The 123,374-nt window shown below is 43.6% G+C and overlaps 4 protein-coding genes and 1 pseudogene across 8 annotated transcripts; 4 read left to right on the top strand and 1 right to left on the bottom strand.

Annotated features, from left to right (window-relative positions):
* Positions 1-6,383: 6,383 nt before the first annotated feature.
* On the top strand, positions 6,384-6,764 carry LOC114048399 (annotated as a pseudogene).
* Positions 6,765-18,594: 11,830 nt separating this feature from the next.
* On the top strand, positions 18,595-43,625 carry MIGA2 (mitoguardin 2). 3 transcript variants are annotated; one of them, XM_027869617.1, is made up of 16 exons: positions 18,595-18,661; positions 22,621-22,873; positions 23,788-23,998; positions 24,545-24,657; positions 25,586-25,703; positions 26,563-26,699; positions 27,999-28,116; positions 29,076-29,176; positions 29,859-29,974; positions 34,596-34,668; positions 35,384-35,470; positions 35,838-35,936; positions 36,977-37,111; positions 37,666-37,719; positions 38,513-38,629; positions 39,874-43,625. In XM_027869617.1, exons 2-16 carry the CDS (start codon positions 22,778-22,780, stop codon positions 40,072-40,074), a joined length of 1,776 nt encoding a protein of 591 aa, XP_027725418.1. In that variant the 5' UTR covers positions 18,595-18,661; positions 22,621-22,777; the 3' UTR covers positions 40,075-43,625. The 3 variants fall into 3 exon arrangements, with proteins under 3 accessions (XP_027725418.1, XP_027725421.1, XP_027725420.1); XM_027869619.1 differs by lacking the exon at positions 18,595-18,661 and adding an exon at positions 18,725-18,801; XM_027869620.1 differs by lacking the exons at positions 37,666-37,719; positions 38,513-38,629; positions 39,874-43,625 and adding an exon at positions 37,254-37,613.
* A 9,615-nt stretch (positions 43,626-53,240) lies between these two features.
* On the top strand, positions 53,241-62,900 carry DOLPP1 (dolichyldiphosphatase 1). The gene is made up of 8 exons (XM_027869530.1): positions 53,241-53,397; positions 56,821-56,921; positions 57,564-57,648; positions 57,773-57,872; positions 58,347-58,445; positions 59,131-59,259; positions 60,152-60,241; positions 61,747-62,900. The coding sequence occupies exons 1-8, from the start codon at positions 53,322-53,324 to the stop codon at positions 61,781-61,783; spliced, it is 717 nt and encodes a 238-aa protein (XP_027725331.1). The 5' UTR covers positions 53,241-53,321; the 3' UTR covers positions 61,784-62,900.
* A 10,236-nt stretch (positions 62,901-73,136) lies between these two features.
* CRAT (carnitine O-acetyltransferase) lies at positions 73,137-89,874 on the bottom strand. 2 transcript variants are annotated; one of them, XM_027869421.1, is made up of 15 exons: positions 89,623-89,874; positions 84,874-85,049; positions 83,843-84,106; positions 82,158-82,276; positions 80,746-80,799; positions 79,838-80,003; positions 78,891-79,065; positions 77,963-78,141; positions 76,855-76,955; positions 76,288-76,407; positions 75,927-76,049; positions 75,614-75,749; positions 75,342-75,404; positions 74,660-74,797; positions 73,137-74,487 (listed from the first exon to the last, which is right to left on the bottom strand). In XM_027869421.1, the coding sequence occupies exons 2-15, from the start codon at positions 84,901-84,903 to the stop codon at positions 74,272-74,274; spliced, it is 1,884 nt and encodes a 627-aa protein (XP_027725222.1). In that variant the 5' UTR covers positions 84,904-85,049; positions 89,623-89,874; the 3' UTR covers positions 73,137-74,271. The 2 variants fall into 2 exon arrangements, with proteins under 2 accessions (XP_027725222.1, XP_027725223.1); XM_027869422.1 differs by lacking the exon at positions 84,874-85,049.
* A 443-nt stretch (positions 89,875-90,317) lies between these two features.
* Positions 90,318-121,760, top strand: PTPA (protein phosphatase 2 phosphatase activator). Of its 2 annotated transcripts, none has more exons than XM_027869313.1 (10): positions 90,318-90,562; positions 94,330-94,427; positions 96,710-96,796; positions 105,459-105,584; positions 106,637-106,754; positions 108,205-108,304; positions 109,166-109,290; positions 110,391-110,491; positions 115,758-115,865; positions 119,736-121,760. In XM_027869313.1, exons 1-10 carry the CDS (start codon positions 90,532-90,534, stop codon positions 119,811-119,813), a joined length of 972 nt encoding a protein of 323 aa, XP_027725114.1. In that variant the 5' UTR covers positions 90,318-90,531; the 3' UTR covers positions 119,814-121,760. The 2 variants fall into 2 exon arrangements, with proteins under 2 accessions (XP_027725114.1, XP_027725113.1); XM_027869312.1 differs by having other exon boundaries at positions 109,166-109,323.
* Positions 121,761-123,374: the final 1,614 nt, after the last annotated feature.

Below are 123,374 nucleotides of genomic sequence, written 5' to 3'. Positions count from 1 at the left end.
TCTATCTATCTATCTATCTATCTATCTATCTATCTATCTATCTATCTGGTATACAGGGTGTCCTAAAAGTTCTAGTACAGTTTAAAACTTTAATACTTAAAACTGTTCTAGATTTTGGAGGACACTCTGTATGCATGTGGTATATGAGGCTGCTAGATGCAGTTGGACTAGTGTTAGACTAGCTGTGTTGGACTAGAAATCAGGAAGACCTCAATTCAAACACTACCTCAAACATTTACTATCTGTGTGACTGTGGACAAGTTAACCTCTCTTAACCTCTCTTTGTCTCTGTTTCCTCATCTACAAAATGGGGATAATAATAGCATCCACCTCCCACGATTTTTGTGAGGGATTAAATGAGATAGCATATGTAAAATGCTTTCATACTGGTAAATTTTTTTTTTCTCATTCTTTTTAAAAAAGAAATTTATTTATTTTTTAACCAGTTCTTATTTTTATTTATTAATTCAATGTTTTCATTGCTTTCCATTTTTTCTCTTCTTCGATTTTAAGAATTTCTATTTTGGTATTAATTAGGATTTTTTTTCATACATTGTTTTTATAGTTGTGTTAATGGCATATCCAATTCACTGATTATTATTATTTTTTCTTTTTCTTTTTGTTATTTTTTTCTTTTGTTGATTATCTTTTTTCTTTCTCTTTATCTTTTTCTTTTGTTGATAAAAAATGTTGAAATATACATTTTCACCTAAAGACTGGTTTGACTGTAACCCTAAAATTTTATTAAATTGTCTTATTATTGTCATTTTTGAGGAAATTATCTATTGCCTTACATCTCTAACTGCCTGTTAGATATCTTAAATTCAGTTTAATAGAAACTGTTCTCATTATCTTATCCCCTTACACCCTCTCCATTTTCTAATTTCCCTGTTATTGTTGAGGGTACCACCATCTTTCCAATCACCTAGGCATGTAACCCAGGTGTTATCCTTGACTCCTCACTCTCTCACTCCACCCCTAAATCTAATCTGTTACCAAGGTCTGTCAATTTTATCTTTATAACACCTCCAATATATGCTCCTTCCTCTAATACTGCCATCACAGTGGTACAGGCCCTCATCACCTCATGACTGGACTATTGCAATAGTCTACTGGTTGGTAATCCTGCTACATATCTTCCCCTACTCTATTCCATTCCCTATTCAGCTGTTGAAATGATCTTCCAAAAATACAGGTCTGATTATGTCACCCCACCCCTTACTCAGTAAACTCCGATGGTTTCCTATTACCTCTAAGATCAATTATAAAATCTTCTGTTTACATTTAAAGCCCTCTATAACTTGACCCATTTCTACCTGGTCAGTCTTCTTTTACCTTACATTTCTCCACTTACTCTATGATTTAGTGACATTGGCCACCTTACTGTTCCTTGAACAAGACACTCTATTTCTTGACTCAAGAAATTTGTTTTTGAGGTTTTTGTGCCCTAATAAATGGTCAATTATTGGAAAGGTACCATAAACATTTGAGAGCTATATGTGATCCTTTCTCTTCCCATTCAATAATTGCCAGAGGTTAGTATATCTAGCTTTTAAAATTTATAATTTATTTTTATTTATTTTAAATATTTTTTCTTTTTAAATTTTGAGTTCTAAATTCTCTCTTTCCCTCCCACCCCTCCCCTACCCATTGAGGTGAGCAAAATTTTATCAATTACGCATGTGAAATCATGCAAAACATTTCCATATTAGTCACATTTAAAAAAGCAAAAAAAAAAACTTAAAAAGCAAGAAAATTATACTTCAATTTTCATTCAGAGCTCATCACTTCTCTCTCTGGATGTATATAACATTTCTTCATCATGAATGCTTTGAAATGGTTTTGGACCATTGTATTGATGAGAGTAGCCAAGATTTTCACAGTTGATCATCATTACAACATTGCTGTTACTGTGGACAATGATCTTCTAGTTCTTCTCACTTCACTTTGCATCAGTTTATAGAAATCCTCCTTGGTTTTTCTGATCATCATTTCTTATAGCACAATAGCATTCTATTGCTGTCATGTACCACAACTTGTTCAGCCATTCCCCTATTGGTGAGCATCTCATCCATTTCCAATTATTTGCCACTGCAAAAAGAGCTGCTGTACATAATTTTATGCACACAAGTCCTCTTCCTTTTTCTTTGATCTCTTTGGGATACAGACCTAGTAGTGGTATTGCTTGGTCAAAGGGTATGCATGGTTTTATAGCACTTTGAGCATAGGTCCAAATTGTTCTCCAGAATGGGTGAAACAGTTCACAACTCCACCAACAATTTATTATTGTAGCTATTTTTTCAAACATCTGTCATTTCTGATAGGTGTGAGGCGGTACTTCAGACTTGTTTTAATTTGCATTTCTCTAATCAATAGTGATTTAGAGCATTTTTTATATGACTATAGATAGCTTTAATTTCTTCATCTGAAAACTGACTGTTCATATCCTTTGGCCATTGATCAATTGAGGAATGGCTCTTTTTTTATAACTTTGACTCAGTTCCTTGTATATTTGAGAAATGATAAGAGAAACTTGGCTGTAGAAAGTGATATTTCATTGTCTATGGTATGTTTTATCAAAATGTAGTTTCCCTGATTTTTTCTTTTAATTCGGTCTACTTTTGCTTTTGCTTTGTCTGAAATCATAATTGCTACCTCTGCCTTTTTTTGCTTCAGCTGAATGAAGCATAATAGATTTTGTTCTAGCCCTTCATTTTGACCCTGTGTGTGTCTTTCTATTTCAATTGTGTCTCTTGTTTTTTATATTGTTTAATATTTTATTTTTCCCAATTACATATAAGACAATTTTAACTTTTTTTCAAATTTTGAATTCCAAATTATCTTTTTCCCTCTCCCCCCCCATTGAGAAGGCAAACAGTTTGACATAGGTTATACATGTATAGTGATGCAAAACACATTTCCACGTAAGTCAGTCTGTGAAAGAAAACACAGACAAAAAAAAATAAATAAAGTAAAGAAAAAGTGTCTTTGATCTGCATTCAGGTTCTGCCAGTTCTTTCTCTGGAAATGGATAGCACCTTTCATCATAAGTCCTACAGAATTATCTTGGATCATTGTATTGCTGAAAATAGAGAAGTTATTCATAGTAGATCATCATACACTATTGCTGTTACTGTGTACAACATTCTCCTGGTTCTGTTCACTTCACTTTGCATGAGTTCATGTAAGTCTATCCATTGTTTTTCTGACAGCATCCTGCTCATCATTTCTTAAAGCACAATAGTATTCCATCACAATCATCTACAACTTGTTCAACCATTCCCCAATTGATGGACATCCCCTCAATTTCCAATTCTTTGCCACCACTAAAAGAGCTGCTATAAATATTTTTGTACACATAGGTCCTTTTCCTTTTTTTTTTTTTAGTCTCTTTGGGATACAGACCTAGTAGTGGTACTGCTTGGTCAAAGGGTATGCATGGTTCTATAGCCTTTAGGGCATAGTTCAAAATTGCTCTCCAGAATGGTTGAATCAGTATACAACTTCACCAATTGTATATTAGTGTTTTAATTTTCCCACATCCTCTCTAATATTTGTCATTTTCCTTTTCTGTCATATTTGCGAATCTAACAGGTGTGAGGTAGCAGCACAGAGTTGTTTGTTTTAATTTGAATTTCTCTCATCAATAGTGACTTAGAGCATTTTTAATGTGACTATAGATAGCTTTGATTACTCTGTCTGAAAACTTCCTTTTCATATATCCTTTGACCATTTATCAATTGAGGAGTGGTTCTTATTTCTATAAATTTGACTCAGTTTTCTTTATGTTTCAGAGATGAAGTCTTCATCAGAGAAACTCACTGTAAAAATTTTTTTCACAGTAATGATTACCAACTATATATTTCCCTCCATCCTATTTTCCACCTGTTTATCCTACTTTCTCTTTCCTTTTACCCTGTCTATTCTCAAAAGTGTTTTACCTCTGACTTTTACCTCCCCCAAACTGCCCTGACTTCTATCAGCTTCCTCCCACCCCTTCTCTTATCCCCTCCCTTTCCTACTTTCCTGTATGGTAAGATAGATTTGTACACCCAATTGAGTGTATATATTATTCCTTCTTTGAGCCAATTCTGATGAGAGTAAGCTTCATGTGCTCCCTTCCCCAATCCTCCCATTTTCCCCTCCACTGTAAAATCTCTTTCAGGCCTCTCTTATGACAGATAATTTATCACATTCTGCCTCTGCCTTTCCACTTCTCCTAGTGCATTCTTCTTTGCCATCCCTTAATTTTATTTTTTTTTATATAATCATACCATCACATTCAACTTACACCTCTGCTTTCTGTCTATGTGTACCCCTAACTACCCTAATAATGAGAAAGTTTTTAGGAGTTATAAATATAATTTACCTATGTGGGAATGCAAACAGTTTAACTTTATCAAATCCCTTATGATTTCTCTTTCCTGTTTATCTTTTTATGTTTCTTTTGCATCTTGTATTTGAAAGTTAAGTTTTCTATTCAGATCTGGTCTTTTCATAAGGAATGCTTAAAAGTCCTCCATTTCATTGAATATCCATTTTTAAATTTTTTTTATTAATTTATTTGGATTTATCAACAATCACTTCCATAAGCTTTTGAGTTTTAAATTTTTCTCCCCCTCCCTCTCTCCCTCCCTCCTCAAGACGACTCACAATCTGATACAGGCTATACGTATACATTCCTATTAAACATATTTTCACATGAGTGATATTGCAGGGAAGAATTAGAACCAATAGGAAGAACCACCAGAAAGAGGAAACAAAACAAAACAGAAGAAAAAAATAGCAAATAGTCTGCTTTGATCTGCATTCAAACTCCATAGTTCTTTCTTTGGATGTGGATAGCATTTCCCATCATGAGACCTTTGGAGATGTCTTAGATCCTTGTATTGCTGAGAAGGGCTAAGTCTATCAATGTTAGTCATTGCACAACATGACTGTTACTGTGTACAATCTTCTCCTGGTTCTGCCCTTGAATGTCCATTTTTGACCTGAAGGACTATACTCAGGTTTGCTGGGTAAGTGATTTTGGTTGTAATCCTAACTCCTTTGCATACCAGAATATCATATTCCAAGCCTTCCACTTCTTTAACTTGGAAGCTACTAAATGTTGTGTGATCCTTAATAAGGATCCTTACAGAGATCCTTACTCTGTGACATTTGAATTGTTTCTTTCTGGATGCTTGCAATATTTTCTCCTTGACCTGGGGCTGTGATGTTCCTGGAAGTTTTAATTTTGGAATCTCTTTCAGGAGATGATTGGTAGATCCTTTCAATTTCTAATTTGCCCTCTGGACCTAAGTAGTTTTCCTTTATAGTTTCTTAAAATATGATGTCTAGGTTCTTTTTTTGATCATGACTTTCAGGTAGTCCAATCTTAAACTAACTCTCCTTGATTTATTTTCCAGGTCATTTGTTTTTCTAATGAGATATTTCACATTTTCTTCTTCTTTTTTTCATTTTTTGATTTTATTTTATTGTTTCTTGGTGTCTCAAGGAGTCATTACCTTTTACTTGCCCAATTCTAATTTTTAAGAAATTACTTTCTACGGTGAGCTTCTGTGCCTCATTTTACAATTGACCTATTCTGCTTATAAGGAGTTCTTTACCATTAGGCCAATTCTGTTTTTTAAGGTGTTATTTTCCTCAGTATTTTTTTGTGCCTCATTGACCAAGATGTTAATTCTCTTTTCATAATTTTCATATACCACTTTCATTTCTTTTCTCAATTTTTCTTCTACCACTCATCTCTTTCTTTAACTCTTCCAGGAATTCTTGTTGGACTTGGGTCCAATTAAAATTTTTCTTTGAGGCTTTGCTTGTAGCTTTTTTCACACAGTTGTCTTCTGAGTTTATCTCTTGGTCGTCCCTGCCACAGTAGTAGCTTTCTATGATCAACTTCTTTTTTTGTGGTTTGCTCATTTTCCAGCCTATTTCTTGACTTTTAACTTTATGTTAAAGTTGGGCTCCACTCACTTGGGTGTGAGGAGGGGCTCTCCCAAGCTTCAGGATTTTTTTGTTCTGTTGTTATCAGAGCTAGTTTTATGGGGGTTTCTTTTGTCACTTCCAATGTGATAAGATCAGGGCAGAGATGTGGTCGCTGCTCTGGTCTTTACCCAGGTAGGGCTCCAGGTCCCCTGCAACCACAAGCTCTATCATTACTCTCTGACTTTGAGTTGTGACCAGGGCCCCTGCTCTCTTGCACCATGAGTGCTTCTCTTCATCCTGTTTTTCTCAAGTCTTGTGTTTGTATTTCAGATATTCTACTTAGCTCTGGTCTTTTCATCAAGAATGCTTGGAAGTATTCTATTTCATTAAAAATCCATTTCCCTGGGAGGCTGCGGTGGGAGGTGGTGGGAGCTGCCAGCTGCGGAGCCGCCGCTATGGCAGAGGAGATCAGCAAAGCTCAGACTGCCCAGCCCGGGGGAGACACCATCTTTGGGAAAATAATTCACGAGGAAATCCCAGCCAAAATAATTTTTGAGGATGACTGCTGTCTTGCTTTCCATATGTTTACCCACAAGCCCCAACTCATTTCCTGGTGATAACCTAAGAAACCCATTACCCAGAAATCTGTTGCAGAAGAAGATGATAAAAATCTTCTTGGACATTTAATGATTGTTGACAAGAAATGTGCAGCTGACCTGGGTCTAAAGAGAGGATACCGAATGGTGATCAATGAAGGTGCAGATGGAGGGCAATCTGTCTATCGTATCCATCTGCATGTCCTTGGAGGACATCAGATGAAATGGCCTCCTGGATAAACTGTTGGAATGATTTGTTTTATTTAGGGATCAAGGCAGGTTTGAAACATATATGTTAAGCTGAGTATACTTAATGTTTTCTGTGAAATAAGAAATTGGGAAATCACTTCAAAATGTACACAATAAATGATAGTTATCTGTTTCCCAGGGGAGAAAAAAATCCATTTCCCTCCTGTAGCATTTTAGTTTGTTTTGCTGAATAAGTTGTTCTAAGTTGTAAGCCTATTGCTTTTGCCTTTTTAAATATTTTATTTCTAGTTTTCCACACCTTTATAGTGGTAGCTGCTAAATCTTGTATGGTATTGACTGTAATTCCTTGGTTCTTGAACTCTTTCTTTCTGGTTCTTGAATCAGGACTTTATGTTAAGGCCAAACTCTGAGCACTCTTGGAGGGAACAGCTGGGTTTTGTTTGGTCTTGATTCGTATTCTCTAATCCTATTGCTACTTCTTCTGGATATTGAGTTCTGTGTACTTCAATGACTTCAGGGGCCACTTAGGCCAAGGATCTGCAAGCTCTCAATGTACCCAGAGGGGTCTGGCCTAGGGCAAAGTCTGATCTATTTCGTTCTGATCTGAGCTTTGTAAGCTCCTGACCCTGGTTTGGGTCTGCGTAATATAACTATGGGCTTGCCCCTGGTTGGAGCTCCAATAGATTGCTACTGGTCCCAGACTCTTGTTAATTAATTGGAAGGCTCTGTAACTTTTGAAGTGAAACAATCACAGACCCCCTTGCTTGGTCTGAGCTCTTCCCTGGTTATTCAACTGCAGGCCTCAGACTGGACTAGGAGTTGAATTCAAGACCAGACTACAGGATAAAAACCTCATAGCTGTTACTTACTTCTATTCCTATTCCTTGATCAGAACCAGAAATATTCCTTCTTCTCTCTACAATGCTACATTTGGGATAGGATTCCTCTTATTTTCTACAGAAGGTAATTTTCTCTGCTCCATCAATGTCTCTAGCAGCTATTATCTCTTGATTCAAGAAAACTAGAAAGTTGGTGGTGGAGGGCGGGCAGTTCTGAAGGGCTTTGAATGCCAAACAAAGGATTTCATATTTGGTAGAGAACCACTGGAGTTTGTTGTCATTCGTAATTCCTTTCTGAAGAGGACCAATGGCATCACGGGATGATGTCACGACTAGCAAATGAATTGGATTTAAGTGAGACAAAGTTGCACAAAGTACAACTTCCAGAGAGATCAAAGTCTAGTGGCTAGACAAAAGTCAAGAAGACTCGTGATGGCTCAGGATGCAGTGGATGACTTTGGTGTCTTTAATACCTGACCAATCTGTGAGCTCTCCACAGCACCTGCTTCAGCCATCTTCATGACCACTGGAACAATTATTCTCATTTTTCTCTTCTACCAAGGGAAGTCTTCACAAGCTTGGGGTATACATCCCCCTAACTCAGTGATGGGTTTGAGGACTGTCAGTTGCTCTCAACCTACTTTAGCCCATTTGTCAAGATGGTTTTGCTGGGGGAATGGCTGCTGCACATGCTACAGCTTGGACACCAAAGATGGAAAAGCTGCCCTGAAAAGGGCTCATTAAGCAGTCACACCAGAGGTGCTAGTCCTCCCTGAATACCCTATACATTTCATTGAGGGATGACATGGTCAGATCCTGCTATACTTAAAAAAATAATGCAACTAGAAAGGGCTATAAGAGAGGAAAGAAACAGAAGAGCATTGATTTGAGCACACATTTACATAAAAGATGGGTCCCTGAGGAGTGAAATCTGTGTACCCACACAGCCCCCCAGGGAAACTTTTGGCCCCAGAGATGGCAGGCATGGAGAAGCAATGATAGAGCCTCTTGGCACCAGAGATAGAAACTAAGGACAGGCAGATATTCCACTTATTTTTCTCTAAGCTAAATTTTGAATTTATATACTAGACCCTGGGATTTGAGGTAGTGGGAAGGGTAGTAGCCCAAGTATAGCCCAAGTAGCCAAGTAGTTTGAGAGCTCTCTAATGAACTACAGGAACATGGAGTAGCATGAAAAAAAAAGCAAAAACATAAACAACCTGTGCTTACTCAATCATCTCTGAAGCAGCCACTGGCTGGTAGCTTGAGAGTTTCACCATCTAGTGGCCAAATTATATACTACATTTCCTTGCTGGGTAATGCATGTAATTAAGAAACTCAGGTTCTCCTGATTCCTAGTCTGGTGCTCTATCCACTGTACCACCCAGCTGCCCCCTTCCCCCCCACCTCCTTCAATTCAATCTACTTCCAATTCAAATTCAACTGCTGCTTCATGTGATTCACACCAGTTTAGTTCAAACAATATTTATTCTTCTCATCTTATGAGGCAAGAATGGAAGAGAGCACAACACATGAAAAATCTCTCAGGTTAGAGCTCATGGGGTTCATTAGGCCAACACTAAGACCAAAGGTACCACCTCCATGTGAGCCAATCAACAAGTAATTATGAAGTCAGTCAGTGATCAATAAACATTTAAGTCCCAGACACTGGAGATACAAACACACAGAAAAAAAGGACAACCCCTGCCCTCAAGGAGTGTACATTCTACACATACATAATAAATACAAGGTAATTAGTAGAACAGAAAAAGCATTTAAGTGCCTACTCTGTGCCAGGCACTATGCTAAATGCTTTACAAATATTATCTCATTTGATCTTCATAACAAACCTGGAAGGTAGGTGCTGTTGCCTCCATTTTGTAGTTGAGGAAACTGAGGCAAGCAGAGGCCACTTGGCTCTCACACAGCTAATAAATCAAATTTGACTTTGGGTCTACCAGGCTCCGGGTCCAGTGCTCTGCCTACTATGGTACCACCTAGCTGGGTGAGATACCATGAGTAGCTGGGGGGATCATGAAAGGTTTCAAGTAGAAGACAATAATTTAGCTCAATTCTGAATGAAGCAAATGAAGGATTTTAAGAGGCAGAGGTAAGGAGGTAATATATTGTAGGCAGCTAGGTGGCATTACTTTGCATGGAGCCCTGGACCTGGAGTCAGGAAAACTTGAGTTCAACTCACTAGTTGTGTGACCCTGGGCAAGTCACTCGGCCTCTGCTTGCCTCAGTTTCCTCAACTACAAAATGGGGGTAATACTAGTACCTACCTCCTAGGGTTGTTGTGAGGATCAGGTGTGATAGTATTTGTAAAGTATTTTACAAATCTTGAAGAGTTACATAAATGCTAACTACAATAACGATGATGATGATAATGATGGTGATGATGATGATTCTACAAGATGGGAGACAGAGGTAGTTGAATGTAAGGAACAGCTGGAAGGCCATTTTGGCTGTAGAGTGGTGAAGGGAAGAAACATATATATGTATATATATATATGTGTGTGTGTGTGTGTGTTTATATATGTATATATATGTGTTTGTGTATATATATATGTGTGTGTGTGTTTATATATGTATATATATGTGTGTGTGTGTGTATATATCACAAAGCTGAAAAGTTAGGTTGGGGCCAGACTATGAAAAATTTTAAATGCTAAAAAGAGAGTGGAGGTTCAATTTTAGAGCTGATAGAGAATCAATCACTAGAGTTTGCCGAATAGGAACGTGACATGGTCTGACTCATGCTTAAAGAAAGTCCCTTGGGCAGCTGAGTCCCTTGGGCTTGCCTCTTCAAGTTGAGAGGTCCATTAGGAAGCTCTAGCATTACCTCAGGTGAATGAAGATGATGAGGACCTGTCAGTATTATGTGAAAGAATCCTTGTTCACTGGAGAAAGACTGGACCGCAGGCCTGGTTTGCCATCTCATTCGTAGATTAAGAGCTGGAGAGGGCCATCTCCAGTCATCCTGATCTATATCTTACCACTGGACCCAGATGGCTCCAGAGAAAATGAGGCTAGTGACTCTGCACAGCCCTCCCTCACTTAAATCCAATTCGCTTGCCCATCATGGCATCACCACTCTGATGTCATGGTCTGAAGGACAAACAACAACAATTTAATTGTGTGTTACCTGCTTTTTTCCCTAGGTTTCAGAAAGCAGGCAAACAGCCAGGTATGTGTAGCTATTGCCATAACAGCACCCACCAAGTGTGTATGCCTAACCCATGCCACTGGCACATATTCTTATTCCACAATTCCCCATTTGGGATGTTTGTGCTACCATAAGTCATATTGCAAAGAATATTTGTTATATATAGAACCTTTATTTCTTGACATTGACCTCCTAGGGGTATATGCCCAGTAGTGAGATTACTGGGTCAAAGGATACATAGGAATAGTTTAATAATGTTCTTGCATAATTCCAAGTTGTTTTACGGAACAGTTTAACCAGTTCATAGCTCCAATTGTCTAATGTACCTAACTTTCCACAGCCCCTCTGTCGTTGTTTCTATCATCTTCAAAAACTTGATGGTATGACATAAAACCTCAGAGTTTTAAAATTTTACATCTCTCTTATTATATCATCTTTGGAACAATTTTTCATATATTTAACTTGTGCATTTCTTCATCTGGACATTTTACATTCTTGGACCACTTATCTATTCAGGATTGGCTTTTAGTTTTATGTATTTGTGTCAATTCCTTATGTATGTTAGCTCTCTATTTTATGACTCCATCAAATTAACCCTGAAGGCTAATTAATTAACAGTAAGTTAATTAAGTGTCAGTGGGGATTTCATAACCTTCATAGGGAGTGACTTTCAAAGGCAGGTTAAGTATATCTGTTTACCAAGTAATTTCACATTTGTTGTTGTTCTGTCACGTGTAACTCTTTGTGACCCCATTTAGAGGTTTCTTGGCAAAGATACTGGGGTGTTTTGCCATTTTCTTCTCCAATTCACTTTATAGATGAGGCACTGAGGCAAACAGGGTGAAGTGACTTGCTCAGGGTCACACATCTAGGAAATGTTTGCAGTCAGATTTTAACTCAGGAAGATGAGTCCTCCTGACTCCAGGTCTTGTGCTCTATCTACTGTGCTAGTGTTAGTCATGCTTTCTACATCAGTTATATTCTGTTCTGTGACGCCTTCATGTAAGAAGCCTAGTGCAACATAGGATACTTCTATGAGGAGATTTCCAGATACCTCCAGATAAAGGTCAAGGCCCTATAGTTACATCAGGTTTGTTAGGGGATTCATTCGATTGATCAGGGACCCCCCTGAATGCTATATACTTGCCTACTGAATTCTCTTATAAAGTAAAATGTAGTTCCACTTAACTTCTCCTATTTCCTTTTGCTATTTCTAACGGAAAATCAGTCTTTTAAATAAATATACATATAATCAATTGAAACTTGCATGATGATTTTAAAACCATGTTTTGTTTTTTGTTTTGTAGGCAATTGAGGTTAAGTGACTTGCCCAGGGTCACACTACTAGTAAGTGTCAAGTGTCTGGTCTGAGGCCGGATTTGAACTCAAGTCCTCCTGACTTCATGGCTGGTGCTCTATCTACTGTGCCACCTAGCTACCCCTCAACAGGAATATTTGAATGAAATAGTTGCATGCCCATTTCCTCCCCTGAAAAATATGTTCAGTTTTACTGGGTAGATGATTCTTGGTTGTAATCCAACCTCCTTTACCTAGCTGCCCCCTCATGTTTTCTTTTTTAAAATATTATTTATTATTTTTAACAACAATTTTTAAAATTTGAATTCCAAGTTCTCTTCCTTCCTCCAGTCCTTCCCCCACCCATTGAGAAAGCAAGCAATATATCAATTATACATGTGAAATCATGCAAAATATATTAGCCATTAAACCATATTTTCGATAGCTTCCATAACATACTTTGTTTCCCTGGTAAATTTATCTGGTTCCCTGGTGATACAGATATTTTTCTATCATTAAGATTTAATGGCTTATAACTTCACTGACTTTCCTTGTATCAGAGATTCCAATAATAAAAGAGAAGCAATATTGTGTAGTGCATAGAGGGCTAGTCTTTTAATCAAGAAGACCCAGGTCCAAGTCCTGCCAATGACCTGACCATAAACAAGTCACAACCTCTCAGTATTTCAGGAAACTCTAAAATTGAAAGTCTCAAGGATAATGAAACCTTTGTTCTGTGAAGTCTGGATTCAGTCAAAGGGCCTCACCTGAGGACCCAGAGGGCCACACGTGGCCTCAGGTTCCCAACCCCTGGTGTTGGGGGTTTCTACATGTCAGGTTCTCTATACTGATTAAATTCCAGGTCAAGATAACACTTCTCCCCCACCTACTGACATAAATAAATTATTCCAAAATTTTTTTCACTAATAATCTTAATAATCAAAATATGTGGTAGAGGGAGACTATGTAGCTTAGTGGAAAGAGCATAAGATTTGCCCGCAAAGGACCTGTGTTTGAATTCTAGCTTCGTGACTTACTACCTGTGTGACCTTGAGGCAGTCACTTACTATCTCTGGTCTTATTTCTTCATTTATAAAAAGAGTCAGTTAGACTAGATTATCTTTAAAGTCTCTTCTAGCTCTAAATCATTTGATTCCATTAATTAGGCAGATGTGAATATATGGTTCATAAATACAGGTGGCCTCCCATTTTTTTTTCTTTTAATAACATCCTTAGGAGATAGTAACAGCACAGGGAATTTTGGATCAAAACTTATGATCAGTTTAGTAACCCATTGTTTAATGGATATATTTTATAGACCTTCTAATATAAATTCAGAGTGGTCACAGAGAACCTGGTAAAAGATGCAGTTAAAGCTGAAGCTGCTAATGAAAGGGCCAACACAATTTTGGGTACCCCCAGGAAACACAGCAGAAATGCTTCTCCTCTTGTGTAAAATGATAGTGTGCCCACACCTGTAGTCTTATGGACAAGAGTGTCACTTGAGAAGGATGTGATGGAGGAGCTCCCAGGGAAAGTAAGGAGGAATGGAGGGATAGGAGTGGGCACAGGGAAAGGAATGACCTTATAAGAATAAACAAAAAGACTTTTCATCCTGGAAAAGCAAAGAGGGGATATAATCTAGTGCTGATTGGTGAATGGATGAAGGACTTTGTACAATCTGGAAATACTAGGACAAAAAAAGATTTTCTGATTCTGACCCCACCCCCTGTGAAGCTGGAGAGAAAGTGGGAAACTAGGAACAGATAAAGGAAAGTCCTCACAATGAGCAGTGAATTATGGAACTTCTTTTTAAAAAATCAGGCTGATTTCAGCGATGTCAAACATGAAGCCTTTGGTGGCAGCATTCCTGAGTGCAACCTGAACCAGATTAAAATATAATTGGGAAATATTTAATAAAACAAGTAAAAATATGATAAAAACAGATAATGTTACATTTTAAAATTGTCAATATGTGACCCATAGGAATTCTTATGTGTGGATTAGTGGCTCCCATTTCTATTTGAGTTCAACACCATTGATCTAGGGAACTCCCTGTGGAAGAACTCCTACTAATGGAGATCTCCACCTACTCTGTAACTTGAAGGCTTTCAGTAGGGGTCTTTAGCCCTTTTCTCATCATGGACTTCTCTGGTAGTCTGGAAAAGCCAATAGCCCTTCTCTCAGAATTATGTTTTTAAGTAATTGAAGGAAATGCTAAATTTCAGTTAGAGGTTAGTGAAAATAAATATATGTATATGTATATGTACATGGATATGGATATGGATATGTATGTGTATGTGTGTGTGTGTGTGTGTGTATCAGGGGCAGCTAAGTGGCATGGTGGATAGAGTGCCAGACCTAGAGTCTGAGGAAGACTCATTTTCCTGAGTTAAAATCTGGCCTCAGACACTTATTAGCTGTGTGACCCTGGGCAAGTCATTTAACCCTGTTTGTCTCAGTTTCCTCATCTGTTAAATGAGCTGGAGAAGTAAATGGCAAACCACCCCAGTATCTTTGCCAAGAAACCTCCAAATGGAATCCCAAAGAGTTAGACATGACTGTATGTATGTGTGCATACATATATACATACATATATACACACATACACACACATATATTTACCTACCCAAGTTCATGGACCCTCTGAAGTCCATCCACAGACCCTAAGTTAAGAACCCCTCTCCTAGAGGGTTAGTTGCTTATGGAACTCAGAGGTTAAATGACTTGCCCAAGGCCACGCAATCAGTATATAGGAGAAGTGGTATTTGAACTCTGGTCTTCCTGACTATGAGGCTGTTTCTCTCCACCATAACTTCTGCACACAAAAATGTGACAGAAACAAGAAATACATATGGGGCATGAAAAAGTTTGGATACATTTTTGAAGGACAGAGCCATGAAATTGGCATAATGGAAAAAATAAAACCTCAGGAATTAGGACCTTGGACAGAGAATCATAACACTTGGGTTCAAATCTTGGCTCTGTCCTAGATTATATAACTTTGGGAGAGTACCTCGCTGTTCTCAGCTGTAACATAGCACCCCTCCAGGACCTAAGAGTAGAGTCAGAACTCTTGGTTGCAGATTGGATCCCTTATCAGGTGACTGGCTACTGCTTCCAGGTTCAAAAGTATTCTGTGGTACTGTACTATTAAAACTATAGCTTACAGTCCCATATATTTACCTTTAATAGTTATCCAGTAGATACAATTAGCTCAAATAATAATGGTACACTCTGGGCAAGTCACTTAACCCCCAATTGCCTTGCCAAAAAAAAAAGAAGAAAAATGGTACACTCGAAGACAGTAGCTGTAAAACATCTGCATATACTTTGGGTGCAATCTCCCACAAATACAATAAGAAGAGAGCGCATATATGAAGTCCATGGCCCTGATGTCCTTTCTCTTCCCATGATATTGTTATGCTTCTCCTCCAGCTGCAGTAACTATTGGGTGCAATTGTGCATCTAGGCTTCCTGGGTCTACTCCTCTCTCAGGCTCAACTCCCAAATGCCAGGGCTAATTCAATCCATAGCTGGCTCTTTTCTGTTGCCAGGGGTTGCTCTCTTTAGATCTGCCTCCAAAGACCCGGCTGTCTCTACTGGGCATGCTGTCTCTCATTTGGACGGTCAATCTGATAGAAAATGCAATGGTGGAAAAGGAGAGATCCCACCCTCCCTGGAAGAGATGCTAGGAGAAAAACAATCTCCCCTCCAGAGCTGGGCTTTTCCTCCACTGCTGTTCTTATTTACACTGCCTAAGGTCACCTACTCCTTGAAACTGCTTCCGGCTTCAACTATCTCCAAGTTGGCAAGCTAGCTTTTAAAAAGATTCCCAGGGCATAGCTAATCTTTGGCCAGTAAGCTGTTCTGCAGTCATGGAGGAGAAAACTTCTTCACAGTTCACGGAGGGAAACAATATAGCTTAAGCCCTGCCGTTCCCTTAAGATATGAACATAACTGTGTTGCGTTGTGTCAGTGACAGGCTCCTGGGGTGATTCTATGGCAGGAGGGACAGGGGGAGGGGAATTATTCACCAAGCCTCCTGCTCAACTCAACTATCCACTTTAGTAAAATGGATTAGATTGTTTTAGAAGCCCTTTACAACTCTGACTCAGTATGAAAACAACTACTGAAAGAATTTGGGATAAACCAGACTTTTCAGACTGATTCTGGAAGAATGATTGGCCATTTTTCTTGGAGTTTTCCTTTGGGGTTGCTACTTGATGAAGGTTCTGCAGGTTTAGCCCACAGTTTTGCAAATGAGTAACTCTTTGTTCCCTGCCTTCTTTATCACTATGAATATTAATTTCCTGATATATATTTTTGGAGAATGAGAAGGCACTGCCCTTCCCTAGTTTTCCTCGTTCTCTCTACAGACCAGGAAGCCATTTGGCTCTTGGTCTGGGGCTACACTGGGTGCTATGCTAAGGACAGGTGATAAAGGTAAAGTGAGATGGGAGTCATTATGAGTGTATTTTATAAATCCATTCATTTTCTCCTGACTTCCCTTGGTGAAGGTGATGCGGTTTGGGGTTGCTTGGAACCCCAAAATATCAGGGTACAGGTGGTGTTGTCCTGGAATGAATTCATCTACTCAAACCTTCCAGTCTAGCGACATGCTTTATTGTATCGCCTATAGAATGGGCAGTGTTCTTAGTGAACCTGCGGCTTAATGGGGGTGAGACTGATGCTTATATACAAAAGGGACAATGAAAGGATCTGCATGGGATTAATGAGTGGTAAATAGACTGTGGTGGGTCAGGGGGCAACAGTGAAAGTAATATCTTGTAGGCTAATTAGGTGATATTAATGGGATTAAGGAGTGGTCTATATGCAAGTAGTCAGGGGTGGGCCAGTTGCTCAGGGTGGAGGCATCAGTGATCTGGGCTGCTGATACGCATGGGAAAACTCTGGGCCTGGGCTGCTTTCAAAGATGTGGTCTTTTCCTTTTAGGGGTCCAGGTCCCATCACCCCATCAAAGGGGATGATAAATCTTGCACTGCCTGCAACATAGGGTTGTTGAGGGGAATTAAATGAAATACTGGGAAGTGCTGCTATATGAATATCAGCTTTTACTCTTATTATTGGCCTTGCCTGAGCTGGGGGAGCTTACTTCCAGAACAATCGTCATTTGTGTAGTGGGAACAACCCTAGACTTGGAGTCAGGGGCCCTTGGTTCCAATTCCAGATTGATCTCTAGTCAGCTATGTTAATGGGGTTGGGATCTGGGCTAGAAAGGAAAAACCCTGGACTTTCCCACTTGACCAAATCTCTGGCATTCCCCTGAGGCTAGAATCCCATCAACTGGCCTTTCATTGTGGCTATGCCCAATCTCCCAATTCTGTTACACTTAACCTAACCTAGCCCTCCATTGTCTTATCTCCCTATGGCCCCTGGCCACTTCCCACCCTTAATCCTAGCTGGACTCCATTCTCCCTTGGCCTGGTGGTCCAGGTCCCTGGCATTCTATTATCTCACAGTCCCGGAAGACTACTTGGCCACTCCTAGATCTCTCCCACAGTCTTTCTGTATATAAGGTCCATCTTGTCTCCATTAAGGTGCTCAGATTTCTAAAATCTAGTCACTGCTCAGATTCCTTAAGAGTCTGCCCAATATGACGAATGTCCTAATAAACGTTGTCTTTGGTTAAAAGAAGGCTTGGGTTGAATTCTTTTGAGCAGGACCCGAATGTTGTGATTTTGGGGTCCCAGCACCCCTAAACCCTTAAGTCTCAACAATGTTATCATGGGCAAATAAATCACTCAACCTCCTGAGCTCTGTTTTTCCATCTCTGAAATAAGAACAATACATCTGTCATATCTCAAAGGAAAGTTAGCATCCAACCAGGTCATATATACTCATGGGCTAGAACACTGGACTGGCAAACATTATTAATTTTTACATGGCTTTATACTTTCTAAAATCTTTTCATACAATTATCTTATTTGATCCTCTCAGCAGCTCTTTGAAGGAGTTAAAGGAGAGAGTTATTATCCCCATTTAATAGATGAATAACCTGAGGCTAAGAGAGAGGAAGACTGCCCAAGGTCACAGAGGAAAGTTACTGCAGAGCTGAGATAGGAACCAAGGTTTTCTGCTTTTTCTCCCCCGTTTCTCTTTTGTGGTTTATGCTCTCGATGCAAGCCAACTCTGGACTTCTAGACAAGCATCCCGTCGCCAGCTCTAGGCCAACATGGCCTAGATGGGGGAATCCCTTATTTCTGCATAAGATTGCCTACATCTCAATCTCTCCGGCTCTATCACAGCCCCTTTAAGAGGAGCCCCACCTCTTCCCCAACTAGCTTGTCAATCAACACCCTGTAGCTAATAGAAAATGAGAGCAGCAACGCTTCCCGCCTCTTAACCTTGGGGGCGGAAACCTTACAACTCAACCACACTACGGAGTGCGGGTAGTGGGCGGGTGGAAGGAAGGCGGGGATCGAGATGCCGGTTAATCTCCTCCTCCTCTTCATTGGCTCACGACTGGAGAAATCGCTACTCTCATTGGTCTCAGTCGATGTCCATTAAGGCTGCAGGTCCCGCCCCGCCGGCAGGGTATCAGGGTTCGGCTGCGCGGCGGGGGAAGGAGACGCTGCCCTTCCGAAGCGATGGAGCTCCCGGTAAGGGCTGGGGGAGCTCGTCTCTGAGGCTCCCGAGCACCCCCCGCAGCCACTCTTATTCTGAGCCGTGGTAGCGGCCGCACTCTGCAGGGCTGGCCGGGCAGGATGCAACCACCGAGCTGCCGCGGGCATGGGTCCGGGTGAGAGGGGACGAAGGATCCCGAGCCTGTCAGGAGGTTGGGGGGACCCGGGGCCTGGGAGCAGAGATCAGGGCCGGGATGGGGCTGGGGGAGAGCGCCTTGCCTGCCCTGCTACCGGGGGGCAGGCGGGGGACGGTTCAAGGTGGGGGGCTAGGCCCCGGGGGTGGGGCTAGGCCCGGGGTGTGGGGCTCCAGGAGGTGGGGAAACTTGCAGGAGGGGAGGAGTGAGAAGGGCTGGGGGAGATCTCTGCTTGGGGGGTCCAGGGGGAACGACTCAAGGTGGGGAGGCTTGCATGGGGGGGATGCGGGGGAGAGCCCTGCTCTGCGGGGGTCGGGGAACGATAGCTTAAGGCGGGGGTCTAGGGGCTCAGGGAGAGGTACACTGGAGGTGGGGGGGCTTGCTGGGGTGTCATGGGGGGCTGGGGCAGAAGGCTAACTGGAGGTGGTTAAGCATTTGGGAGGGGGTTGGCTCCAGGTGGGGGAGGATTGAGTAGAGGCTCACAGGAGGAAATGAGGAAAGGGGTGCTGGGAAGTAGTAGCTTTTGGGGGTGACTGGGGGAAAGGCAGTTGGGAGGGGCGTGGCCCAAGGTCAAAGTATAAGGAGGAGGGTAGATTTGTAGTAGGGGCGAGGCAGGCGTTCTTCGAGGTAAATGAGGGGATGTGTTTCTTAAGTGGAAGAGGGGGGTGATGGGGAGGTTACAGGAAGAGTTCTTTGAAGAAGGATGAAGGTTGAAGTGGGGGGGATTAAGTGTAATGGGGCTGGAGGAGGTATGGGGTAAGGGATCTGGGGGAGAGCTATCTGAGATGGAATGGCCTTGAGCAATGGTACGTGGGCTAAGAGTATATTAGGTGCCCTGGAATGGGGGTGGGGCACAAGTAACCTGAGTAAAAAAGTAACCTGGGAAGGGATTGGCATTGTGAAGAATGACACCCAGATGGGGAGGCTGTCATGGCAAAGGAAGTACTCAAGTCATAGATGACTGAGAAAAAAGGTACCTGGCCTGGGATAGTTACTACAGACCTCTCTGCTAAGACATCCTGCATCAGGATTTGGGATCTGGTGGGCCCATCCCCCAACTATTGGTTGTGCTAGCTATGAATTTAGTCATTGGAGAGCAATGTACAGCCCTCTAGATGCTAGTCTTGGGGTACAGTACTTGTGCCTCTAGACACTGGCTTTGATATGGGATATTCTGAGAGAATCCTCTGAGAGTGAATGAATGGTGTAGTGGAAAGGGCTTTGGATTTGGATTCAGAGGACTTGGTTTCATATGCAGGATCCCCTAATTACTAGTTGTGTGACCCTGGACAAGTCATATTTTAGTTCGGAGCCTCAGTTTCCTCATCTGTGCTATGAAGTGCTTAGGCTTTGAAGTACTTTCTAGCTCCAAATCTTATCAGTAGTGTCCAGCTCCTAAATTTCCTTGTGGTAGGTGATAAGGTAGCCATCTCTTTCCCCAGTCTCCTAGTATTCACTATCTAATGCCTGAATCCTGATTATGGTCATTCAGGGCGAAAAAGCAGCTGTTCCCCTTTACTTGTCTAGGTTTCCCTTTTACACAGTCTACAGCTTAACACTCTTGTCACCTGACAGATGGTATACCTGTTTTGGCCTTAGATGACCTTCAGGATCCAGTGGTCCTCCAAGAGTTGAGAGCTGTGATGTTTTTTTGTTTGGGGGTGGGAATAGGGGGAGACTGGGCTCTTGAAAGAAGGATCTGGAGCCTCTGTGGGAATTTAATGACCTCTTCTTCTAGAAGGTCCTGACCTGGATCCGTGGATGCTTTTAGTGGCTCTTTTAGTTTAAATTGCCTCAGCAGTCATGGGAATAACAGTTCAGGTCTTAAGTACCTTGTTTTTATAATTATATAATCAGATAAGGAAGGGCCTTCTAGAGGTTATCCATCTCTGTCCATGACCTCTATTGGAAGAGCATTAGATTTGTAGTCTGGTTCAAATCCGTGATAGTACCTTCTAAACATTTGACCTTGACAAATCACTTAACCTTTCTGGGTCTCAGTTTTCTCATATGTAAAATGAGGGGATTGAATTCGATTTCTAGATTTAAAGTTATTTTCCAGATAATTCAGGTAAAATATTTGCTTTTCTCTGAGCTATTTCCATACATTGTTTATACAGGAGCCAGACACATTCAGTTGTCTGGCATCTTTAACTTTGAGAGCCAGTGTTGAATAGTGGAAAGAATAATAACTTGAAATTTTACAAGGTGTCATGGGGGTAGATCTAGAGTTGGAAGAGACCTAAGAAGACATCTAGTCTAATCTTTTCATTTTATAGATAAAGAAACTGAGGTTCAAGAATTTTTAACTTGCCCGAGGTAATATAAATAGTAGGCTTCAGAGGTAAAATTTGAACTCAAGTCTTTTGATTCCAGAGCCCATGCTCTTTCCATTGCACCACCCTGCATCCTACATTATATATGTTTTCTCCCTTGGAATTGCCTGCAAGGTGGGTATTTACAAGTATTTTTATCCCCATTTTACAGATGTGGAGACTGAAACTCAGGTTAAATGACTTGCCCATGGTCACTCAGCTAGTAAATATCAGAGATGGCATCTGAATCCCAGGGTTCTTGACACCAAGCTCAATACTGATCCATTACACTATGTGATTCTACTCCTTGTCTCAGCCCTTTGGTAGAGTGGTAGACTTCAAGTAAAGAGAGACCCTAGCTTGGACCTTGACCCTGACCGTGCCTAGCTGTGTGGCTCTGGCTGGGCAAGTCACTAAGCCTCTTGGGGCCTCCTCATCTGAATAATAACATCAACTTGTTCTTTGTGGAGAAAGTTCTTTTGTAGACCTCAAGTGTTGTATAAGTGGGAATTATCGAGGTTATAGTTGGGCTGGTTCCTAAAATAGTCATGTGATAAAATGCCGGCAATTTTTTAGTGCTTATAGCACAGTGCCTTGAATGGAATAAGCAATTAATAAATCTTGTTGACTAACTGACAAAATGACTGTGTCATTATTTCCGAGAGCCAAATCGCTAACATTTATCTCCCATTCACGTGTGATAAGTCATTTGTCCTTGATGAGTAACATTTGATCACCAGCCTGAACACATAGGACCCTAACCTGGTGTTTATTATGCCTGCTCTGCTTCAGAGTAAGGTTGTTCCCTGTGATCTAAGGTCTCTGTACACATTTAAGAAGTCCAGGGTGGGGGGGTGTGTGTGATAGAAGTAGCTTTCTAAGAGGTAGTATAAGATCTCTGTGGATCCAGACTTGGTATATTGAAAGTCTGAACTTAAACAAGCACCATGGTATAACTTGCAGGTCCGTGTCTCAGGAGGCCCTGCAATCTTATAGGAGTCCTTACCATGCAGTTGGCTTTTAGGTTTGCAGATCACAGTTCTCCCTGGTCTGGTCTCATCTGGCTTTAGGGCCTTCTTCCCAGGAGCCTTCTCTATCTAGGACAAACACTCTTTTCTCCCATGAAGCACAGTTCAGGGATTTAAGAATGTTCCCTTTGCCATAGCCCCATAGTCCTTCCAGCCTAGTGTTTTGTCTCAGATGGGTGTATCAAAGAATGCTTCCCTTGCTTGGGGCTAGGGAGATTCTGAGAACTTTTTGGAAATCAGGGAATATGTCTAGAGGAGTTGCTTCCTTAGCTTTCTCCCTGGCACAGAGTACTGTACATGCAGCCCTTGTGCTAGTGGTGATAGTGCCCAGGCTGTTTGGTGTTTGATCCCAAGAGAGAAAATTCTTTGTTTGTTAATAGAACTTCAGGTGACTTATCCTGACTCTAGAATAGTTAGGATTTCCCCAGTTTTCACTGACTCTTACATTGTCCTTGTAGCTCTGCAAAGGCACATTGGCACTGGAATCTCCCTTTAGTAATGAGAATGTGACTGTGGCCCTGTGGGCAGTGAGTTGAAGCATTCCTTCAAGCCATTCCCATTGTGGGACTTGGGGTTCCCACTCTGGGGCACTCTCAGCTGCAGCTCTAACCCGGGATGGCTTTCCGAAGAACTGAAGGCATGTCCGTGATCCAAGCTTTGGCCATGACAGTGGCAGAGATACCCGTGTTTCTCTACACGACCTTTGGACAGGTAAGAAACAAAGTTTCTGATGTTTCTTTTTTCCACTATGTTTAGCTCCCAATACTCCATGAGCAGCAGGCAGAGAGGACCAGAGCCATCTTCTTTCCTCCTAAGTATGTCTTAGCATGGAGGTAGCAAATAGGATTATAAAGAACTGGAAGGAAAGAAAAAAAAGAACTGGAAGGGAAGGGACCTTAGAAGCCATCAAGTCCAACCCTCTTATTTTACAGATGAGGAAAACTGAGGCATGGAGTGGTTAAGTTATTTGCCCAAGGCCACACAGGTAGTAAGTATCTGAGGCAGGATTCGTACTTAGGTTTTTCTGACCCTAGCTACTAACCTCTGATAACTCCTGCCTAGCAAAGCTTCTGTGGCAATGGAAAGAACAGTGGATTAAGATTTGAGAGTGTTGGATAGTTTTTAGCTCTGCTACTTAGTACGTGTGTGATTTAGAAAAGGTCACTTTAAGCCTCCGTTTTTTCATCAGTTAAACGGGGATAATATTTGCCCTGCTAACTCCATTACACTATAGTGAGGATCAAGTGAATTGTGAAAGCACTTTGAAAAGAGTGAAATGCTAATCAAAATTTGAAATGTTGGCATTTTTGATATTAGTTAATGAAGATGGAAGAATTCTAGCCCAACCCTATGATTGAGATCCTGTCTAGTACCATTTGACTTCCTGAATTCCTCTTCTTGCTAATTAATTAGCATTTATAAGAATCTTAAAACATAATTTTAAAATTGAACGATATTTACTTCTAGGGAGATCGTTGAGTTCCTTTCTAGAAGTAGATGCCACTCAATAGTGGGATTAGGGGTGGGGAGAGTAGTTCCTCTGATAGCTCAGATCCCTGTCTGGGAAGCTGTAGTCCCGGTGGGAGTTTTTCATTGAACTCTTTCTTCCCTACTTCTGGGGGCAGTCGGCATTTTCTCAGCTACGACTATCTCCGAGCCTGCGGAAGGTGCTCTTTGCTACAGCGCTAGGGACAGTGGCCTTGGCTTTGGCTGCCCACCAACTGAAGCGGCGTCGGCGACGGAAGAGACAGATTGCCCCTGAGAAAGGAGGCGGGAAGCCTGGAACTGTTCCTATCCCAGTCTTTATGGCCAGAAGGGTTCCATCAGTGAAGAAAGGTAGGTTTTGGGTACCGGAAGCCAAGGTACCCCGGCACCCCAAGAAAGGTTGTGGTCTGTGTGGGAAATGGGTTGAAGTAGAGACTGAAAAAAATAACCGTGGCTGGGTTTCCAGATATCTGGGCTGCCTGGAGATAGAAAAGGATTTGTTCTGTAAAACTTGGACTTTTATCCTTTTATTAAGGGGATTTGTTCTGGGAAGGGCCACACCCAAGGACCTGGAGGGCCACAGGTGGCCTCAGGGCCACAGGTTCCCCCACCCCGAGAGCATATAGTATCACATGGAAGGAAGTCCTAGAAGACTAGAAAGGTAAATTGTGGGGGCTCAGATGTCAAGCACGTGCATTTAGACTTAGGAGGCAGCAGAGGAGTCACTGAAGAGTTTTGAGTAGAGAAGTATTGTGGCCAGCCCGGTACATCAAGAAAGATTAACTGGACGGACATAAAAAGATTGAAAGGGTAGTGGGGCTGGGGGAGGAAGAAAGGAAGAATAGGGAGACTTTCGATTTCTGGCATCAACTTTCCCTGCCGTTTTCTATTACACAGGCTATTCCAGCCGAAGGGTCCAGAGTCCCAGCAGCAAAAGCAATGACACCCTGAGTGGCATTTCCTCTATTGAACCCAGCAAGCACTCAGGCTCCTCTCACAGCCTGGCCTCGGTGAGGACTCCTCTTGAATATTCTAGCTCTGTCTCAGGAGTACGTGGGCATTTTAGATCAGGAAACTGGGTGATTTAGTGGTGCAGTCCAAGGGTACCACCTTGGCTTTGGACTGAGTCAGGCTGACCAGAGATGGTGGCTGAACAGCATTGATCTCTTTGGCCTTTTAATTAAAACAAGCATATATGTTCAGAGCCACGTTAGTCACTGAAAAATAAAAGAACAGGAGAAGTTCCTTATAGTTTACAATCTAGATGGGGAAATAGAGACAAGTCAGATGTTAAACTAGGTTCTGTCAGTGTAGTTCAAACTTTGGAATTACAAAGAACAGGGTGGATTGTGATTGCCAGGGAAGGTAGTAGAGGTGAGACTTAAGCTGGACTTCCAAGGAGGAGAGAGGAGACAAAAGCTGTTTGAAGGAAAAAGCATAAGCGAAGACACAGACAAGAGTGAAAGACCAGTGTTACTGTGGCAGAGTCCATGGATAGGTAGTGACCACATTGTACCACATTGTGGAGGACCTTGAATGCCAGAATGAAGAATTTACCAGCACCTCATAGAGTATCCAGCTTAGCTCTTTTTACTTCTCTAACACCATTTGGGAAGCGGGTGATAAGAAGTTGGGTTCTGGTGATCTGGGTTGTGTTGAAGATGGGCCATGTGTTAACTGTGCATGTGTTGGATGGTACTTGTCTGGAAGCTTTTAAAAATGTGCAGACCTTTGTTTTCTAACAGTTGAGAGTATCATAAAACAAAACCCTGCTGTGCTCTGGGTCCAAGTATTTGCTGGGTGCAGTAAAAGTGAATCTATTCTGGTTGTGGAAGTCATGGATCTGGGTCAGATCCTTATCTTAAAAGGCCTAGAAGGTTTTAGGCCTTTAGACAGAGTGTTCTACTTTTGGATTTTCTTCCCTTTCTTGGAGACTAGATGGTGGCAGTGAACTCCTCTAGCCCAACAGCTGCATCTTCGGGGCCCTGGGATGCTAGAGTAACTGAAGAGTCAGGGGCTGCTGGTGATGCAAATGCAGAGAACCTCTACATTCAAGGTACGGAATAAGCTTTTCCTCTCGGTCTTCTCTCCCTCTCCTCCCCCTACAAGTTGACTTGAGGGCCTATCATGTCCTTCTGGGTGGTAGCTTCTCTTCCTCCCTTGGATTTGATGATCTCCCTGATGGTACTTATCTTTGACTGGAGCCCTTCCCGTTCTTTTTTGGGAAGGAGAAGTGAGGTCATTCTCCAAACCAGTAGAACAGCAAAATATCTGATCCATGTGAGAGAATCCATGACCTTGGCCTCATCTTCCCCCTGATGGTGCAAATGCTCCTCGCTTTTTTTGTTGTTAGGCTCATTCAGTACCTTATAATACAGACCTGGAGTTCACTTCTCTGTACCCATACCTTTCATTCTATATTTTCTTTTTTTATTTTTTTAAGGCAATTGGGGTTAAGTGACTTGCCCAGAGTCACACAGTTAGTAAGTGTCAAGTGTTTGGTCTGAGGCCGGATTTGAACTCAGGTCCTCTTGACTTCAGGGCTGGGGCTTTATCCACTGCGCCACCTAGCTGCCCCCCCTTCTATATTTCCTCCCAATGTCAGGATAAAAGGGAATAAGGCATCAATGGATATGGAGTTAGAAATAGATTTTTAAGATTAGGTTCCACCTAAAAATGACATTTCCAGGAACATATTAGATGCAAAGCCAGGAACTACCTATAACATTGTCTTTTGGAAACATTCATCTGGATTTATTGTTCCTAAGAATCAGTGGGGGTTAGCTTGTTGGTGACCAGAAGAGGAGATCCTCACCTTGACCCCCAGTGGAGTTGTTGAAGTGGGTAGTGTTCCTGGGTCCAGTTGGTCTGTGGGTGGAGGGTAAACCAACTCCTTCCTCTGCTTGTTACCACAGGAATGGAGCTGTTTGAGGAAGCATTGCAGAAATGGGAGCAGGCCTTGAGTATTGGACAGAGGGGAGACAGTACTAGCACCCCCACACTCTGGGACAATCTCAAGAGTCCAGAGACCATCTCTGAGGTGCTCTCGGAGGTAGGTACTGTTTTTACCCTCAGAGAGGGGAGATCCTGTGGTGATGATAGGAACAGGAAGAGCTCTTTTACCTCTCAAATATCGAGCAGTAGGCAGAAATGACTATGTTGTCTTTGTGTGTGAGAAGGATACAACTGACTTGGTAGCCAGTGGGTATGTACTTTGTTTTGCTGCTTCTGGACTGCAACTGATTGGTGCTTGTCCATCTGTTCTTTCATTGGGTCTACTTGTGATCAAAGACACATCTGTGAGCAGCTGGTTTGGGGTCAACCTGTGACTATGGAACAGCAAAATATCTGATCCATGTGAGAGAATCCATGACCTTGGCCTCATCAGCATGGTGTTCCAAACCAGGAGTTTTTAAAGCCCCAGAATCTTTCTATTAACCAAGAAATTTGCAGAATTTTCATAAGTTGAAAAGTTTTGCTGTTTATTTTACAATATTACTCTCCATAACACTGGGGAGTAAATGCAACATTATAACATTTGCATTAAATGTGAGATTGTAATTGGGAGACAAGAAAAGATGGTACTAAATTTAGAAATTTCAAATATGAAAAATGTAAAACACCTTAACCTAGCAAACTTCTACAGAGCTCTCTACTACAAATCAGTTTGACATATCTTGCTACAGGCCTGCTCATTGTCTCCCAGTCTGTGGTTTTGTACCCACTGTATCCTTGCCATCTGTTTCCCTTTTCCTAAGCAGTATCAGTTATGAGGCCTTTAATCTACATCCTAGTCATTTACAGATACAGAAAGCTGAGGCCAGGGTTGCCCAGCCTCTGCAACCCCTCTATGGCTGCATCAACTCTTAGGGGTTTGTGTGGGACCAAGCCTCGTGAACTCTTCCTCATCCTTTCTAAATCCCACTTTGAACTGGAAAGGTTGTCAAACCACTTGGCTTTAATCTGAGAAGCTATGGTTGAAACCAAGAGCTTTATGATTGACTCACTCCTGACTCTTTATAGCAGATAAATTACTTCTGCAGAGGAAGCACTGGGCTGAATTTTCAGTTAGGTCCCGCTTGATGCAACATGCCAGGGGGGCCTGTTTCAAATAGGCTCCATTGCCTGAATCTATCCCTGCTCCAATAGTGAAAATCACCCCTCCCATAATCCTTGGAGTCCACTGCTGAAAGCCCAGGACATCTTGGAATTTTGCTTCTTTTAGCTTCCACTTGGTATTTCTGGAGCTTTAGGTGGGTGAGGAAACTTAAGAGGGTCTTCCTTTCCATTGCACCCTGGCCCTGGGAGCTTGGTGGGGAAGAAATTAATGTTAGATTGTTTTTGTTTAAAGCCAGAGTCCCAGAAAAAAGAGTTTGCTGAAAAGCTAGAATCTCTACTACACCGAGCATACCACCTCCAGGAGGAGTTTGGCTCCACATTCCCATCAGATAGTATGCTCTTGGACCTAGGTGAGTTGGAATAGAGGTTTTTGGGTAAGGGATTTTGGGCAAGGTTTGGTGATTTGTGAACCGACCTTATATCCTTGATCCTTTTCCTCCACTCTACTTGGGCCTATAGCCCCCATAATCATTCTTTCTCTCTGATCTCCAAACTGTCCTTTAAGGGGGTAGTATGAAGCATAGAATGTTAGCACTGGAGGGGACCTTGAGATGAGAGCTAAGCTGCTCTTTTTACAGGGGTAGAAACTGAGTCCCAGAGAAGGGAAGGAACTTGACCAAAATTCCACAGGTAGATAATAAAAGAATCAGAACTAGAAGCCAACTCCTGTTCATTAAACCACTGAAAGTCTTGGGCTGAGTGGTCTTGCTCTGACACCCCCCTTCCCGATTTCTTCCCTGGAGACTTATATAAATACATAAAGCTCCTTCAGTGTTGGCTAAAGGGGCCTGTTGGTGGTGGTATTATGACCATTTGGAGCTTCTATCTGTATTTTTCTTATTTTCACTCTTTCTCCCTTCCTTTTGTCCTTTCTCTTTTTCTTTCTCCTTCCTTTTTCTCTTCCTCCCTTCCTCCCTTTCTTTTTCTTTCTTTCCTTCTCTCTCTCTTTCCCTCTTTCCCTTTGGCAGCCAGACTATTTGCAGCTAGAGCCTGTGCTGACATATTATCTTCTTGGCCTAATGTAATGAATGATAATAACCTACATTTATATAGGGCTTTAAAAGTTATAAGCTATTTGATATACATCGTATTTACATTATTGCATTTATTAAGTACTTAATCCATGCAAGGCAAGGAGACAAAAACAAAACAGTCCTTTCTCCTTGGTATATTACACTGGGGGGGAAACTTATATGAAGTTAAGACAAGATAAAATATGTACATTGTGGTGGTTCTTTAAGTGATCATGAAGAAAAGTTCCTGGATCCAAGAAAATTTGGCTGATTTCATCTCTCACCCTTTTCCCTAGAGAGGACACTCATGTTGCCTCTGACAGAAGGTTCTTTGAGACTTCAGGAAGATGATGAGGGCAGTCTTTCCTCTGAAGACTCTTTCTTCTCTGCTGCAGAGGTGACTTGAGGGCATTGCCCAGAATAGGAGAAGCTAGGGCATGGGCTGGGAGTATCTTTTCCCACTGTTGATGCTTTTCAGCTAGAATAGGGTTAAGATTGATGTCTGACTCTATCATATTACAGATGAGGAAACTGAGACCCAGATAGGGAAAGTGATTTACACAAGATCATACAGTGAGTCAGTCAAAGAACCAAGATTACAATTTATATCCTGACTCAAAATCTTATAAAAGTGAATGTTGAAAACTATCTTTACATGAAATTGGAAAAAAAAATACTGTTAAGTGGAAAAAAACAATAACATTAACAATTTATATTCTGATTCTCAGTCTGGTGCTCCTTCTACTATGTGAAAGAGCTTGGGAATTTGGCAGTGGTATATGTTCATTTGACATAATGATTGGTTAGATTAAGTGATTCCTTTCTCTAATTGTTTGTATCTAGATTTATGTTAACAAGTATAACTGGGGGGAAAAAAACAAGTATAACTGGTTTTATTTAAAAAAGAAAACCATCCTATAACAAACATAAGACCAGTTTGATCAGTCATCTGAACAGGACTCTTTTGTATTTCCCGTCCTTCCCAGACTAGGGCTAGTCATATAATAGGTGCAAATAGTAATTTTTTGGGGGAGTGATCAATCCTGAATTTTTCTCCTTTATCTTTTTACCTCCCGTAGCTGTTTGACTCCCTGCAGGTAGGAGATCTCCCTTTTCAGCTCTCTAGGCCAGCTGCAGCATATGAGGAGGCCTTGCAACTGGTGAAAGAGGGGAAGGTTCTCTGTCGGACACTGAGGTGAGAGGCCTAACTTCCCAGCTGATGGAAAGTGGAAACTGGGATAGGGACAGGTTTGGGAACTTACTTCAGGCATTTGTCTTCAGTACCTCCAAGAGTGATGACACCCTGCTAGGTATTAGTAAAAATGGAGTCATCTCTGCCCTGTAGGAGCCTAATAGTCTCATGAGCATCAGGGTAGCTAGAAGACTGAACACTTTACACATATTATTCCTTTTGAGCCTAACAACCAACCAACAACCTTATGAGATTAGGCACTCATTTTACAGAAAAGGAAACTGAGCCTCAGAGGCTAAGTAACTTGCCCATGGTCCCACATGAAGTGTCAGATGTGGGATTCAAACCCAGGCTTTCTTGACTATAAGCCTGATGCTCCATCCACTGCACCATACTGCCTCTCCAATTTCACAGGGTCATAAGATTCAGAGTATCCTTAGATGTATCATCTAGTCAGACTCCCTCGTTTTACAAACTAGAAAACTGAGGAAGAGAAAAATTAAGTGACTTTCCCACCCCTCTGATCTATTAAAATAAGATTGCTACAATGGGTGACTGAAGGGGTCAGGGTGTGGAGTCTGAAGCTGATGAGACTGATGAATAAAAACACAGTGGGAAGAAAAGAGAAAGAAAAGGAAAGAGAAGGAAAAAATGATTTCGTTGGATCTGTAAAGATTAATAGATGGCAGATTGAATATGTGCAGAAGTTTTTAATTTGGGAAAAGAATTACATAAATATGCTGTGTAAACTCCTTTTTAAATATGAATTCCTGGTCAGGACAGAAATAGCATTTCTGGATCATTGAGGCAGAGGCTTGTAAGCCGTTGCATGAACCCATTGTGCTCTACAGAAGTTTGCCAGGGTCCTGTGCAGTGTTTTGTAAGTAGAACCAGATTTTTGTGGCAGGAATTCATGGTTATTCTAAGTTTATAGCAGAATATAATTTCAAAATTCAAGTCCTTTCTCTTTTTCTCTTCATCTTTTTCCATATAACCTCGTCTTTACTCTGTAGTAGTGCATTTGTCCCCAGCTACAGTCAAAGAACCATACCAGAAAGCAAACTGCAGGTGTTTCTACTTCTGGGTAGAGGTTTCATTACCTTTTGACCATTGTGCCCCTAGTTATCTTATTGACACAAAGACTTTGTGACACCAGAAAGTTGGGCAGTTGTTGGTTTAGAATAGACACTCATTTGGTTGCTTCATGGCTCCTTCTGTTTTAAGGATTTTGTGTATGGTCATAGCTGTACCGTACTGTATTGTACCGTACTGTATTGTATCCTTACAGGGCACATTTCTCCCCCAAATCTGACTTGAATAAAACATAAAGTCAACCTATAATTGTACTACTAGCTTTATTCATTTTTTTACCATTGTTCTTGAAGAGATGGAAGGGATAAATCATCTAAACATTACTTTTATTATAAATTTTTCTATCAACAGAAGCAGTTAAATAAACAAAAAGGGGGGGAGTAAGATCATGCCAAAAATGTTTAGTCTTTAACAAGACAGAAATAAATGAATTAACACACAATAAAGAAGCAAATAAAATGCTCTTATACTGTTTTTCCTTCCAGGCCTATACCGTTTGGCCCTGTTTTCCTTCTTTCTTTTTTCATTCTATAGCTTAGCAGTTCTGTGTATAGTTCTGGTTCTGCTGATTTCCCTTCACATCACCTCATTAAGGTCTTTTGACATTTCATTGTAATATTTTATATTTTATCATTTTTTGTGACACCATTATTGAATAAAACAAATTTGAATTAAAAAATGTTTTAAAAATATTCACCACAAATAAGTCAAGGATTTCATCAGCACGGATATGAATACCCTTTATTTTTCTTTTTTTTTTTTTGTTTTATTTATTTATTTATTTTTAATGGTAATTTTTATTTATTTTTTTGTTTTCAACATTTACTTCCACAAGATTTTGAGTTCCAAATTTTTAACCCATCTCTACCCTCCCCCCACCCCAAGATGGCATGCATTCTGAATACCCCTTCCCCTAGTCTGCCTTCCCTTCTGTCTCTCCCTCCCTTCTCTTATCCCCTTCCCCTTCAATTTTCTGGTAGGACAGGATGGATTTCTGTACCCCATTTCCTGTAGTTCTTATTTCCCAGTTGCATGTGAAAACATTTTTTTTAAACATGTGTTTTTAAAACTTTGGGTTCCAAATTTTCTCCCTTCCTCCCTCCCCACCCACCCTCATTGAAAAGGCAAGCAACTCAATGTAGGTTATATATGTGCAGTTATGCAAAACACTTCCATAGTAGACATGCTGGGAAAAACTAACTCTATTTCCCTTAATCCTATCCCCCCCCCATTTATTCTATTCTTTCTTTGGACCCTGTCCCTCCTCAGAAGTATTTGCTTCTGATTACTCCCTTTACCAATCTGCCCTCCTCTCTATCGATAATTTTCCTACTCTCTTGTCCCCTTCCCCCCCTATTTTCCTGTAGGGTAAGACAGATTTCCACACCCAATTAAGTGTGTATGTTATTCCCTCCTTAAGTCAAATCCTGTGAGAATAAGATTCACTCATTCCCTCTCACCTTCTCCCATGTCCCCTCCACTGTAAGAGCCTTTTCTTTTCTGTTTTTTTTTTTTTTTGTGTGTGTGTGTGATAATTTACCCCGTTCTATCTCTCCCTTTCTCCTTCTCCTAATATATGAATACCCTTTCAACCAATGCAGCTCACAACCTCTCTGTGATTTAGTAGATGACTATGGCTGAAAAATTCATTATCAGGTAGCCAATGTAGAGGTGCACCTCCCAGAACTTTGCTAGGCTGGTTCTTGGGTGACAGGCAGACTTTCAGTGGAGCTGTGGAGCCCTAACAGTTGCCTTTGAATTAAAGGTGCTTGATCCACTTGAAATGCATCTCAGGTACTGAAAGAACTAACCATATGTGTTGTGATTGCCAAGCCAATGTCAGTGATATTTGAGAGATCGTGGAAAATGGATGTGGTGTTGCAGACCTGGAAAAGGACAATTAATTTCCTGATTTTTCAAAAAAAAGAATAAACAATCAGTGAGATGATTGGTGATCATCTAGAAAGGGAAGGGGTGATTACAACAGTCACCCTGGCTTCAGCAGTGACCAACCATTCCCAGTGAAATCTTCTGGCTTTTACCTGTAGCGTTTGCTGGACCGCGAAACCAGAAGACCAAAAGAATGTTGTAGGTGTAGTTTTACCTTATCTAGCAAAGCACTTGGTCCAGTGCCTCATGTGATTCTTAGACACCTAGACAAGGTGGAGAAATATGGACTAGATAGCAGTACAGTCTGATGGGTTTGGAAGTGGTTCAACTGCTAGATGCAAAGTAGACTCATTTTCAAGTATTTGAAGGAGTGTCATGTGGAAGAGGGTTTAGATGTGTTCTTTTGGACCTCGAAGGGCAGGTTCAGGAGCAACAGGTAGAAGTTGCAAAAAGAAACAAGTTTAGGCTTGATATCAAGAAAAACTTGCAGTTGTGCAGAAGTGCCATCTCAGGAGGTGAGCTCTCCCCCATTAGAATTCTTTTTTTTTTAAAGGCAATTGGGGTTAAGTGACTTGCCCAGGGTCACACAGCTAGTAAGTGTCGAGTGTTTGGTCAGAGGCTGGTTTTGAACTCAGGTCCTCCTGACTCCAGGGCTGGTGCTTTATCCACTGCGCCACCTAGCTGCCCCTCCCATTAGAATTCTTTAAGCAAAAACTGGATGGGTATTTGTCTGGTATGTTAGCAAAGTGGGTTTCCTTTCGGGTACAGATTGGTCCAGATTCCGTCGAGATCCCTTCCAGCTCTAAAATTTGGTGCTACTGGGCCAGATGGCTTCCTGGCTGCTTAGTGGAGGGTTGGCTAGAGCTTGTACCTCTGTGGTCATACTAGTGGACTTGGGGGTTATGTTGACATGATGAAGTGTTGGAGAACTCAGTGGGGGCTCATAGTAAAATGTGTTATAAAATATTGTCATTTTTAGTAATTATTTTTCAGGAAGCTTGGCATAGTAGATAGAGAGGAAAGGAAGACCTGGGTTCAGGTCTTACCTCTGACACATCCTGTGTGACCCTGACAAGTCAGTGAGTCTCTAGGCACCTCTCTAAGTCTATAGATTGCAGAGAAGTCTCTGACCTCATTGGAAGAGAGAGTTTTCTTTCCCAGGTTTTCATTATACCAATGAAATCACAGGTCTGGTCCCTATCACTATATCTATTTATCTTTACACATGTATACATTTATATATAAACATACATATATACATATATATATTTTTCCTTTCAAAGAGGTCTCATTTTAGGGGTGTGGCCTGTGTTCAGGGACAGTCTTCATTTGGGCCAGTCTCAAGTCATTCATACATCCATTTAGCTCATCTACAGACCAGAGAAGACCGAAGAGATGCCCTGTTCTGGTTGACTCACAATTGTAATCATTGCCCTGAAAGAAAACTCAGTTTCCAAGCCTGCCCCCTCCTCAGTTGAGGAAACTGCGCTTTAGAGGGGAAGCAGCCTGTCCAAGGTCAAAATGGCAGCAGTGGAGCCAGGATGAGAATCCCCAAGGTTCCTAACACCCAATAGTCCCAGGCCAATTGCCTTCTCTGACTTGGAGACTGATGTTGTCGTCCTGTCTTTGTTTTCTTCTCTAGGACAGGACTTCTGGGTTGCTACAGTGATCAGGACTTCTTAGCTAAACTACACTGTGTCCGGCAGGCCTTCCAGGTGGGTGGGAGTGTAGGAAACTAGGAAATGGCATTGCAGGGGGGGTGGGGGGTGGGGGGTGGGGAAGGAACAGGACGGGATAAGATAAGTTGCTTTTTCCTTGTGTCCCAAGTTCCCCTTTCACTTTGTGTGGGGGTCATCACCATCCACTATTCAAATAACTTTGCTGCCTACAGGACAGCAGGTCCCAGGTTTTTCATTACCTTTGCCCATTTTTCCATTGGGAGCACTCTACCAGCCTGTCCATTGGAGTATATGGACCCAAGGACCTAGCACCTGGTATATTGTTCAAATGGACGCATAGATAGGGAGTGCTTAATGACGGCCCTATTTATTTGCCAGGGCTGGTGCTTTGAATTGTGGGGATACTGACAAAACAAGATGCTCCCTCTTCTTAAGAAGCTTGTGTTATCTTGGGGGAGACCAAACATGGAGGAGTATGGGGGGGTGGGTATGCGCGTCTGGCAGCCAGGCAGCCAATGTGGAGATACTGTAGGCTGGAGAGGGAGCGGCATCGCTGGCTTTTTCCTTGATGTGTTAGTTCCAGGCAGAGTCCTCAGTCACTGAGTTGACCTCAGGCTGGAGTGTCCCAGGGGGCCAGGCAGCCAGTGTGGTGGAGATAGAGCAGGCCAGACAGGGAGCAGGAGTTAGAGAATGCCTTAGGAGTTCTTGGATAATATCACTCCATTGAATCCCTCCACTCTTCACTCCTTAGGGACTTCTGCGAGATGAAAGTAACCAGCTGTTCTTTGGGGAGGTTGGGAAACAAATGGTGATGGGCCTGATGACCAAAGCTGAAAAGGTAGAACGCTGATATGTTGCTGGGTGCTGGGTGGCCAAGGTGACTTGTGTGGGCTTTGAACATCGTGGCTGCCCTCCAAGTTTTTAGACTCTGGAGGATCTTGCTTCTTCAGCCTCTTCCTGGGAGTCACAAAGCCCAAATTTTACTCCTGGCTGGGTCACTAACAGCCTTAACTAATGTCCCAGTGGCTCTTGCCATTCCTTCATTCTTACTTTGCTTCCCCGGGAGGTTGCTTGTGCCTGCTCCTAGGGAATGCCACCCAGGGTTTTGGCCTTTGCTGCTCACCCTACTTCTTATCTCAAGGGGAGGACCCCCTAGCAGTCTTCCCTGCTAGCAAGATGAACCCATGTTCCTTTTCCCTTTTTAGAACCCAAAGGGCTTCTTGGAGAGCTATGAGGAGATGTTGAATTATGCCCTGAGACCAGAGACCTGGCCTACCACACAGCTGGAGCTGGAGGGGCGGGGGGTGAGTTGACCTCAGATGCTGGGGCACTTGCATGACTTTGTGACATTCCTAGCGGATTGTTAGCACCTACCTTCCTGGAGCCTTGTCCCATTTCCCTGAACCCCTTAGTGGGGAGGGAGACTGTTGGGTAATAACTTGATTCCTTTCAATTTCCAGGAGCTGCCAGGGGACTAAGAGGCCTCCAAAATGGGTGGGATTGGATTGGGGTGGCAGCGGAGGAGAAAGGGATCCTTTCTCTGTCCCCAAGGTCCAGTCTGAGGTCCCTGGTTATGGGAATGGAAGCTGAGGATCCCCAAGACTGGGCTCCCATGGCCCCCACCACTCAGGGCCTCCAGGAATTGGGGCACAGCATGCCTGGGGTTCCTTCACCATCCAGGGCCCCAAAACATGAAGCTGATGACTTGTTGGTGAGCCCTTAGGGCTGGGCTCAGTGAATCATAGGATCACAGGATTATAGTTGGGTTGCTTCTCAATAGCCCTGAGAAGTTGAGGTGGGGTGGTTCTGACCCTTCTGGTCAAGGCTCTTTCAGGTATCCTCTTACCTTCCCAAGCTGGCAGGGGGCCAGGGCAGGGTGGACAACTCTGTCAGGGCTTCTTCCCAGAAATAGGTACGGTAGGGGTTGTGGTAGTTTATGGGGAGCCATATGTTTATAGTCCCAGGTCTGTCTCAGTCAGGAGAAATCGGAGTATTTCTTCTCCAAGGGTCATCTTGACTTTGAAAACAAAAAGTAGACCTGCTTCTGAAGCTGACCAGCTCTGGCAGGAGGGATCTCTTTATGTAAAGTAGTATGATGCTATACTCGGAGTTAGGAGACCTGGGTTCTGGTCTTGACTCTGCCATTAATTATCTATGTGAGCCTCAGTTTCTCCATCTGTAAAATGAGGGGGTTTGGACTCAATGGACTCTGAGATCCCTTAAGCTTGTAATATTATCTCTGTCATCCTTCCTGAACTGAAATGTCACTTTCTCCAGGGGAGAAAGGACCAAGAGGGTCCTTAGGCAGTCCCAGCCCCCTCATTGCCTGGCTCCTTCCTGCCAGGTGGTATGCATGAGTTTCTTTGACATCGTGCTGGATTTCATACTCATGGATGCCTTTGAGGACCTGGAGAACCCTCCCTCCTCTGTGCTTGCTGTCTTGCGAAATCGCTGGCTCTCCGACAGCTTCAAGGAAACGGTAGGTCTCCTTACAACTCATCTGTGTTCTCCTCCCTTACCCTTTCCTCCAGTTTTGACTGGCTTCCTCACACATGAGACTTAACCTGCGAGTTGGATCCTAGAGATATAGGACACTTCCCTTACTATCTCCTTCATTGTAGCTGGAGTCCTGGAGTAGTGCTGTCTAGAAGGAACAGATAAAAGGACTTGGAGAGAATGTAAAGGGCTGGCAGGCAGAGAGAGGAAATTGAGAGATGCAGGGAACCTCAGAAACTGCTAAACATCTTGGGGTCAACTCCTGAGCCTTCAGCTTAACGGAGGTGGAAGCCTGGTGTAACGGAAAGAGTGCTGGCACTGGAGCCGGTCCTCTGATACCTACAGCTTGGGTGACATTGGGCCTAGCATTGAATGTCTTCATCTGTAAAAGGGGGAGGTTGGAGATGCATGGCCTCTGCGGCCTTTCCAGCTTCTAGGTCTATGATCCCAGCGGAGGGAGTTTGTCTCTTGGTAGGGTGGGGTATGGTGGGAATAGGCTGAGGCTACCCTGAGTGTGGCAATTTTTATCTTATCCAGGCTCTGGCCACTGCCTGCTGGTCAGTTCTGAAAGCCAAGAGGAGGCTTCTGATGGTGAGTAAGGTCCAGTGAGCACATTGGCCCCAATACACCTTTCTTCACAAGAGACTCAGATTAAACCACAAGCTTGCATTGAGTATTTACTCTGTGCCCAGGATCTCGATGGGTGCTTCTAAAAGAGAAGTTGAAGAGTTAGTCTTTGCCTTCAAGATGTTTGCAGTCTGTTAGAGGAGATGACAATTCAAGAGCAGTAGAGGGCAGTATACCATCGTGTGTGTGGTGTAGACAGTAAATGCTGTAGGAGCAGAGAGAAGGGGAAGATTATTGAGGGCAGCTGTAGTCAGGGAGGCTTCAGGACTTGAGCTGGGCCCTGAAGGATGGTTAGATTTTGGACAATGAATTGGGGCATTCCTGGCAGGGGTCCCAGCGTGAGTGAAGGCCCTCCATCTGGGTGTAGAGTGATTCCCTTTCTGCTGAGTGCTGGAGATACAGACAAAGCAAAGTGATCCCTATTCTCTCGGAGCTTACATTCCTTTGGGGGACACTAAACACAAAGGGGGTTGGGGGGGAGATACATGACAAACATAATTCATGGGTCATTGCTTCCTCTTTCCCAGGGAAAGCAGTGCCACTCTAGACTGTTTTCACTTGTTCCAGGCTGGTGACCACTTTTTACTGCTTTGGTTTGTGGCACCCTTTGCCTTTCTGGGCTATGCAGCTGGTTCTTAAATGGGCTAGTAGCTTGGTTTGGAACCAAGAGGTAGCTTGGCTACAGAGCAGTGAATGGCTTCTTTTTCTTGGCTCTCTGAGTGGCCCGCCTGATGTCACCTCCCTTCTCTGACCACAGGTGCCCGATGGCTTCATCTCCCATTTCTACTCCGTATCGGAGCATGTTAGCCCCGTTCTTGCCTTTGGCTTCCTAGGGCCCAAGCCACAGCTGGCTGAAGTATGCACTTTTTTCAAGGTAAGATGAGTTTATAAGTTTCTGTTGGTTGGGGAGGGAGCTTCGGCCTTGTTGCAACTTATTGGTAAATGGGAGGGCTCTTGACTCCATTTCCTTTCCACCTCCCCCACTCCCATCTGTCCAGGGTTCCCTGTGAAGAAATCAAACTGGAAATTTTCTTTCTCCCTTGGTGATACTTTCATAACCAAGTTGCCCCAGGCAGGGAGGGCTGATGGTGGGATGGCAGTTGCCTCAGGAAGCTTCCAAGAAGGGGATGAGGAGCTATGCTGATCTTTTGCTCCTCTTTCCAGAGTAATGATACATTGGTTGCTCTGCTGCTCTCAGGGTTAATTGTGCTGATAGAGAGGCACCCTGTAGCTCTAAATGCTGTATTCCTGTAATGCAGATAGGGTCTTTCTTCCTTACTCTTCTACTCTAGCTAAGGAAAAGAGAAATAATCCATATTTGTTGAAAACCGTCTCACATGTCCAGCCTTGTGCTAAACACTTTAAAGCATACAAAAGAAATTTGATCTGGTCTCTGCCTTTTAGGAGCTTATACCCTAGTTGACAGAAAACATTAGCAAACCACACAAGACAAACTATAACCAAGGACTAGGTTGGGTGGGACAAACACCCCAAGAGGGCAGAAGAGGGGGAGATCAGTGGAAGGCAGGGAAGGTTTAATGTAGGAACTGGGACTTGGGCTGGGCCTTGAAGGATGAGTAGGATCTAGATAGGACAGTAAGAGCAAGGAGGAATCAGACCTTCTAAACCTAGAGAAGTACTCTAGAAATACTCTGTCCAATTCTCACACTTCATAGTTAAAGAAACTGAAACCCCAAGAAATGAAGTGATAGCCCAGCATCAGATTGGGGATAGTCAGCAATGGCAGGATGTAAATCCAGTATCCAGCCAGAATGAGGAGTGTGAGCAGTGACCTGGAGACGGGAACGAACCTGATGGGCTGCCAGGACGGTGAGGTGGCCAGCTTCCCTGAGAGCAGGGGTGGCCTAAGATGGGTGGTGACCCCGCTCCAAAGCCCACCTCAGTTACTGACCTATGTCTGCAAGTCCCACACCTCCCAGAGCTCAGCTTCCTTATCACACGATGGGGACGATGATGCTTGTAATACCTGCTTTACTGGGTTGTTGCAGGATAAGTGTTTTGCAGTCCTTCAAAGAGCTATGTGAATGAGTGGATCTGTTGGTGGGAATCAGATTGTGGGGAAACCGAAATTCATAGCCCCTTTCCCTCCTTCCTCAGCATCAGATTGTGTACTACCTGAAGGACATGTTTGACCTGGACAACGTGCGCTACACCACCGTGCAGTCGCTATCGGAGGACATCCTTCAGTTGTCTCGCCGACGCAGTGAGATCTTGTTGGGTTACCTGGGAACAGAACCTGTCCGTGAGATGAACGGGATGTTGCCCCATGAAAATGGACCCCTGGGGGAGCTTCATTAACCGCCACGCCACCCTGAGGAGGGCTGACTCCTCTCCTCTGTCGTTCTCCACTGTGGCAATGGGTGCTTGCTCTCTCCTGAGTTACATGAGTAGCTGCGGCTTAGCCCAGCCCCTGGCTTCACTTGGTCCTTCTGCTTGCCCTCCGTGGAGGGATCTGCCAAGCCAGTGTCTTGGACCAGTCGATTGCTTCCTATTTTCCCTTGCATTGGAATTCTAGGCCCCAGATCTCAGCTCAGAAGGACCAATTTGTGATGCCCCTCTCCTCCCCTCCTGTTTGTCCCTATATATCATACAGTGGCAGTTCCCTGGCCGTGGCCAGGAAGCTCACATGTCTCTCCTCAGCCTCTTTCTCCTCAGGAACCAGCTGGCAATGCCTTGTTTGTGAGGCTGGCAGTAAAGGTCAGCACAGGTGTCTATCTGTGCATCACTAGGTGGGCTTAGACGTGCAGCTGGGATAATGTCCCTTGTGAGGTGAGGCAGGGAGGCGAGGGACAAGTGAGCTTCTTGGGAGACTGAGAATGATGGAGGCTCTCTGCCCCACCCTCTTCAGACTGGCTCTGCCATTGGCCAAAGCTGAGAGGATCCCGTGCTCTGGATTGTGCCATTGGGTACGATGGTGTGAAAGTGATGGAGGGAGGAAAGCTGTGAAATAGATTGAGCAGTGAGAGCAGGAAGAAGAGTCACGTGTGACAGGGAGAAGAAAAGAAAAGACACAAGGGTGGTGGGCATTTAGCAGCCCCTTAGTTGGCTTCAGAGACATCGTTTGATGTGGAATCACTGTGTCTGGGACATTGAGACCAAGAAGCAGGTTTGCTGAATCCAGAGTCTGATGTCTTTAGGGATTAAAAAGTGTACTCTGCTGCTGTGAGAGAGAGATTGAGAGTACGAGAGAGGGTGAGTGAGTTTAAGGAGGGGGTGGAGAGTGAGTGAGTGTTGGGAGCTCAGTACAGAGGCTCCTGGGAAATCTGGGCCAAGCCCAGATCGGAATTACTGCTGTTCCCATTACTAAGGTGCTACAGGCTAGGGAGGAAGGAGCAAACACAGGTCTGGTCTGTGATGAGGGAACTTCAGGTCTCTCAGGTTCCCAGGAATCTGTACTGGTCCAGACAGAAATAAGAGTAGTGACAATTAGCTGTGGTAAAATAAGAATGAGAAACTGTATAGTAGAGTGGAGAGAGGCAGCCTCAGAGTCAGGAAGACTGGGGTTCCCATCCTGCTGTGTGGGTATGGCCCTGGGTGAGGCACTAAACCTCTCAGGGCCCCAGGCAGTTTTCTAGGACTTCCAGTTGTGGGCCAGAGCTCCTCTGTTGAGAATGAAGGACACTTCCTCACCGTGTATATGTTGGGTGGGGTGTCCAGGGAAGGGAGGAAGGGGTCATGCAGCTTAGTGAGCATGGGTGAGGGACACAGCTGCATCAGAAATCTGACAGGCTTTCTTCTTTCCCTGGGCTTAGGGCTCCTTTCCTATTTCACCCACAGAAAATAGCTTCAGAAGAACTTGGAGGTCTTAATAAAATGGAAACACAAGTGGCCGAGAGGGTGACAAAAACTACATAGAGGGAACCTGAGAGAAGAGAGTAGAGGGAGATAAGAAGGGTCACAGAAAGCTAGAGCTGGAAAGAGACAAGAGATCATTGAATCCAGCTCTTTCATTTTATAGCCAAGGAAACTGAGGCCCAAGAAGTGAAGTGACTTGGCTCAGAGTCTAGTTGGTGGGGGAGCTGAGACTTCAATTTAGATTTTCTGATTCTAGATACAACCATCTTTATTATACCACAGATCTTTGGTCTGCTGAGCAGAGTAAAAAAAGGTTATTTAGAGTTTGCCAAATATGTATCAACACCCTGTCCCCTCCTTCCAGCAAGAAGGAAGCAGCCCTGAGGACAAATCTTTTTTCTCCACTTTATTATATTGTGTGGGTGTTGAGTTGAAGGTCCATAGCCTCCTAGCCTCCACCTGGAAAGATCCCTTGCATATTTATTGGGTGTGTTACTTGGAATATTCCTTAGCTGATGGACTTGGACCTTGATCTGCAGAGTTTTATTCCCTTACATATTGCACAAGCCCACTTATACTCATTGTATTGACCTTAGTGTTCCAGCTCCTCCTAACCACCAAAGCCAGCCCACTAGCTTTGTCTGTCCCAAGGCCAGGTGAATGCCTGCCAGCATGGGGAATGGGGTGCGGTATTTGGATGAAATTCATAATGTTGGCCAATGGGTAGAGTTTAACCAGCCACTCTTCCTTCGCCTGCCAACCATACTTTTCTGAAGAATTCAAACATCATTTCAAGAACCTTGGTTTTGCCATCATTTCCCCCACTAAAGATTGTGATGTTACACCATCTCCACCAGCAAAGACTCCTGGAAGTCTCCCTGGAAAGAGTGGGCAAAAAGCCCTTTGGTGTCTTGAAGTGCTGTAGAGGCCAATCCCCACAAAGCAGAAGGAGCTGCATTTTTAACTCCTAGAAATTCCCTTCCCAGCACCTGACAGTTGATTCCCACCTGGGGAAGTGAAGTCATCACTACCAAACCTAGGGCCTTTGTGCTCTGGCCCTTGCTCTCTCTGTGTGTCCCATCCCTCAGCACTCTGTCCGACCAGCACTTTCTCTATGATTGGTCAGGCACTGGGGTTGGGGCTCATGGCCTCATATGGAACAGGGCCGATGTATGCAAGAAAAGATGATAGGTAAATGACAAGTTTCCCTTTACCCTTGTTTTTCTTGGGAAGCTTTTAAACAGATGTATTTCCCAGAACTTTTTATTCAACCAGTGAGCAAAGCAAATACTTTTTCAATGTAGTCTAAGTTTAGAGAGCTGTTTTTGGTATTCCATTCAACACAGTTGGCCACTATAGATAAGTTACGTTAGCATTTCTCTAAACTATCCTCCTTTTCAAGAGTTTCTATCTTAGCTCTGCAGACTCACTTCACTCACAGCGATTACAGCATTGGGCTTGAGCAGGACTTTTAAAAATTGCCTTAAAAGGGGGGAGAAAAGTTGAATTGTCCCTTGAATTGAGACTTTAAAAAGTTGATTTTTATATGTGTGGGATTTCTTAAAATCTCAAGAACTGTCTTTTTGGGGAAAGGGTCCTGAGTCAAATTTTAAGGAGAATAGAAAGATTGGAATGAGATTTGCCTGTTCCTTCTCTGAGCCACCCATGTTGCCCAGACTTCTAGAAGATATGAGCCCTGACCATTCCAGCAATTCATAGCTCTCTTGATTGTAAACTTGCCTCTACGGACATCAGCCTGAAGAACCAGTCTCCTGGGAAAGCAGTATGCTTTGTAGGTGGAGGCAGTCTTCCCTTAATCTCCATTTCTCAGATGTGCTCTTTGTTGTCACTCTCACACAATCATTGAATGTAATCTTGTGCTTGATTCCATCCCCCTTTGCTTCCCTCTCTGATCTCATAAAGGTATCATTTCTCTTGATTTTGTTTGTTTACATATTCATGAACTGCCTCTGACTCTGATTTGCAGCTTTTACCTTTTGTATGGTAGATGGAGTGTGTTGACTGAAGTCAAATAAAAAAAAAATTTTAAAACATTTCTTTCACTCCCACCCTGGTGCTGTGTGGACTTGTGCGTGATTCTGTTTTGATAGGGGCTAAGAGGGCATCATCTCCTCAGAATTAGAGTAGTTTCTGAAGGGAAACATAAGAGTTACTAAGTCACTCAGAAAGTGTGCTCCTTGTTCCACTGGCAGGTGGCAAGAAGTCCACGGGCCACTTCTTTGGATTGACTTGAGTGGTATCTGGTATGCAGAACTCAAAAACCTGACCTGGGCCAGGCTTTGGAATTAATGACCATTGTGTTGTCATTTACATCATGAGGGCACTTTGTCACTGCCATTAGGGATTTAATAAATGTTTTTAAATTATCCTTTGCCTTAAAATCATAGAATGTGGAAAGAACTACAGATCATCTATCTAGTCCATGGGTTCTTAACCTGGATAGATTTCAGGGGATCAATGAACTTAGATGGGGAAAAAAAAATTACATCTTCATTTTCATAAGTTGATTTTTGGATGTTTGGGATTTCTTAAAATCTCAGGAACTGTCTTTTTGGGAGAAGGGTCCCGAGTCAAATTTTAAAGAGAATTGAAAGATTGGAATGAGATTTTATAAAATGTATACATTTTATAAACATGATTTATAAGGGGTCCATGACAAAAAAAGAAATAAATCTCTGCTCTAGTCCAAGCCCTTCATTGTGCAAATGTGTCCCTAGAGAGGGACAGTGTTTTACTTTAAATCATACAGCTGATAAGTTGCAGAACTGGAACTAGAATCTAGATTCCCTCGCTCCCAATCCTATGCTGTTTCGACTCTACTAGGCTGCCTCTTTTATGTTTTATTTTTTCCTATCATTGCAATTGCATTACATCTTAAAGTATCTACCCTCCATGTCTAGGCAAATAGATTATTCCCTAGCCAAAGAAAACTAGGTCTATTAGGCAGCTTGAAATATAATAAAGATATAATGAAATGATCCAGGTGCAATGATCAGGTCAAGAAGACCTGAATACAAATCCACCCTCAGACACTAGCAGGATGGCCCTGGACAAATCATTTAACACTTGTCTGCCTCAGTTTCCTCATCTCTAAAATGAGCTAGAGCAGGAAATGGCAAACCACTCTAGTGTCTACCAAAAATCCCCACATGGAGTCACAAAGAGTAGGACATGACTGAAAAATGAACAGCAATAAAGTTTACATTAGCAAACTCCAGCCCTTGAGTACGAGAAACCTCTACTCCCAGAGCCAGGGAGCTGCCTGCTACCAAACTAACGAATACTCCTTTCTACAGTAATTGATCGTCTTTTAGCCCAGGAACTCTGGGCTGTGCTGATAGCCGTGGGTGGTGTATTTCATTTTCCATTTTTCAAAGATTATAGACACATAACTTTTTCGCTGGAGTGGAGTTTCTAGATTTAGGGTCACAGCTATTCAGTGCCAGGTTCAGGAGTGCGTGGGGTACCCATGGCAGAAAGGGAATGAATGATAGCCCCGGTTCTGTATCTCATGACTATCCTTGCTCTTAAAGCTTCTGCTGTCACCCAGTTGGAACATTAATAATGACGTACTTTAGGTGTATGTAGGTAGACACTTGTTTGGAAGCCCTGACTGACTTCTCACCTGAATGAATCAACACCAACTTACTGCTGCAAATGCCGAAGGTGAAAGGTTGTCCTTTGCCCTAGTAGGGACAAGAGTCTTCAGGAACTTTTCCTTTAAAAAAAAAAAAGAATTTTATTGATAGTTTTTATTTTTATATCTCCTACCTTCCCAGAGAGCTATCCTTTTTAAGAAAGAGTGAAACAGGGATAAAAAAAGTTCAGCAAAACCAACATTGAGAAAGCCTAACATGTATGTGTTTCAATTAACTAGTCCCCCACCTCTGCAAAGAAGCAAGGGAGGGAGGTGTCTTTTCGTATGTCTCTTCTTGGAAGTCGAGCTTGGATGCTATAATTTTGCAGCATTCAGTTTCTGTTGCTTTGCTGTTTTTTCCCTGTCATTGTGTAGATTGTTTTCCTGGTTCTTCTCACTTCGCTTTGCATTCAGTTCATATAAGCCTTTCTTTGCTTCTCTGCATTCATATTTATTACTTCCTATGACACAGTGATATTCCATGACGTTCATGTTCCACAACTAGTTTAGCCATTCCTCACACACACACACCTGATGCATGTAAAGCCCTTGGCTTTGGATACAAACTGGAATGACACAATCCACTGAGCTGAAGGAGGTTCAATCTGGTTGGTGAAACAGGATCATGGAAATAGAACTAAGTGCCATAGGATTTGTACCAATCCTATCCTGGAGAGAAAGCCAAAAGAAGAGAAAACTTCCCGATCTCTGGAAAGGTTGGGAAGGGTTTCACACAGGAGGGGGGACTAGAACTGGAGACTTAAGGGGTATAGAGGACTTAGGCATATGCGAAGAGGACTGAGCAGGAACTTAAGGAATGGGGTACTAGCACAGTAATAACTAATATTTAAATGGTAATTTAAAGTTTATTGTTCAGTTGTGTCCAACTCTTTGTGCCTCCATTTGGAGTTTTCTTGGCAGAGATAACTGGAGTGGTTTGCCATGTCCTTCTTCATCCCATCTTACAGATGAGAAAACTGAGGCAAACAGGGTTAAGTGACTTGCCCAGGGTCACACAGCTAGTAAGTGTCCGAGGCCAGATTTGTACTCAGGAAGATGAATTTTCTTGACTCCAGGCCTGGCACTGTAACCACTATGTCACCTAGCTGCCCAATTACAAGTGCTATCCCCCTTTAAGGAGAAGAAAACAAGCTTGGCTAAGTTTAACAACTTGCTAGTATAATCTGCACTGAGGAAGCTAGAATGCTAATGATTTTTGATGCCCATTCCAGCACTAATATTCTAGAATTCCTAATTTTATTTTGCCATCACTAGCATTTTGATGATGTTTCCCATATTTGCAGGCATTGTCATGGAAGCAGTAGATTCTGGTAATTTAAGGGATTCTTTGTGGTACTGAAGTTGTAGGGCAATTGGGAATCTAACAGGTTACTGTTCCAAAGCAGTGTTCCTATGGGGAGGTCAAGTCTCTCTCTACCCATTTGAGGCTCTCAGAGAAAACTTGGCTTCAGATTTCTTAGAGACTTGGGAGTGAATGAGACTCTGATGGCTAAGACCTAGGGCACAAGACTGAACTGTTCCAGGGGCAGCTAGGTGATTCAGTGGATAGCACATCAGCCCTAGATTCAGGAGTTCCTGAGTTCAAATCTGACCTCAGACACTTACTTACTAGCTGTGTGATCCTGGGCATTACCTCCAAAAAAACAAAGGAAAGAAAGAAAGAATTAACTGTTCCAGTTATGTTAATCTTTTTAGTATTTTTGGGAAAAGGGAGTGTATAACACTTGTCTTATGTTTTTTTTTCCTCCTTTCAATTAAATCATAAGCCGTTAGAAGGCAGAGATCCTATTTTTTCTTTCTTCCTAGAGTTCTTTCCTCTAAGTCAGGGGATACTAAAGTTGGAAACAATTTGAGAATATAAAATGTTTAAAATGTGAGAGCTGGAAGAGACTTTGGGGATGGCCTAATTCAGCCCCTTCATTTTAAAGATGGGGAAATGGTGGTCCCTAGATGAGAAGTGACTTGTCACAGATTACATAAAGAGAAGAAGCAGGCCTGGGCTCTCAGATCTCCCCGGTCTCAGACTGCTGTACTTCCCACTGCACCCCTCTGCTTTTACCTCATACTGTTGCGCTCTGAGAGGCTGAGACCCCTCAAAGACTGAAGTACAGGACGGAGTCGTCTGGAATGAATTCACAGACTCAAGCATCCTTTAAGTCAAGGTGGCAAAGATTTATTGTTATGCTTTTTGGCAGGCAAGGATTCTTAAGTAACCTGCAAGAGACTGAGGATGGAGCTAGGGTTTATATGGAAAAGGGCATGGGAAAGGAATGCCAGGGACACTGATGAGGTAATCTAAAGGTCCAGGTGTCTTTGGGAGCTATGGATGGGAAAGTACAGGGAGTATACCAGACAGGCAGGGAGATGACAGAGGTATGCATCTTGGGAGTCTGGCAGGAGGAAGAGTCCTTGGGCCAGCCGAGGACAAAACTCCTTGGGCTGCGCAAGGCACCCCTCTCTCTCTCTGTCTTGATGAGAGAATGCTCTGCAACAAGGGAAAGCTTTCTCACAAGTCAGGAACTTACTAAGGAATTGGGTGGCTTCCAGAGACATAATCTAAGGGCTGGGGCCTGAGCAGCCCAGTACTCTCTCACCCAGCTTTGTGTAGCCGCACCAGGGAGAGAGATAAGGTTTGTGCTGGGGCGCACGCATGAATAACTGCTAGGCACAGTGTCCTTGGGCTGGGGAGTGGTTATCAGAGATAATGTTTCTGAGACTAGAGAGAAATTGGGGTCCAAGTACAAGCACAAGCACCTAAACACAAGCACCCAAGCACCCCATCAATACCTCTCCTCCCCTCCCCCCCACCCCCATGATCCAGTGCTGTTCCTTAAGTAATACTCTCAGTCTTCCAACTCTGAGCATTCTCTATGGCTGGCCCCCGTGCTGGAATGCTCTACCTCCTCATCTTCACTTACTAATAAAATCCCACCTTCTTCTACAGGGAGCCTTTTCCCAGTCCCTCAATTCTAGTACTTTCTTTCCATTAATTAAAGTTGTCCACATGTTGGTTTTCCCATTACACTATAAGCTCCTTGAAATCGAAGACGGTCTAACTTTCTTAGTGTCACCAGTTGCCTGAAATATAGTAGGTGCTTAATATATGTTTATGGACTGACTGTTTTTAATAAAACCTCAACTAAAATGCTCGAGGAATTTGGTAGGTGAAGATACTGGTTAACTGAATGTTCAGATTAACAGTGGGTTAAGCATAAAACTTTTTATTTTAGGGCTTATTTTAAAAAATTGAAAGGGTCGAGATCTGTGATTTTGCTTGGTATGGGCAACTCCCAGGTGAAGAAATTTCCTCTACCAATACTTTCTCTACAACTTACTTTTCCATAGCACTGAGAGGTGAAGTGATTTGCTGAAAGTATATCAGAAGTGGGACTTGAATTCAGGTTTCCCTGACTCTGAGGCCAACTCAGCTCCCAATGCCATGGTGCCTCTCTTGTATTTTTATGTCCCCCTGATTTTGAATATATCCTTCCACCTTTTCCTATCCCTTGAGCCATCTCTTGCAACAAAGAATAAAAAGAAAAAAGTTAAGTGAAACAAGCTAACACATCAATTGATGGCACATGCAGGATAGAATAGCCATAGTCCCCAGCCTTGGCAAAAAAGAGGAAGGATGTGTCTTTTTTCAACTCTTCTCTAGAGTTAATTTTCCTGATCATTAAAATTACATAGAGTTCATCTTCATTTTGTTCTTTCCATTTAAATTTCAACACTTCTTATTAAAGAAATACAAAACCAAAAACTTCTTTAAAACTTGAATTGATTTTTCTTTTCTGAATAAGTGTAGTAAACACAACATATTTGATGATGGGGGAATTAGTAGAAAGCTTCCATCTCTTTTCCTGGTGTGAAATAAGACCCTTTCCCTTAGCCCTCAGAAGAGCCCTCTATTCTGGATCCCTACTCCCTTTGCTGTCTCCTCTTGCAGAGTGTGTCTTGGGACCATTTAGACCTTGGTTTATATATTTTATTTTTTCCCAATTACATGTAAAAACAATTGTTAACATTCATTTTTTAAAATTTTAAGTTCCAAATTCTCTCCCTCCCTCCCTCCCTCCCTCCCTCCCCTCACTCCTCCTTGAGAAGGCAGGCAATTTGGTATAGATTATATATATGTGCAGTCATGCAAAATATATTTCCATATTAGCCATGTTGTGAAAGAAAACACAGACAAAAAAAAGACAAAAAAACCCCCAAACAAACAAGAAAAAGAAAGTAAAATAGTATGCTTTGATCTGCATTCAGACTCCATCAGTTTTTTCTCTGGAGGTAGTTAGCATTTTTCATCATTAAGTTCTTCAGAATTGTATCATATTTCTGTGAAAGAAATTATTTCTTTTATATTAATAAGTAATTATTAATTGAGATTAAGATTTTTTCTTTTCTATTTCCTCATTCAAAGTCCAGTCTCTCAAGGAGATTTCTAACCTTGCCCCCAAATTTACCACCACCTCTCCCTGGGCCCCCCATCCCCAGACCATTTTATCTGGGTGGGAATTCTTATCTCACCCAACTAGAAAACCTTACAAAAGACTCTAATCTAGGTGAATTCTGGCCCATTGTGTTCTACTCCTGACAGGCTTGGGTGGGTGGGTGGGGGGTAGATCCGTTTTTCTAGATTGCCCAATCAGGAATAGTCTGGCTTGAGATGAGTCTTTGTCCATGAGTGATATAATCAGAGTCACATACTCAGCCCCTCATTCAGATAGGCCCACCTCTCATTATAATATTCATTATCATTAATTATTAACCAATCAGAGTTGATTTCTGCCTGTGGGGAACACTCACTCTTCCAAGGGTATATAAGTATCAAGGGGCCTCCATGAGAGGTCTTTGGTTTACAAGAGAAAGCCAAATGACCATCCTTTTATTAATTATTCACCAGTCATAATTAATAAAATGATATAATATAATATATATAATATAATAAAATGACATGTCTCTCAAATTTTTCACTCATTACAGCTGAAAACATCTAAGTCATTCATGGTTGATCATCATACAATATTGTTGTTACTGTGTACGGTGTTCTCCTGGTTCTGCTCACTTCACTTTGCATTAGTTCACATAAGTCTTTCCAGGTTTTTCTGAAAGTATCCTGCTCATCATTTCTGGTGTGTTTGTGTGTATTTGATATGTTTAATTTTGCAGATTTTTTTCTTTTTTTTTTTCTTTTTGAGCCAATTGGGGTAAAGTGACTTGGTCACACAGCTCCTAAATGTCTGGGACCAGATTTGAACTTAGGTCCTCCTGACTATAGGGCCGGTGTGCTATCTACTGTGTCACCTAGCTGTCCTCCTGCTCATTTCTTATGGCACAATAGTATTCTGTTATAATCATGTACCACAACTTGTTCAGCCATTCCCTAATTGATGGGCATCCTTTCAATTTCCAATTCTTTGCCACCACAAAAAAGAGCTGTTACAAATATTTTTGTATATATAGGTCCTTTTCTTTTTCTGTCTTTCTTTTTTAAAAAAATTCTTTAAAATACAGACCTAGTAGTAGTATTGCTGGGTTGAAGGATATACACAGTTTTATACCCCTTTGAACATAGTTCCAAATTGCTCTCTGGAATGGGTGGATCAGTTCACAACTCTACCAATAATGCATTAGTATCCCAATTTTTCCACATCTCCAATATTTACCATTTTTTTCTGTCATATTAGCCAATCTGATATAGCTGTGAGGTGGTAACTCTGAGTTTTTAAATTTGCATTTCTCTAATCAAAAGTGATTAAGAGCATTTTTCAAATGACTATAGATAGCTTCTTCTGTAATCTGCCTATTCAGATCCTTTGACCATTTATTAATTGGGGAATGACTTGGATTTTTATAAACTTGACTCAGTTCTCTATATATTTGAGAAATGAGGCCTTTATCAGAGATAGTTGTTATAAGTTCCCTCCCTCCACCCTGCCCTGCTTTGTTTTCCTTGTAATTTTGGCTGCATTGGTTTTGTTTGTGCAAAATCTTTTAAATTTAAGGTAATCTAAATTTTCCATTTTACATCCTGTGGTGTTCTCTATCTCTGGTCATAAATTTGATTTGGTCATAAATTCTTCCCTTATCCATAGATCTGATAGATAAAATATTCCATGCTTTTGGGGTACGATTCAAAGTTCATACTGAGTCAGGGCTGTCTGAGGAGTGTGAAGGAAGGTGTCTGGGGGCAGGATGTGAAGGAATGTTTCCAACTGCTTTTGTGGAAAATGGGGAAAAGGATGCTGACCTGGAAAGACCGTAAGTTTCTTTGAGGGCAGGACCAGAGTCTTTCACATCTTTGTACATCCACAGAAGAGGGACAAATGGAATGTTTTGAAATCATAGAAAATGAGGGTTATTATAAGCCAGTTTCCTATAGTATTTTAAGGTCTACAAAATGCATCTCCCCCACCCCAAACCCTGTAAGTTAGCTAGGACAAGTATTATTATCTCTATTTTACAGATTATAATAGCTAGCATTATATAGTACTTTAAGGTTAGGAAACACTTTATAGATATGATCTCATTTTATCCTCACAACAGATTATCCTCATTTTACAGATGAGGAAATTGAGGCAGACAAAGGGATCTGCTTCAATTGGAAGTGACTTACCCAGGGTCATAGTCATAGCCAATAAATATTTATTAAGTACATACTATGTGTCAGGTACTGTGCTAAACACATACAAATACAGATAAAAGTAGATAAGTTTCTGCCTTCAAGGAGTTTATAATCTAATGGGAGAAAACACTACACACAAAAGGAAGCTGAAAAGTTGAAGTGACAGAGGAAAGGGGTGTGGGAATATATTCTGAATGATGGAGCAGGATGCAGAAATCCAAAGAAACACAAAAGTGGAGTAGCTGGTGGAAATGAGAAGACTGAGATGGGCCCCCCTCCTTAAATCCCCTGGAGCAGATTCAATCTTGTGCGATAATGAGATTTTTCCAGATCACACAGCTATTTTCTAAAGCTGGATTTATAACTCAGGTCTTCTTGACTCCAGGTCCACTGTGCCAGCTAGCTGCCCTCATAAAGGACCAATTCTCACAAATAGGTCTGTGAATATAGGTGTAGGAGTATAGTCTGAGGGATAATGAAATTTTATTTTAACAATTATATAGTTGATGAAAAGTGCTATCCACCTTCAGAGAAAGAACTGATGAACTCTGAATGCAGATTGAAGCATACTTTGCTTTCTTTATTTTTCTTGCTTCTTTGTGCTTTCTTTTGCAACATGGCTAATATGGCAGCGTTTTGCATGACTTCACATATATGAAATTACATTGCTTGCCTTCTCAAGGAGGGACAAGTAGGGAGGGAGAGAAGTTGGAAATCAAAATATAAAAAAAAAATGAATCTTAAAATATTATTACATGTAATTGAGAAATAGTTAATGATATAAATTTAAAAATATATTTAAAGTAATATCATTTATTTTCTTCTAATTATCTTTATTCTTCCAAAGAGACTGATGTGGGTGCTCCCCGTTAATAGTGGTTTCTGGTTCCTCGGGTATCAGGTTGGTTGACTTGTGAGCTGTGGGAGTCCCAGCTCCTTATCCCCTGTATCTGCCCCCTGAGCTCCGTCGAGGAGTTGGCGGGCCTAAGAGCCCGGAGCCAGTGCCTGGGCAACCCCCAACTACTCTACAGCATGAATAGGGTTAGAACCAGGACCCCAAACTAAAGCTCCCACCAAACTCCAACACGCCCCCCAAGCTAAAGACTGATTGGTTCATTCTGTCCTCCCCTTTAGCGCCAGGCTCTCCTTTTGATTGGTCACACTGCTCCAGTTTATGGGCTGTAACCCTGCCCTACCCTGATTGGCCAGGTCCGTACCTGTGCTCACAACGGATTGAACCCCAGTAGGGGAAGCTCAAAGGCTCCATGAGCCCCACTCTCTGATTCGTTGCTCTGGCTAGGCCGATGGCCTGCGTGCTGATGGGCTGCGCCACTACCTGTAGCGGCCAACGATTGGGTGCGAAGAGTCTTCCAAGCGGGATAGGTCAAGACCATCTCCCCTCTTTTTCCTGATTGGCTAATCGGCAAAGCCCGGTCTCCGGGTAAGATGGCAGCGGACGGACAGTGCTCGCTCCCCGCTTCATGGCGGCCGGTGACCCTCACCCACGTCGAATATCCCGCAGGTAAAACTCAGCCCCAGGCCCTCAAAGGAGAGCTCCTCTGTCTCTCGCGCCTCCCCACCCGGCCTCTCCCTCCCCGGGTGAGCCAGGGGAGGGGGGCAGCCGGGGGCTGGGGTGGCAGCTGTCAAATAGTGAGCCATTGAAGACTCCCTTCGAGGAGCATAACGCGCAGGCGCAGTGAGTTGACGATGAGCTGTGCTAAATTGTGAGCCGCTTGCTCGCTCACTCTGCGCCTGCGCGGCTAGCTACCTGGGCTCAGTGGCACGGACCCGTGAAGTGGGCTTGTGGGGTGCGGAGCCGTTAGGTGCATGGAGTGGTTTGGGTCTCAAGACTCCCCCTTACCCCTTCATTTCCCCCTGAGGACTATAGAAGCAAGCGTGCAGAGGGGGTGTTGCTCCCTCGGCTTGGGAGGGGACGGTGCGTGAGCACTTGGAGTTTCCTTGTCTTGGACTGACCGCCCACCCTTGCCCCTTGTAGACGCCGCCTGGCAGCTTTGTTGCTTTCAGGAGCTTGGCACGCCCCCACTGGAGCTGCCTCTGATTACTGCCAGAAGACCCTTTCTTCTGGCACCCAGGGGCCAACTCCATCCGCCCCCTCCCCTGCCTTTGACCCCTACCCTATTGCTTCAGGGTGTGGGTCCTGGGACCTTTGGGTCCTGTAGTGTATCTCCAAAGGCTGGACTGAACCCAGGCTGTCTGGGGCAAGGACGAGATATGAAGGAATGAGTTTCTGCCTGTTTTTTTGTGAACTGTTAAAAAGGGGGGAAAGGATGCTGACCTGGAAAGCTTGGCCCTGCCCATTGTCTGCATACCCTTCCAAGTCTGACACAGAATTCAGAACTCACATTTTTACTTTTCTTTTAAGTTTACAAAGTGCTTTTCTCCCTACTATCCTGTGAGGTTAGGTAATAATACAAAGATAATACAGGTTGTACCAAAAGTATTGGTGCAGTTTGAAGCTTTAATAGCTGTTGTTCCCATTTTACAGATGAGGAAACTGAGACTCAGATGAAGTGAGTTGCCGTACATCTCACATTTATTTGGGAGCAGTACCTGGTACAGTATTGCTTTTGAAACATCCAATGGCTATGTCCATCCTGAGGATGAAATGATATCAGTATGGGAAAGAGCCTTCTTAGGCTTAAGTTGGGGTATACAGAGGTTCCAGGGCCACATAGCCAAGCACTATCCTCATGCAGAAAGGGGACAGCTAATTGAGTTCCCACCTCTGTGATGCCCATGTAGCACACAGCCTTCCTACTAATTCGAGGCCTAGTCCAGAGGGAAATGTATGTCAGGCTAGTTTCATTCTCTATCTCCTTGAGGAGAGTCATGACAGAAATTTCTGTCCCTGGCTCACTTAGCACCTCAGGGGTGAAGTTATGCAAATTTTCCTAAGCTTTTTACATAGCCATCAAGATAATTTTTTGGGCACCACTGACCACCAGCACCCCTAAACTCCCAAACTGACAAAACACCGACAGTGATTTCTTGCTGAAGGCAGTGAGAATATCCCTACCCTTCCTGTCTCCTGCTTGCTTTAAGAAGAATGCATAATATTGATAGGCAGATTTTGCTTCTTTGAATATCTGGGCTCTGGAAAAGGAGGGGAATCAGCAAAGGGACATGCCCAGTTATATGCCATCATTGTATGCTCACTGTTCTGCCCCAGTTATATCTCCCCATTGCTGCTGCCCCCCCCAAAAAACAAACAAACAAACAGCTAGCATAGACCCTTTGTAGGGAGTGGTAGTGAGCAGGAGAGTCATTTGTGGCTCTCAGCGAGATGACTGAAGGCCTTAGAAGCATTTGCATGTACGGCTCTGCTAGGTACCCCCAAGAATGCAGACTTGAGGGGTGAAGCCTGCTGGTATTCACCCAACCCTGGTCTTAGAATCAGATAGCTTGGGTTTAGAGGCCCATCTCTGGTAGTCGATGGTTGACCCAACCTTCCTGAACCTCAGGAAGTTTCTGCATCTGTAAAATGGGCTGCTATTGTACTTCTCCAAATTCAGTCAACATTTCGGTGCCACTGTGCCAGACACTGTGGTTGGTGCTAAGCATAAAAGATTTGAATGAAACAGTCCCTGCCTTCAAGAAGCTTTCATTCTGTAGGATGTTACATGTGCATAAGTGAGTTCAATGTAAGGTGGGGAATGATGGGAACCGAGAGATCTGAAGAAATGCTCTCAGAAGCTTTAAGATAGGAGATAAGTTTTGAAAACTACAAATAGGACTTTTTATTGCCATAGGATTTTACAATGTTAAAACGGTGCAGGACCTTAGAGACTATGTGATTTAGCATTTTGTTTTACAAATGAGGAAACTGAGGCCCAGAGAAGGAATATGACCTGCCAAAGTTCCACATTTAATTATAGCATCAGACCAGAACTTGTCTCTTCACTTTTAGTCTGGTGTTCTTAACATCTCCTAGTCTAGCTCTTTGCTGTGATTCTGCTGAAGGAGGTTTGGAATGAAGCCTGCCTGGCATCTGCTTCCCTGTCAGCCTGGGTTCTTTGAGTCATTCATTGGACCTGGAGAGTGTTGTTCTCCCCTCCCTCCCCTAGTCTTCTCTACTTGGGGCTGGGGCTTGGCTTGGTATCCTGTGGATTCCTGTGCAGACTGACTTATGCCCAGTTAGGTTTCTTTGGGACCATTTCCCAGGTTAGAATTTTTTCAGTATGAATCTGGCCTTTGGCCTGGGCTGTTTTCTAGGAAATGTACCAGGTATTGGCTTTCGGGAAAGGTTTGAGAGGGGTAAAGTGTGTTCTGGCACAGATAGTCTGGATGAGGTAAAACTGGAGGTGAATTACAACTCCCCATCAACATAATCTCTCTCTCTTTTCCCTTCCCCTCTGGTTTTGGTTGAGTCTAGGGTAAGAATCTAGAGCCTGGGTTGGTCCTGGGGCTTATTTTTGAAAGAAGGAGAGAATGCTCCAGAACCACAGGAGCCTGCAGCCTGGGAGGGCTGTATTGGGCAGCGAAAGGCAGCCACGCTGGAGGGGGTTGGGTATGTGCCTCTGGCTGAGTTTCCATACCAAGAACATGGGCTGTGTTGAGTCAGTTTGCCCATATCCCCGTCTCTGGTCACTGCAGGAAAGACCTCGAGCCTGCTCTCCTTCTTTCTAGGCTTTCCACCGTGCTCTCTCTGGGGAAGCGCCGAGGAGATGCAGCTTTCTCTGGAGCCTGCTTCCTCCCATTGCTAAGGCTGGCTAGCTGGAGCTTCTGCTTTGTGATTCCTGCTCCCTTCTCATGGTGTGGAGCTGGTTGTCACCAGCAGAGTTCCTGCTGTCCTGGGTTAGACTTGGAAGTTTCGTCTGGTCTTTCTGAGTCATTGGACTGGCTTTCTGTTAAGTAGCTGGGTTTCTCGTTCAGAGAGATGAGTTTTGACCAGCTCTTCTGTTTCCTTGCCTCTCACCTTCCCCAGGTGATCTTTCAGGCCACCTCCTCGCCTACCTGAGCCTCAGCCCCATCTTCGTTATTGTTGGCTTTGTGACACTCATCATATTCAAGCGAGAGCTTCACACTGTGAGTCTGCCCAGCCTCCTGCCTCCTGCCTCCTGCCACGCCCACCCTGCAGTCCCTTCCGCTGTGACCGTGCCCTGAAACGTTCCCTCTGCTCAGCAGAGGGCGGGAGACGAGGGAGCCTTGCCTGTACAAGGCTGGCAAGAGGCAGTGGGGAAGCATCTACTGCTGGGATGTGGTCTCCCTTCCATGTTGTGGGCAGTTGTTCATGGTGCCTTAAGGCAAGCCAGAGTGGTCCCCAAAGATAGGACTTCTGCTGCGGGTGATCATAGGATTTATAGCTGGAAGGAACCTCAGAGATCATCTAGTGCAACTGTCTCAGTTTACAGAGGAGAAGTAGAAGTCAAGAAACATGATGTTACTTGCCCAAGGACACAGGTAGTAGGTAGTAAAGACACGATTTGAATCCAAGTCCTCTGGGTCTAAATCCGGTGCTTTTGTTGATTGCACCAGGATAGCACCTCCACCCCTACCCCCAATGCCCCTATATATATGCGTCCATGCGGCAGTGTTTTTGAGTTTCCTGCTGGCCTCAGCTTAGTTCTGTCATCTAGGAGTAGTGGCTGGGGTCAGTGTCTGGGTGGGGAGGGAGGGACTTGCTTATGGCTTGCAAAGGCAGAGTTGACCCCACTCCTTCTTTTACAGATTTCTTTCCTGGGGGGTCTGGCACTCAACGAGGGGGTCAACTGGCTAATAAAGAACATTATCCGGGAGCCCCGGCCCTGTGGAGGTATGGAGGGACCTTTGGAGGGGTGCATTGGGAGAGCCGAAGCTGGATGAAGACATCTCCTGGCAGGGGGAGAACAGCTCTGTACCCAGACACTGCCTGATGGACATTGTCTGCTTGTTCTTAGATACCCACTCCATGGTGAATACCAAATATGGGATGCCTTCCAGCCATTCCCAATTTATGTGGTTCTTCTCAGTCTACTCCTTCCTTTTTCTTTATTTAAGGTAAAGTATCTTCCTGGGGAGGGTGGGGGAGGGCTACTGGGGTTATAGGCATCTCAGACTTAGTAGGCATTTTTTTCCTGTGCCCTCATCTGCTCCAGGCCTCCCCCTGGCCCTGGCTTTGTCTAAGGACTGGCACCTCCTGTACCCACCTCCTAGAATGGTCAATGAGATTCCCTTCCACCTGGGTTACTTGGTTGGGATATCCACAGTTAAGAAGCCAGATAGAGAAGTAGATCCATGCAAAGTGACTTAGGTAGAGCAGTAAGAGATGAAGGAGAACCAGGCAAATGTGGTGTTCTTGAAGCCACATTTTCAGAAGGGGGTGATGGTCATCGGGGTCCAAAGCTGCAGAGAGGTCACAGATATGAGGACTGAGCAATGGAGACTGTTCACTTCAGCCCTGAGGAGTGTAAGGACAGGGACCTGCTTTATCTGTCCCCTGACCAGCCTTCCTTTTCTTTCCTCTTTCTTTAGAATGCATCAAACAAACAACGCCAGATTCCTGGACTTGTTATGGAGACACGTGCTCTCTCTGGGCCTCGTGACAGTAGCTTTTCTTGTCTCATATAGTAGGTATGCAGCAGTATTTGCCCTTTCTTCTTGCCCATCCATCTTCCTGCTCCCCTCAGTTCATAGCTGTCTCAGTGACCAGCAGACCATTCCTCCTCGCAGGGCCCCTCCAGTGACCCCAAGGCCCTTTACTTAACCCCAAGCTTGGCTCCTCCTCCTTTTTGGCTCCTTTTTGGCCTGGAAGCATACCCTAGGCCTCCCTCCCATGAATATTGAGAAGAACTCAGCCATAGAGGCCACCAAATTAATGAGAGTGAAGGACAGAGTAATCCACTGAGCGGGAGGGTATGGTGGGGCTGTTTCTTAGGATTCTATTTAACATTGAAGAGGGAGGCCTAACTACTGCTTGTAATGGTTCATCATTCCTGGTCCCTGCTCAGCTCACCACATTTTAGTTGGATCAAAGAAACTCCCCTGTGTGCTGGACTTTGCCCTGCTGCTCTTGGCATCCCCCTTGGGTTTGGAGATCAGGGATCGTGGGCTTGAGGTCAGGACCTGACCGAGCCATCAAGAAAGGAGCTGTCCCACTGAACCATTGGGAAGGCTGGGTCTCATCGCAGGTGCTAGGTACTTGACTATCTTTGCCTCCAACCTCAGCTTTGACCTGGCACCCTGGGCTGCCAGGAACTGTCTGTCTGATTTATGCATATCTCTCTCATCGGTTCCTCACCATCACTTTCTGCTGAAGAGTGTATTTGTTGTACCACACCTGGAGCCAGGTTCTCTATGGAGGGGTTGCAGGAAGCATCCTGGCTGTCGCGTGGTTTGCCTTCACACAGGAGATCCTCACTCCACTGTTCCCCAGGATAGCAGCCTGGTAATTCCCCCCCAGAGCCCTTTTCCCCACACTTGCCCTCATCCAGGGAGTTCAGGGATCTTTTCCTTCCCACCCCATATTTTCATTCTTTGCTGGATCCACTGGGGGCTCGTCTTTCAGGGATAGTTTGCACACTGAGGGGCCTGACCTATGGCAGGGTTAGGAAGAGAACCCACACATCCTGATTCCTAACCCAGGCCTCCATTGTCAAGGTTCTCTTTCTACTCTGTGGACTGTGAGTAGGCCTTTATTTGCAAAATCCCAAGTGGATTCCCACTGGCTACTGAGTAGACATTCAGAAAGGTGTTTTAGGATTCTGAGTGAGCCTCAGGAGCCATATATGGAAGACCTATGTGTATTGGTTATCCCTTCCACCCCCATCTTCAGGCTCAGGAGTTTGCTGCTTAGACTCTGGGTGTTCCCCTGGGTTAGGACCTTTGAGCTCAAGGGCATCATCTTCTACCTGTGTAGTCACAGTTCCTAATCCTCAGGTCTCAGAGTTGCATGTACCAGGCTCTGTGCCCAGGACTATACGGGAACATATTCAGTGGAACTTTGACAGTCAGATGTGGTGGACCAGCGCTATCTCTTTTGATCCCTCCTATGCCCTTTGCAGCAAGAACTGGCTGCTGTTTGACGCAGTCTCTCCTCATTAAGAGTTGGATCTCTCCCGCCCCCCCCTTCCCCGCCCCACTCCAAGGCAGTTGGGCTCTTTCCCCAGGACTTGGTAGCTCTATCTATATTTTTTCCCCTTTTGAAAGTTGGAAGCAAAGGGGAAGGGGGTGGGGGGAGTAGCATAGCCAGAGCCCTTTAACACCTTGGAGTTTGGGGGAGTTTCCAGGATGGCTTTGTAGAAGATGAGCACCCTGAGTGTGCCATTCTTTTTCCCTAGGCCCATATCTGAGTTCTTCTTAATTCGAGACACAAGCCTCATCCCCAATGTCCTGTGGTTTGAGTATACAGTCACAAGAGCAGAGGCCAGGTGAGTAAGATGGGAAGCCCACCTAGACTCCCATGACTAGCCTTGAATCAAGAGCCTATCCCTTTGGCCAAGGCTTCTCCTGGAACAGCTCTTACCTACCTAGGGTCTGGGACTTAGGGGGCAGTTGACCTTATTTCTTCTTTTGAGAATCAAGTTGGAAGATCCTGGATTCTTATGTTTTATTTTTTACCAGACCTTTGAATTTTTTTGTTATAGAGAACACTCAGTGAGGAAACTACCTCTTACCAATGCAGGTTGGCTCTTGCTTTATGTTTGTGGTCTTAGAGAAGCGTCTGGGCCAGTGAAAAATTTAGTGCCTTGCCCAGAGGTCACATAGCCTGTATGTGTCAGAAACAGGATTTGAACCCAAGCCTTCCTGTCTCCTAGGTCAGCTCTTCATTTATATTTCCTTCTAATTCTAGACTATTTTAAATCTAATTTTTAGAACTCAAAAGAACAGAAGCCTGCATTGAACTCAAGGCCTAGAAATACACAGGTCATAGAATAGTAGATCTGAAAGGGCCCCGGTTTCTGAGTTCTCTGACAGAGAGGCCAGGAGGCTTCTGCTTTTAAACGGAGGGTGTCAAGAACAGGGAGCACACTGAAGAATGCAGGGGAGCACATGCCACTGGAGGCAGGGGTGAGGGAGGATGGGGGGTAGGTGGTCGGAGGAAGTTAATGTGGAGCAAGGGATTAGGAGGAATGGAAAGGGAGAGGACAACACTCTTTCCTATTTCTCTAGTACTTTCAAATTAACAGAGGATTTTTTTTTTTTTTTTTTTACTTTACTGCAGCCCTATGAAGTAGATAGGGCAGCCAGCCTTATGGTTTTCCAGTCCTGGGGGTTAATAGCTCCCAAGCAAGGGAGTTACAAGAAAGGCTGAAAAGAAAGCCATGGTAGTGTGTGGGCTGGTGGGTGGCTTTGGGGATATGCATCATGAATACATCCTGGCTGAATTATAATAACAAGCGGAATAGGTAAAGGCCCACATCTGTTAGGAAAGGGGATTTGAGGGCTTTGGGGCAAGGCAATCCCATTGATGGCATAAAGGCCACAGCTGGCCAGAGGCAGAAAGAGTTCCTGCCTGACTGGGGATTATGATATAGTGAAAATAGTATTAAACTGGGATTGAAGATGCTTGGGCCCAAGTCTACCTCTTTTTGGCTGTGTGACCTTGTGCAAATAGCTTCCCCCCTCTCTGAGTTTGAATTTCCTCCTCTGTAAAGGAGGCATAGTAGTTCTTGGCTGACCTGCCTGCCTGCCTGCCTCATGGGGCTGTCGTGAAGAGCAAATGAGACAGTGGGCACGAACTGTTTCTTTCTAAACTGAGAAGTGCTGTAAACACATAGGGGAGTTTTAATAAAAATAAATTGAGAGCAGCGAAAGACTATTTTGGAGGAAAGGGAAGTGAGTTGCTTGCGCTTTGTAGGGGAAGATCTCATTTTTTGTTTTTGTTTTTTTCTTTAACCATTCTCTGGGCCACCTGTTCAATGTCACCTTGCAGAAACAGACAGCGAAAGCTGGGTACAAAGCTACAGTGAGAGTGCTCGGGTGTGGCTGGGCCAGCCCCACAGATCTGACTGGTAGGATGCCGCCATGGAGACCTCGACAGACCCAAGTCACCACGTGGAGCCTTTTTCTTTCTTTCTTTCTTCTTTTTTTTTTTAAATCAACAAGACGGACCAAAGGCCAGACTGGGGCCTTCAGCGGGAGTCCAGAGGCCTGGGCGTTGGTTTGGGCAGCACGCCAGGCATCCCCACTGCCCATGGGACCAGGATGCAAATGGACCTTGCCCATACCACCACTGCACACTGAGAGGCAGAATGTACCATAACATCCAAGGCCAGAGGAAGGCACTAAGGGTGGGATAATAGGGGAGAAAGAAGAAAACTTTCATCTGAGAGCTTGAGACAGGGTGGGTGGGGAAAAATCTAACAGCCAAGTATTTGTGTGGAATTTAGGTGGTATGAAATATACATGCTATTTATTTTTTTTCTAAGGTTAATTTGATTTTTTTGAGTTGGGATCTGGGGCTGGGGTAAGGCCTTTTTGAAGAGAAACCCATTGAGTGGGGTTGGTTTCTCAGTGGTGCAGGGAGAGTCTAATTCCAGACCGTTTGGGCAATGTCAGTTCCATCTATCTGCACTTTGTAAGGAAGAAAAAAACTTGATGGACATTTTGCTTTGAACACCAGGAAGCAGCCTACCTCTCCTCTTATTGTGGTTGTGAAACATGGGGGCTTAGGGCAGAGCATTTGGGGAAATCAGCCCTTTCTTTGATTCCTATCTCCTCTCTGCCAATAACAGCCTAGTATGGTGGAAGCTGTTTCTGAGTATTGTTCCCTGTAACACAGCTATTTCCATATCTGGGAGAGTGATAGCTCAGAGAAACAGTGCTTCTTCCATTGGTCTGGTGATGACATTCTTTATAACAGTAATCTCATTCAAGGGCCTTCTCTGATCCTTGTCCATGCAATGGGTTGTACCTTCTATAATGAAAGAACTTTTTTTTTAAATGCTATTTACATTGTAGATGGGGAAACCTGAACTGTTTTACAGATTTCTTTTTGTCTTGCCATCAGGTAGCAATTACTTTTCAATTCCTTTCATCCTTCCCCACTTCCAGTATCCCAACCACTTCAGAACGTCCCCCTACCACCCCCCCACCCACCCACTCAAAAGGGAAAGAACCAGGAGTTCAGCCAGGTGTGTGCCTGACACCCCACCCTGCTGGGCTCAGAACACTTGTCTTTCCTTGAGACTTGGCTCCAGAGGAGCTAGGTCTCAGCTCTTTCACAGGCAGGTACTACAGACTGGAAGGAAATGTGCTAGCTGGCAATGTGTTTAGTCAGACCAGGTCTCATGCTGGACAGAAGAACTTGGATGTCTTGAGGAAGTCGTCATAAGGGTTATTTTACTTGTACTTGGGTCTGTTGTTTTAAAGTTGCTTTCAAAAGGAATTATTGAGGGGAAGATGAGTCTAAGCCCAGGAAATATGTAGAATTGAACTGGATGGTTTGGGACACTTTCAAATCATTGAAGAAAAAAAAAATTGGTTTTCTGAGCTGCTGCTGCTGAAGCACGCCTTGGTGGTGCTTTTCTTTTCTTTCCCTTTGCAAAGACAGTATCCACAAGCCATTCCAGATGTCAGGAAAATGGGCTTATTTCCAGGGAAGTTAGGTCAGCCCCCCCCATTTCCTTCCCCTTCTCATTTTACTTTTTGGCCAGAGATAAGCCAGATGTCAGGTGGTTTGGATTAAGACAATAAATAAAATTGTTTACTATTGTTTTAAAATAAAATATGAAAAACAACCTGAGTGTGTGATCTCCAAGGTAGCTGGAGTAGTGGGGCTGTCTGTGGGCTGTACACCTTACAATGGTCCCCATTGAGGGTGAAGAGATTCAGGAACAAGCCACCTAGCGAATCAGCTCCGGGAACTTCCTTCTTCCTGAGAGCGAGGCTCCCTTGGCAGCAGGAGCTTTTTGGTACTTAGGTAACTTCAGGTATGTCCTTTGCCCTCTCTGGGCCCTAGTGTTCCGATCTATAGAACAAAGGGGGGGGAAGGCTTAGAGAACATTGAATTAAGTGAAGGGGTGAAATGGATGGTGCTCAATATCAGCTAGCATTATTGTTTTACATTTACCTAGTTTTGAAACTGACTCTCCTGGCAAGGAAGTGCAACAATGACTTTTGGCACTTCTTGGGAAATAATAATCCCCAAAGTTGAGCACCTCAGTTTACACAAACAACCCTTTAGATCATAGTCCTATTTTGAGGCAGGTAGTGCAAGTGGTATTCTCATTGTGTAGGTCAGAAAACAGTCTCAGAGAGGGAGAATGGCATACTTAATTAGGAAGCACACGCAAAGCCTTGGCTCTCAGGCATCACGTGCAATTCTCTGTCCACTGTTCCAGAGTAGCCTGCCTATCCACTATAAGGATCTCCCTTTAGATATGGGTGGAGTTTCTGACAACCCAGGCTTCTGAAATAGACCTGGGGTAGAAGTTTTTGTTTTAACACAATGAAGGCAATGTGGTGTGTCGGTGTGTGACATGTAAATGGGTAGAAGGTAGGAACTGGTCCTCTGATTTTATTGGTGCAGGGAACTCCTAGGTCAGAAAACATTGGTCAGCAGCTTAATGCAATAATCCTGGTGTGAGGTGATGAGGGCTTAGGTAATGAAAGCATTGTCAGAAGAGAGAAGGGGACTTATTCAAGAGGTTGTGAAGGTGAAATCCACAGGCCTTGGCCACAGATTGGATATGGGAGAGGGGTGTGTGGGGTCAGTGAGAAATGGTGAGGATCCAGGATGACTCAGGTTGCAGGGTTGGAAGCCTGAGAGAATAGGAGGATAGTTTTGCTTTCTATAGTAATAGAGAAAGTAGTGAGGGGAGGAGATAATAAATTTAAGGTGTCTATTAGACATCCAGTTCAAGATGTCTGAAAGGCAGCTGGAGATGTGAGATTGTGGATGGGAGATTCAAGGTCAGCAGAGAGATTAGAGCAGGATAGGTAGATTTGAGAATTATTAGTGTAGAGATGGTCATTAAATCCATGGGAACTGATGAAATCCCCAAGTGAAGTAATATGGAAGGAGAAGAGAAGAGGGCCCAGGGCAGAACCCTGAGAGACACCTGTATGAGGATCCAGCAAAAGGGACAGAGAAGGAGTGCTCCTATGTAGGAGAACCAGGAGTGGTGTTCTGAAAACCTAGAGCAGAGGTTCCCAAACTTATTTTGCCCGCTTTTCAAAAAAAAAAAAATTACTCAGTGCCCCCCTTGGAAATCTACTTTCTTTAACCCTTTAATGGCTTAAAAAAATAGCATCATTTCAAAAAATATATATTTTAAAAAATGACGCATCTTAAATTTAATAATTTATTGTAAATTTGTGGGTTTTTCTGCATTGAAATTTTGATGATACAATATTGTATCATGTAACCATACAATATTGTATTATAAACAAGTGATTACATGCACATATTCCTGCTGATGAATGCTGGACTTCCTGACAGTGGGCAACATTCTGGCCTGCCAACACCTGCATGTTAAGATCTGTTGGCAGACTTGATAGGATAGTGTTGATAAGGGAGATTACCTAACAGCAGGGAGGGCCCACTTGTGTAACATAAACATATAGTGGGCCCGGTTAGAAGGGTTGTGTAATTTTTTTTTCAGTCGTATCTGATTCTCTGTGACCCCATTTGGGGTTTTCTTGGCAGAGACACTGCAGTGGTTTGCCATTTCCTTCTCCAGCTCATTTTACAGATGAGGAAACTGAGGCAAAAAGGGTTAAGTGACTTGCCCAGAGTCACATAGCTAGTAAGTGTCTGAGGCTGGATTTGAACTCAGGTCTTCCTGACTCCAGACCCAGCACTGTACTGTATCACCTAGCTATGCTGGTTGTGTGATTTTCTCCATCTATGTTCAGCAGCACTAAATCCAATGTGCTTTCCAACATGTTGAGGGCATGATGTTCCATGGAATTGAAACCAAGCACAGCTGCTGATGGAGAATGGAGAATGAGAAGTTCTGAAAGTGGAGCCTTTATAAAGAAAGGCTTTGGGAGTAGCTACCCTCCAGCCCTCCAATCAGATGGGAGAGGCCATGGAGGCAGTTGACAAGGTGCTGAGTCAATCAGCATGGTGATGAGATTTCCAAATTTTGAAGTCATCTTGACCCATCCCCTTTAAGTTCATCACAAGTCCTATAAATTTTGTCCTTGTAGAACTGTGTGTCCCTTCTTTTCCATTTCTACTGTAACCCTAATCCAGGTCTTTATCACCTCCTTCCTAGATAATTGTACCAGCCTCGTTAGTTTTCCTGCCTCCTGGGGGCTCTGCTCCATCCTGCAAAAGCTGCCAGACTGTCAGTCAGCTAGTCAACTATCATTTAGTTGGCGCCACAGTGCCAGGCACTGTGCTAAGCACTGATGATTTGTTTTTCAGTCGTGTCTGACTCTTCCTGACCCCATTTGGAGTTTTCTTGGTAAAGGCACTGGAGTGGTTTGACATTCCCTTCTCCAGCTCATTTTACAGATGAGGAAACTGAGGCAAACAAGGTTAAGTGACTTGCCCTGGGTCACATAGCTGGTAAGTAAGTGTCTGATGCCAGATTTGAACTTGGAAGATGTCTTCCTGACTCCAGGCCAGGTGCTCCATCCAATGTACCCCTGACAAAGGTGGCAAGCAAACAAAAAACAAAAAAATAAAACAAAACCCTAGTTTCTGCTCCCAAGGAACTCATATTTTATCATTCTCTCACTCCCTGTTTTAAAACTTTCAAAGGACCCCCCCCCACATAAAATCTAAACTCTGTTGGGTTTTAAGACTCTGTGTAATTTGGCCACATTTTAATATAGGAAAACTACCACCCACCTCTCCTCAGCATATATACTCCAATGCAGACACACTGACCCCTCCCCCAACACAAATTACTCTCATTCCTATCTCTCTGTCTTCTACTTAATCTGTAGATAACCAAATTCATTTCTTCTTTCAAGGCTCAACTCAAATGTCCACCTCTTGAGGTCTTTCTTTGATTATTCCAGCCCATACCAATTCCTTCCCAATTCATTCATTGAGCTCCACTTATAGGCATCTGGGCCATCTCCAGTCCTCCTGATCGATATCTCACCACCAGATCCAGATGGCTCGGGAGGAGAAGGTGAGGCTGGTGACTTTGCACAGCCCTTCCTCCCTTAAATCAGATTCTCTTGCAAGTTATAGTATCACCTTCCTGATGTCATGGTACTCTTCAAGAAAACGAAGGACAAACCGCAAGCACAACTTATAGGCAAGTCACCTGTGTTGGTGCTGTGGGAGGATTTGCATGTGAACAAGATGTGGTTCTTACCTTAAAAGACCTTCTAATCTAAGACCAGTTCAATACAAGGTAGAATGTGGTAAATGCCTTAAGTCAGAAGAAACATGGACTGTGCAGCTCAGAGGCTGGGTCACCGAATGGCCACCACTCCCAAGTTCTAGGGTAACTTCTGCGGGTCTGTACTCCCTAAAACTATGGTTCAGAGGTCCTCACCAGTAAGCTTTCTCTTAACAGTCAGCCAGTAGACACAATTAATTCAAAGAAATGACATTTACTGAGATTTAGTGAGAACACTAGTCACAAAACTTGGCCATAAACCTGGGTCCCACTCTCCCACAGATAGTGTTTGTGAGAAGATGCAAACACAAGCTTAGTGAGAATACAGTGCTAATGAGGCCCAATGTAGACAGCATATGTGGTCAAGGCAACTTACATGTGTGGTACTACAAGTTCTTGATATATTTTCTCTCCTCATGGAGCTTATGTTCAAGGAATGGTGAATAGTGCAGGTTTGCTAAAATGAAGGATGCATGAAGGGAAAGATTGGGAACTAGAAAAAGCTAGCAAGATAGGTTGGGAGCAGCTCTTAGAGAGCCTTAATTAAATTCCAGGCTAAGAATTTTCGATGTTATTCTTTAGAAAATATGATCAGGATTCTATTTTCTGAACTCACAGCATTTACTATCAGCCTTGCACAGTTTACTACTTGTTATGTTAATCTTATTTCCCCTAACCAGACTAAATTTGTAGAAGGCTGGAATTTTAAAATATCAATGCGCATTTAATATAACAACAAAATCAAATTAAACATACATTTATAACTTATACAGTAGAGAGATTTTTCATGAGTTAACCATCTTTACTTGTAGGTCACCTTTCACCTTATATTTGACTTATTCCCACATATAATCTTATCAGCCTGAGCTCTGTGGTAATCCTAGGGCCTATTTGGATACTTTCTTATTAGTAAATAAAATTGTAATCTCCTTCTTACTAATCAGTAGACTCAACTCCCTGCCTCACCTTATTAAATATCATTTGTTAAATAAACTGGAGAAGCTTCCTTTCCTAATCATAGTTAATCATATCTTTCTTTATATTAAATCCTTTAATCTCATATGATTAAGTAACTATTAAAATTACCAAATATACAATTTGTTAACAAATGAAATCAGTAATAAAACAAAAACAGATATTTAATTATAACATGCTGGGCAGTGAAAAAGATTATATCCAGGGAACCCCAAAAGCAGATGACTTCTCTTTGGGAAATAGAATTTCACCATTCATCTCTCTCCAGATTCCAATTAAAGTCTCTCAAGATCCTCCTAATTCTCTTCAAGAGTTTAATTCAGCCTCTCAGGAAATAAGTTATGTTAGTCATTTTTCATTGTCTTCTTTTTAGCCGTGACAGGAAACAATCTTTCCAGAAAATATTTCTAGAAAAAAAAAAAAGGTAACTGGAAAGTCCCCACAGACTCTTCATAGAATTCTTAAGACAGTTCTCACAAGAAAGAAATTTCTTCTCATCTTTTTAAAAAATTAAATTTTTTTCAAAGAACACAAATTTATTTTTTCTTTCTCCTATCTGCTCCCGTTGTGAAAGAACAAAACCAAACCAATAACCCACAATAAAACCCTTGTAACAAATATGCAGACTCAAGCAAAAGCAATTCTTACATTGGTTATGTCCAAAAAATGTATGTCTTAGTCTGCACCCTGAGTCCATCACCCCTATCAGGAGGTAAGTTGCTTGTGACAGAGGTAAGTTGCACATTTCACCATCTTTTCACCTTCTTTCTCTCTGTTTTCTAGATTAAAGGTTAAAAAGTATACTCTCCTGAACTCTGTAGGGAAAAGTACCTCATTGCCAGACAGTTCTAACAGTAACTCCAAACTGCTAGTCCCAAATGCCTTTTCTGCAATATTATATTTGGCTCTTAAAAGATACCATAACAGTATCTATAGTCTCTGTGGGAGAGTTTAGTGAAACAGGTGCTAACAATACTTTAAAATGAATTTCTATGTACAATATGCCCAGTTCAGTTTATCCCTTTCTTTTTTCATGCATCTCTGTATTTATATAAATATATAGTATGAATACTGTTTCTGGTTCTACCTTTTCATTCTGTATGACTTTATATAGGCCTTTCCAAATTTCTTTCTGTTCCTCATGTTTATTAGTTATAATGGCACTCTGGTATGGCAGATAGAGAAATAGTCTGAAAACCAGGAAGACCTGAGTTCAAGCCACACCTCTGATGCACCCTGACTGTGAATCACCTAATCTTTCCCTGCACTCTGGACCAAAGGTGTCAAAAACAAGGCCCCTGGGCCACAGGTGGCCCACAGCCCTTCTGAGTACTGCCTGAACTAGATTAAAATGTAATTGGGAACTATTTAACAAAATAAATAAAAATACAATCAAACACAGATAACTATATTTTAAAACTCAATATGTGGTCCACAGGGATCCTTACATATGGTTTAGTGGTCCTCATTTCTACTTGAGTTTGATACCATGACACTGGACAATTCTCTGACTTGCCGAGAAGGTGCCAACCTGAATTGGTAGAGGGGATTTCCAGGAAACCACAGGCCCTGTCCCCAACCCTAATCACAATGCTATGACTTGGTTCATTCAGCCATTACCAACAGTTTGACATAATTTAATTTGTCTGTAATTCAATTATATATAATCTTGTTTTATATATTTCTAACTAAATTTTCATGATTATGTTCTTTTAAAAAAATTATTTATTTTTAGTTTTCAACATTCACTTCCATAAGATTTTGAGTTCCAAATTTTCTCCCCATCTTATGATGATATTCTTTTTTTTCTTTTTCTTTTTTTTTTAGGCAATTGGGGTTAAGCGACTTGCCCAAGGTCACACAGCTAGTTAGTGACAAGTGTTTGGTCTGAGGCCGGATTAAAACTCAGGTCCTCCTGACTTCAGGGCCGGTGCTCTATCCACTGTGCCACCTAGCTGCCCCATGATGATATTCTTAGGATATATTCTTAATAATGAGATTGTTGGGTCTCAAGTTATAATGATTATTTTTTGACTCTTTTTAACTGCTAGATTGCTCTCCATAAAGGTTCTACAATTTGCAGTTCTACCACCAATGTTTGAGTGTATTTGTTTCTCTACAACCCTGCTAACATTGGATTTTGTCACTTTTAGTTATTTGGGGCAGAAAACTTTCCATTATTTGTCTTCTACAGACACAGAACTGAGTGTATAGCAAGTGTTGAATATTAACATTCCTTGATTCTGAATTTGAAATTCTCACATCTCAGACTAAAGGACCACTTGAATGGAAAGGAGAAGCAGAGAATGTTTGATGTCTTTATTGATAGGCACACTGCCCAGTTTTCACTGGTCTCTGCTTTAATTTTTTTCAAGGATAGTGGCAGTTCCCAGGCTCATGGATTTAGTAGTAGAAGGGACCTTTGGTCCATCTAATCCAACACCCTTATTTTATAGGTGAGGAAACTGAGGCACGGAGGGTAACTTGGCCAAAGCCACATGAAGAGAGCTAGGATCTCAACCCTAGTCCATTTGGTCACAAATTCAACATACCACTCTACCTCATTGCCTGCTGTGTTGGACCCTGCTTAGTTTCCAAAATCAGATGAGACTGGGCAAGTTCAAGGTTGCGAGGGTTATAGCTGGGAAGGTTTATAACTCTCAAAGGGCTTTGTTATGGAATAGTGAATAGGAATGGGGAAGAGTAGCACTATTTGGGGGGGGGGGGGGTCATGGCTATTGATGCTTCTCCTGAAGCCAGAATCCTCCCTGTGCTGAGAACTGGGGCTGGTTCTATCATGACTGGAATCTTGTATGTCAAGCACTAGCAATCTTAATCTCTTGACTAGGGGTGGTTTTTTTTTTTAATCTCTGCTAATCATACACTGTACTTTGGCAGAATTTCCTGAATGCAGTAGAACAGCATGGGAAATAGTATGGCATAGAGATTTGGAGTAAAATTAGATTTTCTGATATGTTTGTGGAGCAAATAGGGTCTCCCTCTTCCATCTTCCCCCACTTTGGGAATAGGGGAATGCTTTCTCTTACATAAAACCATAGACAATTAGAGCTAAAAGGTACTTAAGAGACCTTTCATTCCTATACTGTCATGTTACAGATGAGGAAACCAAAGTCCCATTGATACATCCTTTGGTGTGACATTATTCCATCTCAAATGGGCTTTGGAGTCTGAAGCTACTTATCCATGAGACTTTGGACATGTCATTTAACAGCTGCATGCCTCACTTTCCTTATCTGTAAAATGGCAATGCCTATTTTGCCAACCTTACAGGGTTGTTATGAGACTCAAATCGTGACTCTGAAAGCACTTTGTAATTGTCAAGTGCTGTATACATGTTTTACTATGCTCAAACACCAGAACAAGTCAAAGGACCAGGAAGGCTTTTTTTTTTTTTAAATTAAAGCCCCTCTCAAAAACAATGGGATGCAATAGTGATGCTTTTGCATGTTTTGGACACTGAATACATTTGTTCAGGTTTAATTCCCTTTAGGTTGGCTTCCAGAAAAACTGAAATTCCTGAAGTTTATCTCATCTGGTCCAAGGCCTTCTCTTCCTCTCAGGCCCTGTCCTGAGTCCTGATTGCATTAGGCCAGCTCTCAAGTAACCTGTAGCAAGGTACCACAAAGGGCTCTTGAAGCCCAACAATTTTTAAGAGCTACAGTAATCTACTGTAGGGGAATTTTAGGCTTTGAGTAGGGTGGTGGGAAAGTGATTTTTTTAAATCCCTCTCAAGTCATATCTTGTTTCTTTGATGCGTTTAGCTATGGAAGGAAGAGTGGGTTGTCTGATTCTTCACTCCAAGGCTTGATTCATGAACCTCCCCTCCCCTTTCCACCCAGAGTCCCCCAAAGCCTTTTTCAATGCCTTAATATTAGTTGAAAAGGCTGCACTACCTCCCAAAAACCACTGTGTAGCTGTCACATTATTGGTTATTTGTGCTCAAGAAATGGTAGACATTGAGGACATTAAAAGCCCCAAGGAAAAGATACCCCCCTTCCCCCATCAGTAGATCCTCCACGGATGATTTGTACAAGGATTTGGGCAAGAACCACACAGGATGACAAGAATAATATATGGATTGCAATCTGCACTGGTAAAAAGGGAGTGCCTATGTCAAAATTATGGATTCATTGACATAAATCGATTTCCTTAAGGGCAGAGATAATTTTTTCTGCCTCTTTTCCCACAGTGCCAAGCAAAGGGTTCGGTACACAGTAGGTGCTCATTAATATTCAATGAATGAGTCCCAGAGGTTGGCCCAAAGGAGAGATATGTACCCAGTATATATATATATATATATATATTTTTTTTTTTTTTTGGTGAAGCAATTGGGGTTAAGTGACTTGCCCAGAGTCACACAGCTAGTGAGTGTCATGTGTCTGAGGCCGGATTTGAACTCAGGTCCTCTGGATTCCAGGGCTGGTGTTCTATCCCCTTCGCCACTTAGCTGCCCCAAACCCAGTGTATTCTTTGGAGTAAGGCTAAAATAATACCTAGGCATGGAGTAGAGTTTGTCATGAGCTCAGAGGCTTCTTAGTGCTTTATTAAATAGGGTTGACACTGTCCCGCCCCTCAGAAGATGATTTGGAGAAAATATTGACCACCTCAATTTTTTCCCAGTAGAAGATGCTTATGCTTGTGTTTGGAAAGAATATGAGGCTGGGATCTAGGGAATCTGGGTCCTCATTGAAGCCTCATTGTGACTTTTTGAGGTACTTTACTTCTCTTGAAAGACAGTTTGCCCTTCTGAGTGGCCTTACTCTTAAGCTTTGTTGAACTGATGCCTGCCCACTGCTTCCATGGCAGATGGCATTGTTGGAGAATTGGATGAAGTGGAAGTACTTGGTTCCACGTTCCCTTCAACCAGATCAGGCTTCTTGGAGGAAGGTTATATAACTGAGGTGGAATCTTCCTCTTTCCCCTTGGCTTCTTTATGGCCTACCTTATGAAGATGATGCTGGACCATGGATGCGGATGGGGTGGGGGCCATTCCTATAGCTGGTCTTTGTACTCCATGTGGTTTTCCAACAGATTTCCCCTTTATTAATTTCCATGTTATTATTATACAATCATTCACAATGGTTCAGGAATCATAATGACAGAGTCAAGGGGCCCAGAGCATTAGCAACATCATCAAAGATAGTATCTGAGGCATAACATGAACAATCAAATTCATGCAAACCTGGGGTAGAGTGAGGAAGGTTTGCTGACCCCTCCCCTCTCCTCCATCCTCCTTCCACTGGGGTTCCAAATAGGCTCATATCTAGCTAGTTCTCCAAGACAAAGTCTATCATCCCCTGACTACCCTCCATAAATCAGGGATTAGGGTGAAGGCCCAAGCTCAAGAATAAATAGACTATTTCCTTCCTTCCACCACGGGGGCAGGGGCATTCCTTGTAAACAGTGCAGATAAACTAGGCTGCAGGAGTATTATCCTTCACAGATGTCCTTGGCTCGTTCTTCCCCAAGACAGAGGATTTGGAGTTGAAGCTCATAGCCACTGTCAGATGCAGCCCAGACCTGGCCTAATAGCTCAAGAATTCCTATTATAGGTGGCATCAAGGGCTTCTCCCACCATGGGCTAGGGACCAGGGAGAATGGGGAACTCCTATGATGGGAACAACAGGGCAAATAATATTATTGAAGGCACTTAATTTTTTATATCCAAACCTAGCCCTGGTTCCAGTTTACAGGGAGAGTGGGGTGGCTGAGATACCTCACACCTCTTCCTCCACAACCACAGCATCTAAGGAAGCTGGATAGTGAAGGTCAGACTATATTTGGTGCTGGCCCTGAGTTGGGGCTGTGGGGAGAGGGATCCCTCTTGTGCTGGGCCCACATGGAACTGTATCAAGAAGGGAGGAAGAGTTGGGTGTGGTGGGAAGTAAGCCTGTATCCCAGGAGGGTAATGGAAATGAGGTTTCAGGAGGAGTCCAAAGGTAGAAGAGATTAAGTCCAAAGTCCTGGGCAGTGGTAGAATCGGCTGGTGAAGATGGCATATGCAACGCCAGGCTGGGGACCTGGATTTGCGCTGCCGGGAGCAGAGTCTGTTTACTCCTGTGGCCCCAGCAGTTCAGAGACCTATGGCAAGACAGACCCTGCCCATCTTCTCCTGTCTTTCCCCCAATGTCTTCTCTTGAGCTGGAGGTGGCTCACAGCTTGGCTCGTGGGTGTTCCTGCAGTAGGGTACGCAAGTCCAACAGGGCCTTCTCTAGGTAGTGAGCGAGACGGGCAGCGTTGGTCTCAGCACAACTGTTGTAGGCAGAGACCACAAAATTGATGTGCTCAGCCATGGGGTTGTAGCAGACACCATAACCATCAGGGACCACCGGTCCAAAGCACATGACGCAGTCAGTCTTGGCAGGGACCTGGAGAGAAAGACACAGAGCCCTAGTCTAGAGAGGGAGCAGGCCAAGTGGGAATTGCCAGCCATTATCTTTCATTACTGATCCAGTTCTTTCCCCAAGTGCCCCTGGGCTGGGGCTTACAGCTAAGGGTGGCAGGAGTGGGGTTTGGGGGAAAAGTGTTCAGTAGCCTCACCTGGCTGGTAGAAAGGTTAAAGTGCATTGCAATGGCATAAGATGTGTCCATGAAGATCTCAGGGATGCTCACTAGATCCTCGATGGCCTGAAGCTTTAGGCCTAATAGGTGGCGGTCAATAGCTTCCCCTCGGATAGCCTGGGAGAGACAAGGGACAAGGGAAGAGAGACACAGGTAGTTGGGGGGGGAAATGACTCGATGATTTCTTGTGGGATATAGGGTTGGCCTTGTTTAGTTCTGGAAGAGGGTTGTGATATAGGAGGTAGGAAAGAGCCTGGGGAGAGGTTGATTACCTATAGTAACCCAAGGTCATGGAAACACAAACAGAGGAAGAAGCCTTAGAGATCATATAATCCAACTTTCTTGTTTTACGGATAAGGAAACTGAGGTTCAGCAATGACTTGTCCAAGGTCTCCTGACTCCCAATCTGGGCTTGTCTCTTAGTTTTCTAGATCTGCTGTCCTCAGATCACAGTACAAAGCTTTGGGCATAGCAGACACCCTCCAAATGTCCACGGAATTAATGCATGAGCCAATGGAAGGTTAGCAACAAGGGCAGAGAATGTCCAAGGACTTGAGAGGGAGACAAGCTCTGGCCCAATCTGCATTTTCTAACTGAAACCCTTCCTTTCCCCCATGCACCAGCCTTAGAGGAGAGAGGTACCCCCCCAAAGCCCACTCACCTTGTCAGTGTATGATCTGTGTGACATCACTGCTTTCCTCAGCAGCTCGACCTTCACTTGCTCCTGCAGGAAGCAGTGGGTCAGAGAGGGCTGGTGGCTCTGGGACAGAACCCTGGCTCTATTCTCTGGACCCAGGGGATTCCAAGTGGGCACAGAGGAGCTCAGCAAACTCTCTGGATTATATGAGGTTCCAGGATGGAGATTCTGAACTAGGAGTTGCTAGATTTTAGGGGTAAACCACCTCCTCCTACCCCAATCTGGCCCAGACTTACCGTTATGTTAGTGTCATCCATGGCTTTGACAAAGTTGAAGGAATCAACAGAGTTGGAACGGATGGTGTCAGTGCGGCCCAAGTGGAACATTCGGAGTGAGGCACTCTCATAGGTGGAGCAGGTGTGGCCATAGATTCTGATGGGGAGGGTGGAGGGAAAGACTAGTCATGTGCTCCCCAATCTAAGCAGCACTTTGGGGTCTCTCCTCAGAGACCTCAGAGGTACTCAATCCCCACAGAACCTCAGCATAGTGCTGTAGTCCTCTTCCATCTCCTTGGGCCATATTCCTTCCCTTGGTGGGGATGGGTCTAACCTGTAATAGGCCAGCTGTAGAGCCATCTGGATGAAACCATCTGGGCTCATCTTCTCTGCCTTGGGGAAACTCTTCCCAAAGTGATGGAACACTAGCACTGTAAGGTCCAGGTCCTGTACCATGCTGGAGAAAGAGAGCAGGAAGAGCAGGGTGAAGGGGATCTGGGGGAGGGAAGGACAGGCTGGGATCCTAGTAAGGGAGAAGGACTAGAGCCTGGAAAGAGAGGTGGGAGAGGTATTTCTCTCCATGGGATAAGAAGACCTCTAGGGTAGGGGTGGGAGGGATCCTAAGTGATGCCTGCCCCTTCAGGGCTTCCCAGAGCTGAGAGGTGGGAGAGGGGTCACTTCTTTCAGGAACTCACATGTTGAGGTTTTGCTTGGCCTTCTCAATGTCACTCTTAATCTCAGGGGTGATGTTGAAGCGCAGCTTCTTGGGCATGGGTAGGGGAATCATAGGTGACCTCACAAGCTCTGGTTTCTTCCTGTATAGGAGAATGGGACCTCAGTCTCCAACCTAAGTCCCAGAGGCAGGGAGAGAATGTGAATATGGGGAAGGGCCCTACCCCAAAGCTGAAAACACTGGCATATAGGCTGAATCACTTTCACTTTATGGGGGGAGGGGAAAGGGAAAGGGATCTAGGGGTCTAGAAAGTCATCTAGAGGTCAACAAGGGCAGCCTCCTTCAGCTGAAAACTGAATGACTTTAATGTTCATGAGGTAGACGGGGCAAAATTTTTCTTAGAGAAAAATGTTCTTCCCCCTTCTTAGATCAAACCCCACAAAACACAGCCAGTGATCTTGAAAATGTGTGCCACTGGTCACAAGGGAAGTTGGTCGAATAGAACTGCTATGACTCAGCATCAGCCAGCACCACTTTGGGAAGGAAGGCTGTTCTATTTCTTAAGTTAACGAAAGGAAGGGCTCCTCACGAGAACTCCACGATGTGGTCCAGCAGCGCCACGATGGGGGGCCCCTCTGCAGCAGCATGTTCATACACAAGGCCACAGGAGCCATCTTCTGCCACTATGAACTGGAGCACAATGGGGGTGCTGGTTAGCTCAGGGGCCCCCAGAGTGCCTGCCTTCTCCACCTCTCAGGAATCATGTGGTTCCAAGTCTATCTTTCCATCCCTCTATTTCTCTCTATCCTCTCCTGGTCTTGACTAGAGGCAGGGGGCCTGGGTCCAAATCCAGGCTCCAGAACTTGCTAATGAGCTCTGGGACCCTGGGAAAATCGCTTAACTTTCTAAAGAACCTCAGTTCCCTTCCCTCAAAATAAGGCTAACAGTATATTAACTATTAAATTAAATTATTAAATTAAAAATTAAATATATTAAATAACAGTGTTTTGAGAAAAGTGCTTTATAAACCTCACTAGTCATGTGAGAAAGGGCCTGGCTAAGCTGCCATGGTGGTGGGGGGGGAGTTTCAAGGAGGTTGGCTAAGGAGAGGAAGATGAGGAGCCTTCAATGTACTGTATTGCTGGGAGAGTCTTTACTCCAGCTCCCTGAAACCCTTGTACCCCTTAATGACAGGTCGATTGGTCAACAATAATTACAGCAGCAATGCCTGCATCCCTGGAGCTCAAAGTACTTTAAGAGCTGTCAGGTCTGGAGAGAAAACAGTGAGCTAACATTGCCTCAGGCTGGGGCTGGGCACGAGAGGAGAAACCTATCAGAGACATCAGAGACAAGGATCTACCATAATAGGAGCATCTGCATGGGTAGCACAGGCCAGGAGCACCTAGCTTAGTGTAAATAACACTAGAATGGGAGTAAAAAGATCTAGGCTCTACTCTCAGGTATGCCATGAGATCTCTCTGTGACTGGACAAATCCCTTCTCTCTGGGGGTCAGTTCTTTGTCTGGGGACATAAACAAGTCCTTTGAAAACAAAAGTTTGCTGAACTGAATTGTTCTAAGTCCTCTTTCTGAAGCTAGGATTCCGAGATCTGAGGTTGAACTGAGTCTTCCTCTTCTTTCCTGAGGACAGCGGGGGTTTTGCTGGACTGGTCAGTGACTGAGCCCCGGGGCCTCTACCTGCAGAGTTTTATCAAACCAGCGGTTTCCACTGTTTTGCTTGCTGCCTCCACCATGCAGCATCTGGCCAGCCACCCGGCTCTTGTAGATGTCCTCAGAGACCCGTGGCATGGGTGCATCCAGGCACACGGTGAAGATGCTCTTCTGTATCGAACGTACTGAAGCCTTGTTTGTTTTGTCTGCATTGGGGATGGAGGGGCAGGGGAGTAGAGAGAGGGAGAGAGAATGGGGAAGAGAGAATGAATCAATCAGTAAGACTTTACTAAGTACCTATTTGCCCAGGCCTATGCCAGGTTCTGTCAGAGAAAGAGGTATAAAACATAATCCCTGCCTTCAAGAAACTTTTAAGTCTAGTTGGGAAGACAGTGTACATGAAACCACAAGGCTGAAATGTGATAGAGTCTAGATAGGAGGTCAGAGTAGGTCACTGTGGATGGGGATGGTTGAGTTAGGACTTAAGATAGCCAGATTTGGACAGACAGAAGAAGGCAGGGCAATATTAGCAAAGGCCCAGAGTTGGAAGGGATGTTAGAACCCCCAGCTTTACAGATGAGGAAACTGAAGCTCAGAAAGATTAAGTAGATTGCACAAGGTATCATAAGCAACACTGGCAAAACTGGGATTCGAACCCAGGTCTTCAGTGCTCTTTCCATTGTACCAAACTATGGCAACAGGGAACTATTGTAGGTTCTTGAAGAAGTGACTGGACTGTCCTGTTCTTTGGGAGGGATGCCTGTATCTCCTGTGGGCCAAGACTAGGGGCACCTTCCTACTTTACCTAGCCCTGCTACTTTTCTGCACATTAGTGAGCCAAGGTTATAGCTCTGGTCAGGTCCCCTCTCCCTCCCTTGCTCCTAGCCAACCTGATTCCTGGCCTTCTCTGGGGACTCAGGAAAATGAGGAATGAGAGAAGCTCCTTTGCCCGAACCTTTGATGAGGTTACTGTAAGCCTTGGCCCAGGTGTTTCGGTGATTGGTGGTGAGAATGCCAATGGGCTCCTTGTTGGTCTGCAGGGACGAGTTCCAGATCTTCTCCAGTTGTGTGAAGATCTGGTCTGCGGTGAAGGGTGTCCCATCACTGTGGTACACGTCCAACTCAAAAAACTGAAAGGAAGAGAAATGTGAAGGATGATACAATGAATGAGAGGAAGGGGAGGTTGCACTAAAAAGGCCTTTTAAGACTTCCAGCAGAGGACAACCTCCTGAGGGCAGGTAGAGATGGCCTCTTCTGAAAAAGCGTTCCAACCATCAGAAGCAAAGCCACTCCTGAAGGGGGTCAGACAGAGAAAAAGGACGGATTCCCTGCATGTTGTTCTAGGGACTAGACAGCTACAGTTGACTCAGAGGGAGAAGAGAACCAGGTAGCATGGCTGAGGGTCTAAGAGTGGCCACCAGGGCCTTCTTTCTCTCACTTTTCCACACTCACCTCCCTCAAGCTGTGGGTTGTACCTCTGTGCCAATTTTTACCCTTGACATTAATTTTCAATCAAATTTTCCTCACATGATGCTTTTGGGGGCCTAGTTTGCTATACACTCTAGGGATCCACTTATACCTGGATGACCTTGGTCACAGCCAGTTTTGCTCCTAGGCTAGGCTCCTTCTCTAAGGAGCAGGAGCAGTCCCAGAGTCAAGGGGCAGGGGAAGGTTGTACCCCTCTCCCTGACTGGTGGTGGCTATTTGAGAGAAAAGAATGGGACAGCTTTCTCAAGTAGGATGGGAGAATCCTTCATGATTCTAGGCCCTGAAGTAGCTTTTGAGGGCTGGGGATATAAGGGGGGTTCAGGTTCTTCATGAATTGGGAAAGAGTAACAAGCAGGCACTAATGATTTCCCTCCCTTCCTCCCAGATAACCCCATCCAATGCCCTAGCTCAAACCTGGAAATTGTGCACAACGGTGATATGTATAGGGGGCTTAGCTGTCTTGCTGTGGTTAATGACCGAGTCCTGCTTGGGGCCTGGGATTCGGCAGGAAGAGAGGATCTGGTAGTACTGGTTCATACACAATGGCTTTCCTCCAAGATATTCCACTGGCAGAGTCTCACTGGAAAGGGGAAGGTAGGAATGGAGAGGAGTCCAGGGGATGGGTTTCTGGGGACACTAGGGAGACAGTGCTCATGCTGACGCATCCTCCTCAATGGTTCCCTCATCTGAGGACCCAGATGGGTTCCTGCCATTCTTCCCTGTGCCCCTCACATTTCCTTTCATTGCTGAGTCCCAGGACCCTCTTATTGGGTGCTCAGTGTGACAAGAAGGAACCCTTGGTGGGGAGTTTATATAATGATGCTCTAAGCTTTAATGTTTTAGAAATCTATTAAATCATTTCACCCTTCCCAGGAAAACCCAGAGTAGGAGACAATGCAGCTTACTCCAGATGGCAACCCCAGGTGTCCTAATTCCCATTAACTAGATCCCACTCCTTCCAACCCAGGGAGGGGCCAGGAAACAGGAAGTGAAATTGACCAAGGCTGAGAGAACTCAACCACCTCCAGCCCAGTGTGGGGGTAGGAGAGTGCTTGGTGGCAGAGGGATGAAGCAGAGGGTGGCTTTAACAACAGTCTGAACTGTAATTAGGTTGGGCATCCCAGGCTTGGGGAAGGAGGCACAGTTCTGGGTTCCTGAATTTGCAGAAGACAATGACTATGATTGTGAATGACCTTTGCCTACCCCCTAACTTACTAGCAAATTGGTGGGAGGGCAAAAGGAAGTGCCTATGGGGTTAAGGACTTCAGGATGGGAAGAAGACAGAGAGATCAAAGGGCAGAGACGGCAAAATGCATGCTCACTTGTCAATCATCGCCTTGAAATCCAAAACTCCTTCTACGAGTTTGGCTGCAAACCTGCAGGGGCCAATTAGAGATAAAATTAAAAATAAAATTCATACAACTAATAATAAAAATAATGGATCAGAGGAGAGGATTTCAGTCTTGGCCCCGTGCCTTACCACAATCTGGCTAAGGAAGAAGATATGTGCCTGGTGGGTGGGAAAACTTTTGGCAGGTAAGAAGATGGTTTGGCACAGAGGGAAGAACCCCATACTAGCAAGGATTTTGGTCTCAGTTCTGCTGCAAATCAAGTGCATAATTGAAGACAAGTCATTACCCCTTCTCTGGGCCTCAGTTTTCCCATCTGTCAGATGAGGGGACTGGATTAGATGATTTCTAGGGACTCTTCTAGCTCTGACTTTCTATGATGCCATGAGTCTCAGCTACTGGGGAGAGGAAAAAATCCCTTTGCTCCACTTGTACCAGAGCCCTTTTCACCTTCAATAGATACAAGGAGTTTCAGTTATCCCTGGCCAATGGTGCTGGGCAGGAGAGGAGTGTCTTAGAATCTCTCCTGGCATATTAGAGCCTTAAGAACCAGGTGCAAGAACTTAGGTCTCTAAACTGCAGCCATGGGCAATCCCTTTTCCTCAAATGGGAAAATGAAAGGAAGTTGTTAAATTCAGTAACAATGACACATCCAGTTCTAAAGGGCCAATCCAGGAGAGTAGGAGGTGTCTCTTCCCCCAAAGTCTCAGGGATGGGATCAGTTAGTGGTTTAATGTGATCTGTCTTCTTCCTTCACTCTGCCCCTATTTATTAAGAATCTATGACTGCAGCCCCCCTTGACCTACTGTCCTACTGCATTCACACAGAACCCACTGTGAGGGGATGAGGGCGAATTCTAAATTGGACACCTAGGACTTTAAGGGCAAAGAGGAGTGGGGCTTGAGTTGGGCTAGGCAGGGGATCCCTACTGAGTGGTATTTTTATCTAGAACCAGACTAGAGTTGAGGGATGGAGGAGGAGACAAGGGCTAAGTATGGAAAAAGTAACCCTGTACAAAGGTCATCTGAGAGGCAAGAAACATGGGAGTTGGGTTTCAAAGCAGGGGGAGGAGGGGGCAGGCAGTGACATGATAGGAGGGACAGAACAGACCTTGCCTAAAGTAAAGGAAGCCAAAGTCAAGTCCAGAAGAATGCCTCTAAGCCTAATGGGAGAGGGTGTGTGTGTGTGTGTGTGTGTGTGTGTGTGTGTGTGTGTGTATGTGTGTGTGTGTGGATATACTTGAGTAGCTGGCTGCAATGGGAAGGGACTTCCCATGAAGGTGGCTGTAGATCTAGGTAGGTGCTAACCTCACTCTTGTCTGCCCTAGAATGCTCTCATAGTCCTTCCTTCCTTCTGTCCCTCCCCTGAAATACCCTTGCACTCACCGAAGCTGACCCTGGGAATCCACAAAGTCTTGTTTGGGTAGCACCAAGCCTGGGCTTGAGTGGATCACCACAGGTTGTCGGTACTGGAGGTAGGCAGTCTTTAGCCACCATTCAGATAGCTGTAGAAGGTAGCAGAAAGGTGGAGACCTGTCACAGACCAGCTGGCTAGAACCTGGAGCCTCTCACAGGAAGCAGTGGAGGTTGAACTTTTTGTCACTCAGTCTGGAGACATGCCACCCAAATCCCTGTCTCAGTTTAGTAAATTCTACATTATCCACAAGTGGGTTATCTAATTTGGTGCTGGCACATGTTAATCCCAGAATGGTTCCCCTCATTTATACAGGCTTCCCCCCTCACCTCAACCAATCACTATCATTTTGCATCTCTTGCGCCAACATTAGAAAAGTAAACACAAATGTATTTCTCTTACCTCATTCATCAAATCACAGAGTCTTTGAACTGGAAGAGACCCCAGAGATGAACTGGTCCAGCCCCTTAATTTAATTTTTTTTCCCTTAATTTCATAGATAGAGAAACTGAGGTCCAGAGAGGGGAAGTGGCTTTTAACTTCACACAGCTGTCTGATGGCCAAGCAGGGCTAGAACACACGTTTCCAGATCACTACTGTGGCCTTCATTCTACTACACTCATGGGACTTAGTCCAGGGCTCTGCCCATAATGGGCCATTGATAAATACGGTCTGATTGGCAGATCTCTTGGGCAATGGGCACTCTAGGGGAGATTGTCTTGCCGGAACCAGCCACTAGAGTAGGAATAGCATAAGGCCCATCTGAATCCCAGATAAAGTCTCTTCCTGACTCTGTGCCTTAGTTTCCTCTCATAATTTCTTCATCTGCAGAAATGAAGCGGTTGGATTAGATAAGGTCTCTCTATCTGTCTGTCTGTCTGTCTGTCTGTCTTTACCTCTCTTGGAGGCAACTGAGATTAAGTGACTTGCCCAGGATCACATAGCTAGTAAGTGTCTGAGGCCACATTTGAACACAGGTCCTCCTGACTCCAGGGCTGGTGCTCTATCCACTTCACAAACTAGCTGTGTCTCTTTCAGTTTTAAAATCTATGACACTATGAGCTCACCATCACCTGCTTCATGGGGTCCTCATGGTATAAAGACCATTTGGGGACACTCAACTAATATGAATTAGCTAGAGCTAGGGGAAGGTGCAAAACACATCGAATCTCAACGCTTTGCTCATAAAAGTGACGAGACAGTGAACAGAATATGAGAGAGGGAATCAGGAGACCTGAATTCTAGCCCCGACTCTTCACTAACCCACTGTGTGACATTGGGCAAGTTTACTCCCCTCTCCAGGCCTTAGCCTCCTCATCTGTACAACGAGGGGCAGGACGAGATGGTCTTTTGAGTCTCTCCCAGCTCAAGAAGTTCATGGGAGCCGCCACATCCATCAGAGGTGCAGCCTGGACTCAGGAGCTCTGGCTAGAAGCAGAGAGTCTCCCTGACTTTCTTGTGGAAGTCTCCCAACCCACTCCCTGGTACCTACGGGGTTGTGCAGGCTACGGCTTCTCCCAGAGCTTGGGAAAGTCAAGGTTAAGTGGCAGGACCAAAAAGACAGAATGGTGGGGAGGTTCCTAGTGGGGTGGATGGCTGGGATGAAAGGCCTGAGGCTATCCGGACAGGAATTCCTACACTAGAAAAGAGGACATACCCAGTTGTCTGTCTTCCTGGCTCTGCGCTCCAGGCTCTTCTGCAGTCGCTCCCCCACACCTCCTGGGCTCCGGAACTCATCCACCAGCTGCTTGGTATTACTCCATTCCTCCTCGCTCACAATGGGCTGCAGGATCTGGAGGTAGTGATCCAGGGTCTGCTGCAGGGGGGGCACTGGCAGTCGAGGCAGGGAGTTCTGGTGTGCCTGAACCCTGCCTGGCATCTTCCTCAAGGAGACTGGCTTAAGGAAGCCCGAGGGCTTGATCTGTAGGCAACAAAACATTCTTGTAGGTGCCAGAGCCTTGAATGACACCTTTGCCACACAACTGGAGCCACACTAGGCAAGAATACCCTAACTATCCAAAGGTGCTGGACAGGGACCATCCAGTATATTTATGTCCTCATCCAGAGGATACAAGGGGAAGTACTTGAACTGCCCCACCCCTTTCCCCAGGCCAAATAGATGTTTCCACCTGTGAGGGGATTGAAGGATAGCTGAGGATAGGATGGGGTGGGGTAAAGGCTGGCCCCATGTGTAGGAGTTGGGCTGAGCTAGTGCCATTGATCTTGGCACAGAGATGGAATCTGGGACTGTCCACCTGTGTACCTTCTTACCCCTAGAATAGGAGAGTTGAGATGACTCCTTTTCCTCCCCACCCCTATTCCACCCAACCCTTAGGTTGAAAAATGTGACAGGAAGGCATCAGAAATCAGAGAAAGCCCAAGGGTGAGGGCTACCTATAGAATTAGGGACATTAGACCCTTTCCCAGAATGCTTTTTTTTTTGTCTTCCTCAAAGGCTGGAACCTTTGTTGGGGGGTGGGGAAGAGTGAGAAAGAGGAAATGGGATATTGCAAGTGAACATCTCTTGTGCTTTGAGACAAGGAAAGGGAAATCCAGCAGGAGATGAAGATCAAAGAAGTAAAAAAGTGAATAAGGCCAGAGAGGTTTCAGAGGCAGAGAGAGAGAGAGAGAGAGAGAGAGAGAGATGGGGAATAAAAGAATGTCACTGATGATAGCCTTATGGCATACCTTCTCTCCCTGCTGCTGCCTCTCAACCATGGCCGGAGTGAGGCTCTGAGCTCAACCTGTTTGTCTGCCTCAGGTTCAGGCTCTGAGCCTAACCTGTGCTAGCATGCCAACGGACGGACGGATGGACTGGACGGACAGGTGGGACCTAGTGAGTGAGAAGCCACCAGCCTCCTGGGCTGGAAAGAGAAGGCAAGAGCCAAGTTTAGGAGGGGCAGAAGGTTAAACTGGCTAGTTTTCTGGATGCTGTTCTACCTTTCTTGGCAGTCAGGAGCTCTGGAGGAACCTGAAACAAGTGTTGGGGTGTAATGCGCTTGTGGAGAGAGGGTTGAGGGGAGTTCAGGGATGGGTAGGAGTGAAATCTGCCTGGAAAAATGCCTTGTTTCCTTCTTGGGCTGGCTCTGCACTTGCAGGTTGCCTGAGGCACCTGAAAAGCAAGTAAAACTCATTTGTTTGATTTTATCTGGGCCTGCTGGAAGAGGGAAATTGCCATTTGGGTAGAAATCACTTAGCGCTGAGGGAATGTCCACTGCTCAGTCATGCCAGGATTCCAAGGGACATGGATACCTGGGATGGTCCATCATCTCCAGAATGGTTAAGGGAAGGATCCTGGCGGCCAGAGATCCTGGCTAAACTTCCTTTCACTGGAGCCAAGCTAACCCCTGGCTTCCTCCTACCCTCTGAGAGAGCTGGACTTTTCCACGAGGCTTCTCCATAGTAAATACGGTATGTGCGTGTGTGTGAGGTCACTGATCCCCACTTTTGAACTCCAGTCTTTAAAAACCCAGGTAGGTGGAGGTGAGACAAAACTTATTACAGAAAAAATGGGGCACATTTGCCATGAAATTTTGCTTGATTCAAGAAACTTTCTGGGTAACCTTGAGTAAGAGTCTTTACCTCTCAGCTGGACTCTTCACTTTACTCCTTTGTAAATCATTTAACCATGTAGAGCAGATTAAATAATCTCTAAGTTCTCTTCCAGCTAGGACAGCCGATGACTCAAAGTCACAGCTGCTGAGGTGTTATGGGAGTGCTGCTTCAAGGTAGGGAGGGACAAGGGAGTAAAAGAGGAGGATTTCATTCAATTTGATACCACAAACACTCATCAGGGGTTTACTACATGCAAGGCACAGCTTAATTGCTGAAAATTCAAAGATGAAATAAAACACAGTACTTACCCTAAAGTGCTTACAATAAGACATGAACACAAATAACCATGAGCCAAGAGAGAATGTGGTAGAGAGAGGCCTAAAATGCTATGAAAAATTTGAGGAGAAATATTAGTTTTGGAGGTGAGATAGGATCATATAAGATGAGTTTAATGGAGGGGGTATCCCTTGAATTTAGCTTTAAAGGAAGAAAGACATTTCAACAGGTAGAGATGGGAACATGGAAGGAACCCATTCCAGTCCTGAGGGACAGCAAAGAAGTATGGAGACCTGCAAGGGCAGGTAAGCAGTTTGATTGAACATAATATAAATGGCAATAAAATGAGATAAGACTGAAAAGGAAGATTGGAGTCAGATTGGGAAGGGTCTTGAATGCCAGGATAAAGAGTTTACACTTCATCTGTTAGGAAACATGGAATTACTCAAGATGGTTTTGAGTAGACCATATGACATGATCAAAGCAGTGCTTAAGGAGAATTACTGGTCAGTGGTATAAAAGGAGACTGGAGGCAGGGTGACTAAGTAAGAGGCTTTTACAATTGTTCATTTGATAAGGGCCCAGCACTAGGGAGATAACAGAGAGAATGGAAACACAGAAGTAGGAGTTCTTTGTCCAGAGGCAGTAACTGAACCTGTGGGAGGGAACCTGATTGTCAAAGGAGAAAGTATAGGAAGATTTAGAAGAGGAGCAAGGAGAGGGCCTTGGGGTAACCCACATTTAAAGGTGGGATGAAGATGGAGGAGTCAGGAGACAGGGAAGTGGTCAAAGTGGGAGGAGAGCCAGCAGGGTGATGGTCATGGGAACCAAAGTGGGAAAGAATCTCGAGGAGCAACAGTGTGAAATACCACAGAGGATGAAGACAGAAATAAGATCACTGAATTTGGCAATTAGGAGGCAATTGACATTTGACTTTTGAAATAGCCATTTCTGTGGAATAGCAGGATGGCAGCTAGATTGCAAGATGTTGAGGAGTAAAGAAAGTGGAGGCTTTACCTGGCTCAGAGAGTCTTTGAGGAGCCAACAGGTACCTGAGTTTGGTCCTCAGGACTCAGCCATCCTGCTGAGAAGTCAGGAGGATTTCCTGCTCTCTGGGGAAAGAGGCTGGGCACTCCTATTTTGGCTACTTTAATAGTCTCCTAATTGAGCCTCCAGCCTCTCCCTCTTCAGTACGCCCTTCAGAGTTGATAATCTTCCTTACGGACAGTCTCTCTCCTGCTCAAAATCCTTCTGTGGTTCCCTATTGCCTCTAGGATAAAATATGAACTCTGTTTGGAAGGCATATAAAGTACTGTCAGAAGATAGGCTGTCTTTATTTGCCTTCCCATCCTTATTTAGAATTATTCCTTTTCATCTACACTGTCAGCTGAACTGGACTACTACTTCTTTTCTAATCTTGCCTTTTACTCTTTCCTCTCTGTGCATTTGCCATGCTTAGAACTCTATCCCTCTCTATCACCACTTACTGAAATCTTTTCCTTCCTAGGTCCAGCTCAGGTGCCATATCCTTCATGAAGTCTTCCCTATGCCTCCAGCTCAAAGTATTTCTTCCTTTTCAAATTTCCCTCAGATCCATTTGTTTGGGTCCATCCTTTACTCTTATATTCTATTTTGTATACAAGTTATAATACTCCACTGGATTGTAAATAAAAGATAAGGGACTGTGCCTTTTCATATTTGTTTTCTCTGGCCTAGCATAGGGTGGGTGTTTAATTAAATTAAATTATAGAGGGGTGTCCATAAAGCATTGCATCATTTCATTTCGGTATGGCTGTCACTGACACTCCCAGGCATCTCCAATCCCTCCAGGCCGGATAGCATTGTTTAACCAACTTTCTCAGAAGGAAGCAGAAGGAGATACAAATATAAATAATCTAAGAAATTTCAAAGGAGTTACACAGGAAAAACATTTTTCCAGAAATATCTGAGACAGGGTGACCATTCCCCAGGGACAATGGAGCAGAGCCTGGTGACCTGGCATGATTAGAGGGTGGGTGTGGGAGTGAGATGAGGGAGCAGCATCTTCAATCTCTTGGTGATCTGGCACAATGCTCAGCTCTCTTTCTTCTGAATTAATTGCAAAAGGACAGCTCTGGGTAGGTGGTGGAATTAAGGTGAGTGGGTAAGAATATTCCCTCATTTAATTTACAAGTTTTGGGGTCTTTCAGGGGTTAACTTTACCTGGAGAGGCAAACACTTTGGGAGATTATCAGAAAAATCAAAGTGGGCTATGCTAAGAGCATGGAATTGCTTTTACTGAATCATAAGGTATTAGAGCTGGAAGGGACTTCAATTCAATAAACATGTATTAAGTGCCTACCATGTACCAAATACTGTGCTAAGTGCTGGGGACACAAAAAGAGGAAAAATACAAGGCCTTACCCTCAAGGAGCTTACACTCTAATGGAGGAGACAACATACAAACAATTATATACAAAGTAAGTTATATACGGGATAAATAGGAAATAATTAAAAGAGGGAAAGCACTGGAATTAAGAAGGGGCAAAGGTGGAAGGTTAAGATTTTAGTTGGGACTTAAAGAAAGCCAGGGAGGTCAGTAGTAAGAGTGGAGAAGGGAGAGTGTTCCAGGCATGGGAAACAGCCAAAGAAAATGTCCAGAGCTGAGAGATGGAGTGTCTTGTTGACCAAACAACCAGAGTGTCTCTGGATGGAAAGTCACTCACTAGTGAGTAAGACGTAAAAAGACTAGAAAAGTAGAAGGCAAGATAGCGTTAGAGCTAGAAGAAACTGTGGAGACTAGGTTGTGCTTCCTCATTTTAAGCTAAGACACGGGGCAGAATCACAAGTTTCAGCCCTGGACAGAGGGCAAGAGAAGTTTTCTATGGACACAGACCTTAGGTGTGGTTCTCCCAAACTCCCAGACTGGCACTACTACCTTGTGTATGTTTATTCATATATGTACATGTTGTTTCTAAAAGCTGGGATGTAAGCTCCTTGAGGACAAGGCTTGTTTTATTTTGTCCTTGTAGTTCCCCCCCCCCCCCCCCCCCCCCCCCCCGGCCTAGCACATAGTAAGCATTTCATAAAAGGTTTGAGTGACTGATTTGCCATCCTTCTCTGCCATCTGGGCTTCAGTTTCCCCGGATGTAAAATAAGGAGTTGAGCTAGATGGTCTCAAAGGTCCTTTCTGGTGTGGAGGAAAGGGTCATCGTTGACGAAGCTGGCTTGTATAATCTTCTGGGACAGCCCGGTTGAATCATTCCCCTGGGGGCCTCCGCATCAGCTCCAATTTCACCAGCTACGTCGCGGCCAGACGGGTCATCCAGACCGTAACCTTTACGCCCCAAAAGCCTCTGGCCACGCTCAAGACGTGGGGGTCAGGGTCAGAGTCAGGGTTAGTGCCAGCCTCCCAAGTCTTTCCCCAGGCCCTCCCAGCGCAGACGCGAACTGCGCGCCGCTTGTGGGGTACAGCCCCCCCGAGACATCGCGGCTGGAGCTTTCCACGGTGCCATCTCCCTGCACCGGGTCTACTCCTCCCTCGGTTGTTCCCTCCCTGGGGCTTTCCCGGCTCTGGTCCTCCCTTCCTCCAGCCCTCTCCCCGGGCCCACGAAGGCACGCACTCACCAAGGTTCTCGCCGCGAAGGCCAGCATCTTGGTGACCCGCGGACTGTCCGCTCCGCCCACCTCGATCCGAGCAAAGTAAGCGAGCCTCCAGTAGATTTCGCTGCTGCTTTTCCCCTCTGTACGCACTCCTAGCTTCGGCCAAAGGGGCCAAGGGCAGACGACTGCAGGTCGCAGAGTCACTCCCGCGGGTGCCTCCGCCACCCTGCCAGCCCAGGCAGGGGAGGCGTCCCTGTCTCCCTCCACCCCGCCTCGCGCCAGCAGCCCGGGTTGGAAAGGGGGGGGCGGGGCGCTGGGTCAGTGGTGGAAAGGGCAGCTGGAGTAACCAGGCCCAAGGGCCGGGCCAGCGTTCAGGGGGTGGGGCAGAGCCAATGAGGGGCGGGGCCAAAGGTACTGAGAAGAGTCGGGAGCTCAGACAGCAGACAGCGGTGCTCTCCAGACCTCCTTTCCTACCTGTGTTCTTCTGTCATTCTGTTTTTATCTCTACAGGTTTGCCCCTGAACGTAGGTAGAAAGTATTAGTCATTTTTTCGTGGGGATGATTTCCTTGATACATGACCGGAGGAAAAAAAAAAAAAACAAAAAACTCTCTACTGCCCCGCAGAAAGATGGCAGTGCAGGGCCTCGGGGAAATGTGAATGCCCCGCACCAACATGGCTACCGCCCTTAATAAATATGGCCTCCGCGAGCCCTCCCATTGGTAGATACACTTCCCAGGCGCCCCGCATCAACATGGCGGGCGTCTCTGGCCGGGTGACGCTCGGTCGCGGTTTTCGGTTATAGCGGGCGGCTGCCGGTTCCTTTTCAGTAAATTCTTCCCTCTCAGTCCAGGGTGGAGCCAGCAGGGGAGGCAAAGGGGAAAGGTGAGAGGTGACAGCGGCGGGCGAGTGGACAGACCAGCTCGGGAAAGAAGATGGCTGAGAGCGGTCGGCAGCCTCCTTCAGGTAGGGCCTGGGCCTGGCCAAGGCTGTCGGGGCAATGAGGGGCGCTGGGAGGAGGCTGCCAGGACGTACTAGCCATCCGTTGATGCCATTAGGGGATGGGGGGCAGGAGGAGGCCCCCAGGGGCAGGAGGCCCGAGTGACTGAAGGAATGGGGCAGAAAGAGGCCTGACTGATGGGATAGGGGAAGAGGAGGCCCAGGGTCTGAGGGGATGGGGGCAGGAGGAGGCCCAAGTGACTGAGCAGATGGGGGGCAGGAAAAAGCCCAGGGTCTGAGGGGGTGGGAGGGTAGGAGGGAGGCCCTGGAACTGAAGGGATGGGGGACAGGAAGAGGCCCAGGACCTGAGGGGTATGGAGGTGGGGGAAGAAGAAGGCTAGGTTAGGACTGAATTTGGAGTCAGAGGATCTGGGTTCCAATCCTGATGCTACTGGCTACTACTTATGTGACTGGGCAAATTGCTTAGCTTCTTTGAACCTCAGTTTCCTTATTTGTAAAATGGAATTGGACCATCTCTTTAAGGTTTCCTGCTTGAAATCCTATGACTTTGAGAGATGAGGGGAGGATTTGTTAACTTGGAAGGCAAAATAGAAGAGTTTGATGATTTAGAGGAGAGAGTCATGAGGGATGGAAGGCAGTCTGAGGAGGTGAAAGGGGAGAGTTTGGTGACTTTGAAGAAGAGGGATAGGGTGCTAAAGGGGGAAGAGTGTGAATGATAAGGAGAAGATGATGGAGGGCATTTTAGAGTGGTCGGGGATTGATAGTTTGGTGACCTACAGGAAAAAGGCTGGGCGGAAAGGAGGAAATATGAATCTTGTTCAGAGACTTGACTGGAGGAAACAGTAATTATTAATGATGAGATGTTATGAGGGGAGAAGAATTATAGAATTTTAAAGCTTGAAGAAATTTTAGAGTATCTTCTAAGTCCTATCCCTTACTTCTTAACAGAAAACTAAAGTCCTGACATATGAAGTGATTTCCCAAGTCCAAAGCTAGTTTGGTGATGTAGTCTGGACTTCCTAGGACCCAAGTCCTTTCTTTCCCTTACATGCTGTGGAAAACCCTCCTGAAGTCAGTTAAACTGAGATCTTAATGGGCAGGGTCCTCACCCAGAAAGGGAAGCTTTTGCAAGAATGAGCATTGTGGGGGCAGAGGAAGCAATATATAGGTTTAAAGTGGGGCAGTCACCTGGAATGGAATTTGAATAGAGGCGTGAAAGGAGGTACCTGAAGTTTGTTGGGCATATAAATGTGAGAGATGATAACTATGACATTTGTAAAGGCTACTATACTTTTTTTACTGTAATTCAACTTGTCCTGCCCTGACCAGTTGGGCGTTTTCCATGGCATGACACACTCTTGTAGTTTTAGAGAATTTGAGAGAAGCTTCCCATGATATTAAAACAACCAGTTTCAGATGGCTGATTGTGCTCTAAGATTATATGAAAAATCTCCCTAGCCTTTTCTTCTGCAGTTACTATTTGAGGCAGCTAGCTGATATAATGGATAGTATCCTTTACTGGGAGTCAAGAAGACCTGATTTCAAATTCTGCCCAAGACACCTAGCTGTGTGACACTGGACAATTCACTTAACTTCTTTATGCTTCAGCTTCTTTATTTGTAAAATGGGGATAATAGCATTCACCTTAGAGAGTTATGAATATCAAATGAGATGATATATATAAAACACTTAGAAAGCCTTAAAGTATTGTATAAATGTTAGCTGCTGCTGCTATTAACTACTGCTATTATTACATCCTTGACTTTTTTTTTTTACTTACCTTTTCCTCTCCCCCCCTCCCATCCAGTTGCCAAATGTTGACTATTCTACCTCTTCAACGTCTATCACACCCTTTTTCTGTTTCCTCTTACCACAACCACCCTAATCTAGGCCCTTTTCCCTTCTTGCCTACATTAAGTTTGCAATAATTCCTAGTTACTTTCCCTGTATTGTCTTTTTCTTCTCTAATTCTTCTTCCACATAACTGCCAAAATGATATTCTTAAAATGAAAATCTGACCATGTCACTTCCCTGCTGGGGAAGTTTCAGTGGTTCCCTATTGTCTTTAGGATAGCATATAAACTTCTCTATTTGGTCTTTAAAGCCCTTCCCAATCTGGATCCAGCCTGTCTTTCTATGATGATTATATATTACTCCCCATTAAGTGTTCAGTGCTGTAGTTAAATTGGCATGCTTGCTGTTCAATGTAACAGATGTATTATCTCTTGCCTTTATGTCTTTGCACAGGCTAACTCCCATGCCTGAAATTGTTTTCCTCACCTCACATCTTGCAAACACTAGTTCCCTTCAGGACTCAGCTCAAGTGCCACCCCCTTGTTCTTGTTTTTCACAGTTAGTGCAGCCTTCCCAGCGGTTTGTATTTCCTTTGTACGTAGTTTGTAGTTACTCATTTGTGAGCATTCTAGTAGAATATAAGCTTCTTGAAGGTAGGGACTAGTTTACTTTTGTATTGGTATCTCCAGTGTCTGTCTCAAAGTAGATACCTAATAAATGCTTGTTGATTGATTGGCATTCCTGGACTAGGTATGCTGAACTGGACTCAGTATGACATTTTTCATGGTATTGCATGTTCAGGTGTTACGTCTGTGTGTGTTATGCCTGCTTCAGGGCTACTCAAGAATGATAAACCTGGATTGTTTCAGGAATTTCTCTAAATTGAGGGATGACGTTGATCAGTGTCCCATTAAGTACTGGTAGTCCCCAACCTAGTAATGAGTTTTATTTTGGAACTCAGCTAGCACTTTACCATAGAAATGATGTTGTAAATGTTGATAGGTTCCTAGACTAATAGATATTAACTTCTTTATCCTATAGTGTAGTTGAAATTAAAAATTCATTGCTAAAAGTACTCTTTGTTTAAATTGTAGATCCCTGGGAGCAGGGGTCCATACTTCAGACAGCAGGGCCCATTCTAGACAAAAAATTATAGATCAAGTGTGGCATCTTCTCACTTGCCATTCTTAGGCCTTCAGCTAATCAGTGCCCTCATACTGTCCTGAAGGCCTCCTCTCCCCAGCTTTGCCACCCTACTAGGCTTTGTCCTGTCATCTTGAATGTTCCAGAATTACCAAATTGCTTACCCTTCAATCAGAACTCCCTTTTCTTCAGTGTAATAGATCTCAGTTTATGTATTAGGAAGAAACTAATAAATACCAATATGATTCTTTGCTTTTTTTTCCCCAGTGATAATTCCATTTTTCAAGAGGAAGCTTATTAATTCAAAGGATTCTTTTAAATGATAAAATTTCAGGAAGTAAAACAAAATTGAAAGGAATGTCAAATGTGGGAGAAGGTATTTTTTGGCAAAGGATCACTAACGTAGGCATACCAATTCTTCCTTGGACTATGTCCCAAGCTGTTTCTCAAGCTATTTCTCTCAACCTATTTCTGTTTTTCATAGCTTCTTCCCATCCTTGACTTTTGAGTCCATAGATTTTTTAGAAACCCTTTTGTTTCCCATAGTGGTTTGTTTGAGATGGTTGACTGGGAGAAAGGGAGGAACTAAAAGCAAGAGATCATCTGTTGTGTGTGTTAGTCATAAATCAAACAATCTGTATTTTATATTTTTTTTTTGTGAAGAGATACGAAGGAAAGACATCATTGGTTTAATTTTGACAAGATTTTTTGCTTTGGTTTGAGAATGGATGTTCAGGTTCATGTTTAGGGAGTTAAGATCAGGTGGTATCAGGGCTAGAGAAAGAATTTTACCTCTTGATTCAGAAGCTATTTGCTTTTTCTTTTTCTTCATTCAGACTCTTTGGAAGAGACCCCTCCTACTACTCATAACTTCATGATTCCAAAGAAGGAGATAAATACAGTTCCTGACATGGGCAAGTGGAAACGGTCTCAGGTACAAGTGGGCAGGGTTGGTGGGGGAAGTACTTCATATTTCAGAAGCTATGCTATAGGATCAGAACTGAAATGGAGCTATCATTCTGTTCTGAGAAATCATTCTTCTTTGTGCTCAAAGTCTTGTATGTAGGTAGGATTGGGGCAATCAGGTCCCAGCCCTACTTGCCTATAGAGTCTGGACCATCTAAACGTTAGTTTGTTGTTGTTTAGTTATGTCCGACTCTTCATGAACCCATTGGGGTTTTCTTGGGAGTGGTTTGCTATTTCCTTCTCCAGCTCATTTTAAAAATGAGGAACTGAGGCAAACAGGGTGAAACAGGGCAAACACAGCTAGAAAGTGTCTGGAGCCAGATCTGAACTCACGGAGTCTTCTTGACTCCAGGCCTGGTGTTCTATCCATTTTGTCACGTAGCTGCCCTAAACATTAGGAGAGAAACTATTGTTTTATCTTCTACAGGAAAAGTACTCAGTAACATAAGCTTTTGTAGAAGGTCTTTTGGGATTGGGACCAGGAAATCTGCCCTGGTTCTCATGAGCCATTAATATACTTGTATTTTGTTTAATTTGCTAAACTGGTGTATGAGAAGCTAAATGATGGAGGACTGGGCACTCAAAAACATAATTTTAGTCCTTTGCTTTCTTTTTGGAGTTTTGAAAAGTAGGAGGCTTAGCTTCTCTTGGCCTGAACATAGGCCTGAAATTAAAATCTTGGTTAAGCCATGTGGTAGACCTCTTCAACACCTAAATTGGTTTCCCCATATGTTAAGTAGCTGAATTGCCTCATTTTCTAGGGCAGGGTGAGCCTTCTTCAACTGTCAAGTCTCTGGAGATTTTAGCTGATAAGCAAATTGTGTTATGTTTTTGTGGATTGGAAGAGAAGGAAAACAATTATTTTTACTAGTGTTGATTGTCAGTACCAGTTCTTTGTGGAGATATTGTAATAGTTATCTATATTCTTATAATTGTATTTTATCCAGTAAAGCTATATATGAATGAAGCTTAGAATTCATTTTTTGGGGGGCCCCAGAAGTAAGCTGTTTGGCTGTGTCACAGCCTGACTCTTATTCTCTTCCTAGGTTACATTAACTGGATTTGGACTAGGGTGTTAGGGACTTGAATCAACTTCAAGATTATTTCTTTGAGTGTAGATCAAGACTAATGGAAGGGCCCCACAGGCATAGTATTCACAAACATTTGCCCTCATTTTCTGCTATAGAAATTCCAGAGATGTGTGGGGTCAAAGAAAGTCTACCAGTGATGCATGCACCTTCTTTTTTTTTTTTTTTGGTTTCACTTATTTCCCACTGTGTTTTTTTAGACTTTAATTCTTATTACATCAGCTGGAGGTAAATTCTGACTTAGAAGGAGATTCCCTGGGTACAGTCTAGTATGACAGTTTTTTTTTTTTTTACATTTAGTCTTTGCCTTAGCACTTGCTTATTAGTTGGATGTATACTCAGACAACTGGATCCATGGTGTTTCTTGAGGAAGGAAGTCTTTAGGGAGAGTTTTTATAGAAATCTACCTGATTCTGACTTGTAGATTCTGTACCAGGTTGTTCTTTTATCATTGGCCAAAGAGGATCTCGATACAGGAACACCACCTTCGTAGATGATGATTATTTGACAGCTCAAAGTGCTAGAGAAGTAACTCAGTGTCTGGGGGATGAGAAAGGAAAGTGAGAGAAAAAGGGGTACCAAAGGGGCAGGTAGTAGGTAGATTATCTTTAGTAATTTTTCAGGAACTTTTTAGTATTAGGCATGTCATAATTTGCTTATCCTTGTGGTAGCTTTAACCTTTAGATTTTGGGTAATATGAGGAACATAGATGGAAACCCGTGATATGTGTGCAGAGGAGCCTGGTACTTATTGGTTTGATTAAAATAGGAGACTGCTTCTCTACCCTTTGTGAGAAGTGGCCTCTGCCTCATTCAATCTCTGTGGGATGGGCTAAAGTGAAGGTCAAAAACAAATGTATAGTTGTTGGAGGGCCTGGGTTGGGGGAAGGGGCTGTGTGGTTTGTGTATGTCTGAATGATTCATGGTTTGCCAGTGTCCACTGAAGAAATCTGTGTTTTGCAGAGAACCTAGAGTTGAAAGTTTGGCAGGTGAGGGTAGATGGGAAAGAATTTAGATGCTGTGTTATTCTCTGTAACCAGGGCTTAAGAGCCTTGGAGCATCTTGGTGTGATGTATGCTGAATAGTTAGAGCTGAGAAATAATCTTCAGACCCTTCATGTTAGGTTCAAGGTGATAGGGCTGATTCTCTCTCTTTTTCTGCAGGCATATGCAGATTACATTGGTTTCATCCTCACCTTAAATGAAGGCGTTAAGGGGAAGAAGTTAACCTGTGAATACAAAGTCTCTGAGGTAGGAGAAAGCAACTTCTATGCCATTTTGAGGGTAGTTTTGTTTGGGGGGGGGGAAGGGGGAAGTTGGAGTGGGAAAGTGCTGTCTATTTATTTATGATACAGGGTTTCTATGATGCTTTAATCCTAAAGGTTGTTTTGCCCCAGGGATTTTTAATTAATTTCCATTGGTTGGGTCCTGGGCCTTCCACAGCCTCTCTGGTACCTTTACCCTAAATTTCCCCAGGACATCTTTCATCACGTCCTACGACATTAAGGCCAAAGCTGAGTTCCAATTGCTCAGCACCACCAGTTTTGCATCTACAGCCTTAGTCTGTGTTGGGTAATAATAATTCCTGCTTATGCTCCAGTTTCACCACCTATTCTGCAAATTAAACAAATTTACCATTACTGGGAAAGGAATAGGTAGCCTGATTATGCTACAAAATGCCCTTGATTCCTGTATATTGAATGGCTTTCTGATTTGTATAGGTCCCCTGACTTAGCCTGAGAAGAGTGTCCAGGTGCCTGGACAGTGAGCCAGTTGGATTAGTACTGAATTGCTTTGTTTCCATCTCCTATCAGTATCCCTTTCAATCTAGGAGTTGTGGCTTCATGACAAGTTAACATCTTTTGACATAACTGTTACCTTGGGGGAAGTGGTGTAGTGAGATAGACTTGAAGTCAGGAAACCCAAGTTTGATTCCACACTTTCCCACTTAATTGCCATGTGACCTTGAGTAAGTTGCTTTTCTGAACTTTGACTTCCTCATTTGTAAAAGCTGAATAATAATATTTGTGTCAACTTTCTATCACCATAGCTATGAGGAACATGTTTTATAAATCTTAAAGTGAAAGGTGGAGCCAAGATGGTGAAATAAAGGCAGACACTTGCCTGAGCTCTCCCAAATTCTCCTCCAAGCAACTTTAAAATATTGCCTCAAAACCAATTCTAGAGCAGCAGAACCAACAAAAAGGGTGAAATAATTTTCTAGCCCAAGACAAGTTAGGAGGTCAGTAAGAAAGGTCTGTCTCACTGGGATGAGAGTGGAACTCTGGCAAATCAGTAGTAATCCTTGAGGCAACTGAAGTGGCTGAGATGAAAGCTTCTGGAGCTCTCAGCCCATGGATAGTAAGGGAGGGGGCGGTTTGACTACTGGTCAGAAGGAGATTACAGGGGACCCTTTGCTGGCACCTAGTGCAAGACTCTGTTACATTGCCCATATGCAGTTCTGGGTCTCAGTCCTAAGGCGAGGAAGAGCACTAGCAGGAGCAGAGACCCTGGTCACAGTTCCAGGGTGGACTCACGGACCAGAGCATAGGCCAGAAGAACAGTGACCACACCACTCCTTACATCATACCACTTTGGAAGAACTGAAAGCTTACAAATCCTGAAAACAGCAGCATGAAAAACCTGAAGCTTGGGACACTGTGTCCTCCACCCCAGGAGCAGAGCCCAACTTTAGCATAAAGTTAAAAGTCAAGAAAAAGGCTGGAAGAAGAGCAAAAGTTAAAAAAAAAAAAGAACTTGACCATAGAAAGTTACTATGGTGACAGGGAAGATCAAAACACAAACTTAGAAAACAACAATGTCAAAACAGCTATGTGAAAAAAACTATAGCTCATGTTCTCCATCAATAAATTTACCTTTACCCCAGTTAGCCAGAAGACACAGTTAACTCAAGGCAAAGACATTTACTAAGTGGCATGCTATAGCAGCAATACATAACATTTCCTTCAAAAGCCTGGGATACTCCCTCAGATATACACAGGACTAGAAGTCAGAACTGAGACTCTGCTCTGTTCCTGGTATCTATTGCTGCTTGCTTCTTTTCTAACTTTTAGGAAAGTAGATATTATAGACCTCTGGATAATATTGAATGGGAATAGAAAAGACCATACCTGTTTCTCAGCTGTCTGTGGCATCTTAAAAAAAAACAAACCAACAAACCTGACCATGTATTAGGGCATAAAATCTTCACAAATAAATATAGAAAAGCAGAGGGGAAAACAATTATGTGCAAAGCCTCAAAAATGTGAATTGGTCTTAAAAAGGATTGCTGGAAGAGCTTTAAAAGGATTTTTTTTTTGTAAATTTTCATTGCCTTTTTTTTGGGTGACTCATTTTTAATTCTTTTTTTGGGGGGGGGGATTAGGCAATGGGGTTAAGTGACTTGCCCAGGGTCACACAACTAGTAAGTGTTATGTGTCTGAGGCCATATTTGAACTCAGGTCTTTCTGAATCCAGGGCCAGTGCTCTGTCCATTAAAAAGGATTTTAAAAATCAAATAAGAGGAAAAATTGGGAAAAGAAATGAGAGTGAAAATCATGGGAAAAAAAGAGTCAACAGCATGGTAAAGGAGGCACAAAAACATACTGAATTAAATAACACCTTAAAAAATAGAATAAGTCAAATTGTAAAAGAGGCTCAAAAATCCAGTGAAGAGAAGTACTCCTTAAAAAAAAGAAGAATTGGTCAAATAGAAGAGAGAGTACAAAAACTCACTAAAGAAAATAATTCCTTAAAAATTAGAATTGGGCAAGTGGAAGTGAATGATTCCATGAGACATCAAGAAACAATAAAACAAAGTCAAAAGAATGAAAAAATAGAAGAAAATGTGAAATATCTCATTGGAAAAACAAATGACCTTGAAAATACATTGATGAGAGATAATTTAAGAATTATTGGACTACCTGAAAGTCATGATCAAAAAAAAAAAAAGCCTCAACATCATATTTAAAGAAATTATCAAGGAAAACTGCCTTGACATCCTAGAACCAGAGGGTGAAGCAGAAATTGAAAGAATCCATTGATTACCCTCTGAAAGAGATCCAAAATTAAAACTCCCAGGAATATTATAGCCAAATTCCAGAGCTCCCAGGTCAGGGAGAAAGTGTTGCAAGAAGCCAGAAAGAAACAATTCAAATGTCATGGAAGCACAGTCAAGATAACGCAAGCTTTAGTAGCTTCTACATTAAAAGATTGGTGGGCTTGGAATATGATATTCCAGAGGGCAAAAGAGCTAGGATTATAGCCAAGAATCAAATACTCAGCAAAACTGAGTATAATATTTTAGGGGAAAATGAATATTTAATGAATAGAGGACTTTCAAGCATTCCTGCTAAAAAGACCAGAGCTGAATAGAAAATTTTACTTTTAAATACAAAACTCAAGAGAAGCATAAGAAGGTAAACAGGAAAGAGAAACCATAAGGGATTCAATAAGGTTAAACTTCCTACATGGGAAGATGATATTTGTAACTCCTGAAAACTTTATCATTATTAGGGCAGTTAGGAGTATACATAGAGGACACAGGTGTGAATTGACTATGATGAGGTGATGAGAAAGAAGGATTCACTGGGAGAAGAGGGAGGGGAGAGGTAGAATGGAGGTAAATTATCTAACATAAAAGAGGTACAGAAGAGCTTTTATGGTGGAGGGGAAGATGAGGGGGTGGTAAGCAACACTTGAACCTTACTTTCTTCAGAATTGGCTCAAAGAAGGAATAACATATCAATTCAGTTGGGTATAGAAATTTGTCTTCCTCTACAGAGAAGTAGTAGGGAAAGGGGATAAGAGAAGGGGGGAGGGCTGATAAAAGGGAGGGTAGATTGGGGGAAGTGATGGTCAGAAGGAAAACATTTTTGAGGAGGGACAGGGTGAAGGGTGTGGGGAAAGAGAGAGAATAGGATGGAGGGATATATACAGTTAGTAATCATAACTGTGAATGGGCTGAACTCACCCATAAAAGGGAAGTGGATAGCAGAGTAGATTAAAAATCAGAATCCTACAAAAATTGGGGGAAAAATTTTACAGCAAGTTTCTCATATAAAGGCCTCATTTCTTAAATATATAGAAAACTGATTCAAATTTATAAGAATAAGAGCCATCCTCAATTGATAAATGGTCAAAAGATCTGAACAGTTTTCAGAAGAAATCAAAGCTATCTGTAGTCATATAAAAATGCTCTAAATCACTATTGATTAGAGATATGCAAATTAAAAAACTCTGACTTACCACCTCACACCTATGTCAGACTGGTTAATATGACAGAAAAGGAAAATGACAAATGTTTTAGGAAATGTGGAAAAATTGGGACACTAATGCACTGTTGGTGGTATTGTGAACTGATCCAACCATTCTTGAGAGCAAAGGGCATAAAACTGTATGTGCCCTTTGACCCAGAAATACCCCTGTATCCCAAAAAGATTAAAAAAAAAAAGGAGGGAAGGACCTATATGTACAAAGATATTTATAGCAGCTCTTTTTATGGTGACAAAGAATTGGAAATTGAGGGGATGATCATTAGAAAATGGCTGAACAAGTTGTGGTTTATGATTGTGATGGAATACGATTGTGCTATAAGAAGTGATGAGCAAGGTGGTTTCAGAAAAACATAGAAAGACTTACATAAACTGATGCAAAGTGAAGTGAGTAGAACCAGGAGAACATTGTTTGTTTTTGGAAATAGTATTTTATTTTTTCCAATTACATGTAAAGATAGTTTTCAACATTCATTTTTTATAAAAATTTGAGTTTCAAATTTTTTCTCTCACTTCCTTTTCCCATCCCCCCCTCCTTAAGACAACAAGCAATCTGATATGTTATACATGTGCAATTATGTAAACATATTTCCACATTAGTCGTTTTGTGGAAGAAGAAACAGAACAAAAGGGAAAAAACAGGAGAACATTGTAAACAGTAACAGCAATATTTTATGATGATCAGTTGTGAATGACTTAGCTATTCTTTCAAGACAGTTCTGAAGGACTTATGATGAAAAATGCTGTCCACCTCCAGAGAAAGAACTTGAAGATTGATGCATACTTTTCTTTTACTTTATTAAAAATTTTTTTTTGGTCTGTGTTTTCTTTCAGAATATGACTTAATAAGAAATATGTTTTGAATGACTGCAATGTATAACCTCTGTCAAGTTGTTTGCCTTCTCAATTGGGGGGAGGGGAGGAAGGGAGAGAATTTGGAACCCAAAATTTTAAAAAGTGAATGTTAAGAATTGTTTTTACATGTAATTGAAAAAATAAAATAATTTTTAAAATAAACAAAAACATCTTAAAGTGTTATATAAATGTGAGCTATTATTACTTGGGCTAAGGTCAGTGATGGGAAGGAGTTAATTAAAGAGAAGCTGTATAATTACTTAAGCAAATCCTTGTTTGCCAAAGTGCTTTCTGGCTTTGATTGTTGTTGAGGCTCCAGTGTTAAGTGCTTTTGCATGTATTTTTTTTTCCTAGCTCCAGTGTTTTATTTGATTGAGACCATTCTAGAGGTAGGGAGGCAGAGGGGATTTGCTCAGTCTCCAGGGGTATAGGAGCAGCTACAAAAATCTAGGAAGGACCACAGGCAGCGTAAGTGTAGTTCACTTTGAGCTGAAGGCAGATGAATGGGTGGTACTACCTACCTGTGGCTCTGGAGTAGAAGATCAAGAGTAGCTGCTTTGTGTTCTCTAATCTCCCTGTACCTCCCCCCAGAGGTGGGTGCATTTTGGTACTGGGAAGAATTGGCAAAGTGCTCTAGAGAAATTGAAAGCAGGAACTGTTCTTTTTGGTGGGAGGGCCCTTGACTTGTGCTAATTCAGCCTTTCTCCTGGACTCATTCTCCCTGCCTCCAACTAGACAATAGGCAGTTTGCTCCTTTCAAAGAGAAGTCCACAGAAAAGATGTTAGGGGGCTTTTAATTATTTAACCTAGCTGAGCCAGCAGGCTCCAGCTAGCCACCAGCATGCACTTCTTAATCCCCTTCAGCTTTCCTCTGGAGGCCAAAGGCCTACCGAAAATCCAGGTTTTGTTGGGTCTTTTTCAGCTTGTAATAGCTGTTCTTCTTTGTGCTGTGGGAATTACATGGGGTGAGTTAGGTCTGTTCTCAGACCCTCCCAGTAACCTGATTCTGTATGCATTGAGGTCTAAGCAACTCTTTGAGGCCTTCTTATGGAGGTGCTTTATCTTTCCAAGTGGTCATAGAGGGAAATTTCTCATCTTTCAGGGATTCCAAATTTCTTTTGTTTGCAAAGGTAGGTTGAAGCAGGACATATTGTTTGTTTCATAAATCCAGCAGGGGGAAATAAAAAACCACCCCTGATTATGTCTAACTTTTTTTTTTTTTTTTTTGTGAGGCAAGTGGGGTTAAGTGACTTGTCCAGAGTCTCACAGCTAGTGAGTGTTATGTGTCTAAGGCCGGATTTGAACTCGGGTCCTCCTGACTCCAGGGCCAGTGCTCTATCTACTGCGCCACTTAGCTGCCCATATGTCTCACTTTCTAAGGATATTACTGCTCATATATACAAATATATACAAGCTTCCTACAAACTCACTGTTTCTCTGAAATTGCCCTTCCAGCTAATATAGTCATTTTTTTTAACTCTGGGGCCACCTAAGTTTAGGTATTGCCCACATCTTTGTACGTTTTGATTAGCTAGCCCTAACTTGATTCTATAATCCATTTCTAGTCTACTACTTAATTCTCTGTGTCTGACAGTTAGCCTCATCTGCTTTCTTCAATCCGTGGTTGAGGCCTGTTAGCTTTTGCAACTTTCTTGATGACAGAATTGTTTGTGTACAATACTGTTTGTCCACCTCGCTGTCACTTTCTCCTACCCTATGATTATGATACTTTTCTTACCATATTTTTCTCATCTCCCTTTCCTTCAATGCTCAGCTTGAAATCTTAGGTTGTTTTTTATAGCTCAGGATAATCAGAAATCTCCCTTTCTGTTTTACAGTGTATCTGAGATGAAGGATTTGCCCTAATGATATTTTCTTTTTTGTTTTTGTTTTTGTTTTTTGTGTGAGGCAATCAGAGTTAAGTGACTTGCCCAGGGTCACACAGCTAGTAAGTGTTGTATGTCTGAGGCTGGATTTGAACTCAGGTCCTCCTGACTCCAAGGCCAGAGCTCTATCCACTGCGCCACCTAACTGCCCTTCGTAATGATATTTTCCTTCCAGCGGAAGGAGGAGGATATTTTCTGGCTACCTCTATAAAGGACCTTTGCTTTTCTGTCTTGAGAAAGTCTTGAGTCCTGAACTGAACCTTCAGACTCTAGTTTTTCCTTTATTGGGCAGCTAGAGGAATCAGCTACTATTGTAGAGACCTGAAGAGTCTCCTTTATTCAGCCCATTCCTTCCTAGAGGTCACCACACACCCTTGATACATATTCTTTATTATGATGGTTTGGGCAAAAAGGAGATGGAGGTTACTTTCTACATGAACAACTTGTTGCAGTTGAGGGTTGATAATTATTTTGAACTCAGTATGGTAAGTTCTAAAGGAAATTAGTTATTGCCTATATTTGTGTTTGTTTTTATTGAGGCCTTTCATTTTCACATGACTTCCTTCTTAATATACCACCCTCCTTGAACTCTCCCTTTTAATAAAGAAAAATAACTAAGCAAAACTAACAAAGGGATTGAGTCTGACAGCATATGCAACAGTCTGCATCTCTAGTTCCTCACATCTCTGCTAAAAGGAGGGAGATGTATATTGTCATCATCTATTTTCTGGGACCACGATTGGACATTTTAATTAATCAGTTTTATTGACTTTCAGTGTTCTCCTTTACATTATTGTAGTCATTGTGTATATCTTCTCATAGTTCTCCTTATTTCACTTTGCATTAATTCATATAAAAGCTTTATGTTTCTCTGAATTCTTTTATTCATCGTTTCTTATGGTACAGTACTATTCCATTCTTTTCATATACCAGAATTTATTTAGCCATTGTCCATTTGGTGGGTATTCATTTTGCTTTCAGTTTTTTTGCTACCAGAAAATGTCAAAGCATCATAAACTCAGATTTAGAACCGAAAGGGACCCTAAAGGCTATTAGGTCCGACCCCCTCATTTTACAGAGGAGGAAACTGAGAGGCAGAGAGGTAAAATGGTTTGCCTAGGGTCACGCATCTAGTAAGTATCTGAGCAGGGATTTGACTTCAGGTCTTTCTGACTCCAAGTCCTAGGCTCTGTCCACTACACCTGTGTCCAGTGTCTAATGCCGTGTGTGTGTGTGTGTATGTACGTACATAGCAAATGTTAATATATGAATGAATGACCCTTAAAAGGGAAAGGGCTCTTTGAGATAATAGAGTCCATATCCTCTCATTTTCTGTTGAGGACAGGAACCCAAAGAAGTGAAGTAATGTCCCTCTGGTTACACAGGTAACAGGTTAGCAAAGCTGATGTTTGGAAGCTGAGGCTCTCTGACTCCAAATTCGGTGTTCTGTTAGACCACACTAAAAATCCTACATGTATGCGTAAGGCTATGTTTTTAAGACACTAAAATAGGCAGTGACATAACCAGGCTTCTTTAGTCAGTTTGTAATTAGAGTCCTGGAGTCCTGGAGTCCTGACTCCCAAACCAAGACTTTTAAAAAACAAAGTCACCAGAACTGGTAGGGCTTGCTTGGAGCCATTGATCTTGTTCATTGTATTCTCTGGTTGAAGTTTTAGGACAATATTTGTCTCATAAAAGGAATCTGATAGGGTGCTTTCTTTCTCAGTTTTTGAGAATAGTTTGTATAGTATTGGTACTAATTATTCTTTAAAAGTTTGATAGTGTTCCTTGTGAGTCCATCAGAACCGGGAGTTTTGTTTTTTCCCCCCTTTGGTAGTTCCTCCACATCTAATGCTATTGCTTTATTGTATTCCATTCTTTCTGTTTTGCCTCATACAGCCCATTAATAAGCTTGTCGCTCTCCTCAACACATTAGACAGATGGATTGATGAGACCCCTCCCATGGATCAACCTTCCAGATTTGGGAACAAAGCCTTCAGGACTTGGTATGCTAAACTTGACCAGGTAAGCATTTCATATGTACAGGACTAATAGAAGTGGGTGGTGTAAAACTGGAATTGAGACCTGTCAGGGATCAGGATGTTCTGGTGGTTGTCAAGGGGAAAAAGGGCTGTCCCCCAGATACTGGGTAAGCCTTAAGTTAAGGTAATCTTTGGGCATCTAGATATAATGCAAATCATCAATTCTTTGGGAAGGGAAAATACTTTTAGTTTGCCTTAAATTCTTCCTATTCATTTAAAAAATATGTTAAGCATTTACTGTGTGCTTAATACTATGTTAAATACTAGGGAAGATACAAAGGTTAGGTGATAGCTCCTACCCTCATGTAAGTTACATTCTAGGGGATTAAGACGAATGTAGATATGCCCAACATTATGGAAATGAATTAGAGAATTGCAAAGTAAAGTGCTGTGTGATATCTTAGGGGAAAGTTTTAGAGAAGGTAGCATTTGGATTGAGCTTTAACCAATTAAAAGGAAGGCATTTTGGGCAAGGGGTTATTTCATGAATAAAGGTGTAGAAGTTTTTGGAGTATTTGGGAGCAGAGTAGTTCATTTTGAATGTCATGTATAAGGCATGAAATGAGAGGACTGGAAAGGTGAATGCTGCCAGATTGTGGAGAGCCTTGAAAATCAGGTAGAGTTTATACTTTAATCAGAAAGCAGAGTCTTCTACCCTTTGGAGTAAGGGAGTGGAGGCCTTACAGCAGAATTCTCCTACCTTCCCCTAAGAAAGGACAGAAGTCCTTTTTAAAGCTAATCTTTTGTCCACTATTTTAGTCTTGTACTAGGTCAGCTCTCCTTAATGTGTCAATGAGAGCTCCTTTTCTGTACTATTTCTACGGCTTCTCTCTTTTGGACTCAGGAGAGACTACCATTTATAATGGCCAAGCAAGGGAATATGGCAGAGGTGTAGAGGCTAGCCATCTACTGGGGAGGCAAGTGGGATTGTTGGTGGATGCTTCCCCCCCCCCCTTTACTTTCACATTTCTCAGCTGCTGCCTGTTCTGAATGCTAAGCAATATGATTCTAATTTTCTCCATCTTGTTTCATCAGGAGGCAGAAAACCTAGTGGCCACAGTGGTCCCTAGCCATCTGGCAGCTGCTGTACCTGAGGTGGCCCTTTACCTAAAGGAATCGGTGGGAAACCCTACTCGAATTGATTATGGCACAGGTAATTTGCCTGGGACTTGCAGTTTTAAGGGACTTGGGTGGTGGGAGATGGTGATTATTTTGCTTCATCTTTGTCCTTCCTCAGGTTGCCTTTTTTCTTTATTTTTGGCTGTCCTGCAGCCATCCCAGGTAAGCAGGAGTTTTTGTAGCTTGTGTCTGTGAAATGTAGCTTTCATGAAGTTTGCTATATATCAGAAGTGAAAAGCTTTGGAGAGGAGCTGTGTTTTGTGTCTGAGAATAGCACATGGCTGGTGTGGTGCTAGTTTGGTCCACCAGGGGGAAGTATTGCCCAAAATGTGGATTCCTGAATAGTTATTTTGTTTTTCTGTTCTCCCTTTCATGATGGATCTCTGTTACTCTTACCTGGTGCTGCTTGTGTTTCTTCTCCTTGGCATCTTCAGGCAGCATTCTATAGAGCTCTGCAAAGCTTCTTAAAGGGCTGGTTTGCTCTTGGGGCTTACTCTTGGTTTCCTTGTATTTTGACAAATGCTTTCCCTGAGGTCCTCTGTCTTCTTGATTGATGTTACTGGGTTCCTTTTGGGGCTTCTGGGCTGACTTTGACCTCATGAAGAAGGTCAAACCTTAAAAAAAGTGTATTTTTCATGCCAAGTATCCATATACCCAGGGAGACTTGGAAGAAGTCTTTCTTCTTTGTCTCTCTTCTCCATCCTGAAATGTACAGCCCGATGAGCTCCTTGTGGTAGCAGTAGCCCAGGCCTCCAGCTTTGGCTAGTACTTGGGTTTTTAAAGCAAGAGTTTGAGAAAATCTAGGTAGACCTTGGGCTTTTGAGTACATTTTCTCTTGATTTGTTTCCTGGATGGAGGGAATACTTAATAATTGCTTTGAGTTGTACATTTGGGAGGATCCGACCAAGACCAGAAATCAAAGACTCCAGGTAAACAAGATGGCTGTGTGTTCAAGTCTCTGGTTTTTGATCATTGCCATAGTTGGTAGTTGGTTGGTTGAGGCTTTGACTGGTTTGAGTCCAATGCAGCTGAATGATGATAAAGATATTAAGTAATCAGCAGGGAATTTAATGTGCTTGAGGTTGAACCTCTCCAGGCAAAGCCCTAACAATTAGCAGTTGATTTTGATTTGTCCAGCCCAACCTAATGTGGTGATGTTGGGGAATGGGGAGGATGGAGTTCTTAGTGTTTGAAATAGGATGAATTATATGTGTCAGATTATATGCATTTCTATTTTTTTTTTAAGCTAATAGCTCAGACATATTTAGGAATGAATTTACAACACTGGTAGAGCTAGAAAAGGCCTAATCCAATTTGAACCTGTGTGAGATCTAGATTCTAACTCTGTATATTCCCTTTGGAGGAAGATACCTATTTCTTAATCTTTCAGGGACAGTCTAGGAGAGCAGGAAGAAATGCCTTTCATTTTTTATGGAAGCTGTGGCCTCCTTCAGCCTGTTTTTGTTTTTTTCTCCCTCTTCCAGGTCATGAAGCAGCCTTTGCTGCCTTCCTTTGCTGTCTCTGCAAGATTGGAGTCCTCAGGGTAGATGACCAAATGGCCATTGTCTTCAAAGTATTTAATCGGTGAGGGAAAGGAGGAACAGGGTCTGGTGGGGATGGAGTTTGTTTTCTTGCTACTGTCCTGGTGGGACCCAGGAATAAAGAATAACTCCCTAGTGGGAGGGCTAGTAAGCAGTCTGATTCCTGTGTTGTTCCTTCTTATCTTCTTCACACCTTCCCTAGATTGCTTAGTTTTTCTGGTTTTCTCTTTTCTCTAAAATTTCATTGTGCTGATGTAGTAGGGTAAACAGATGCCAAAGAAAGGTTGAAGAAATTCCTTGCCAGTGGTCTTTTGCCACCTGGTAGTATCTTAGTAAGCTTGAGCAGGGGGCCTCAGTGCTTTATTCCAAATGTTAATGTCATGTATTCTCTGGCCCACTGGGAAATATTCACAGTGCTGAGCAGTTTAAGAGTAGCATTGTCTCCACTGTAGAAGTTAAGGCACTTCTCAGAAACACCACAGACTGATGAAGCAGATGAGTATATAATGTTTTGAGGGGATGGGAGTGGGAAGTAAAATGGTCAGCTTTGAAGGTAGCAAGCTGATACGGAATTAGAGGTAGAAGGGACCTCTACAGACTAGTCTAACTTTTTCATTTTGTCGATGAAGGAGCTGAGGTCCAGAGAGTTTGATTTGGCCAGGGTCATATAGGAAGTCAGTGGCAGAGCCAGGATTAAGGGGTTTAGGTTGCCTGACCTGAGATATAGACCTTTCTTCAATATCATATGCATTCTCAATATATAAAAATAAGACAGACTTTTTACGTGTTGATTTTAATCAAAATTGGATCTACTTGCTCCCAAGCTATCTCTTTTGCCTCTTGTTCTGTGGTATAGAACGGTTGAGAATCTGTCTTGTACTTTTTCCTGTCTTCTTCACCTCAGGTACCTTGAGGTCATGAGGAAACTTCAGAAAACCTACAGGATGGAGCCAGCTGGAAGCCAAGGAGTGTGGGGTCTAGATGACTTCCAGTTTTTGCCCTTCATTTGGGGCAGTTCTCAGCTTATAGGTACCAGAGAAGACTCTTCCTCCCTCTTCCCCAGTGCGTTCCTCTGTCTTCCTGTACTCCCCCTCCTCCTTTCTCTTTCCCCTTTTACTTCCTGTCCAGAGCCCAGCACCCAGCACCTGGCAGCCAGCGACAGCTTGTGAACCAGGGCATTAAACCAGCTATGGACTGAGGCTGTTTGTTGTTGACCTTCAGCTGTGAGCTGGTTTGGTGATGGCGTGGGAGGAGGAGGTAGAGCACTGCAGAGATGATGGGACGTGACAAGGCCTGAAGGAGCAAGGCTTCTTGCTTAGTGCTTAATGAGTTGATGTGAAATTTAGACCCCAGCTCCTGGTGGCAGCTGTCGTGTTTTTAGATTTAAAATGAGGTATACTCTTGGATTAGTGACCAGAAAGATCTAAAGTCATCCTCTGTTATTATTGAGCATTATGTAGAACCCATCAGAAAAATAAGTTATTCCCCCTTCCCCTTCCTCCCCTCCCCCCAAACAGGACTCCTTTTTTCCCTAAGTACAAATCAGCTAATGATTTGTTAAGGTCCATGTCAAACCCAAGGGTAGGCATACTTTGACTCTCAGCTTCTGGGTCGGCTCATCTTGACTGAGCAAGAATTAAAGAAAAGAGCAGGGTTGCTTTATTTTCCATTTTACTTGGAGTGAATCAACTGCAAATTATATGTCTAGATCAGCTACTGATTCTTTGGAGTCTATCATGGCCTCTATTTGTCTCTCATAGGCAGATAGAGGATGAAGTAGATAGAGCACTGGACTTGGAGTCAGAAAGACCTGAGTTCCAATCAAGCCGAAGACTCTTGCTAGCTGTGTGACTCTGAGCAAGTCACTTAACCTCTGTTTGCCTCAGTTTACTCATCTATAAAAATGAGAATAATAATAGCACCTGCCTTCCAGGTTGTTGTGAGGATAAAATGAGATAATATTTGTAAAATGTTTTGCAAAACTTAAAACACTATATAAATGTTAGCTATCATCATTATTATTATTTGTAGCTGGGCTGTAGAAGTAGGTACAATATATGACTGGAATTAAGAAGGAATACATAGTTTCAAGGACCAGTTTCTTCATTATGAGGTTTTCCCTTTCTTAGAACACCCATACCTGGAGCCTAGGCACTTTGTGGATGAAAAGGCAGTGAATGAGAATCACAAGGACTACATGTTCCTGGAATGCATCCTATTTATTACTGAGGTGAGGAGGACTATGGTTTCCTTTTGGGGGTGGAGAGAATGTATAGGTGGCATTCTCCAATTTAGAATCCCTACGTGTGAACCTTCTTGTGAACCTAAGTGAAACAGGACCCTTCATAAAGATGAGCTTTTGATACTAAAATAGGAGAGATTTGATCTGAGGAGCCATGGTATCTGTTCCTAGGGAGACTGAGAGGAGATAGTAAATAAAGTTAGTTTATGGAGAAAGAAACCCATTTCCAGCCTCCCCTTCAATTATCAAGTGATGAGATGACTTTATGTTGGGCATTTAACAGAACATATATCTAGTGAGGTCCCTTTCCTCTGGGAGCTTCCATTCGCATTGTAGGTCTATAATTTCTATGCTGGTACTGTTAGTTTTGGTTCTTTCTCCTCTTCAAAAAAACATAAGGAGAAGGGGGAACTGGATGCACCAAGATATATGAGCTGCTTGTACATACATATGCCTGCAAGCTCCAGGTACCCTAATAAATGCCTTCTAGCTTCAGGCCCATATTCTTGCTAGATTGACAAGAGTTGTACACATTGTCACTATTCTTGTGGCTTATATCTCACTTAGCCCCTCTGAAGTCTCAGCTTTTTAGGAAGGAACATCGATTGGTCTGTAATACAAAAGTTACTCTGTGGTCATTGTTAAGCTCTGGCCCCTTCAGAAATCAGAGCTTAAAAAGGAAAAACTTTTCCCTTCCAAAACTAGCAAAGAGAATCTGGAGTTGGCTGCTGCTTTGCCAATTCTTCATTCCTGGAGACCTGCTTTCAACATTGTAATGGGACCAAGGTCATTGGGGATAGGGAGACCTAGATGACAGGACTTGGGTATTGCCTGACTCACTGCTTTGAGAGACAATAACATGTTTTTGCTTGTGTTTAAAGTGGAAAAAAGAATGTCTACAAAAGTAGGAAATTGAAACGAGAAGAGCCAGGGTAGGAGAATTCAGTTTTGTCTTGTAGAAAGGTCTTTTTCTTCCTTTGTTTTTTGGTGAGTAAAAACTTAAGTGGGACAGCTAGGTGGTGAAGTAGATACAGAGTGCTGGGCCTGGAGTCAGGAAGACTCATCTTCCTGAGTTCAAATCTGGCCTCAGATACTTAACTAGCTGTATGACCCTGGGCTAGCCCCTTTACTATGTTTGCTTCAGTTTCTTCATCTGTAAAATGAGCTGGAGAAAGAAATCGCAAACCACTCCAGTATCTTTGACAAGAAAACCCCAAATGGGGTCATGAAGAGTTACATGTAACTGAAAAATGACTGAACAACAACAAAGACTTAAGCTGGTTAGTAGCTATTTTAGCTCTCCCTGTTAACTCTAGCCTCCTGGGTCTAGGCAAAACTGGGGTAATCTGAAATTCACAGTGTGCAGGAGATTACAGTTCATATTTCTGATAAATAGCTTTTACTGAAATTTGAGTTGCCCAGTTCTTACAACAAAAGAAAACCCATTGCAGCCACTAGGTGGCACTGAAGGCATATTGAACACTTAGGATTTGGTGAAATTGAAAAGCGTGGGAGGTGATGTATAAAAGGTGGGGTGGTGGTGGTTGAAAGTTTTTCCTTTCTTCATCCCTCTTTTTCTAGCTCTCTTTCTCTCCTTTTTGGGCCTTAGTTTCCTTATTTCTTGCTCCAAAACAATATTAGTAGTTGAACATTAGAAGTTATACTAGGCCTGATATTGGTGAGGATTAATTTTGATTTACACATTTGTACAGAAGAAATATATGAATGTGACTAGGGGTGCTATATACCTGGTAGTTCCCCTCTAGTACTCTAATTTGTGCATCCTCTCTTTCCTTCCTTCTTATAGCACTACCAGCCCCACTTCCTCCCAACCGTCCTACACTACTATGTAATTGTTGAGTGACCAAATCTTATTGACTGCAATAAAAAAGAATGTATTTAAATACCTAAGGAGGAAGAACAATTCATTGTGGAGGCCCAGAGGCTTCCATATTACACCTAGAGATAGAGGGCTTAAGGTTTTTGAGTTTATTATATAGTTTGTGGATTAAAAAAGAAACAAACCCTTAAAGAATTAATTAGAAATGGACTTCCCTCCAGAATCTTCCTAGAGAGAGAGCCATATACCATGGAGGTTCTTGGGGATATCTCAGTTCTTTGGTGACCCTGTGTATCCTAGATCTTGGAGCTATGTTCTAGGAAGCCTGTTGCCCTGGGAAATGTAGTCTTGGTGCCTTTAAGAGCCTAGGGCAGGCAGGAAAAGAATTTCAGTTTCAATCTGGCTTCTAAATTTGGAGTTTTGGGAAGGGAGGGATCAGATTTCAGCTGGAAGGGAAGGAGCTGACAGGAAGGCACTGCACAGAGCCTTCCCTCCCTCTTCTGCCCCTTCCCCTCCCCCCCAGCTTCCCCCCCCCCCTTCCCCCCAGTTACTGACAGAGGAACCATTTACAAAAGGCCGATTCTCTTGGGAGCAGAGAGGCAGGAACGCAGCGTCTGTGAGTAATTTCCTGCTCAATATGGCTGCTCTGACTCACTCAATTCCCCTGGGGTCACTGCGGGACTGCAGCTTGCTTGCTTGCTCTAGTGCTCGCTCTCTCTTCTCCCTTTGTGGCTAGAATGAGCTAATTTTTTCTTCTCACCCCTATTCCTTCTCTTCTCTTCCCCTCTGCTCTCCCAAACAATTATAACTCTTCTTGCCGTGACCCAGCGATGGCCATCCCTCTCAGAAATGGGCCAGTTCCCACCATACTGGGTCTTTGGTAGTATTCTTGTTCTTTTTTCTATTTCCTTTTTAGCCTTTGTGGGGAGGGGATTTTGACTCAATGAGAGCATGACCAAATCCTGTCCCAGCAGACCAAAGATACAGTGTTCTAGGTTGTGAGTGAGCGAGGCACCACAGAATTAGCTGGAGAGCTTTCATTTCTAACCTTACCACTTTCATTTGGGGATATATACTTGCACTGGGTTGGTTCCCAGAAGCCCATGGAGTAAGGAATTTGACTTGCTGCAGCAGAATAAAGCATTAGGGTTCCAAAGCATTTCCCCATTCAACTAGTTTCAACAAGCATTTAAACTATTAACCTTTACCCTAAGAATACTGCTTATACTCAGCACTTTGGGGATAACTAGGTGGCCCTGTGGATAAAGCACTGGATCTGGAGTCTGGAAGGCCTAAGTTCAGATTTGGCCATGTATACTAGGTGTATGACTCTGGGCAAATCACTTAACCTCTGTGAGATAATATTTCTAAAGCACTTTAAAAACCTTGAAGCTGTGTACCAATGTTAGTTATCATCATCATCATCATCCTCATCCTCACAAAAGAGTTATGTAACCTGGTTGCTCCCTGAGGGCCTTCCCCCCTAACTTGAGATGACACAAACACTTGTAAATTAACTGGAAATCAAGGCACTATGTGATTGGCCAAATGAATACTATAGATAGTAAATGCTATGGGACACAGAAGAAAGGAGAAAGAAAGCTCCATGGAGCTTATGGGATGTAAGCTGGATTTTGAAGGATAAGTAAAATTTAGATTGATAGAAAAGAGTAGAGAGGATGTTCTAGGCAGGGAAAAGCAGCACAGATAAAGCCTTGGGTGAGAGAGCATGGTATGTTTTAGGAGCCTTTGTCTTGGTGTTGTGTTCTCTGTTTCCCTTGGAGTTCAGGAGTTGAATGTTTAGGAAATGGGGGACTGCTTCCTAATAAGTGCAATGATCGTGGTCACTGAACTTGTATATCCAGCATCTTTGGGGTCCTAATGTTTTTTGCCTATCCCATTGAAAAGAGCTGCTTTTCTTGGTTGAAATATTAAGTGGTCCATAAGTCATCGTAATTGGAGGGATGCTGCTTCTTCAGGGTATGATTGGCCAGTACCTCAAGTAACAATAAGACTAAGTGGAATAGGACTGAATGAATAATGTCTGAGTTCTAATCCTATTTCTGCCTTGTTGTCCATAAAACCCTGAGTCATTAGTAAAATGCAAAATCTTTATATCCTAGTCAGAATAAACAAAGAGAGAATCCCTCACAGCTAGGCCTGGGGTAGGAGGAGCATCAGGGTCATATGAATGAAGAGAAGAGAGAATCGTTGTGAAGGACTTTGTTTATTTACCTTGCCTAAAAAGGAGCTCAACCCCAACAGGTAGTAGGTTTAGTGCCTTTCATCCCGGGGAACAGGGTTAATGATAATGCACTAGCCTAAGGCTGTTGCTATAATATAGGACCTGACACACTCCTCTTTTGTCATGCTGAGTTCTGCTCTGGGTCCTGTTCTGGCATATGTTCTGGGTACAAGGTAGCCCTGATATACCCAACTTTTCCATGAGGTGGGAGTGTCTAGATGTGTGTAAGAGTAGAGATTACTAACTGTTCAGTTAATAAATAAAAATGTGTTTGCCTCATGATGGTAGAAAGATCTACTCAGGGAAATAAAAGCCTCTTGGCCTCCGTGCTGTGGTTTCTGATGTCATGGGAACTTCTCTCAGCAAAGCAGACTACTGAATTTTTTTTTCTCTCCCTGAGGGTCTGAACCACTCTCCAAGGAGAAGGGGCCAAGGAGCAGAGTGGTCCTTTTAATTGTGCCTGCTGTTTACTGCTGCCAGGGTTCCTTCTACCTCTCCGGTTGTGGCTGGTAGAGAATATTTGGGTTGGTTTTTAAAAAAGTTCTTCTCAACTCCACTGTACCCCGAAGACCTTTCTGCCACATGGAGTGCAGTGTAATGCACTTAGTTTCTTTGCCCACCCCAACCATCCAAAGACGGAACCTCTCTGTGCCTTCCTTTTTCCTCCCCTCCTTCCCAGTTCCCCCTTCCTATTCCTACCCTGGGTTCTGTGGCAGGTACAAGCTGAGAGCTTCTATCAGGAGGCTACCCTTTGTATTGCTGTGTGTGTTTGGGGGGAGTTGTTTATCTGAGTGGGAATGAGTCATAGTATTGGAAAGCTCAGCAGTGTTGCACTAGGGGAATGGATGGAAGCTGTACCAAGTGCTAGAATGGGAATTTTATCTTCCTGTGTCTGATGTTTTGGTGGCGGTGGGGGAGACCATTTCTATCAGACAGGTATATGGGGCAGAAAGGTGCTTGTCAGGGGAGGTAAAGAATTCTTGTGTAAAGACAGAAAAGGGATAAGCATGTATAAGCATAAAACCAGGACCAGGGTCACCCTGAATGTTTGTTTGAAATCGGTATGACTCTGAGTCACTGTGGCTATGGATAAACTTCCCTGCTGGCTTGGTGTACCCCCCTCCCTTCCACCCTCCCACCTTCCTGAAGTCTTCCATTGTCCCTTCCAGATGAAGACCGGCCCCTTTGCTGAGCACTCCAACCAGCTGTGGAACATCAGTGCTGTACCTTCCTGGTCCAAAGTGAACCAGGGCCTCATCCGCATGTATAAAGCTGAGGTGAGTTTCAGTGGGAAGTCTAGTCAGCTGCCTGTATCCCCTCTGCCCACTCTTCCTGTTCTTGATACAGTTCAGTCCCTGGAAAGAATCATCTCTTCCTCTTTTATGGGTGAAATTAGGATTATAATAGGTAGAACTCTAAACTGGGAGTCAGAAGACCTGGCTTCTTAGGGTCTACTATCTTGGTGACTTTAACCAATTCACTTAACATCTTCTGCTTAAGTCCCTCCTGCCCTAAAATGAGGAGAACCCCCTCCCAACTCCATTCATTAGAGCTCATTAGATTTTCCCCCTAAGTGGTAGTGAATAGGTTGTCTTTGCCCAGTTTCCATTAGTGCCCTCTTCAGGGAGGTTTCCTCTGCCCTTAGCTAATGAGAATTTAGAAGCCTAATTCTTCCCACTTCTTCAAAGCAGCCCTAAAACTATTTGCCATGCCTGATGAGGTTTAGAATTGTTCTTCATAACTAGAGAAAGCGGAATTGGGCCTCAGGCTCCCTGCCCGGAGAATTAAACAACATGGATCCTTGAGGACCCCTTTTCATGTCTCAGACTGGTCTTGGGGATTGGCTTCATTGTATCCCTTAGCTGTCTATATGAAGATGGTCTATTTCTCTTGACTGTTAAACATCTTGTTTTTTGAAAGAAATGATCTTTCTGCTTTTCCATCTTTTCAGAGAGTATAAAAGTTATAAAAGTACAGGGTTATGGGTGGAATGATGTGTTTTGCAACACCAAAAATTCTGTGAATATGTTTGGTGTTCCTACTTAACCCAAGTACCTGAAAGGGTTAATGGAGCTGGAGCTGACCAGGCCGAGCCTTCTCTCTCCCTTCCTTTCACCCCTCCCCCCCTTCCTCTGAACTTCACATCCTGTGTTTAGGTTCCAACCCACATACCTCTCTAATCTAAGAGGCGTCATTCTCAGGAGCTGTGCTGGCTCCTTCCGGCTGCAGCCTAGTTCTCTTCTCTCCCTTGTCAGGAGAATAATAGGGTCATCTTTCCCTGTCCCAACCTGATCTGTTAGGGTTTGTGTAGGGGGGAGGTAGTTGGCTCTTATGTCCTCGTTACCTACTTCCCATATTCCCCCCCATCCCTTCCCTCACCCCACTGCTGCATTGATATGCCTACAGAACATGTACCAGAGGCTACTCTTCCAACAGTTGGTCATTTTAGTCCTATCCTTCTTGCATACTTGTTAGAGGTACTACTCAAAGCATAGAGTCTCTGGGTAGTAAAGACAAGGTAAAGCTACCAGGGTTGGGTTTATGTAATATGACGCTTGTCAGCATAGTTGCTTTTGGAAAGACTTTCATCTCCTTGGTTCTCCAGAGTTGCCTGTTTTCTTCCTTTTCTGGCCCCAACTTTTTCAATTGCTAGAATCTAAGAAAGACCTCTCATTCTAGCTTCCTAGCTTGTGCCTTAGGCATGGAAGGATGTGGTAGGAGGAGGGAGTTCCCTGGATAGCACTGGAGCTGTTCTTACCCAGGCCCAGGGCGTTGGCCTCTAGGGGGACAATTAGCAAGACTTGGCCTTGCTGAGTTACTATGTTGGCCAGAGGTTCCCATCTGCTCCATCCCCAAAGGATTAAATTTTCCTGTCCCCCAAAGCCACTTTTTTGTCCCTAACCCGACTCCCCACTTCCATTGTTGCTCTAAGTGCCCTGTAGGCTTTGGCAGTAGGGGAGGTAAAACAACAAGATGTGCTTCTAAATTCTCTGGACTTGTTCTGGCCTTGATATGCCAGTGCCTGGTCCCCAAAGAAAGCATGATTTGGGATGAAGGGTTGTGTGGGTGGAGCAGAGAGAACATCTATCCCTTCACCAAGAATCCTTGTCTTGGCTGAATCTCTTGACTGAGTTCATGAAGCAAACTGACCTTTTAACCCTTGTTAGAATTCCAGGGCCCTGGTGGGTTGGGGGTTGGGGGAGAGGCTTTCTAAACTCCCACTACTTTCTTGATGACATAAGTGCAGTGGTAGCTGCCTTTGCTTCTGTCCCCTGTCATGTGCTTCTCTGGGGATGACCTCTTCCTTCCCCTCCCAACTGCTTGCTCTGTCCTGTTTCTGTTTACCCCCTGGAGTCTGGCTGTGATTGAAGCTGTCCTGTACTGTCATCTGGGGCTTCTCCTCTCCTTCAGCTTCAATATTCTGACATTTTATGAAGATGTTCAAGCTGGTTTTCCCATTTCTGGTGAGACTTGGCCTAGCCTTTCTTCCTGGCCCCTTGAGGATGCTGGCCTGTGAGACCTCAATTCCCTGTGACTCAACCCCATGAAACTTCCCCCTTCCTCTTGTAGCTAGCTGTTGAGGTGAGAAGATAAAGCTTTGCTGTAAGTCTAATTTCATGACTGTGACTTGCTTTTGCCCCCCTGGGACTTGGAGATCAAGGCCGTAGTTTGGCCCTTGCACTATTCCCTTCAGCAATGGTAATCCATCTCTCGATCCTACCCAGGAGTCAGACTCCCAATTTGTCAATGTGGCAGGAGGCATGAGAGGAGGCTTTGTGTCAGTGTTATAGAGACCCTTTTGGCTGAAGTCACTTAAGTGAATGGTTAGTAGTTTGGATTACTTTGGCTTTCTTTGGAACCCAGGCTGGAGCTAGAAGATTTAAGAATAGGACAGATTGGTAGGTTTAGATCCATATTCAGTTCAACAAGCACTAAGATGCAAAGCACTGAGAACATAGAGACAGAAATGGAAAACAGTTCCTGCCCTCAAGGAGCTTACATTCCTCTTTGTGAAACAACATGCAAGTGAGTAAATGTAGGATAGTATTCTCTCCTCAAATTAACACTAGATAGACCAGGAAAAGCTTTATAGAGGAAGGTGGTACCTGACCTAGGCCCTGAAGAAAGCTTAGGCATCTTGGTAGCAGAGATAAGGAGACAGTACTCTAGGCTTGAGATGGGAAGTGTATTCGTGTGGTATTTTCTGAGGGAGTTGGTACATTGGAAGATACATTTTGAGTCTTTGTTCCTGAATGCTCATAACTAGAGAGGGCACTGCAAGCTCTGGGCCACAAGAACCACTCTGTAGCTGTATCTCTTTTCCTTTGGTAAATCTCTTTTCCACATCACCTGAGTCTTCAAGCTAAAGGTTTGGGTTAGGTTTGGCTTACATAGTGTTTACAGCTCCCTTGCTTAGCTTCTCTTTTTCTTGTACAGTGTGTTACGATGCTGGGAGTTATTGTTGGGGATGGGAGGATTTCAGCTGGTTCTTGTTGTCTTGCCCTGGAGTGCCAAGATGCCTTCAGTCCAATAAGCTTAGAATTGTGAAGCTGGGTCCTTGGCTGTTGCCCTGTGGACTGGTGTGAAAATGATTTCTAGCCTCAACTCCAGGGGACCCAGGATAGGAATCATCAACATGATTCTGGGAGCTACTCTCTTGGCTTCTTGTCCTTTTATTGTCCTTTTATCCTTTGTCCTATCTCCAGTGCTGTTTCTTGACTCTTGGCTTCCCTTTTTATCCATACTGTCTTTCCCTTTCCTGGGGAGATTCTCTCGGTGGGATTGGATTTCTCCCAGAAGGATGTTCTCTTTTGGTAGCAGGAACTCCCAGAGATCTAAGATGGAAGGTAGGTAGTTTATTAGATAGAAGAGAAAGGTCATCAGGAAAGATGGGATCAGTATAGAAACACCTGGTATTTCCTCTGTGTAGGCCCAGAGGTGGAGAATCTTTTCTTCTAAACTTCCTCAGAGTGACCATTGCTGATGCTCCACTGTAGGCTGTCACCCTCAGCCTCATGCATACATAGGCCTGATTTAGAAGTATGATTATTCTTCCACTGGGTAAACTAATGATTTTAGAGATGCCCTTCTAGCTGTTAATATTAACTTACTTTTTTTTTCCGCTCTCTTTTTTGTGTTCCCTATAGTGCCTGGAGAAGTTTCCTGTGATCCAGCACTTTAAGTTTGGTAGCCTGCTGCCCATCCAACCTGTCACATCATCATAGAAGAGGCGGGGGAACAACCACCCGCTACCCTGGAGGTCACCAGCTCTCTCACCCTGCTCCCTTCGCTTTTCCAATACCACTTCCCTGCTGATCTCTCTGGTCCTTGAGGCAATTCTCCAGGATATGTGAATACCCACAGTGCAAGTGCTGAAGGACCCAGAATGGGAAGAATGACCAAAGCGTGGCCAGTCTCCTGCCTTTCTCCCAGAGGCGAAATGAGGGTATATCTCTGGAGAAGCAGGGTCCTTGTGGCTACCTGACCCCCCACCCCGCCTCTGTCCTTACCCCACCCAAATTCCCAGTCCCACTTTATGTGCTAAATTGCTCTGTACCATCAGATGTGTGGGGGATTGATATGTTTTACTGTTTCCATTAACTTTCTTCCTATTACCTGTTGCCTTTCTGGGTGTTGAGTAGCAGTTGCTTCTAGTAGGGGTAGGAGACCATAGACCAGTCCCCACCTCAGGGTACTCATAGGACTGGAGAATGAGGGAGATCAGGCGGAAAGAGAAGCCCTGGCTGTTTCTTGGCTATTTTTTGTGTTTCCTCCCTCCTTTCCAAGCTCTTCTTTTACAAACCAGGTGTTGATTTCAGGGGCTCAGTTTCCATACTTGATCTCCTGAGGCCTGAGAAGCGGGGCTTTGGGCCAGGGACCAGTAAAAATACAAGACTAGAGGCAATGCCAATGTATCCTGGCTGTGGTGAGGTAAAGAACAATTACAATCACACACATTCTAGCTCTTTTTCTCTGTGGTGCTTAGGTCTGCATCCTCCCTGGGTATAGCCATATTGCTTTACTTTTTTTTGCTGCTGCTATGAGACTCTAGGATAATCCAGTCCCATTCTCAGCACTGATGGTTGTTCTCTGGGTGGGTACTAGGCTTTTGGGAGGTAGGGGCAAAGGCCTCATTAGATGATTATATCAGTCCTGTTGTATGAAAAGTTTCCCTCAGTGAATGGTAAGTGAGACACACTGGTGGGATTTGGGGCTGATCTAGTGGGGATCTTGGCTCCTGGATTCTTGCAGTTAAAGCCAGCTTTAAGGTTAGACTCTTACTATCCTGCTGCTTGCAGCACTGTGCTGGCTGTAGGTAGGCCACTGAAAAAGAGGACTTGTTATCTCAACTCCCTTTTTCCTCTGGAAAGCAATTGCATGCCAGTGGGATTCTCCCAGGTCCTAGGGCACAAGACAGAGGAGGTAACAATACCTGCCTTTGGGAAAACTGGTCTTACACTGTTAGAGCCATTTGAGGGCTGAGATAAGTGACTTGCTTGAGGGCCAAATTACAGTACTCTAGCTCTTGGATATTTGGGTTCAAGAGTGAGGGTGGTGAACTGGGATAGGAGTGATGTTGTCAGCACTTAAGTTCCAAGTTTTCTTCAATTCAACAAACATTTATCGAGCTCTTCCAGAGCTGTTACCAGGAACTGGGTTTTGCAGGTTTTCCCTATAGAAGCCCCTTCTCCATTAAGTGTTTCTTCCTCTGCTCTTGATATCAGGGTTGTTTTTTCTTTTTATTTAAAAAAAAAGTTTTATTTGGCTGCCTGGACCCATTCCCTCATCTTCTTTCACACATCCCCAGGTTCGGGTACCATTCCTTTTGGGGTAGGGGAACACCTTGACGAGCACAGTGTGTTGAATTTCCTCTCTGGTCTGTGGTCCCATTGCCATGTGGACTGGATTGTCATCCAGATCTGGATCCACTGATCCAGAGCAGTCTCAGGGCTTGAGCTGGGGGAGAAGATACAAGTTATATAAAATTTTCCAAAGGGAAGCCAAATGTCTTCCACCAGGGCCCCTCATGGAGTTAGGTAGATTGTCACCTTCCTGGCCTCTCATGCAAGGGCCTGCCCTATGTGCCAACACCACTCCATTTTGAGGCTGCTTCACCCTAACCCCTTGCTCTTTCATTGCTGTTCTGATTAAAAATCTGTTTTGCACCTGGAGCTGATGTGGACGTCTGTCTTGTGTACCATATACCCTATGCCTGCTCTCTTTCCCCTTGGATGGATCTAGGATCCGTCTCCCCTTCCTCCATTTTCCCCTTATGGTCTTTAAGGTAGGTGGCCTTGGATTAGGCTGTTATAGCCGTGTCCTGAGCCAAGCCTATTTTAATTACCTATGTATTCCTATTGTTGGGAATGGGCCACTCTAAAGTGCTTAATTCTGCTTGTAGGCCCTTGGCAGGGCTGGAGTGAAGCTTTGAGTCTGCATTGAATAGTTCAGACTGCCTGGTTGGGTCTACTGAGGGCAGTTGGTTTTTTAGAAAAGTCCATACTCCTAATTAGGCCATATCCATCAGTTCTGACTTCTGACCCTTCAAACCAAACTGGAGAGACTTGATCAAAATATTTTCCTTGGTAGTTGCTACACTTACATTGTACAACCTTCTTTCCTCAAAGCTTCCCTGTTCCTGTGAGCTTGCCTACTTAGGCTGCATCCCTTGACTTTCTAGAATTTGAGTCAGTTGAACAGAGAGAACTTGACCATTCATCCCCATTGGAATGGAGAAGGAGAGACTCAGGCTGCTAGAAACAGCTTGAGCCTCATGAAAGTTAATAAGGAAATGAAAGTTCTAATTCTAGGAGCCAACCAAGGCCTTTCTGAGAGTATTAGGAAGTTAGGTGATCCATACAACCACTAGTAGGTGGGATTGAGTTGTTATCAACACAATAATTGGTTCCAGTATTAAAATAGTGAATACGATTTAGAAGGGGCTCCTAAGAACATTCCCAGTTTACATACCCCCTGGCTCATAGTTGCAGGATTGAATGCAACCCATTGCAGACTTGGAAATGTTTATGAAATCTCTGCTGTAGTTGGGGGCAGGGGAAAGACAGTAGGTGGCATTGCTGAGATTGGCATGGAAGGCTGAGATTCCCACAACTTTGGCATTTTCTGAGTCTTCCCCCAACAGTCATTACTTGGGGAAAAAAAAAATGAGTGACTAGTGAATGTTGGTTCTGTTAATAGAATTACAAGTTAGGAAGACTTTCTGTTTTGAGGAGTGAAGATGAAGCATTTGGTTTTAGACATAGGTTCATAAATTTAGAGATGGATGGGATCTTGGATGTTGATTGTGAGGTACCAGTGGGACATTTAGGTGAAGATGTCCAGCGATTAGTTGAAGATAAGGACCTGAGGAAGGAGCATTTCTGTATTTTCCTTTCAAGTCTGCTTTGTGTTTGAGGGATTTCTCAAGAGGCTCTTTCAGGCCAAAGTCCCCAGTTACCTTCCAAGTTTCAATACTTGTTAATAATATTCCAACTCTACCTGTTAGGATCAAGGGATACAGGAAAACCTGCCAACCTTTAGGATCTCCTAACCATTGGCTTATTGAGTTCTGTGGACTTTTAACTTCCTTCATTGTCATTTATGGAGCCTACACTTGGACTCCTGAATCTTAGTGGTATTGAGGGACCACAGGAGATACCTCAGTCATTTTGGGGGCTGTTTCATTGCTGGAGAGACAAGCTACTGAGAAAGAGAAGGTTGAACCATCCCAACTTGCTCCTTAGAAGTTAAGTGGGTTTATAAAATAGGGTTCCATCAATTGGCAA

Source organism: Vombatus ursinus, unplaced genomic scaffold (genome assembly GCF_900497805.2).
Source record: "Vombatus ursinus unplaced genomic scaffold, bare-nosed wombat genome assembly UNPS02014793.1, whole genome shotgun sequence".
NCBI lineage: Eukaryota > Metazoa > Chordata > Mammalia > Diprotodontia > Vombatidae > Vombatus > Vombatus ursinus.
This window is presented reverse-complemented; position numbering and strand designations above follow the sequence as displayed.

Coding starts and splice junctions, on each gene's coding strand:
- MIGA2 (XM_027869617.1), top strand. CDS start 22,778: ATGGCTTTCCGAAGAACTGAAGGCATGTCCGTGATCCAAGCTTTGGCC. Junction 23,999..24,544: donor GGTTCCATCAGTGAAGAAAG/GTAGGTTTTGGG, acceptor TCTATTACACAG/GCTATTCCAGCCGAAGGGTC. Junction 37,720..38,512: donor CCAAGAGGAGGCTTCTGATG/GTGAGTAAGGTC, acceptor CTCTGACCACAG/GTGCCCGATGGCTTCATCTC.
- DOLPP1 (XM_027869530.1), top strand. CDS start 53,322: ATGGCAGCGGACGGACAGTGCTCGCTCCCCGCTTCATGGCGGCCGGTG. Junction 53,398..56,820: donor CCACGTCGAATATCCCGCAG/GTAAAACTCAGC, acceptor CACCTTCCCCAG/GTGATCTTTCAGGCCACCTC. Junction 56,922..57,563: donor TCAAGCGAGAGCTTCACACT/GTGAGTCTGCCC, acceptor CTTCTTTTACAG/ATTTCTTTCCTGGGGGGTCT.
- CRAT (XM_027869421.1), bottom strand. CDS start 84,903: ATGGTTGAGAGGCAGCAGCAGGGAGAGAAG. Junction 76,956..77,962: donor GGTTTGATAAAACTCTGCAG/GTAGAGGCCCCG, acceptor ATTGTGCTCCAG/TTCATAGTGGCAGAAGATGG. Junction 74,798..75,341: donor ACAGATCATACACTGACAAG/GTGAGTGGGCTT, acceptor TGTCTCTCCCAG/GCTATCCGAGGGGAAGCTAT.
- PTPA (XM_027869312.1), top strand. CDS start 90,532: ATGGCTGAGAGCGGTCGGCAGCCTCCTTCAG. Junction 96,797..105,458: donor GTGAATACAAAGTCTCTGAG/GTAGGAGAAAGC, acceptor TGCCTCATACAG/CCCATTAATAAGCTTGTCGC. Junction 109,324..110,390: donor CTCTTCCTCCCTCTTCCCCA/GTGCGTTCCTCT, acceptor TCCCTTTCTTAG/AACACCCATACCTGGAGCCT.